This window comes from Miniopterus schreibersii (genome assembly GCF_964146895.1).
Source record: "Miniopterus schreibersii genome assembly, chromosome: 10".
In the NCBI taxonomy this organism is placed as follows: Eukaryota; Metazoa; Chordata; class Mammalia; order Chiroptera; family Miniopteridae; genus Miniopterus; species Miniopterus schreibersii.
Genome location: NC_138110.1, coordinates 47,364,387 through 47,499,744, shown reverse-complemented (window position 1 = coordinate 47,499,744; position 135,358 = coordinate 47,364,387). Strand labels below are relative to the sequence as shown.

Below are 135,358 nucleotides of genomic sequence, written 5' to 3'. Positions count from 1 at the left end.
TGCCAGCACCCGTACAACAGCTTACATGTTGAGGTTGGGGTTGAGACACAGTTAGCCAACCTGAGAGGAGGGTCCTCCCAAAGACTGATCTACAACAATCTAGACCCAACCACAACAGGAGAACATAAAGAAACCACAAAAGGAGTACCCACAAGAGGGATACACCTAGAGCAAAGAGCTCAGAGGTGTAAGGAAAACACACCTCTGGGCTCCACTGGACCCACAAGAAAAAATCCCATCCCACAAGACTGGGAGACAGCAAATATATCTAATATATAGATACAAGCACTAAGAGCTACCAAAATGGGGAGACAAAGAAACCCCCAAATTAAAGAAAAGGAAACATCGCCAGAAAAAGACTTTGATGAGATGGAGTTAAGCAAGTTATCAGAAATGGAGTTTAGAGTATGGATGATGAAGATGTTCAAGGAACTTAAGAAGACTCTAGATGATAAGATCGAGAACCTTAGTGAAAACATGAAAAAAGACATACATACCATAAATACAACTCAGACAGAGATAAAGAATGCTGTATCTGATATCAAGAATGCACTGGAAGGAATTAAAAGCAGGCTCAATGAAGCAGAGGATAGAATAAGTGACTTAGAAGACAAGGTAGAGAAAATCACACAATTAGAGCAGCAAAAAGAAAAAACACTTAAAAAGCATGAGGACAGTCTTAGGGAACTTTGGGACAACATGAAGTAAAACAACATTCGCATTATAGGAGTGCCAGAGGGGGAGGAAAGAGAGCAAGGGATAGAGAACTTGGTGGAAGAAATAATTATAGAAAACTTCCCTAGGCTGGCAAAGGAGAAAGCCACACAAGTTCAGGAAGCACAGAGGGTTCCAAACAAGAGGGACCCAAAGAGACCCACTCCAAGACACATCATAATTAAAATGGCAAGTGTCAAGAAAAAGAGAAAATATTAAGGGCTGCAAGAGAGAGACAAGCAGTGACCTACAAGGGAACCCCCATAAGGCTGACAGCTGATTTCTCAACAGAGACTCTTCAGGCCAGAAGGGAGTGGCATGAAGTTCTGCAAGTAATGAAAAGCAAGAACATGCAACCAAGATTACTTTATCCAGCAAGGTTATCGTTTAAATTTGAAGGTGAAATAAAAAGCTTCCCAGACAAAAAAGGGCTAAAGGAGTTCAGTACCACCAAACCAGCATTGCAAGAAATGCTAAAAGGACTGCTTTAAGAAAAAGAAGGAACAGTGAGAGAAAGGTACATCAGCATAAAGGGGGAAAATGGCATTAAATAAGTTGATATCAATAGTAACCTTAAATGTAAATGGAATAAATGGGCCAATCAAAAGACATAGAGTAGCTGAATGGATAAGAAAACAGGACCCAAATATATGCTGTCTACAAGAGATCCACCTGAGAGCAAAAGACTCACACAGGCTAAAAGTGAAGGGACGGAGTAAAATATTCCATGCAAATAGAAAGGAAAAGAAAGCTGGAGTAGCAATTCTTATTTCTGACAAAACAGACTTCAAAATAAAGACCATAACAAGAGACAAAGATGGTCACTACATAATACTAAAGGGACCAATCCAACAGGAGGTAAATAACCCTTATAAACACTTATGCACCCAATACAGGAGCACCTAAATATATAAACAATTTCTTGGGGGACTTAAAGGGGAAGATTGACAGCAACACAATCATAGTGGGGGACTTTAACACCCCACTGTCAGCATTGGACAGATCATCAAGACAAAAAATCAACAGGGAAACGCAGACCTTAAATGAATCACTAGATCTAGTGGATTTAATTGACATTTACAGAACATTTCACCCCAAAGCAGCAGAATACACATTCTTCCCAAGTGCACATGGAACATTCTCAAAAATAGACCACATGTTAGGGCACAAGGCAAGTCTCTACAAATATAAGAAGATTGAAATCATATCAAGCATCTTCTCGGATCACTATGCCATGAAACTAGAAATCAACCACTACAAAAAAACTTAAAAATATTCAAACACATGGAGGCTAAATAGCATGTTTTATTAAATAATGAATGGGTTACCAAGGATATCAAGGAAGAAATCAAACACTTCATGGAAAGTAATGAAAATGAACAGACAACAACCCAAAACCTATGGGACATGGCAAAAGCAGTCCTGAGAGGAAAATTCATAGCATTACAGGCCTATCTCAAGAAACAAGAAAAAGATCTGATGAACCATCTAACACAACAACTAAAAGAACTAGAACGAGAACAGCAAGAAAAGCCCCAAGGAAGTAGAAGGAAGGAAATAATAAAGATCAGAGCAGAGATTAATGACATAGAGACTAAAAAAACAATACAAAAAAATCAATGAAACCAAGAGCTGGTTCTTTGAAAAGGTAAATAAGATTGATGTACCTTTAGCCAGACTCACTAAGAAACAAAGAGAGAGGACCCAAATAAATAAAATTAGAAATGAAAGAGGCGATACAACAACTGATCCAACAGAAATACAAAGGATTGTAAGAAAATATTATGAGCAACTATATGCCAACAAATTGGACAACATGGGGGAAATGGACAAATTCCTAGAAGCATACAACCTTCCAAAGCTGAATCAAGAAGAGACAGAAAACCTGAATAGGCCGATAACAACTAATGAAATTGAAGCAGAAATCAAAAAACTCCCAGCAAACAAAAGTCCTGGACCAGATGGATTTACAGGTGAGTTTTACCAAATATTTAAAGAAGAATTAACACCTATTCTATTCAAACTATTCCAGAAAATTCAAGAGGAGGGAAAACTCCCAAACTCTTTTTATGAGGCCAGCATCACCCTAATCCCAAAACCAGATAAAGATACTACAAAGAAAGAAAATTACAGGCCAATATCCCTGATGAACATAGACGCTAAAATCCTCACTAAAATACTAGCAAACCAGATCCAACAATACATTAAAAAGATCATACATCATTACCAAGTGGGATTTATTCCAGGGATGCAAGGCTGGTACAACATCTGCAAATCAATAAATCTGATACATCACATAAACAACATGAAGGACAAAAATCATATGATCATATCAATAGACGCAGAAAAGGCATTTGACAAAATCCAGCATCCATTTCTGATAAAAACTCTCAGCAAAGTGGGAATAGAGGGATCATACCTCAACATAATAAAGGCCATATACGACAGACCTACAGCCAACATCATACTCAATGGGCAAAAACTAAAACCATTTCCATTAAAAACCGGAACAAGACAGGGGTGTCCACTTTCACCACTCTTATTCAACATAGTACTGGAAGTCCTCTCCATAGCCATCAGACAGGAAGAAAACATAAAAGGCATCCAAATTGGAAAGGAGGAAGTAAAACTGTCATTATTTGCAGATGACATGATACTGTACATAGAAAACCCTAAAGACTCCATCAAAGTACTACTAGATTTGATAAACGAATTTGGCAAGGTAGCTGGATACAAAATCAACATCGGGAAATCAATGGCATTCTTATACACCAACAATGAACTTTCAGAGAGAGAAACTAAAAAAGCAATACCATTTACCATTGCAACTAAAAAAAATAAGATACCTAGGAATAAACTTAACCAAGGATGTAAAAGACCTGTACTCAGAAAACTACGTGACACTGAAAAAAGAAATAGAGGAAGATTTAAACAGGTGGAAGAAGATACCATGCTCATGGATTGGAAGAATTAATATCATTAAAATGTCTATACTACCCAAAGCAATTTATAAATTTAATGCAATTCCTATGAAAATACCAACAGCATATTTCACAGACCTAGAACAAGCATTTCGAAAATTTATATGGAACCAAAAAAGACACCGAATAGCTGCAGCCATCTTGAGATAAAAGAACAGAGTGGGAGGCATCACATTACCTGACTTCAAACTGTATTACAAAGCCACTGTAATCAAAACAGCCTGGTATTGGTACAACAACAGGAATATAGATCAATGGAACAGAACAGAGACCCCAGAAATAGACCCACGCCATTATGGTCAGTTAATATTTGACAAAGGAGGCAAGAGCATCCAATGGAGTAAAGACAGTCTCTTCAATAAGTGGTGCTGGGAAAATTGGACAGATACATGCAAAAGAATGAAACTAGACCACCAACTTTCACCATACACAAAAATAAACTCAAAATGGATAAAAGACTTAAATGTAAGTCACGAAACCATAAAAATCCTGGAAGAAAACATAGGCAGTAAAGTCACAGACATCCACGTAGTGGAATTTTCACTGATGCATCTCCTAGGGCAAGAGAAACAAAGGAAAAAATAAACATATGGGACTACATCAAACTAAAAAGCTTCTGCACAGCAAAAGAAAACAGCCTCAAAATACAAAGGAACCCCAAGGTCTGGGAAAACATATTTGCCAAGGATGTATCTGATAAGGGGCTAATTTCCAAAGTGTACAAAGAACTCATAGCAAGAGGAAGACAAACAACCCAATTAAGAAATGGGCAAAGGACCTGAATAGACACTTCTCCAAAGAGGACATACGGATGGCCAAGGGACACATGAGAAAATGCTCAACGTCGCTAACCATCAGAGGGATGCAAATTAAAACCACAATGAGGTATCACTTCACACCTGTCAGAATGGCTCCATCAACAAATCAACAAACAACATGTGCTGGTGAGGGTGTGGAGAAAGGGGCACCCTAGTGCACTGCCAGTGGGAATGCAGACTGATGCAACCACTATGGAAGACAGTATGGGGGTTCCTCAAAAAATTAAAAATGGAGCTGCCATTTGACCCAGTGATTCCATTCCTAGGAATGTATCCTAAGAATCCTGAAACATTCATCAGAAAGGATATATGTACCCCAATGTTCATAGCAGCACAGTTTACAATAGCTAAGATCTGGAAACAGCCCAAGTGCCCATCAGTAGATGAGTGGATTAAAAAGCTGTGGGACATATACACCATGGAATACTATGCAGCTGTAAAGAAGAAGAATCTCGTACCCTTTGGGACAGTATGGATGGACCTGGAGAATATTATGCTAAGTGAAATAAGCCAGGCAGAGAAAGACAAATATCCCATGATCTCGCTTATATGTGGAATCTAAAGAACTTAATAAACTGATGAACAGAATAGATTCAATGACATGGAAGCATAGATGAGACTGATGAATGTCAGAGGGATGGAGGAGGGCCGGTGGGTGGAGGGGGAGAGAGTAACCAAAGAATTTATGTGCATATATGCACAACCCAAGGGCACGGACAATGGTGGGGAAAGGGACTGGGGAGGGGAAAGGAACGGGGTGGAATGGGTCATTGGGGAGAAAAAGGGACATCTGTAATATTTTAAACAATAATAAAATTTAAATAAATAAATAAATAAAATAAAAATAGCCTAGATGAGCCCTGGTCTGTTGCTAAGTGGTTAGAGCTTGTCTCCACCCCCTCCAACCCCACCTCCAAAGACTCTGGGGTTTGATTCCAGGTCAAGGATACCTGGATTGCAGGTTCATCAGGACCCTGTCCCGGCATATGGGGGAGGCAACCAATTGATGAGTCTCTCTCATATGGATGTTTCTCTCTCTCTCTTTCCCTCCCTCCCTCCCTCCCTCTCTAAAAATCAATGGAAAAAAGATCTTAGTGTGAGAATTAATAAAAATAGCCTGGCAACGTGTGGAGAGCCATATAAAGTGCTGCTTTTAATAGAGGGGGATGAATACCTGCTCAAGTGTAAGCCTGGAGACTGAGTGGAGAGGCTACAGAGGGTGCAGTGGGCTCCTTCACCTAGACCTAGACCCCTCTAGGCGCTGTCTGAAGTGTGGAAAAGGTCGTGAGTGTGAGCCAGGGCCGCTGCCCCCCAGCACTGGTGTTTGTTGCTGAGCTTCAGGCATTTCATTTTACCGATAAAAGAGAAAACAGATTTTTTTTTGAGAAAATATAATTTTTAATAAAAGGATTATTTGTTCCCTTGAAGAGTGTACACTTTTACTTGGGTCATGTTTTGGCCTTCCCTTTGTTAATAAAGAAATTCAAATGAATGATCTCTTTCATATATTCATCTGTTACCTGGTGTCAAATGAGGAGCTATTTTCATGCATGAGCTTAACAGTTTATTTTGAAGCTGATCATCACCTAACAGATATCTATGGACTCTTAAGTTCATCCTGAGCAATGCCATTTTTGGGGTATAAAATAATAAAGTTGGGCTTCTGGTCCTCAGGTTTATCATCTAGTTCAGAAGACAAAACTAGCACTAGCATGTGACTGAAAGATTCTACATAGTTCAGCGTTAACTGTGAAATCAGACAACAATGTATCTAAGACTTAAGAGGAGGAAGAAAGAGATCAATGGGAAAAAAAGGAATCAGGGCAGTAGTCCAAGAAGAGGTGCGTTTTCAAGTTTAGATACGATTTCAGTAAGTACTGGCCGGGTTACTCTGAATTGAAGCTCCAGGAATCTTTGTTGCCATTTGTAACCTGAAGGCTGGGTGTTAACAGCAGGCGATGTCCACAGGTCGGTATATCCATTACCCAGGTTAACACACACAATGTCACTCACTCAGGAAGCTCCCCTGGGTGACCCCTCCCCCTTCTTCCTTAGGTAACTACTCTCCGAATATTAACACCATAGATTCATTTTGTTTGCTTTTGAACGTTACATATTTGCAGTCTGGGCCAGCTATTAAGTTATAGCCTCTCAGCTACAACCCCCCCTTCTAGTCTCTGCCTCATGGTGAGAGCAGGAATGAGTCCACCAGCCCTGTTTCTGTGCCAGCTGTTCTCCTAAACTGGGCCAGGAGGGCAGCTAGAGAGAGTCTGCAGTGTGAAGGAGAAAGAAGGGACTTGCTGCTTCCTGCTAACTTCCTGTTGGCTCCCTTTAGGACCAATGTCACCCTAGCAATGCTTCTTCCCCGCCCCCCCAACCAGTGACAATGCCTTCCAGCAGCTGTAGTTGAGTCTAGTTTGTAATTTTTTTAAGACCTGCAGAGCCTGCCTCAGCACACCCAGTCCCAACACCAGAGACCTGGGCCCAGGAGTCAGGGTAGTATTCCAAGAGGAGACTCCACCTCTAAGCTTCTCCATTTCAGGAATTCTAACATTTTTATTTTGTTCCCCAACCCGGGGTGGGGAGGGGGGTGGGGGAGGTGGGGTGGGGAATAGTAGCTACTACCTCCCATAACTCTTTTAGTCATCTAGTTAATATCTTTATACCTAGCTAACAATTCTTTACATTACATTCTCTCTACTGGAATAACTGGTGTGGTTTTTCTCTCCTGCAGAATTACTCAGGCTTAATTCTTTTGTGTCTGGCTTCTTTCACGCATCACGTTAGTGAGGCTTTGCTGTAGTATTACATGTGGCCATAGTTCATGAATTTTCGCTGCTGTTTAGCATGCCATTGTGTGGACATGCCACAATTTATCCAACTACTGTTACTAAATATTTAGATTTGGCCTTTTACATATGATGCCGCTGTGAGTATTCTTGCACGAGTTCCAATGCACATGTGTGTGCATCTCTGTGTGCCTGAGAAGCGGAATTCTTGCATCATGGGGTGTATAGATATTCAACTTTAGTAGATCATACCCTATGGTTTTCCAGAATTGTTGTACCAATTACACACCCACCAGCAGTGGAATGAGAGTTCCCATTGTCCACATTGTAATCAGTTCTTGACATGTGAAACTTTAAATTTTTAGCTATTCTGGTATATGTGTGGTAGCCTCTCATTGTATAACTTACTTATTTCTGTGTAACAAGTTATCCCCAAGTTTGGTGGCTTAAAAACCTCATTACCTCATGGTTTCTGTGAGTCACCAGTGTGATTTAGGAGGGCTGTTCTGCTCAAGGTCTTTCACTCAGTCAGCTCTCGGCAGGAGGCCTGTTCCTTGCCCTGTGGGCCCTTACTCGACAAGGCAGCAGGCTCAGGCTGCCCGAGTCATCCCAGAGAGGGAGCGAGGGGGACTGTAGGGCCTTTGCCCGCTGAGTCACAGAAGCCTCACACTTCCATCTGTGTTATTCTCTGTTGGAAGCCGGTACCTACCCCTAGACCACCCACAAAGGGGGGTGGGGTGGAATTAGTCCCCCTGTTTGAAGGGAGAAGTCTACAGTAGTCACCCCTTATCCGTGGGGGACATGTTTCAAGACCCCCAGTGGGTGCTTGAAACCACAAATAGTACCAAACCCTGTATATACTGTGCTATGTTTTTTCTTATACCTGCAGTAAAGTTCAACTTACAAATTAGGCACAGTAAGAGATTTAACAACAATAAATAATAATATAGAACAATTATACTGTTAATAAAAGTTACGTGTATGTGGTCTGTCTTAAAATACTATACTGTACTCACCTTTTCATTTAAAGGAAGCACTTGACGGTTTCTCTTTGGCATATCTGAATTGCCAGCGTCAATCACTACTCTTGTGCTTTGAGACCATAATTATGTAAAATAAGACTGACACGAGCACAAGCACTGTTATACAGACATCAATCTGACAACCAAATAGGCTCTTAGTGACTACTGGGCGAGGAGCCTGGATAGCCTGGAAACACTGGGCAAAAGGATGGGTCACATCCCAGGTAGGACAGAGCTGGAAAGCTCGAGAGTTCATCATGCTACTCCAAATGGTGAGCAATTTAAAACTTATAGTTTATTTCTGGACTTTTCCACATAACACTTTTGGATCACAGTGGATTGTGGGTCACAGAAAGTGCAGAAAGCGAAACCTCGGGTCAGGATGCATAATGTACCAAAGAATTTGTGGACTTACCTTAAATGTGTCACATGTGTTGTGGTTTTCATTTATCGCTGATTACTGATGAAACTGAGAGCATCCATTTGAGTATACTCTGGTGAAGTGCCCAAATCTCTCAACCATTTTCCTTTGGATTGTTTTCAAAAATTGATTTGTAGAAGTTCTTTGTATATTCTGGACACAAGCTCCTTGTTAGAATTATATGCTGCCATTGCTTACTCAGTTATAGGTAATTTCTCTTTTACACCTTTCAGTGTCTTCCAGTTTACATATATTACTTTTATATTTTAAAATATCTTTAAGAATAAAGTTTTAGTGGCAAACTGGCAGTAAAAGCAGTCTGCAGAGAGTTAAAATATTGATCGATGTGAGGGAAGGAAGACAGCAGGTGCTGCCAGGACAGCTATTCACTGGAGATTAGTTACTGACCTGAACTTCCAAACTTGTGTTCCTTTGGAAATGTATGAGGGCAGGCTTTTAAGAAGCTTTAGTTAATCAAGTTCTCCTTTCTGTCCCAGGTTGTGAAGATGGTCCCAAGGATAACATATCACCACCCTCCCTGCCTTCCAAAGAGGGTTACCTCTTGCCCAGAGATGTAAATAAATGCTGTCAGCTCTACTGTTTGCTTTCTCAAAAAACCCCCCAAAACACCAGAAAAACAAAACCACAATGCATAGCCTAGAGCTCAAAATGTGAGCAGGAGCACTGCATTCATTTGTAAGTAACTAGGGAAGCAGCAGAAACGTTGCCTGATCTCAATAATCGCTCGTCACTGTCCCCTTTCCAGTGGTTTCTCTCAGAACTGGTTTATCTTTGTTATAGGAAGGCTTTCTCCATTATGAGCCCTTCACCAATTATCCTACCAGATAATAAAACTATTTTCAGATACTTGAGACTTAATCTAAAACTCTGTCTTGGAGGAATTCTTAAGTTTTTCAAAGTCCCAAATAATGTGAATGAAACAGTATTATTGGTAAGGGCAATGCATGTTTTTAAACAGTTTAACATGAGTGATAAATTTAAAAGTCTCCAAATTTTGTCTTTCCTACTTAGGGTCTCCTGGAATCCCACTGAACAATTTCTTTCCTAATCTAGCCCCTTACCCGGCCAGGATCTCCTGTTCCAGTCATCACAGGAAGAAACCTATTTTGCTACCAAATGGGTCAAACTGTGAGGCCTCCTCACAGCAGAGGGCAGCTTGCGCCATCTGCTGGTGATAGTAGCCGTCCTATTCTTTCATGAAGTGATTGGTCTGAGTCTGGTTAGTTCACCACCTCATCAGCTTTTGTATTTCTGAGTGACAATCACTTACCTTGAGATACTCTGTTTTTTGGATTATGTTTCAGATAAAGGCAAAGTATAATTTATCCTGAAGATAAAAGTTTAACCCAAAATATGCAAAGTTATCCCAGCCATTATCTGTTCTTACCCCAAAGGATGTCCTAAGGAGGGGCTAAAATAGAAGGTACAGTTGGAAACGAGCTAATTTCTTTAGAGAAATTATAGCGGTGTATGCAAGAGTTTCCAACAAAACTTCCTTTCTCTCTCTCTCTCTCTCCCTCCCTTCCTCCCCTAATTCACAAAAATGATTTGAGAATCTGGTATGCATCCAGAACAAAGACCATGAGTTAAATATGTATAGTCTGTTGGCAAACTTCCCAGGCTTCAAAATCATGGCAGAAGACTATGATATGCACTGAGGAAAGACAACTGCCAAGTAACTCAGTTTCTTATGGTTCTTGGGTGCTGGGCTCAGAAAACCCTGCTATTAGCCAGGCTGTTGGGGCCTCTGCTCCCTAGAGAGATGGAAAGGGCCAATCAAGGGCTTGGAGGTTCAAAACTTGGCCCTGATGACTTGTCAGCTCATCAGGGCCAAGTTTTGAACCTATCTAGCCTGCAGAAATAATGAGCCTAGGAACTCTGCACTCTCAGCTGGATTCCTGATGCCCCCCAACTCCAGCCCTTTGCCCCACATCTGTACTCCTCTCTGCCTCCACCCTTGCCATGAGAGCACCTCCACTGTGTGGTGGTCTGGATGGCTGGCCTTCTCAGCCTGGTCTTCCCCGTTCCCACTCGTGGGCCCTAGCCAGACCCTGCCCATGGGTGAACTCCATTAGCTCTGTGCTTCTCACAGAGGGATTTAACCACCAGCTGACTCCCTGTGAATACCTGCTCCACTGCTTACTTTGCTTGGTAGCACCCGGTTGGTATTCTGAACTCAATCCAGCTGCTCCAATGGTGAATGCTTTATTTATTTATTTTTATTTACTTAAAAAATATGTCTTTATTGACTTCAGAGAGAAGAAGGGAGAGGGAGAGAGAGAAACATCAATGATGAGAGTCATTGATCAGCTGCCTCCTGCACGCCCCCCACTGGGGATCGAGCCCACAACCTGGGCATGTGCCCTGACCGGGAACAGAACCGCCATCTCCTGGATCTAGGTGGATGCTCCACTGCTGAGCCATGCTGGCCAGGCCTGAGGGTGAGTACTTCAAATCCTGGTTTTCCTCTGGACATGATGGCAGTGTTTCCACATTGATGGCTCAGCAACTTTTACTTGGAACAATGTAAGAAAATGCTTTGTCTAATAATAACTGGAAACCCAATGAACTAATTCTGTAAGCTCTGGGTCTGCTTCTTTATAGGAAGGCAGTAGAAGGAGTCATTAGAGATAATGACTGTTGGGTCACAAGTAGTAAGGACTTCCACAAGTTATGTTACTTTTCTTCCTATTGTTACTAAATGTAGGTGAAATGTGAGCATGTCTACTCTTGACAGGTGTTTGAGATCATTTGTATTTGAACATCTCTGTTAGAATGAAAAGCAGTTTCTTTTGTCTTATAATTCTTTTGTAAAATTATGAAAATAATTTTAAATACTACCTTTTGAGACTATTATGTCTTCACAGGAAACTGTTCAGATTTTCATGAAGGCCTTCACTTTATTCTTCTGTCCTATTTTCCAAAGTGATGCTGCTCTTGCATGAGCTAAGTGTGTCAGAAGGCGGTTTTGCTCATTTCTTCTGTAAAGGTATACATGGCACCACAGCTGAAGTCATCACACTAGATTTTAAAAAACATATTTTTATTGATTTTTAGAGAGAGAGGAAAGGAGACGGAGAGAGAGACACACACATCCATGTGAGAGTGGAACATTGATCGGCCGCCTCCTACACTCCTCCCACCAAAGATCGAGCCCACAACCCTGGCATGTGCCCTGGCCTGGAGTCGAACTGGCAACCTTTTGGTGCACTGGATGACGCCCAACCAACTGAGCCACACCGGCCAGGGCTGTCACACTAGCTTTTTAAAATGATAAATACCACAATAAATTAAATGAACTAAAGCTTTAAAAATGTCACAACACAGTAGAATACTTTCTCATGAGCTGGTGATGACAATAGTAACAAACAAACAAACAAACAAAAACTGTAAAGGATCTAGGAGGTTTTCAAATTTAGCTAATGGGATTTCATTGGTTGGCATATTGAATAATATACACTGAAGCAGACTGGGTAACATTTTAGTGAGAACTCGGAAGTACCCGCTCTCACCTGTACCAGCCATGTGACCTTGGGTAGGTTACTTAACCTCTCTGAGCTTTAGTCTCCTCAGCTGTAAGAAGAGGTGGTAATAGGCATCACCACATAGGGTTGTCGTTCTCATTTAATTCTCTTAAATGAGCTATTAGTGTTTAGTATGGGGCACAGTATATAGTAAGTTCTCAATAAGTTACCTAAAGAAGCAAATTAGCTTCAGCTTCCTTTTTGCAGCTTGTATGTGGTAACCAGCCTCTCTAACTATCGTCAACGGTCCCCAGCTCCTGACATTCACACCCTTGTGAGTTCCCTTCCATATTGTACCAGAGTTAGTCTGTGTGACCAATAGAACATGACAGCGGTGATCGGGTCACTTCTGAGATTAGGCTCTAAAGGGCTGTGGCTTCCACCACCTTGGGCTCTCCTCGCTGTGGGGGAGGCCTTCAGGCGCCGACAGTTACATGCCCTCGGCCAGGAACCAGGGTATCCAGAGGGAGTAACTGGAACCTACTAACAACCATGCGAGTCTGGAAGTGGATTCCTCAGCCCCGATGACGGCAGTCCTGGCCAACAGCTTAACTGCAACCTCATGAGAGACCCTGTACTAGATCCCCCAGCACCCAAAATAGCGGCGCATCTTGTAGTTGATGGTGTCTCAGATCTGAAGAAATAGTCTTGTTTCTCTAAATCACACCATTGTTACGCAATCAACCTTTTTGTCCTTCTGAACCACAGTTCTTAAACTGCCATGATCTTTATCTCTGGGATAAATGACGGAACATCTGAAACGAAGATGCATAGGCATGTTACCATCTAGAGGGATTTCAACAGTTATTGACCGACTGTGAAACTAACTTATCACTGTGCAATTTTTTGCATCGAAGGTGCTACTAGAGATGTTGATAGTGGTTAAGGGAGGCTGGTGACTTGAAACCTGTGAAAGCGTTCTTGGCAGGCACAGAGAGAAAGGCTGTTCATTGTGAATCGCCTGGGTATACAGGGACCTTATTCTTGCGCCTTATAAATCTCATTCACAAATCACTGATAGGCTGGTCACTTAAATCATGGGATAGGATGTAGCTTGGGGAAGGGTCTCTCTCTGTGCCCCCTCCCCACATCCCACGTGTCCGCCAGCATTGGAAGTACTGCAAAGTGAGAGGGAGGAAGGGAGAAAGAAAGGAATGTAAGTGAGGTGCTTTAGAATTTCTCCATAGTAACAGGAAGGCACTTTGTCAGCAGAGGAAATTTGGGTCTCTAGAATTAGACTTCTGTGTGTTTATTTAAAACAAATGCAGATTACTAACATTCTCATAATGCATTTACTAGGTCATCAAAGAACTAATGTATTAATTATAGGGCACAATCTAACAGAGAACCATGGTGAGCTCCATATTTATTGCATCATTGTTTCTGCTTTGTAATGCCTTGCAGATTCCTCCTTTTCTGTCTTCTCTCCATCACCCTAACATACCACTCCGGCCGCAGTCTTTTGACTAAGCCTCCAATCCGTGCACCATAACGGCGCCACAAGCTTCCTACACCATCACCTTCACTGCTCGCAAACTGCAACGGATGCTGTGGCCAGCAGGATCACACCCCCCACGTCCATATCCTAATCCCCAGAACCTGTGAGTGTGTGGCTTTATATGGCAAAGGGGAATTAGGGCTGTAGATGGAATTAAAGTTGCTGTGGTATAATAAGAAAGATAATTATTTGGTCTTTGTCCCAGTTCCTGCCACAGAGCTCCTAAAACTCTAGTAACTTCGGGAGTGATAAGAGTGACAGGAGCCTGGCCGGGCGTGGCTCAGCGGTTGAGCGTCAACCTAGGATCCAGGCGATCGGGGTTCGATTCCCGGTCAGGGCACATGCCCGGGTTGCAAGCTGCAGCTGATCAATGACTCTCTCATCATTGATGTTTCTATCTCTTTCTCTCTCTCTCTCCTTTCCTCTCTATGAAATCAATAAAGATATATTAAAAAAAAAATAAAAAATAAGAGTGACAGGAGCATCTTTTGTTGTAATGAGTTGACTCTTGGTGGGTCCCTAGCTAGGTCCCATCAGGATAAGAGCTGGCCTTAGAAAGGCCAACCTTTATTAGAAGTTTGACATTTTTGGCTCCATTCCCCCCCCCCCCCCAGCCTCTGGGGAGGTAAAAGGGACTGGAGATTGAGTTTGTCACTAATGTCCACATTCATGCCTACCTAAGGAAACTTCTCTAAAAACCGTTACATGATGGGATTCAGGAGCTTCTGAGTTGGCAGACATTTCCATGTGCAAGGTCCCTTTTGCCATTTAAGGTAGCCTATTCATTGGTCCAGAGATGATGATGTGCACATCTCGGGGGGGGGGCATTATTCTGTCCACCAACTTTTTGCTTCAACATTATCAGCATTTCAGTGTGCTCTCCCTCCCTCCCGGGAGCATGCCCACACCTTTCCCTTCCCCCTCTTCTTACTCCCAGGGCAAGTTACCTTTGCCTTTCTCTCTCCTAAGCTCCAAGGGCCCTTCTCTGGCCTCTGTAACTTGTTTCTTGAGCCTAAGCCGCCCAACTGGCTCACTTCCACTACCTCTGTAACTTTCTAAATAAACTTCCTCTTATAATTTGATTTCTTGGCTCTAAATTCTTTCTTTGCCGAACTCAAGAATTGAGGTCCATTTTCTCTGCCAACACCGCCAGGCTGGTAACAATAGAACGTGTTGGAGACAGAACCATTTTGTCATATAGAGGTGCTGCTCATGCCTTTTAATGTTGTTTTCTTTATCTAGTTCTTTATCAATGGCCTTGTTGGTCTGATTCTTTCAAATAAAAAATGCTGAACAAATATTCATCTTAGGTATGTAACCATAAATGACCTTTCTGAGTCATAGACTATTCCCATTTTTGATTTTAATAGATAGTGATATATCTCCCTTCAAAGTGGTGGCACCAGTTTTCACTCACCTCCACAGCATCAGCGAGTTCTCTGGCTTCCCCAACCCCACCCACTGCCCTCGTCCAGGCATCACCGACTGCATTGTTGCGACATCTTTTAACTGGGCTCCAATCCTCTCCTCACCTGTTTGCATCCACACTGCAGTCAAAAGAGAGCTAAGCATGCCACTGGCTAATTAAAATTCCCCAGTGGCATCCCAATCCTTTATGGATAAAATCCACGTCCTTAGAATAAGCCTGAAGGCGCCCCTTGCCTTGTTTGGCCTGACCTCATTTCCAGTCCCTTCCCACATGTACCATTATCTCCAGGCATACTGAAGCTTCCAGTCTGGCATGGCGTGTTTTTCCTGTTTCACATTCTCACATTCTTTCTCCATCTGGGAAACCCTTTTCTGCTTCAAGGCTCAGTTCAAGCAAAACAACAACAACAACAAAAAACCAACAAAAAAAAAACCCCACAAAAAAAACAAAAAACAAACACACATTATCAACATTTTGCCAATATTGTTTCTTCTCCTACTTCCCTACCTTTTTCCTGGAGTATTAAAACAAATTCCAGAAGTCCTATAATTTGCCTGTAAATACTTTTAGTATGTTTCTCTAATCAAACAAACAAAACATGACCACAATAGCATTATCATAGCAAAATTATCGATCATTCTTTAGTGTCACCTAGTATCCATTCCATGTCCCAGTTTCCCAGGCTTTGAAAAAATGTTTCTTTTTTAAAAAGCTAGTTTGTTTTAATTATGACCCAAACAAGGCCCACAAACTGCATTTGGCTGATGTATCTGTCTCTCAAGCCTGCTTTAGAACTGATCTCCCTCCCCCCTCCCCCCTTTGTTTCTGAGGCTATTTATTTGTTGAATAAAATTGGGTCTCTAGACTTTCCCACATTCTGGGTTCGGCTGGCTGCTTCCTGGTGGTATAAGGTAACATGTTCACTTGGTTCCTGCATTTCCTTAGGCCTTGTAGTCAGTTAGAGGCTTCACTGGATTTGCATTTCGTTTTCCTTTTCTCCTTTAGTTGCGGCAGTGCACTAGAAGCGATGCCGCATACTTCCTAGTGCCTGTCAGTGCTCCTGTACAGCCTGGTTGCCCCAGTTTTGGTGACATTAACATTGTTCATCTGGACATATTTGAAACTATTACAATATTCCTAATTAATAAAGAAGTTATGCCCCCCCCCCACGCGTGGCTCAGAGGTTGAGCGTGGACCTAGGATCCAGGAGATCGCGGTTTGATCCCCGCCCGGGTTTGGGGCTCGATCCCCAGTCGGGGGCGTGCAGGAGGCAGCCGATCAGTGACTCTCATCATTGATGTTTCTCTCTCTCCCTCTCTCTCTCTCCCTCCTTCCCTCTCTCTAAAATCAATAAAGACATTTAAAAAAAAAAGACCATTTATTGATTACTTACCACACAGCAGGGGTTTTGCTGGTTGCTTTCTACATGATTTTCTTCTATTACGTCTCAGTACGTTAACTATACTCATAGCTTTGCACAGACACGTCAGAAGTGTTTTTCAGAGACTCTCTGAATTATTGCTCCGATCTCCAGTTTACTTTTTGTAACGCGGGGCAATGATTCCTGCTGATTTACAGGCTCATTCTGAGGATTATTTGGGACAACGGGTGAGAAAGAACGTGGACAAGCAGGTGGGCCGAGGTCATACTGCCGTGACGTTAGCACGTGGGTCCGGGAGAGACGCGAGCGAGCCCGTCACGAGCAGTCCTCCGAGCGTCTCACGGGTCTGCGCGCGCGTCGCCCGCTCCCCGCCGGGCCCGGGGCGAGAAGGCGGGAGCCAGGCCCGCGGGAGCGCGGTGGGGCGGGCGCGGGGCGGAGGCGGGAGGCCGCCGCGGGGGCGGCGCCACAATGAGCCCGAGCGGCTCCCCCGCGGCCGGCTGCTCCCCGCGCCCCGCTCCCGGGCGGAGGCCGCCGCGGCACCACGCCACAATGAGCCCGAGCGGCTCCCCCGCGGCCGGCTGCTCCCCGCGCCCCGCTCCCGGGCGGAGGCCGCCGCGGCACCACGCCACAATGAGCCCGAGCGGCTCCCCCGCGGCTGGCTGCTCCCCGCGCCCCGCTCCCGGGCGGAGGCCGCCGCGGCACCACGCCACAATGAGCCCGAGCGGCTCCCCCGCGGCCGGCTGCTCCCCGCGCCCCGCTCCCGGGCGGAGGCCGCCGCGGCACCACGCCACAATGAGCCCGAGCGGCTCCCCCGCGGCCGGCTGCTCCCCGCGCCCCGCTCCCGGGCGGAGGCCGCCGCGGCACCACGCCACAATGAGCCCGAGCGGCTCCCCCGCGGCCGGCTGCTCCCCGCGCCCCGCCCACCGCGCGCCGCGCGCCTCGGCCCCGGGCTGCTGCAGGGACGCGGAGCCCGCCCGCTGGGCTCTGCGCCGGGCGCCGGGAGCGCGGCTCGGCCGGACGCGGAGGCGGAGCGCGCGGCCCGCGGGGAGCCACCCTCGGGCCCGGCGGGGGCCGCGCATTCGGGGGACGACCGCTCAGCCGCCTTCGCAGAGGCCTGGCCGGGGGCCGGGGCCCCGAGCGCGCGGCGGCCCCGAGCCCGCCGTTCCCTGGGCCCGGCAGGTGGCAATCTTGTGCCCTAACGGCCTTTCCGTGCCCAAGTGACTTCTCTTCCGTGCGCCCCCTTCGCTGTCCTGGGTGTTGCTCCGGCCCCAGGCCTACGCCCGTCGGCAGCTTCTCCCCAGGGCCTCGGATGAGGGACAAGCGCCCAGGGCTGGGGCCCTGGCGAAGCCCAGGCGGCCTTTGAGGATGGCGCACGGGACCGAGCCGCTGCGGAAGACGCAGGCGAGTGCACGCGCTTGCTTTCCTTCGGAGCTACTGCTGGGGCTGCCGGAGCGGCCGGGCGGCGGCGTCCTCCCAGGGCCGCGGGCAGCGGGCTCCGGGGGCGCAGCGGGGGCCCGGCGCCCGCGCTCGGGAACGCGCCCCAGAGCGGGGCGGGGCGGGGCGGGCCTCTCCCCGGCGACTCGGGGTTTTTCCGCCACGCTGAGGTCGCGGGGGCGGGGGTTCAGGGCGACCGGGCCCCGCTGGGCGCCCTGCGGAAGCAGGAAGCTGAGGATGCTCGCGGGGCCTCAGAGCCCAGACAGGGGAAGGATGGGGGTCGGCTCCCCGGGGAACTTTGCTCTCCGATCTGCCTGGCGTCGTGCTGAGCTCCCCAGGGCAAGTAGGATTTTGCATGTATCCTTGCAACCGTGCTGTAATATTTATGCTTCCAGGTTAATTGCTGCTTCTTGTCGCTGCAAGCTGGAACCTCTCTGCCCTTTTAAGATCGCAAGTTAACCTATTGAAAAGACAGTGTTTTGGAGATAAGTTATTTGCTGGAAGATCACTATTACTTAAGGAAGGGCAGTGTTATTAAATCGTAGGGGCTTCTCACTTCCTAGTTTACTGATATAAATTGAAAAAACATCTGGGTTAAAATTCTATTTAAGATGGAAATTTTAACCACAACTAGCCGTTGATGACACTGTGGTAATAATCTATTTAAGATGGTGAGCGAGTAAGAGAAAAAATTACAGGTCAGTGCATAGTAAACATTTTTTTTAAATGTTTTTATTGATTTCGAGAGAGCGAGAGGAATAGAAAAGGAGAGAGAGAAACTTGGGGGACTGCCTCCCGCACGCCCCCTACCAAGGTCGAGCCTGCTACCCAGGCCTGGGCGCTGATGGGAGTGGAACCAGCCACCGCTCGGTGCCCTGGAGGGACTCAGCCGAGCCACACTGGCCAGGGCCTAAACATTTTAAAAATGCTTTTGGGCGGGGGAGGGAGGGGATTTAGATATTCATCAACTTTGAGGTTAAAAATCAGTGAACGGATAAAATATTTTGCTCTCCGCTATGGATTGCAGCTACTCTTCTGTGTTGGGCAGTATAGAACAGTGCTGCACACGGGTGTTACAGTCACAGTGTGGGGCGGAAGTAGGGTTACAGTTGAGAGCAGGAAAACAGTTTATTTTTGTATTAGTATTTATAGTATTATTTTCCATAGGAACAACTGTAAACCTACATTTGCCCTGTCCTGTATATATATATGCTATACTATAAAAGACCCATTATTTTTAAAAATATATATATTGATTTCTGAGAGAGGAAGAAAGAGAGAGATAGAAACATCAATAATGAGAGAGAGTCATTTATTAGCTGCCTCCTGCACATCCCCAACTGGGGATTGAGCCCACAGTCCAGGCATGTGCCCTGACCGGGAATCGAACTGAGATCTCCTGGATCCTAGGGGGATGCTCAACTGCTGAGCCATGCTTGGCCGGGCAAAAAGACCCATTCTTGAACAATAACATAATAGCAGTCATTTTTCTATAGCTACGTGGTTCTCAGCTTTTTAAAAAACTTTCAATGTTAGGTTCATTGTGTGCCACAGAGCAGCAGCCGTGTGTCTTCTAAGAAGTGGCACATTTTCCACTTTTTAAAAAAAATCCTCACCCAAGTATATGTTTAGAGAGAGGAAGGGGGAGAGAAAGAGAGAGAGAGGAAGAGAGAAACATCCATGTGAGAGAGAAACATCAACCCGTTGCCTCCCATTTGCAGCCCGCCTGGGGATCAAACCCGAATCCTAGGTGTGTGCCCTGACTGGGAATTGAATCTGAAGCCTTTTGGTGCACAGGACGATGCTCCAGCCAACTGAGCCACCTGCCCAGGGCTCTCCTTTAATAACAGTTAACTAAATGAGAGATTATTCAGTGGCAAAACTCACATTCTCTGTTTTATTTTAGGTGAAGGTGCTCTGATTTGGGGAAGCACAAGCCAACTTATCGCTTTCATACTTAATACAGTCTCATCTACTAGTTGCATTCTTTAAAGGGGGAGAAGGTGACTTAGTGATATTCCCTAAACCCAGGATCCTAAGACTTCTAATATATATATATAGCTGGTGAATTTAACCCCGAAAGAAAGCCCTTGTTACAGGATATTGTTAGTTTGTAGGGTTATCTCTGTGTTTGCTTCTTTTTAAAAAAATTGTGGCAAAACCTACATAACATAACATTTAGCATTTACGCCATGTTTAGGCATACAGTTCAGTGACATTAAGTACAGTCACATTGCTCTAAACCGTTCCCAGTATCCCTTTCCAGAACTTTCTCATCCTCTCAAACAGAAGCTCCATCTCCATTAAATACCCCCCCCCCCCCCCCCCCCCGGCCACTGGCACCCACCGTTCTGTTTTTGCCTCTAGGACTCTGACTACTCTAGGTTCCTCAGCAAATAGAATCATAGTATTTGCCACCTTGTGACTGGCACATTTCAACTTGCATAATGTCCTCAAAGTTCATCCATGCTGTAGCATGTCTTAGAATTTAATTACTTTAAATTAAAAAAATAATTTAAATCATAAAACTTACCATCTTGCCAATTTTTAATGACTACTTTTTAGAACAGTTTTAGGTTCACAGGATAATTGAGCAGAAAGTTCAGAGTTCCTGTGTACCCCCTGCCTCCGCATGTACAACCTCCCCCATTATCAACATCCTCCACCAGAGTGATACATTTGTGACAACTGATGAATCTACACGGACACATTATAGTCACCCAGAGTCCATATTTACATTAGGTCCACTCTTGGTGTACATTCTATGGGTTTTACAATGTCTAGTGACTATTATAACAATGTATATCTATGGTTATAGTATCGTTCTAAAAATACTCTGCCTTCTACCTGTTCATCCCTCTCCTCTTCCCCCCCAACCTCCTACTCCTGCCCCCAATCCCTGGCAACCACTGATCTTTTTACTGTCTTTATAGTTTTGCCTTTTCCAGAATGTCCATTGGAGGAATCATACAGTATGTAGGCTTTTCGCATTGGCTTCTTTCACTTAGTAATGTCCATTTAAGGTCCTTCCATGTTTTTTTTCATGGCTTGATAGCTCATTTCTTTTTAGCACTGATTAATATGTCTGTATGTAACATAGTTTATTTATCTGTTTACCTGCTAAAGAACATCTTGGTTGCTTCCAAGTTTTGGCAATTATGAATAAACCTGCTAGAAATATCTGTGTGCAGGTTTTTGTATGAACATAGCTTTAAGCTCATTTGGGTAGATATCGAGCAGCTGGGTCATAGGGTAAGAGTATGTTTAGTTTTATAAGAAACTGCAAATTGTGTTCCAAAGTGGCTATGCCGTTTTGCATTCCCACCAACAACGAATGAGAGTTGGTGTTACCTGTCTTCTGGATTTGGACACTCTAATAGGTGTGTTTTAATCTACATTTCCCCGATGACATATAATGTGGAGCATCTTTTCATATATTTATTGCCAGTATACTTCTTAGGCGAGGTTTCTGTTAAGGTCTTTGGCCCATTTTTAGTTTATTTTTAATTTTAATTTTTTACCCAGCTCCATTGAAGTACAACTGACAAGTAAAATTGTATATATTTAAAATATATAGTGTGATGATTTGAGATTGTGAAATGATTACCACAATCAAGTTAACTAACACATCCATCATCTCACATAGTTAGCTTTTTGGTGTGGTGACAACACTTAAGATTTATTCTCTTTTGCCCATTAAAAAATATATATTTATATTGATTTCAAGAGAGGAAGGAAGAGGGAGAGAGAGATAGAAACATCAATGATGAGAGAGAGTCATTTATCAGCTGCCTCCTGCAGGCCCTCTACTGGGGATCCAACCTGCAACCCGGGCATGTGCCCTGACTGGGAATCGAACCTGGATCTCCTGGATCAAAGGTTGATGCTCAGCTGCTGAGCCACACCGGTCAGGCTGCCCATTTTTCAGTTGTGTTGTTTTCTTATTGAGTTTTAAGATTTCTGTGTGTATGTTGGGTAATAGTCCTTTATTAGATGTGTCGTTTGCAAATATTTTCTCCCCATCTGAGGCTTGTCCTCTCATATCCACTTTCAAGTGTGTAGTTCAGCAGTGTTGAGTATATCCACGTTGTTGCACAACCACTCCCTGCAGAGTTTCTGTCAAAAGTAAATACTTTCTTTATAGGATGCAAAGTTCATCTATGACTCAGATGAATCCATAAACATTTTAAAGGTTCCCATGGAGAACCACTGCACATAAATGTCTTATTACAGAAGGCCATCCAGAGTTTTAAGGCTAATATGCAGGTGAAAAGCCCATATTGTGAAAATATATATAATCTGAATGCAGTATTCGGAGATGGTGGCTGTGTCAGACCCTGTCATCTGAGCCCAGAGCCGAGTGGAATGCATTGCTTGGATCTCTGAAGCACACTGTGTGTGAACAGTCACTTCTTTCATGGAAAAGAGTGTGGAAAAATAATGAATTCACACCAATTCACATTACAGGGGGCTTATGGCCTATTGATTTTTAAGGTTAATCTATTTTTAAGGGGTGACTCCTTTTAGGAGTCAAATACACTTAAATTATATTTGTTGACTGTCCCTATTATGCCTGCCGCCGAAAGCATCCACCTGATAAACGTTTGTTTAATGATTTCCAAAGTGGCGATAAACTTTTATCATCTTAGTGGACAGGAATTCTAATGGCATTATTCTGGCACACCTGGTTGTTGTCGGTAATCAGACGTATCACTGTAAGAGCAGAGAACAATTTATTCAGTTGGGAATGTAGATAGAATTCTGTAACTCATTAGTTCTTAATAGGGAAACATAACCCAATCCTTTCCCTGTTCCCTGTAGGTACATGGCTAAGACCTGGACACCATCTGCACCTTACCCAGGACTCTGCAGTTTCCTCATGGTGAATTCTTGATGGATCTGGCTCTTGGTTGCTGGCAGCTCCTGGGCAGGAGAAATGGCTGCTATCAGATTTGGGTTTGGAAGGCTGAAGAGGAGGAGTTTCTTGCTGTTGAAACTCGTAGCCTTTGTCCTTGCTGTGCTTCTATTTTGTGAATTTTTAATCTATTACTTAGTGATCTTTCAGTGTAATTGGCCTGAGGTGAAAACTCGAGCCCAAAGAGGTGAACAAAAGACTCTTGAACCCGTCCTGAAAGCCATGTTTTTGGCTGATACCCACTTGCTTGGGGAAGTAAGAGGCCACTGGCTAGACAAATTACGAAGGTAAGAGCTAACATCAGGAATCTTTCTGAAATTCTGTAGGCAAAAAAGTATAGTCCGCCTGGCCAGTGTGGCTCAGTTGGTTGAGTGTGCGCCCCTGAACCTGGAGGTCACGGTTTCATTCCCCGGCAGGGCACATGCCTGGGCTGCGGGCTGGATTCCCCGGGGGGGGGGGGTGCAGGAGGCAGCCAGTCGGTGTTTCTGTCTCTCTCTCCCTTTCCTTCCCTCTCTCTCTAAAGTCAATAAAAAACATACTAAAAAAAAAAAAAAAAAAAGGTATAGCTCCTGTGACCTGTACTGTGACCCCTTTTCCTTACCATGGCTTCCTTTGTGCCTCTCTGAACGCTTTGGTTATAAACGAACCTCAGGTTGGGTGGCAGGGGGAGATCTGTGATGTCCCCAGGGGTGGGAGAAGAAGATGAAAGAAGGGCAGAAGGAGGGGCTGCTATACTTTTTTACTCATAGTTTTAAACCAGAGGAGGCATGGCATGGAGAAGCCCAGGGTGGGATTGAGCTCCTTTGGCTTTGTTTGGATCTTACAAATTGGACTTTATTTATGATCGGTCCCCCAAGCAGTCTTCTTTGTTCTATTGCTGCTGCTGTTTCTAGATGCTTTCTTCTCCAGGGCAAATAACAGTAAGTCAAGAAAAGCTGACAAATGTATTTTAAGAGGTATCTTGAGTGAAGCTGTATCATGCAGAGGTTTACATGGGGCCTAAAAAGTCTCCTCTGACCAAAAAATTTCTGTCCTATCTCCTATTTATATGCTCAGGACGGGACATTCCTCTTTTGCAGGGCAGAAGCAGCCAGGAACATGCCTTAAAAAGGAGGGAAGAATTGGGATCCTGTGGGAAATGACACATCAGAGTTGGTTAGGGAGGAGAGAAGCAGGGTTGAGAAAGCACTGACATTTTTGAACACCTACTGTGTGCCAGCACTTAACAAATACTTTCTCACTTAAGCCAGGAGATGGAGGTTTGATTCCCGGTTAGGGCACATGCCCGGGTTGTGGACTTGATTCCCAGTCAGGGCCGTGCAGGAGGCAGCCGATCAATGACTCCCTCATCACTGATGTTTCTAGCTCTCTCTCCCCCTCTCCCTTCCTCTCTCTGAAATCAATAAAGACATATTAAAAAAAAAGAAGTGGAGGGTAAGCCGGATGCTGTCGTCTCCTCGGTGTGGCGCAGCATCAGTCTACATGGGGCAGCTTTGGAAGCTGCATTAAGCTCTCAGACCCCTGGGGCTCTCATGACTGAGTGACGGCTTCGGGGTGCAGTGTGGGGCCTGACCTGTGGGCGCCACACAGGGGAAGTCAGCCTTTGATGTGCGTGGGAGGCAGCCCGACTCCCCTTTGGAGCCTTTGCTCCCCACATTTAATCAGATGTGGATTCTCTCCTTGGCCCTTCCAAGCAGTGGATTTGAATGAATGTGAGGGTGGGGCTGTAGACAAAGGGGAATGGAACCATTTAATTAAGCTTTTAAATGGCCCATAACACAGATGTAGGCTCCACCCAAGGAACAGACCGATGCCTTTTTCCTATTGGCCTCTAGGGAATGGCAAATGGAGAGAGCCTTCCAGACGGCTCTGTGGCTGCTGCAGCCAGAAGTTGTCTTCATTTTGGGAGACATCTTTGATGAAGGGAAATGGAGCACCTCCCAGGTAGGACCCTCCAATCCTGGCACCCTAATCCTGCTTACAGGGTCCTCTACAGGTAGCCCAGAAAATGCATGAAGCAATATCAGCTAGGGTTGGGAGTTTTGCTTAGTACTGATATTAAAAATGTATAGTCTGTCTTGAAGATTAGGATTTGAGTCTAATGCCAGTCTTGTTAGGTTGACTGACCTTGTATTTGTCTGTGTAGGAAATATGTCGATTAACCAGATATCACTTTGTTGGAGTGCACATTCCCAGGAACCTCTTGAAAAGGGGAAATTGGCAAGATCAATGCAATTTCAGTTGTCACCAAAATTACAGAATACACATTGAAATGTAATTTGACTTTACACTCCTTTTTAACCACTAGATTATAAGAACTGTGCTACACAAGTTACTTGCTACTATCTTATTTTTGTCTTCTGAGGGAGAGGTGCACAAGGAGCCATGGGGGCTTAGTGTGAGGTTCCTCTGCCGTCAGGGGTCCTGAGACCTCTGTCTGGGTTTTGAGGTGATGGAAAGAGAGGTTGTTCTTACCTTAGCTGTCAGTGCCTTGCTCCTTACATTTCTGGAATAAATAATAATAATAAAAGAGCTCTTCTTGCTGCTTAGTTAAAAGTGTTTAGTCACTAATAGTTTTGGGAAGATATCAAAAATTCATTGTTATTTCACAGGACAATCCAAAAGCTTCACAAAGAAAGTCTTGGTCCAGATATGATAGAAACCCTGTGTTTATAGGGTTGCAATGTTTGTTATAATCTAGTTCAAAATTAAATATGAGATAATGGAAATACTGTGTGTAAAAAGCAAATAGTTATAAAATGAGATGGGATATATATGCTGCTTTTCCAAATTAAGGGCAACACTTTGTTTTTCTAATTTTATGTTATTCTGATTTTATGTTATTCTAATTCTATATATTATTTGTTAGAGTGAAATCTTTTTAAATGCACTGAAGGACTCTATACAGCATGTTTCCCTAGTTTGGGCCATACTTAAAACTTTTAGGATAAAGTTGATTACTGTTCAACTAGGTATTGTCTACTCTAGAGTATCCAATTGATATTTATAAGCTTAATAAAATAACTATATGAACATAATTCTCAATATTTAATTGTTAGATTTTGTCCCTTCCACCCCATCATGTCATCAGGCCTCACTTCCTCAGTTGTGGCTACAGGGACATGCTAATGCTGAAGCTGTGCTTGTCCCTGTCTTGGTGGAGTCACATGAGTTTACTTGAGATTTTCCACAGAGCCTGTTCATATGACATGTCCAGATCTGATGTGATTCTCAAGTTGGGGTCCATGTGTTGTCTTCAGGGGATCTTGAAGTAATAGCTGCATGAACCAAATATTTGGGGGGTTGCCACTTCATGTTTTAAGATGGGGATAGCATTTAATTAAAATTTGGCCTCAAATTAAATAAAATATTAAGTTAGTTTTGGAAAAAGAATTTGACGTAGAATTAGAAATTCTAGGTTCTAGATTTAGCTTTATGAACATCTGACTTGGACAGGGGCATTAACTTCTCACTATCAAAACAGGAAGGTAAAGCTTCTCTGGGTCTCAGCAGTGAGCATTTTATTCCACAGGCCTGGGAGGATGATGTGGAGAGATTTCAGAAAATGTTCAGACACCCGCGTCATGTGCTGCTGAAGGTCGTTGCTGGCAACCATGACATTGGCTTCCACTATCAGTAAGTAGCTCACTAACGTGTTGCCGAATGAGCACCCCTGCTGAGTGTAATTTTGAACCTGCTACAATTTAGGTGAAAGCCTTATTTGGGCTGTGTGTGGGACATTTGTATAAGGTGTAAGTTCTGGAATGTAAGCTCCATTAGGGCAAGAATTTTTGTCTCGGTGCATCATACACTCTCAACAGATCTCTTAAATGAATGATTTGTGTGCCTTTGGGTGATTCTAACTTGAGACTTACCTTTAATGACCAGTTATTTAATGTGGGAATCGGAAAACAAGATGACTTAGACTTTAATAGCTATATTTATATAGAGCTTATCATGTGTTAAGCACTTTACTTCCATACATGAACTCATTTAATCTTTACCATGGTCCTGTTATTTTACCCACTGAGCCAGTGAGGAAACTGAAGTCCTGGGGACTAAGTCACTTGCCATAGGCCTCGAGGTTAGTCAGCAGTAGAGCTGAGAGTTGTACTTTGATAACCTGGGGCCAGCTGGAGCTCTGAACTAACAATGCTAGGCTGGGGCTCAAATCCTGGAAGGTTTTTGTGTGTGTTCATGATCACTCTTAAGAGGTTTTAAAATGGTTCATTCTGGCCCTGGCCAGGTGGCTCAGTTGGTCGGAGCATCATTCTCTACACCACAAGGTTTTAGGTTCGATTCCGGGTCAGGACATGTACCTAGGTTGCGGGTTCAGTCTCCAGTAGGGACACATATGGGAGGCAACCAATTGATGTTTCTCTGTCACATGGATGTTTCTTCTCTCTCTCCCTTCCTCTCTAAGAATCAATAAACATATCCTGGAAAAAAAAGGCTTGTTTTGAAAAATGTTTCTTTTTACAATTGAATATAGGATGAACAGATACAGAATAAAACGATTTGAGAAAGTTTTCAGTCCTGAAAGGCTGTTTTCATGGAAAGGAATTAAGTGAGTATTTGTGAATTCTTCTGTCATTTAGTCCTTGAAAACTTAATTTTTCAAAGGTGACTACCATGCTGGGTCAGACCCATGGTCTGTTGGGCCTGGTTTACAGTCTCTGACGAAGGTGCCTCAGGCTGTCCTCATTGATGGCCTCATCTGGGTCACCACCCTAGTTTTCCCTAACAACTCACAGTGAATTGGTTAGTCTGCGACTTTGCCTAGACACCGTGGGAATTTTATTCTTTCTTCCAGCAGTCTCTGGGTGATATAAATCTTATCAGTCCACTTTGTAAAGAAGTATTTTTTATTTGCCCAAAGTTTACTTACTTCCCTTTATAAAGGATGTTGCTGTGGTTATGGGGCCCTAGGATTCGATGGCAAGTGTGCTCACTGTGCTCTGTAGCTCTGCGCCTACCCCCCACTCCCATCAGCCTTGGTTTTTAGATCAAAGCTTCCTAACCCTTTAGTCTGACCATCAGCACCAGCTCCCCTCTGCAGGGCAATTTTTGTGCCCATCTCTAGACCCTTTCCCGTCTGTGTGTGTGTGCAGCACAGTAGACCAGATGGTACCTACACATTATTCTAGCTGCAGACCTAGTGGAAAGAGAAAAGGTGGGAGAGGAAGTTTTCCGTTTTGGTCAGATCCTTCTTGTGGTATCCAGTACTCTGTTGGCTTTGGCCACAGCAGCTCACTGGGCCCATCCAATGATATGATCTATGTGAAGCTCCCAGAGACCAGGATCCAGTGGATTCTCCACAAATGCTCCTTGTTCCCTCCCTTTGGCTGGAGGGCAGAGTCTCCAGCAGCTTCCTTTCCTGAGTCAGAATGGAGACTTGGCACAGTTTGAGCTTTTTCTTCCTGGGCATAGAGTTTAAGAAATTTTAATTAAATACATTGATCATATTTCGGGCCATTTGATTAGTCAGCTCCTCATCTCTAAAATTGTTTACATTTCCAGCAACCTTTACGACAGGTACTTCTTCATGCCCAGTTTGTGTGTGTAGGAAATAAAAACATATTTAATGGGAGTTTATAGAAAATATAACTAAAGTGGTTGCAAAAGAGAACCACAATTGACTTCATTTGGGATTATCTGTCCCAGTCAACTCTAACCAGCACCCCACCTCCCACCCCTGCCTGTCTGCTGAGTACATGGACATTACCGAACGTTGCCCGTAGTCCACTGTAGGTAACAATATCTAACATTCACTTTCTAGTGGCAGGCCCTGTTCTGTTGTATTATTTCATTTAATTCTCACAATGAGCTGATGGCCCAGGTGTACTATTCATATCCCCATTTTTCAGGTAAGGCACAAAGGGACTAAGTAACGCGCCCAAGAACACATGGTTTGATGCTGAGCTTAGCGGTAGTCTGTTCTCAGAGCTCCTGTACTCGGCTTCTCACAAGTTCTGGGTTACAGATCCTTTTACCACGTCTTGGACTCCACCCCCAATAATGCTATTTAGTTTCCCTGATATCGACTTCTACCTGAGCGCACAGACCAGGCGAGCTGAGCTTTAAGCTGTCCCGGGAGCTTCTTACCCTGTGGATGCCTCCCCTTCAGTCACGGGAACAGTGGTGTGAGGATGCACGGGAGGCCCCCTGACTCTCTGCTTGCTCCCACCTGCCCAGTTTCGTGATGGTCAACAGCGTCGCGCTGGAGGGGGACGGCTGCAGCATCTGCTCTGAGGCGGAGGCCGAACTTATCGAAATTTCCCACCAACTGAACTGCTCCCGAGAGGTAGGAGATCACCTGGACAGCACGGGTGCCTCTGTTCTGGCGCGTTCTCAGGCACAGCGGGCCGGAGCCCTTTGTGCTTGTGTCGGGCTCTCAGCGGCGTGCCCCCTCCTACCATGCTCTGAATTCTGGGTTTGGGGGGCCCACTGACCCCCTTCTGACCAGCAGGCGCAGCGCCCCGGCCACTGCGAGGATGGGCAGCCGCTGCCGGCGTCGGCCCCGGTCCTCCTGCAGGTGAGGTGGGGACAGAGGAGCTCCAGGTGGTTGGCAGAACCACCCAGGGTCCCATGAAGCCAGGTCTGACTCCTCTCTAAATCCTGGCAGCATTTTCCGCTTTACCGGAGAAGTGACGCCAACTGCTCCGGGGAGGACGCCGCGCCTCCGGAGGAAAGGGGCACCCCCTTCAAGGAGAGATACGACGCGCTGTCTCGGGAGGCCTCCCAGAAGGTCGGCGGCAGGGCTGTAGCAGTATTTTAGATTTCCGTGTCATTGTTCTGTTCTTCCCACCTCATCCCCAGGAAATCCACTTCCATTTCCTAATATCCAGTTAATAACATCCTCAGCTAGTCTTTATTCAGAAAATTTCCACCAACTTCAGTGTATTTGGAAGTGTAAATGGAACTTAAAGTTAAATTTTTAGGGACTTAAAGTGCTCTTCCTTAAATATATATTTATATAATATATGTTATTTATAATAAAATGTAAACACACTTATGAAATAAATTTATTAAGTCTTTATAAAAATAATGAAATCTGGGGCGAGGAGAACAGATTCTCTCTAAGAGCCTGAACTTACTTTTGATATAGAGACTGAACAAACCAAAGATTTTAAGGAAAAATTAGAGCAGTCCTACGAAGTAGGGGTTTCGTATTTAACTTGATGAAATCAGCAGGGGCCTGGCTCTGGGCCCCAGCAGGGCTCTGTGCAAGCACTAACCTCCTGTTGCTGTCCCCTGGGTGGCAGCTGCTGTGGTGGCTCCGGCCCCGCCTGGTCCTGAGCGGCCACACGCACAGCGCCTGCGAGGTGCTCCACGGGGCAGGGATCCCCGAGCTCAGCGTGCCGTCGTTCAGTTGGAGGAACAGAAACAACCCCAGTTTCATCATGGTAACGTGAACATTTATTTTCGTCTCAAAGCTTTCATAAGTATTTAAATCAGCACAGTAATCAACTATTAATTGCTGCGATTTGTAAAAATATACAAAAGCCGTAAATGACTTCCCCACTCCACATGCGCTTAGTTTGACACACTGCCCGTGGCCCAAGGCCCGCACCCCTTCCTGGCGCTGTTCCGGAGGCTGAGGGGAGCAGCAGCTTAGTGTTTCATCCTTCAGGGACGGCAGTGTCCTCTCTATTAGATTCTCTGTTTAATTTTTTAAGGAGACAGGATCATTGCTTCATAGCTAGATGCGGCCATCTCATCTCATTTTCCAAACGTGCCCATGTGCTCTGGCAGAAAAATGCTACAGCTCTTACGAGTTGATGTTGTTTCAGCCCTAGCCAGTTTGCTCAGTGGTTAGAGCATCGGCCTCCGGACTGAAGGGTCCAATTTTGGCCAAGGGCACGTACCTTGGTTGCCGGCTCCATCCTGGCCCCCGTAGGGGCGAGTATGAGAGGCAACCAATCCATGTGTCTCTCCTAATTCTTTCTCTCTTCTTTTTACTCTCTCTGAAAAGCAATGGAAAAAATATCCTCATGTGAGGATTAAAAAAGAATTTTATTTCAATAAGCGACCACCTGATGTTTCAGCTCCTTTTTTTTGCCCTTGGGGTGCAGCATCCAGTTCATAATGCTTGTATGTCAGGTCCTTCTCCTTCATAAAAAGATGGGGAAAACCTCATGTTGTCAAACTCAAAGTAGTAAGTGAAAACATTCCCCACTCTCATTCCACATAGCAAAAAGGTCTACCAAAAAAAAAAAAAAAAAAAGCCCATTGAGATCCTCTGGCACATGTATATCTACGTGATAGACTGCTTACTTTAGCATCAAGTGGCATGAAAAACAGCCTTGCACACCTGTTCCTCGATGACCATTGTTCTAAGTCTCCATGCCTCTCCAAGTACCTCTCAGGTGTACCCACTATATTTTAGAGGAACCCTTGACTTCCCTGCTGCCTGCTGCTTGTGCAGGCGGAAGGTGAGCCTCCTCAAGTCCCAGGTGAGGAGAGCCACTTCCCTGCCTCACCTCGGCAGGCCAAGGAAGCTGCCTTTCCTCTGTGGTTTGTAAGCCAGGCTGCAGTGCTGGAGCTGTGTGTGGAGCTCTCGCTGCTGGTAACGTTCTCGTTTCCTTTCCAGGGCAGCATAACCCCCACAGAGTACGCCCTGGCCAAGTGCTACCTTCCCTTTGAGGACACGGTTCTGATCACGTACTGTGGAGCAGCTGGCTTCCTCGTGGCCTTCGTATTAGTTCACCTTGGACTTCTAACCTCACCTTTTCATTTTGGTTGTAAGCTGCTCAGAAAATTTAAGACAATGTGAAGAGCAGGAGACCTTTTGCATTTAGTAATAAATATCAAAGCCAAAGAAACAGAACTTCAGGCAGTGCTCATGTGAGATGAGACCCGAGGAGACTGTCTTTATGCACATCACAGAAATCCTAAATCATTGATGCAAATCACTGCAGAATAAATAGTTGATTGTACTGTTCTCATGCTATAAAAGTGGAACATGTACTCTACAACAAGTCTGTTTTCTCATTTTGTCAAATGTATGTATAATCAAAGATTGTATCTGTACAATATGTAAACGCTATTATGTCATCACTTGCATGCACTGGACAGTCCTTCCTTCCCCAAGAGGGAGCCTGCAGCCCTGGAGCACACTTGGGGTTAGGTGTGTGCACAAACCAAACACTGGGTCTGCTTCTGTCCGCCTACGAAGTCATTCTCAAATCCTATATATTATAAAGCTGTACACTGAAAATAAATGCTCAGATGCTACGAGCAGGAATATATTGTTTACCCAGACTTTTGTACTTCTGTGCTACATTAGTGGGATCAGATTTTTAGATAAGTGTAATTTTCTCTTCAGCGGACCCACGTGTTAAATCTGAATTTAATGCTTGTCAATGATCAAAATAAACTTGAAAAATGGACTAGGAAGTGGCTTTTGGTATTTAAAAATAAATATTTTGATAATTTTAAGCCAAAAAAAATGTATTTTGGGGGGGTATTTTTTCTAATAGTCTAGTTCTTTCTTTAATCAAGCTTTTAAATAGGAAGTTGAGCCCGGCCGGGTGTGGCTCAGCAGTTGAACATCAACCTGGGATCCAGGAGATTGAGGTTCGATTCCCGGTCAGGGCACATACCCGGGTTGTGGGCTCGATCCCCAGTCGGTGGCGTGCAGGAGGCAGCTGATCAATGACGACTCTCTAATCATTGATGTTTCTATCTCTCTCTCCCTCTCCCTTCTTATCTCTGAAGTCAATAAAGATATATTTAAAAAAAAAGGAAGTTTAGTCACGGGGGAGGGGCTGTTGAGTAAGAATGCATTTAACAAATAAGCCTTCATTTTTCTGTGTATATGTGAGGAGTGTATCTCTTCAGTTTTTCTTCATATTTTACTTTGAAAGTGCACTGAAAACTGAAAATAAGTTCTGATTTATATGTCTCAGTTCAACTGAGAGTTTTATCAGTTAAGGATGAGAGAAGCAGGAATTCAGCGATAATGAAATAAGATATGTTTGTTGCATTGATTGTCTATAAAGTGGTCATCCTTTCTGTTAAAGTAGTAGTAGTATTTAAAATCGGATAAGTTTATCAAGGATTATAAAAATGCTAATTACATTATAGAGTAAACTTTGAAATACTTAACAAACATTAGCTAGGCTGTTGCTTCTCTGGATTTGTATTGTTGAACTATATCTTCAGACATCATTACAAATTACATTTGACCTAAAGAAACTACCCTCAAAGCTGTGGCTGTGGACAGAATATAAAGCATCCCTGCTACAGTGATTCTTGCTTTCTCGATATTGTGCCAGAACTTTTGAGGCTACATTGAAAATCTTTTGAGTTTGAGAAACAGCCATATATTTTGACTTTATATTTCAAATAAAAGTTTTGTAATGTTTCTTCTTCCAAAGGCAAAGGAAAAGGCCATCCTTTGATTCTCTTAGGCAGACACCAGTGTGGACACCCTTCCTCTTTTTCTCCCTATTTGTTTACAATGGAACCTGTGGTCAAGTAAGTGGTTCAAAAGCTTTGCCTCAGGGAACTCGTAAAAGTCTTTAAATGGCAAAAGAAATCAAGAAACATATTATTTGGAGAGAAAAAACATCCTTGGTTCCTTGTGTTCCCTGAAAGAAGCATGTGGTGTTAGTACAGCATTATTTGTAAGATGTAAAAGATTAATGTGTATAATATATATATAATGTGTATAATGTATATATAATTTTTTTTTAAATCAAGGAGTAGTTTTCAAAGTACCACCCCTATAAAATGTCCTAAATTCTACAGGTGACATTCATTCCCTTTCTCAGAGCAAGCGACAGGTAACGTTGACACCTAGCTGTTCAGCACAATGAAAACACGTTGCTTTTACAGGTGTAGCCATAGTCAAGGCACAGATCTACAAGGATTTGTCTTGAGTAGTTATACAAAATAATATTACATTTTGTGGTCTGTACAGTGTAATAAACCAGCAATAAAACAACAACGAAAAGACTATATGAAAGGAGACTGTTGCCTAAGCATAGTGACAGTCTAGAAAATAATTTTTAGACAGGACACACTTTGCAGTAGTGAATGTGGTAGGTTTTCTGCCTAAATATAAAAAGGCTCAAAGTAGCTCTAATTCAAATGCCTGAGGCTAGCAGAGACTAAATATTGATAAAAGGTTTTCTCGCCACTCTGTGGCCTGGCGCCTCCTACCTCTCGGGCTAATGCAGATTAGAAGCGTGGCCACCTGTCCGCCTGCAGCGTGGGAAAGCCAGGAAGCCACCGCCGGCTCACTCACAGTCAGGCTGCGTAACCGGGGGAACTGGCTTCTCCACCGTCTATCAAGTTTTTAATGAATCAATAAATCACTGAATGGATGAGTACAAGGGGCCCCCAACCAGAGAAATTGCACTGCAGTGTCGCCCAAGTGAGAGCGGATGGTTTGCAGTGACACAAACGGGTGGGGGTGGAGAGGGGAGGGAAGGCCCCGTTCAGTGGAAACAAAAGCTACAAACCAAACCTGAGGGGAACAGAGGTAGCCAGAGGCTTGGTGGCCACACAAGGAGCAGACACAGAGCAGGGCAGACGGCACCCAGGACTAAACGCTCGGCCGGGTGGGGTGGTGGAGGGAGGAGAGCAGGCCCACCCGGCCGCCTCACAAGAGTTCGTACTGCTTGAGGTGCATCCTCTGGATGATGTCGCGGCAGTCATTGAACACCCTGCGGATGTTCTCCGTGTCCACGGCGCAGGTGAAGTGTGGGTAGCAGTAGTGCTTGCCGTCCCCGGTCGCCGTGCTGATCCTCTGCAAAAGAAGAGGGCCACGTGGGGACACAGCCCAACCCCGCTCATTCGTAGAGAAGAATTTGGGCAACCCTGGATCGGAGGGCTTGGGGTGTTTGGCAGAGGAGCACAGCTTAGGGAGTGTCTAAATGCTGACCGGCAGCTGGAAGTCAAAGCACCTTGGCTCACCTCCTACCCGCAGGAGCTTAGGGTTCAGTTGAGAGGACATACGTTTAAAAGACAGCCACCGAAAACAGAATTCAGGGTAGAGTTTCCCAGAAACGAAGGTCTAAACCAGCACCTTTCAATGGAAGTTTCTGCAATAATGGAAATGTTCTGCATCTGCCCTGTCAATCAGGTAGCCACTGTTCTTAGCTGATGAGACAGAGACCTATTTTTCGTTTTATTCAGTTTTAATTTAAATATCCACACAACTAGCGGTTCCGTATGGATGGGTAGGGCATCAGCCACGCTGCTCCTTCCTCCACAGAGAACGTTAGTGTTTCCCAGGGGTGTCCCCAGTTAGCAGCGGAGGTTCGTGGGTGTCCTGGGAGAAGAGTGCTCTGTGGCCAAATAACTGGGAAACACTGAGTTAAAAGTCATCAGTCAGGATTCGTGAGGACATCTTGGAGTGATGCACCCATGTGCATTGTGAAGCTAAGTGGGGAGCGTGGAGAGAGGCTGTCATGGGCTACAATTGTGCCTATCCCCACCCATTCATATGTTTAAGTCCTAACCCCCAGCACTCAAGAGTGTGACTGTATTTGGAGAGAGGGTCTTTAAAAAGGTCATTAAGTTAAAATGAGGTCATTAAGGTGGGTGCTAAATCAGTAAAATGGGTGTCCTCAAAAGAAGAGATTAGGACTCAGACACACAGAGGGAACACCATGGGAGGACACAGGGAGGAGGTGGCTAAGAGCCAAGGACAGAGGACTCAGGAGAAACCAACCCTGCTAACACCTTGATCTCAGACTTCCAGCCTCCAGAACTGCAAAAAATAAACTTCCTTTGTTTGAGCCACAGAGTCTAGGACTTTGTTACGGCAGCCCTAGCAGACTAATGCAAGGGTCACAGTGGACTTGCTTCACAGGGCCTAAAGGAATCCCTGGATGTCCTTTGCCTCCACTCTCACCCCTTTTCCTGCAAAGCATCTCGGGAAACAACCGTTGGAGAAATACTGGGACTCTGCAACGGTGTTGTGCAAATGTTCATCAGATTATGAAAATCCTCCTAGAAGGAGAGACATTTTTAGCAGTAGTCGAGCTTCTCTTGAGCAATTAAAAAAAATTTTTAAGAAAAACTTATGGATACTGAAGTCTGTAAATTATGTATCTTTCTAGTCCTAAAGCACCAGGTGAAGTATGTGGCACAAGGAGAGTAAGTGTGCAGCGAATGAATGAAAATTGGCTTTCTTTTGTAATAATCTGACTAGTCTGTCCCTGCCTGGAGCAACAAAAATGTAAGGAATGGAGTCATTACAAAGGTTGTTGTGGTTTGCAAACTTCAAACAGTTTACATCTCTAAACAAAGTAATTTTCATTAAAAATGAGAGAAATCAGCTTGTCAAGGAAAGCTTAGCAGTTCCAGACTCTGCTTGGCTGGGTCGTCTGGCTGCTGCCCAACTCCCTGAGGCCCTCTCTTAGAAGACAATGGTTAAGGTAAGAGGAATCTGACAGGAACTAGTACAATACCAGGAAGACAGGCCAGAAAACATGCAGGCTTCTAACAGATGCTAAGAGTGTCAGGACACCACCTTCTGCTTTAAAGGGTTTGGCAATACTGGCCCTGGAGGAGACCCTGGCCCAGGTCTGGGCTGGGGCTTGCAGGTGGTTTTCAGTTTGAGGACAAGTCTGGTTGATAGTGACTGGGGGAAGCTGGGGGTTGACCACCTGGCCCTCCCTCCTCCTGCCTCCCTCAGTTCTAAGATCCTCCCCTTCTGGGGACAGTTCATGCCTCCTCGAGGGACAGACAGACCAACTGGTGGTCAGTCGCCTCATCATGTGATGACATTTAAGGCGAATGCTCACAGCACTTGGCCCCTTCTCGTAGAGGGGCTCTTCTCACTGTGCCCTCTGTTTTCTCAGCCAAAGCCCCCTTTACCTTCCTCAAGGACAGCTTCTCCCCCTGCACCTCTCTCTCCCTTTTATAACCTTTATTCCCAACCTCTCTAGGGGCTCTCTGTTACCAAAGTTAGAGTGTCACCCAAGATTTGCTCTTGTCCAGATTAAATACTAATAAACAACCAGTCCTGCGATCTGCCCTGGGTGCCTTCTAAGTCTGGGGTTAGGGGTTCCAACTAAAACTTCCTCAGACGACCTACTGCCTCAGGCAAATCCCACAACAAAAAAAACATGTTAAGTCGGTACCTCCCATGCCTTTATTTCCCTGATTTGCAAACTGCATACAAGTCAGGTTTGTCCACTGTTAGAGAAGAAAAGGTTTCTTTCTGCCCAAGGACCGAATGGTGGGGCCATGGCCATTCATATTCTATTTCTAATCTTTATCTAAGTGCCTGATTTGCACACTGGTTAACTTTTTGTTCTCATTAGAAGAGTATTTTGTGGAACATTTTTTATGGGCTTTTACATTTTATGGTCTTGCAAGATGCTCCTTAAAAAAGGAAATCTTTGATCTACTACAAGCTAATTTCCCTTACTGAAGAGGTTCACAATGCGCATCGGCATAGCAAAAGTCCTGAGAAGCCTGACAACAGAGAAACTTGTCTCACTTTATCTAACACAGCATTTCCTAGACTGACTCAGCACGGAGCCCTTTCCCAGCACTACCTGCACTGCCTGGGGAACGCCTCTAACCTCAGAACTCACTTTGGGACTAGGATTCAAGAGGCAGCAGGGAGCATGGTGGGAAAGAGGGCAGAGAAAGGTGTCAGGATGAGCCCCACTGAAACGCCCGCCTGCAGACTGGACCAGCTCTCCTGCAGACTGGGCTCGTTTCCAGTTCTGCACAATCGACGTGTGCCAAGTGCTGTCTGGGTATGACTGGAATGTGGCCTTGGCATCTACAGTTTCCAACGAGTGAAAACTAGTCAGCAAATGTGGTGAAATTTTTACCAACTGGTCAATTTGGGTAGATACATGGTAGTTATTGATACAATTCTTTCACTTTTTATGTAAGTTTAAAATTATCTCAAAATAAAAGGTAAAAGAAAATGTCTGATTTTGAGCAGGTCCATTTTCATGTTAATTTGAGCCTCATAGTGTTAAATGGAAGACAAAGGATTACAGGAGGACCCCAGCAGGGAGGCTGGTGTTTCAACTCCGCTGAAGGGCTCTTTTCATTTTGGAAAATACACCAAGCAATAGGGTCCGGCTTGTCTCAGTGCTGGTGTTGCATGGGAGCTGTGCACCCTGAGGTGAGATGTCTAATGTCTCTGAACCTCAGTGTGCTCAGCTGTGAGATGAAGTAACATTTCCTTCTCTCATCTGTCATAATTTGAGGGGAGATTAAATGAGATCATGAAAGGGGAAGGAATTTGCAAACTGCAAAGAACAATATAACTGGAAGTTGGTAGGAAAACGAAGGTTAATAAAATTGCTTACCAAAAACAGATCCCTTATGAAGAACTTGGCTCTTGTAACTTTGGGATCTTCTCCCGCATCTGGTGTCGCTGTAGAAAGTACAAGTGGAATTTTATTAAAGTAATGTGAAACAGCTACAACTCTATGGAAAATATAAAAGGAATTACAAAGTTGGACTGCGATATACTCACAGCATTAAGACACGTGCATCAAGGCAAAAAGCTAAAATGCCACCTTCCTTTTTCTTTTCTCCTTTCAAATAATTTTAACGGTTATAGCTCTGATAAAACTTTTTTTTTTTTTGGTGGCGGGGAGATAACTTCCACTCAAATAAAATGAAAGCATCTCACTGAACACTGCCCGAGCCCGCAGCTGCCTTCACCTTAGCGCTCTCTGGAGGAGGCCCGTGGCCTCCAGGAGCGGGCGCCAGGCCTGTGCCGTGGCTGCAGCGGTGGCTCCGTCACCCGGGCTGCCTTCTCATTCCATAGCCTCGTTCTTAGAAAGACCCCCTCTCACTGTTCCTGCCACAGGCTGCGGCCCCCAATTAAAATCAGCTCTGGTGCCCACTCTGATCGAGGCCCTTCTGAGCCTTTTTCCCCATGCACATTCTAAGTTCATGGGGTCGTTCAATAGTTTCTGTGGCCCTGTGAAACTTATTTTCCTAAACTCTAGGCTCCAAGTCAGCCTGCCCTCATCACTAACTTCCCGCCTGTTACAGCTACTGTGGTTCTGGGGAGCTCTGCAGGTGCTGAGTCAGCCCTGGCCTGGAGGCCTGCCCAGTGTGGCCAGGGCAGGTCCAGTATAGAGGGGAGGGGCAGGGGAGCAAGGAGGCGCCCAGTGTCTCTGAGTGTGGGGGAGGAGCACAGTGTGACTGTGTGTGGGGGAGGAGCACAGTGTGACTGCTTGTGGGGGAGGAGCACAGTGTGACTGAGTGTGAGGGAGGAGCACAGTGAGACTGAGTGAGGGGGGAGCACAGTGAGACTGAGTGAGGGGGAGGAGCACAGTGAAACTGAGCGAGGGGGGAGCACAGTGTGACTGTGTGTGGGGGAGGAGCACAGTGTGACTGTGGGGGAGGAGCACAGTGAGACTGAGTGAGGGGGAGGAGCACAGTGAGACTGAGTGAGGGGGAGGAGCACAGTGTGACTGCATGTGGGGGAGGAGCACAGTGTGACTGTGGGGGAGGAGCACAGTGAGACTGAGTGAGGGGGAGGAGCACAGTGTGACTGAGTGTGAGGGAGGAGCACAGTGTGACTGTGTGTGGGGGAGGGGCACAGTGTGACTGTGTGTGGGGGAGGGGCACAGTGTGACTGTGTGGGGGAGGAGCACAGTGTGACTGTGTGTGGGGGAGGGGCACAGTGTGACTGCATGTGGGGGAGGAGCACAGTGTGACTGTGGGGGAGAAGCACAGTGAGACTGAGTGAGGGGGAGGAGCACAGTGTGACTGTGGGGGAGGAGCACAGTGAGACTGAGTGAGGGGGAGGAGCACAGTGTGACTGTGAGGGAGGAGCACAGTGTGACTGAGGGGGGAGCACAGTGAGACTGAGTGAGGGGGGAGCACAGTGAGACTGAGTGAGGGGGAGGAGCACAGTGTGACTGAGGGGGGAGCACAGTGTGACTGAGTGAGGGGGGAGCACAGTGAGACTGAGGGGGAGGGGCACAGTGAGACTGAGTGTGGGGGAGGAGCACAGTGTGACTGCATGTGGGGGAGGAGCACAGTGTGACTGCATGTGGGGGAGGAGCACAGTGTGACTGAGTGAGGGGGGAGCACAGTGAGACTGAGTGTGAGGGAGGAGCACAGTGAGACTGAGTGTGGGGGAGGAGCACAGTGTGACTGCATGTGGGGGAGGAGCACAGTGTGACTGAGTGAGGGGGGAGCACAGTGTGACTGAGTGAGGGGGGAGCACAGTGTGACTGTGTGAGGGGGGAGCACAGTGTGACTGAGTGTGGGGGAGGAGCACAGTGTGACTGTGTGTGGGGGAGGAGCACAGTGAGACTGAGTGTGAGGGAGGAGCACAGTGTGACTGTGTGTGGGGGAGGAGCACAGTGTGACTGTGTGAGGGGGGAGCACAGTGTCAATGAGTGTGTGGGGCAGGAGTGAGGGAGCACAGGAGGAGTGAGACTGAGTGAGGGGAGGGGCACAGTATTGCTGAGGGGTGGAGGGGAAGTGCAGCTTTTACTATTTCCTGGACAGGCCAGCTTTGGCCTCAGCTTGAGTATTGACTGGAGGGGGAGCGGGAAGTGGGGGAGGGGGCTGGTGACTGGGAAAGTTAAGACGAGTTGGTTGCTAGGAGACAGGAAATCCAGCAAGGGATAGGGTAACACCAGGGGTGCTCTGAAGATCTCCCTAGGGTAGGTGGCAAGCTGCCTTAGTCTTGGAAGGCACCCTCTGGGCGGGCTGAGGTCAGTGTGAAGAGGCTGATGAATTTTCTTAACTTCTTAACTGGAGTTTCTAGGAAAGTCCCTTTCATTCTGCTCGATCTAGTGTGTGGTTCAAATATAAGAAGTGGTGTGATTTTGATGTAAACAAACCTATCCTATGAGACTCTGGTGGCCCAGTGTCTACTCAAAACCCAAGAGCAGCCACTAGAAGTGGGGTTACCAACTCCACTGGCTTTGCCGGACAGGACCTTCCTGGCCTTAGCACTGAAAGTCCCATGTCCCAGGAACACCCACAGATGGTTGGTCATCCTAGTGGGAATCACCAATGTCTTAGCCAAAGTCATCCCTGGAGACGAGATGTAAACGCGGGGGCTGAAAGCACAGGCTCAGGAGGAAAGAGTTCAAAGGCTGCCTGGTCCTCACAGGCTCTACCTGAGTGACCTTGAACAAGTGACTTTACCTCTCTCAGCCTCATTTTCCACAAGAAAACACAATAATGAAAACTCCCATATGGGGTTACTGGGCAGGTTCAGTGTGAAGGTCAATGTAAAGGGCTGACATGGGCACAGTTCACAGCAGGCCTGACTGAGGCACCACGGGGCAGAACTTGGCCCATCTGATGACATCCTCACACCGAGACTGTCCTTTCTCCAACTGCACAGTTTAAATGGAAAGTCAAGCTGATACTTTCACAGACGGAATCCTACACAGGACGCTTTGACACTCTCTGACTCCACGGTGGGGCAGCAGTCAAGCAGAGTGACTGCAATTAACTGAATTTTCTAGTCATCTGAACTGTTGGAATTATAGTTAAAGAGCTGTTGAAAGAACAATTAAGTCTTTTCCTTAATCGGGAGAAACTTGTTTTGAAATCTTACCATCTTCAGGAACAGTGTAATTTGCATACTCTGGGAAATAATCTTCAATTTTTGATTTCCCTGCCAAGACTTTTTCTGCCAGCATATCTTGTTTGTTCAAGAACAAGATGATAGAAATGGTACGCAACCACCTGAAAAGGAGAAATAAACACACAAATTTTACATCCACTATATGGGAAAGTACAGCTAACGGGAGGAATTCAGCGAAAATGACAACACTGCCATCTTCCTGATGGGGTATAGGTTTTAGCTTTACTTGAAATACCAGTATCTTGGTCCCACACTCCACCTTCAAGAAGGACATTCTTATCATGATGAATATAGCAGCTGATTTAGCAGTTTAGCACTTTCTAACTTATCTTCACTCAGGACATACCTTTACTGGCACCAAAGCTAAGGTTTTCTCACATAATAAATACACTTGCATTATTTATGGCAGTGTAACTTACTAATACAGGGTCAGAAAACTAGAAGTTAAAGCGAGATACAGGACTCATGAGTTAATTGCACAGAACAGAGTTTGTGGCTGGCGTGGTTCTTGCCCTCCCACCTCTGACCAGGTCTGAGTTCTCCAGACCTGGGGCAGGATGCTCATCAGATCTAGATCTAGATCCCTGCACTGGACAGGGCAGGCTAAGGGGAGGGCTGGGGGAGAGTGGAGGTTCAGGTGGGAAAGTTCTGTCTCATTCAATAGACGCCAAGAACTGACTTAACTTGAGCTCAGTGTGCACATCAGCAAAGCCTTTGGAAATTCCATTACTTCAAAGGAGTCAAGCTGATGATTAGTGCACAGGAATCTTTCTATGAATTAGAAACACAATCCATTCTTCCCCTAAATGGAAATAGACTTAAGGTTTCTTCTAGTTAAAAAAAATACATAGTCCTTGCCCTGGTGGGCGTGGCTCGGTTGGTTGGATGATTTGATTCCGTCAGGGCAATGCCTAGGTTGTGGGTTTGGTCCCCAAGTGTGAGTGGCAACAGATCAATGTTTCTCTCTTACCCCTTCTCTTTCTAAAATAAAAAACCATATCCTCGGGTGAGGATTTAAAAAAAACACACATAGTTCTTGTGAAAATGGAATTTTTAATTATAGAAAAATTATTACATAGAAAAAAAAATCAAATGTAATTATACCCAGAGACAACTATTAAAATTTTTATGTTTTTACTTCCAGGTATTTTTTTCTATCCTCACACATATTTATTGTATTTATAAAAATAAGTTCAAGGTGTTTTTAAATCTGCCTTTTCATTTAACAACGCTGTGGTCCTTTCCCCATGTGATTACGTGTGTGTGAATATACACATTTTTAATGACTCCAACATATTTCTCTGTACACCCAGTATTTCCTGACTCTTTCTTCCCCATCAACTGTCTTAATACTATGAAACTAAGAACAGTTGTTAAGCATTTTGTTAGAGAAATACTTTTCTGATAACCCAAACCTTTTGCAAGGACAGCTTATGTATCTGTCCTCCTTGGTGCTATTTCTTCCCAAACACGTCAGAAGACACTGATTTTTAACTCCGTGTGCAGTGTCTAGTGTGTGTTTCAGTTCTGCTCCTGTGCAGTAGCAGCACTTCAGACACAGCTGTGCTTTTGAACTGTACCTGATCCTAGGGGTCATCTAGCTATATGTGGATGCTTAAAACTGGCACTTTCTAAATTCTGAAAACCAAACAAAACCAATTTTGAACCCTAGATATAATCTTAGGCTCTCAAAATAGAGATTTAAATTTTCTTGACAGAGCACTAGCAGAGCTCCATCTAGCAGGAACGGTCCCAGGTTAAGTATGTCTATATATGAGGTAGACTAAAGAGATACTTTTTAAAAAAAATCCTCATCTGAGGATATTTTTTCCATTGCTTTTCAGAGAGAGAGTGGAAGGGGGGAAGGCAGGAGGGGGAAAGAAAGAGAGAGAGAAACATCAATGTGAGAGAGACACATCAATCTGTCACCTCCCTCATGAGCCCCAGCCAGGGCTGGGGATTGAACCTGCAACCCAAGCACGTGTCCCAGACCTGGAACCTAACCCCAAACCCTTTGGTGCACGGGCCGACACTCTAACCACTGAACCACACCGGCCAGGGCTGCTATACTTTTAATGAAAGAAAATTTGCAATCCAGTGGTGAGACTGAATTTATTGTTTTTATAACCTGTTGTTCCAGATGCTTTCGAAAAGGTCCAGGGACTCCCTCAGCCTGTTGGTGTTGTTATCTTCCCGAATGACCATGTTGTAGCTACTGCAGGCCGCCACGTAAATGATAGCGGTGACGTCTTAGTGGGAGAAGAGAGAAAGTTAGACAGCTGGTCACGGGGGGTTATGATAAAGCACACGCCCAACTGCTACCATTCCAGGGTGATTTTCATTCCACAACTGAGAATGACTTGAATGGGCACTGTGTGTGTAACTGGTCACTCGGGAACGGGCCCGGCCAGGGGTCTACCCGTATCAGCAAATGGCAAATGGGAGTTCGGGATGCTTAAACGCCTTACTTATGAGAGTCATAGTTAAGGCATTTTATAGATGAGCTCATTCAAAGGCACTTAAACACAGTAGCAGGAGTGAGGCGAGAATTCGTCCCATTTTCTTGAGAGAGCATAGAAATCACCGTTAAAGCACTGGATCCATTTCCTTCTCTCATCCCTCTGGCCGCCGACATCGAACATGCTGTGGAAGGACAGCAGGATGACAGTTACTCGGGTGTGAGGAGGTGACCCGCACTCTGCGCTCTTCTCCCTGCTGTGGGCTGCAGCATGGCCTGTGCGGCCAGCCCCAGGCTCTGCACCAGGGTGGGGCGCCTGGGCATCAGCGCCAGTCATTTCTGCGGTCACAGCCCTCACCCCGTGGTCAGCAGGTGGCTCAGGGCCCTCTTCTCAGGGCGGCCTGCGAGGTACATCCCTCTGCCCACGTTTCTGGCTGCAGTTTCTCTCTACCTACCCCACCCAATGCCTTGGATCTTCCCCAGGCCCCTCCAGTCTTGGGTTCCTGCCTTCCCTACAGTTACTGCCTGTATTCAGGACCGAAAGGATGGCAGTGCCCAGCTGGGATTCCGCTGGGTCTCCCGGCCCCACGCCCAGGCCCCAGAAGGCAACAGGGAGGGCTTCCTGCGCAACCCCCCACAGCAGGCTTGCTCCCAACAACACACTTACTGAAAGTTGACTTTGTCCACTTGGAACCGTGTCTCAAAAATCCCTGAGGTCAGAACTCTGCATCTGAGAAGGTCCTGAGAGCAGGAAGAGGGAAGCAAACCAAGTGAGACCACCGTCTTCCTTCAGAAGGAAAGCCCGGGACGCACCCAGAATAACTGAGTTTTTCAAATAGCAGTTTCTTCCATTACAAAAGACACGACAGTGCAGTAATTAAAAACAGACAAATGCGTTCTGTCTTCCTCCCCCACCCTCCAACGGAGAAAGTCAGGGTTAATGTGCTCGTTTGGTCTCAGAGACTTCATAGCTGTGCTTTTAATTTTTTTTTTTTTAATCACTGACGAACGTAGCCACTGACTGTTGTATTCCTGAAAACCAAATCACACCCTCCGTGCTCCGGGCAGAGACCCTGCGGTGCTCTCCTGTGCAAATGGAGAGCTGGCGGCTCCGAGTTCAGAACCCCCTGGGCGAGAAAGCGAAGGAAGAGCAGCTGCATTCACAGGCCGTGGATGTCGGGCTGGATGCCAGTTGATTTAAGATTTCCTCTTTTCCCCACATACTTCTATTCTCTCTAAGAGAAAAGATGACTGTGGTCGGGAGGGGATGAGAAAGCCATAGTTTTACAAAGCTGACATCTCTTGTATGTTTGCCAGATGTCAGGGGTATTTTTTTCTGATCACAAATCCATTATGATGCTAATGAAGCAGACACTGCAATCACTCTGGAAGCTGGGAGGTGGTCCTCCCCTCTCGCACTGAGGGGCAGCACAAACAATTTGCAAGAAGTAGTTATTTTAAGAAAATTTTCCTTAATCCATTTAAAAATAATCACCGACTAATACCGGCAATTTCTTTAACCTCACAAGGTTCCAACGGGACATACCTGGTCTGTGGGGGTGTAGTCCACCAAGCTGACGCTGTCGATTCTCTCCAGGAAGCTGAAACGAAAGCCAGCAGTGCTCAGACTTTCTCCTGGGTTGTGGGTGACACGAGGGACAGTCGCACAAGCACAAGAGGACAGGGCAGCAGAGAGGCCGAGGGAAGTGCCCATTTTCCTTCCTGCACGTGTGTCTGCCCAGGCAGCCTAACATTCCCGATGGGCGGTTAAGGCTGCCTTCTTTTTCCTTCTGACCTCTGCCTTCCCTCCCTTCTGCCCAGCGCTATAGGGTTGGGGGTGAGGGGCCACCCAGAAATTGGGACGGGCACAGGTGTCCTTCCAAGGCTAAGCTTGGTGTGATGTAAACATAAAACGGGAAGTGAGAGATGTTCCTTTAGCGCAGTAAGTTTCCAATGAGATCCAAAAGTTGTGCAGGAGTGTGCGTGCGTGTGAGCAGGTTTAATCTGGTGTGCACACCCGGTGGAGGCTATAAGGCTGGTCCCAGGAGTCTGAAATGCTACGTAAGTGGAGGCAGGGAGAAGCAAGCAGAAGGAAAGGAGATCACACTGCACCTGCACGTGGAAGAAGACAGAAGACAGACGCAGGTGCCCTCCCTCCACGAAACCGCCCTGCTCGCCCGGCAGAGGCCACCCGTCCATCTTGTCTAAAATAGCACTCTTGTCCATCTTCACGCCAGCCTTGCTTTATTTTTCTACAAAGCACTTACCACGGCCTGACATGTTTTACATTCATTTATTATCTGTTTCTTCCTACAAAATTCAAGCCCCGCAGGACAGGTCTTTGTCTGGTTGGTGCAGGTGTACAGACCTTATCCCTGAATATTTGTCTGATGAATGGATGTTTGCTCCCCTCTCCTGTAGCGGGAAGAGGTAAGTGGGCAGGTGGCTGAGAGGCCCAGCCTCCAAAGGACACTGTTCAAGACACAGGAAGAGATGGGGACTGGCTAACTGGTGATCGGAGGACCACCTTAGGAAAGGGTAGGGGCAGTGGGCCTTCAGACGGGCAGGGGAGCATGTGAGGAGAGGGAGGGGGTCTCCGTGGCCCATGCTCTCCTGGCTGGGGGTGTGGGCCAGGGTGAGGCTCCTACACTGGGGAGAGTGCATGTGACTTAGACAGGGACAGGGTCCGGCTTCCCTGCCTGTCCAACCCTGGAAGGTTTGGGATCCATCACTGGTATGTGAAGTCAAGTCATCATGGGGACTTCTTCTAGGCCCTTGTGCTTGGGGGCATTTAGCATAGCACAGAGGTGTTCCCTCCTATCTCTACACGTTCCCCCCACCACCCTGCATGCGCTGCAGGCCTTGAGAAGCTTTCGTCACTGGCAAGGGGGAGGCCAAAGACACAGTAAAACCACTTAACTCTCTTGGCCATCTTCCTAGCTAAAGACAGTCCCAGTGTCCTGATGCTGGGGTAACATTTTGGTGGCCCTCCATCCTTGCATCCTTGATTTGGCACAAGGCCCTGTTACTTTAGGACCAAGACCTACCCTAGAGCTGCAGCAAGAGGCAACTCTGCAGCAGTGAGCCACTGGCAGAATGTAGCAAGGGGCAAGGGTGGATCTGCTGGTATCAGAGATGTCCTTTCAGGGCCATGAAGTGGTGGGGCAATGTCTGAAATGAGGCCATTTCAGCTTGAAGCCAGGGCCAGTCCCACCCAAGGGGAGGCAACTGTGGAGGGTGGTGTCTGTGACCATGCTGCCTGCTGTGAGAGCTGCCAAAGAAAGTCAACTGCTCCTGGAGGACTGCAGAGCTACGGCCAGGTGGCAGGGCCACTGAGAGGCCAAAGGGACCCTGATCTGCCTACAGCCTTTCTGGTAGGTGCTGCTATGTGCACACCAGAGGGAGGTGAATTGGCCAGGGGTGCGGAGCTGGTGCCTGAGATGGAGCAGTTTGGAGAGAGAACAAACAATGGGGGAAATGCCACAGGAGGGGCTGCCTGGGAGGTGGAGAAACACGAGGGCCCCAGGGAGGGGAGCCCTGCCCTTGCTGGAGACCTGGTGTGAAAACTACAGGGTAGTTTGGCTAAATCCTTGCTGGTCTTGAACCTGGTGTTGTGAAGAATCCACACTGAGTTCCTGACCATCTAGCAGGAAAGGAACCAAAGGATTCTGTAATGAAGTAAGAGGTTTCTGCTCCTGGAAAGGGAGCTCTGGACTGTAGCCCAGACTACCAGCTGCTCCCCGCCCCCCACGCCTCCCCAACCCGTGGGCTACAAAAATTTGATTCAGAAATGATCTGTTCTCTTGGCTGGGGACATATAATACTGACATGTGATACAGAAACCAACTGTCTCTGATTAAAAGGGCTGAAAGGAGTTAAAAATTAAACTAAATATGAAGCCTTTGGCTATAGTTAGAGTTTAGGAAGCAACCAATTTCTATCAGGATGCAGAGAGGGTGGAGGGAGGTGGGCGACTTGATTAAGATGGTAATAACTAGTATAAGTAGAAACAATGGAGTATGGCTAAAAAAATACATCAAAAGGTTCTGCTAGATGGGATTAAAGACCGCCTTCCAAAGGAAGGTGGGAGTGCCTTCCTAAACGCAGTTAAAAATAAGAGATGTTGATGACAAAGGCAAAGATGTCAAGTTCTTTTCCCATCCTCAGTCTCCAGGATGGATACTCCAGGTTTTTTCAGCTCTGATGCTTAACCATGTAAGTGAGATCTCAGAAGCATCAGTGAAGATTTCTGAGAGTATCTCCCGATTTGTTACTGATGCTGAATGGTATTCTGAGTTCATAGGTTTCAAGTTTGTGCAATGAAAATAAAAAGTGCAATCCCCCCCGCATGTGAATGCACTCCCCAGTTCTTTTAAACACTCTCTAAGGAATAAAGGAATGCAATAAAAATCTATAGGAGTGGATTTCTGCCAGCATTTTGCCTAGGTCTTTGGTTCAATTCACATATTTCCCAGCATGCTGTACAAATACATCAAATCAGGGCTCCAAAGATGATATATATAGAGAAGAGTTTTAAGGGTCTTCTGAATCATACACAGAATTTCACATGACTACATTTTAAAGCTTACATTGTTTTCTTAAATACACCACTGCCTTTAAGCCAAGAAATTAACCAGATTGAAGAATCCCCCTTACAGACCATCCATTCACACTAGATGCACAGTTGCAAGACGATACCAAATGACAGCTGTAAAATATCACCCTCATATGGACACCATAAAACAAAGCAGTTAAAAAGCATTTTAGATTTTTTTTTTTCCACTTTCTGCTCCTGCTGAGGATATTTACGTTTGCAGAAGCGTTTTTATTCTCATTATTTAGACCTTCCTTCTGCTTGATACTGGTACAAAATAGCAACCGACTGTTTACTTCTCACCTGCTGTCTGCTCTTCCTCTAAAATAAATGTTACAGAGTTCTTACGGCCATGGAGTTGATCATGAAAAGGGACAAGGAAGGGATCATGAAAAGATGATTTATTTAAAAATCATTTATTTTTAATGTATACATTTATTTAAATGTACTTAAAACTATCTCTGTGAAAAATCTAGCAAGCTGGAGCTCTGTCAAGGCAAGTAAAAACCTTTCCTCAGTGTTACTGAAATTGATTTCATGATGCTGATTTTCAGGATGTAAAAACACTATGGTGTGACAGATTTCCAGGCGGTTCTAACGAGCAGCAGGGCTAAGATCCCCGCTACTTATGCAACCATGCAGAAACCCCATTTTCTTTCATCTGGCCTTTTCTCTTTCCCCTTTTTGATTTAAACTGGCCTCATCCAAAACTGACTCACCCACCTTCCTCTCCCTCGCACAGCCACTTCCTTAATCATTAAGCCCTCAGGACACCGAGGTTCTGGTTGGCATCAGAGAATCTTAGGAACAAAGCCCGGGGTCTGGTGACCACAGAGGAGAATGGCCAGACCCAGAGAAATGGAACATCCCACTGACCAAATCCTTGTAAAACCAGCCAGAATTGACGCCATGGCTGACATCAGGACCAGATGCAATGACCAATTACCCTCCACCCCAGCACTGACCAATCAATAGAGACCACGGCCCTAACCACAACCCTAACTCCCGCAGTGACCAGGATTAACGATTTCCCCCCATATAACCCACGCCCTAGAAGCCGCTGGGGGCCAGGTCTTTGAGCACGAGCCCGCCTGTGACGGTGGCCACGGCGCCACTTCCTGAAATAATACACTTTTACTTTCTTTGCTGCAAGCTCCTGTTCGTGTTTCTGGGCTCTGATGCACGCACGGACCCTTTTAGTCCAGTAACGCTTAAAAGGTGGTGCAGCAGCAGCAGCCGCAGGCCTCGGAAACCAGGATTCGCAGCTGCCCCATATCCCCAGGCGAAGCTGTGGCTCACGCACATCAGAGTTTGAGAAGCTCGCACTGTGTCTTTTCCTCTCCATTTTTACTGCCACCCTAACTCTAGGCTCTTCTTTTAATCTGGACAATAGTTTCTAATGACTCACGCTCCTGCTCTTTCCTCAGGGTAAAGTCCACACTGACCTCCAAGCCATTCGCAATCTGCCCGGTCTCTTCTTTCCTTTTTGCTGTCAAACCCTCCACTCCAGTCAAATCCCATGCAGTTTTTGGCCTCAGACCTTGTGTAATTCCCATTTGTTTTTCTTTGAAGCCCCAGATTAAATCCAATTCTAACCACCAGGGACACTGTAATTCCGTTCATGTACTTACTGTTTCGTGATCTCACTAGCATGGTATACTGCCTTATATCGTGTTTACCCTTTTTAAAAGTTGAGTTATAAAATACATGAAGTGTGGAAAGTGCACTAATCTTGCGCTCATCCCGATGACTTTTTTAATCTGTATACTCCCATGTCCATTTTTCTCTTAAATGTGTCTGCCTTATCTACATAACTGTACTGAGCACAACTTAAGGTGGAAGCATGCCTTTGATTTCTAGAAAGAAGCCCTGGATACCCAGCACCTGATATACTTTAGCCTAAATCTTTTACTGTAACCAGTTATTCTGACACTGTTTAGGAGGAGGGAGGATGCATAAGCCCTGAGGAGCAGAAGCAAACATTTCAGTTTGTAGAAATGCTATGAAGGAAGGACACAGTGCTTCTGAGGGTATATATTGGGCTCTGGCAGAGTGTCCACTGCACCCACCTCACCCAGTGTGTACAATGTCATTAGAGAGCCCTAGGCATGATCACAAGGGTCGTTTGCATTCACGCTGGAGGCACCAGCAGGAGCCAACTGGGCTGGGGACCACACTAAGTCCTGTAATCGTGACCAAGAGAGACACTGTCCTGCTCCATATGGAACTTACCATCTAGCTGTAGAAAAACAAACCTAGGTAAACCAGGCAGGTATTTTGCTAATGCCAATCAGTTGATTATAAGAAAAAAAATGACAGGGGCTTGCTCATTAGTTTGTTCAGTGTCTACTGGCTTGTGGCTTTTTGTCAATAAATAGTACTGAAAGCCTTGAGCTTTAGATTTGGACTACAGAAATGCCTCCAAGAGGGTGTTGTGCATATTGCAAAGGAGGAATTGAGAACAGAAGGTCCATCACTTCTGCTTCACACAACGTGAGATTGTCTGGCTGATCCTAAGACTATGTTCAGTTAGTAAGGTTATCAGACCGGTGCTTATTTTTGGTGGCAGCTGGGTAGGCACACAACGTCCAAGACTCGTAGCATGTTTCTATCTACAAGGCACCACATTCATTAACATTCTTTCAAGAAACAGCGTTAGTAAAAAGTTCTCTAATACCATCGGAACTGAAATAAACTAAATCATTAATAAATGAACAAAAAGTATATTCTAAATCCATGTTAGGAATTGTACATTTGAAGGCAGAAAAAAAAAGGAGAAATAGAGTAAAAACTGTACTAGTGGTTGTGTGGAAGAGTAACTATTTCCTTGGTATGTTTAAGTTGGATCCTTTTGAAAATTATATCTATCGGTAGCCTGGGGAAGTTTCAATGTGAGGAAGAATCTTGTTGCCTTCAAAAAACGATTTCAGTAAAGAATAGCTAGGGCTTCTAGAAATGTGCATGAAAATTCCATGCTACCTTAACAGAAATTCAGGTGGTGAGTCTGGAAAAATACCATGTTTTCTGAACCAAACCTACCTCTGAATTATTTTTCTTAAATAAATTTCGTTATTATTATTTTTGAATCCTCACCCATCGATGTGAGAGACACATGCTGCCTCCCACACGTGCCCCAATCAGGGCTGGGGATCGAGCCTGCAACCGAGGTACGTGCCCTTGGCCAGAATCGAACCCGGGACCCTTCAGCCTGAGGGCCGATGCTCTAACCGCTGAGCCAAATGGGCTAGGACGTAAATAACTTTTTAAACAGAACACACAATCATATGTAGTAACATGCAGTTTAAAATGATTTATTTGACAAACTTCTGTGGTTTACGTTTCAGCATTTCATCAACTGCAAAAATAAGGAAATAATTCAGGGGCCTAATACACTTTTGAAATAATATTTACGGTTCCTAAAAATGTATATTCACGTAGTTTGAAATGAACATACTTTAAGAAAGTTCACGCTTATTCAAGCATTGTTTAATCTCACAAAATATATTAATATTGTTGGCAATATTTGTATTATAAAAGGGTCTTCAATTTACCAAAGGATTCAACACTAAGCTATTTTCAAAGTTTTATTTTTTTCCAGTCTAAAGAGGGGTTACAACTCATGCTGTACTCACACAGCTGCCTCTGTGCAACCATGAGGATGAGAGGAGACACCAAAAGCCTAGAGTTCTAGAAAGATGTGGGGGTAGATAATGGACAGGCGTCCTTTAGAGAAAACTTCAGAACAACCACCAGTCAGATAAAAAGACACTTAAATATGAGGGTCAGTTCTCATCTACATCTACGTGGGTTTTTTTTCCTCCCTTAAAACAATCAATCACACTGGAAAACATAATATAATGGTGAATCTTTCAAAGGGCCTGGGAGAGTCCCTATAATTATTTCCTGAAACACTAGAATTCTCTTATGGAGAAATCTTCCAGTGAAGGGGGAATTTAAACTATCCATGAGTATTCAACTTAGATTAACATACTTGTTAAGGCAAAAGCAAACTGATGTTCTTCATGTTTTGAGGCTATGAGAAAGTTTGGCTACAGGATTTCCTTTTCAGCCAGAAAATACACACTGCTATTCCAGAAGGATGAAAGGTAGCACAGCTGGCTTCTAGCCTGAGGGTCAAGCATGCTGTCCAATCCTGCTTCTTTCCTTCCTCCCTGACTCAAAGCTGGCTGCATGGCTAAGTAAAACATTCCAACTTATATTTTCAAAGTTTTTAATGCACTGTTTTAAAAACAACATAATAAATGAAAATAACTAGAACTTAAATGCTGTTCTAATTTTTTTCCTACTTTTGGTTGTTAAAATCAAAACAAAACCTACAAACACACAGTCCCAGGATTTTCTCAAACCAGTTCTTTGGCAATGTTAGAGTGAGTAATGTGGCTGCCATGCTAATTAACATATTTTATAAGTCTAATTAAAATGTTGAGATAGGAAAATAACTAGAAATGTTAGAGAAATTCAATTGAAAGAAATTGTCATATGTTAAACTTTGTAAATCTTAAAAAAAAATTACAGAATGTAAACAGTAAAATAATATTATGCAAGAATGTCCTAAGGTAATTTTAGTATAAATTATGAAAACAGATTAATAGTCAACTGCAGTCTCGTTTTGATGGCAAAAAATAAAGGATACACAGAAATGGCACTGTCCATCAAGTAAGATGAAGTGCTGATAACCCTGTAATCAAAATAATCATTCTCCTCTTTATGCACCACATGTCAATTTTATATATTGTCAATTAAACTAAATTAAAAAACCCTTCAACTTTGATAATTCGGGCAGAAAACGGAATACACGGGAACTAGGGATTTGATCAAATTTTTGAGAAAGATTCATATACACCAAATTAACGAGTCCTATGAAAAGGCAGCTATAAAAATACACATCACAAGCTATACAGAACTTTAAAATCCAGTTAAGGGTGGAGAAAGCCTAGAATTTCTTAATGTATCTGAGACCACTGTAAACCCAAAGGTAGAAGCATCTTAAGAGCATTTCAGCATTCTGGCATATTCAAAATCTGTAGTGTGTAATATCTCTCTAACACACAGAGAGCCTTTCAGAAGCTGGCTACCGACAGGAAACCTCGGAGCGAGTTCTGTCGTCACACTTGATCTCGCAGGCGGGCCAGTCTCTGCGACAGCTCATCCTGCTCCGCCGAGGCCACGCTCGTGCCCACCGAGTCGGTCTGGCCCTGCGGCAGCTCCAGGTTGAGGTCCAGGCCGGCCTCATCTGCCATTTCCTGCAGCAGCATATCCACTTGGTTCTGGGGAGTGGTCAGCGTCGTGGTGCTGCTCATGGTGTCTTCCATCTGCTGCGTCTGGACGTCCAGCGTCTCAAACTGGTGCTCGAATTTGTCCATCAGGGCGGAGATCTTCTCTAGATTCATGGTTTTCAACGTCGCATCCATCGACTTAACCACCCCGGCCATTGACTTGGTCACCTTGCCCATCGTCACCGCCGTCTGGACTCGAGCAGCCACCGCATCGACCCGCGCGCTCATTCTCAAGAAATTCACCGCCTGGTTCTTCTGGCGAATAGCGTTTTCGGCGTGTATCCTCGCCACTTCCATGTTGCCCTTCTGAATGGCCTTTTTGATTTTGGCCTTTTCGGCCTTTTCCTCCTTGTCGCATTTTTTGGCGCTTCTGCTCAGTTCTTTGGCCGCGAACTTCAGGTTGAACAGGTGCTTCTCCATGTTGGACATAGTCGCCGGCTCCTCGGGGCGGGCGGCCGGGGCGGGAGGCGCGATGCAAGGACGCACCGCGGAGGTCCGCTCGGGGTGGCCGCTCCTTTGTTTTGGTCCTACTTCCTGCTTTCGCTGCGCGGCGCAGGCGGTGACGTCAGAGCTCGGCGCCGGGGGGCGGGGTCCGCGGGACGGGCGGCGCTCGGGGCGGGCCCGCGGGACAGAGCGGGCGGAGGGGCACCCCGGGGCGAGCTCAGACCCGGCTCCGCGGCGCCCGCGTCCTGCGCTGAATCCTGCCCAGTCTTTAAAAGTATTTACGTGAGTAGGTGCACAAAAGCTCGTGTGCACACGCACTTAGGCGCATGCCTGCTGCAGTGTGCAGGACGCGCCGGGCTGCAGGTAAACATGGCGACGCTCAACGCCGCGGCCTCGGGCGGGGCAGAGGCTGGAGTCCAGGCTAAAGCTTGCTTTCCTGTTTCTTCCCGCTCTCTCTCTGTTTTAGTCCCCACCCGAGGACATTTCCCCCCATTGCTTTTCAGGGGGGGGGGGGGATGGAGACAGAAACACATCACTGACTCCCTCCTGGGCCGGAATGGAACCGGCGGCCGGCGCGACGCTCTGCCCGCCGGCCCGAACCGCTGCGCTGAAGCTTTATTTGCCCGGGCAACTTCCCCTCTCGGGGGGGACCTGAAACCATGCATTGCTAATACATTAAAAAACAAAACAAAAGCTGTGTCAGTGCCCTGCCTCTCACTCTCCGACTACAGTCTGGGCTGGGTCCTGGGGTATCCTTTCATTTCACCAGTGGGTGAAAATACCTTCCAAACCATGGACGCCACATTTCTACTGTGGCCAGAGTTCGGCTTATCGGTGAGTTGCCAGCAACTGTCATCCAAATATCTTTCTCTGACTTAGTAATAAAATAAAATAAAAACACAACCCATCATTTGCTCACATTATTCTAGCTATTTGATGTTTTATAAATATCCAAGGAACTTCACTCACATTTTAAGTTTGACAGGCTAAACTGTCATCCTACATTATGCAGGCAGAGAACAGTGAGGTACTGGGACCCACACCCACTGGCATACATCAAAACTGTCACTATGTATTATACCCTTTTAAAATGCAGGCTTTCAAATGGCAGCAGTGTGATGTGGCTTTTTTCCTTTTTGAAAGATTTCTCAGATACAGCGATAACAAAACATAAGAAGGCCCAACCTGCCCTAACCTAATGAGCTAGGTTGAAAATGATTACTGAGAGCTAATTCTGTTTAGAGGTAATTTTAATCTAGAGTCTCACCATCCCTTTGTACCTCCTGTGACAACTTTCCAAGTGTCTTGCACCACAAATTAAAGGTGTGCTGGTGTCACATGCATTTTCCTAAAACACAGCTCTGATTATATCACTTTCTTGTTCCAAAACCTGGGTGGAAAGGCTGAAATCCTCTATGTGGCACAGTGGCTCCCCACCCTCCCTTTTCTTTCCCTCCCCTATGCACCAGTTAAACCAGAATGAAACTTGGAAACTGAGCATCAGTTGATCAGGGTGGAGAATGAGAATCTATGCCCCTCCATCTGCTGCCTGGGCTTCCATCCTGTTCATCTCTGCCTGTTGCTGCTCCTCAAAAGCCACCTTCTCCATGAAGCCTCCCAGGACCCCCTTCCTCTGTAGTGACACTGTACTTTGCATCTCTTCCACAGCACACAGGGCAGACTGTCTGGGGACAGGTTATCTATTATATTATGAACCAAGCAGATGCAGAGAACAATGTTACTCCTTTCCCCCAGTGGACAGCAAGCTCTCTGCACACCAAAGGCACTGCATCCAATAAGGCTTTGCTGAAATGAATTGTGGTTGGCAGGGGAGGGACGTTATCCTTGTTAGCAGCAGAGCTAAGATTACTTTTTTCCCTAAAGTAGAACTCTCTCTTCACATGTGACATTTATAGAAACAAAATATAAAAAACCAATAAAGTGAAGAAATCTGTTTGAAGTTGGGCTAGAGGGCCTATGCCCCCTTCTCTGCTCAACCCCATCCTACCCTCCCTTTCTTTGGGGTCCCTGGCTTTCCTTGCAGTTAGCAAATCAGTTCCTTAACCATGTACCGTGCCCCATGTTCCACAGTTTGCTTAATGACAAATTCTCATTAGGTGAGAGCATTTGCAATATAATCATGAGAAACACTGATAGATTATGAGACTAATGACAACTAACATTTATTAAGTATTGAAGTGCCAGGCATTGTTCTGGGCACTTCACATGAATTATCTCATCCTCACAAACTTAATGAGACAGACACTATTAACACCTCCAATTTACAAGTAAGGAAACTGAAGCACAGAAAACTAAGCAGCTGGACTGGGACCACCCATCTGCTGAGTGTTAGAAATAGGATTTCATAGATATAGTGGGGACCAATAATAAAACAATGGGGAATCCAATAAGTTAACAAAAATAAAAGACTGATCATCTTTGGATTGAAAGAAGTCGATTTACCAGTTTTCTTCTGAGAAGATTGAGAAGTTGCATTGACTGCAAGGTTAATATGACCCAAGTAAGGTTGCTAAAGGAAGTTAACATCCCTTGAAGCTACATTCACTGAATAATGGAATAATGGCAGGTCTCCCCTCCAGGCTGGCCAGACAATTAGGTAATGGAGTGGAGTTCCAGGAGCTGTGCAGTATTTTCAGAGACCAGGGCAGATTGAAACACAGAAGAGAAGGCTGGCCTCATGTTTGGCAGCTGCCCCTCCTCTCCCTGTGCTGGGGACATTCCTTAGGCCCCTGTGGTTTTCTTTCTATAGCTAACAACTCCCACTTTTACATTTCCAGAGCAAGTTTTCTTCTGAGCTCCAAATATAGCCAAGAGTCTCCTGACACTGGAAAATTTGGGGTGCGAGACCACTTGGCAGCTCCTCCAAATCACTGAACGCTCAGTCCTTCCCCCTAATCTGCTTACCCCTTTTTAATAAATTGCACCTCCAATCACCTAGTTTTTCAAGTCACATTCTTAGGGATAATACTAGATGATCCCCTTCCCTACACCTGCATCCTATAACTTTTTCCATTCTCTATATGTTCCATTGAGGGTGAAACCTTCAGGGTCTGTTAGATTAGCATGCTTTCTTTTTCATGTATCTAGCAACGGGGAGATTATTTTGGGTTTATGAAAGATTATCAAAGGAGACTTTGGTCCTATGATACTTCTGATTGCACATGAGAACCTTCTGAATTCAATTCATGGTGTAAACAAAGAACATACAGTTTATAGTCACGGGGACAGTCAGAACTTCTGCAACAACATTGCTGCCTTACAACGCTCAGCCAAAGTAGAAAGTTTTTTTTACAGACCGTAAAAAATTTTTCATTAGAGTGCAGACATTTATAGAAAGCCATGAGTCAAAGTCAAGCCAGTTAATTTTTTTTTTTTTTACACCATTTTCACCAAATACATTGGCAAAAACTATAATACCCACTTTTAGGAAGAAATAGGTACTGTCATAAACTGGTAATAAGAGTACAAATTGTACAACTTTTTTTTCCCTTGTGCTTTTACTAGCATTTATTTTATGCTGAATTTGCTCCCAGGCCATAGGTTTTTGTTTTTTGTTTCTTCTGGGATATGTTTTTCTTCTGTGCAACCTCCCCTTCTGGTTTAGAAACAAGCTGCTCTTTTTCAGGAAGGATCACCTCCACGTGGCAGTAGAGCTCAGAGGTGGGTTAATCTGCCCCTGAGCTCTATAAGTCCTGCAGTGCATCTTGGGGGCTTTGTTCACCTGGATATGCTCAATGACCAGAGAATCTACATCTAAACCCGTAAGTTCAGCATTGCTCTCCGCATTTTTAAGCACGTGCAATAAAAATTCAGCACTTTTTGGGCCGCCCACCCTGGGTCCAGCCCCACTGTTTTGCCTGGGCACACCTACCAACTCCACTACTGTAATGACGGAATGGAACACATTGCTTCTGTAAAGTGACATCCTTCAGATACTTGGCGGCTTTTCGGATATGATTGCCCTTGACGGCCTGGGCAGGTTCACAAGTGTTCTTAAAGTGAACATGAAGATTTGAACCTCTTGATTTGCATGATTTTGTGGGGTTTTCTGAGTCAAGTGAATAATGAACCATTTTCAGAGGTTACCTCAGGTTGCTTTCAGGAAGAGCTACTTTTGGACCAGTTATTTTTATCATAAAATGGGGAAGAAAAATATGCCATAATTTGGCACATAGGGCCTATTTCTTTTCCTTCCTTCCTTTGAACCAATACAAAAGGTTAAAATTGAGATACTTAAGCAGGACATGTGGCTTGATTTCAATGGAGAAAAATCATTTACTAAATTTAAAGATGCTAAAAAAAGGAAATATATATAAAATATAATGTTACTGTGTGTGTTAAAATATTGCTGGATTCTCATGTGTAGGTTTCTAGTGGTTTGAAATGTTATACCCGGAATTACCTTTCAGAACTCTGCCTCACTTACCACAATTTGTATCTATGTGTTTATTTATGTTGGTTTGCTCAGTATCAGTCTGTCCTTTTAGATCTTTTTATGGTGACATTTTGATTCACAATCTTGCACCTGGTACCAGTCAACCTCTGGGATACACAGATGCTCAATAAATTCTTGTTAAAGGTATGAATGCAGCCAAAGGAAATGGCATTGGATATATATCGACCTGGCAACCATTTCAAAAAATACATTACACATATTACTGTGTGCATTATATGCATATTTTTTCATTATATCACCCTTATATAGGAATGCAACTATAATTTAAAACTCTGAGACTTCTCAAACCTTGTGAAACTGCAAATTCATTGTCCTTCAAATTATGTTAACTTGATGTCAAGGTTTAAAAATGAAAACAAGAAAGAGTTAGAAGGAAAGAGCATGTGATAGACGTCTGCACTGTGTGCTGGTTGGTAAATGGCTGGGTTATTGGTTCTCATGGTGGTGGGGGGCGTGGATACTGTTAGGAGAACCCTTCCTTCCCTGTGTCCTGAGGTCTAATGGGGCATCTACTATTGCATTAACGTAGGGATTCTCCTGCTCCCTCTGTGCACTGAACCACCTGCCAACCTGGGGACAGGCTGAAAACTAAATCTAAATACTCCTGGCCTCCCACAGACAGTCCAGGGTTTCTTCTGGTGATGGGTAAAGCAGTGACTGCCTGGTCCTAGCTGTTCACAGCAGGGGCTTCACAGTCCTACCCGTCCTCCTTGCCTTAAAGAAAGAGCCAGATTTAGAAAAAATAAATGGCAGTCACTCTTTTTAAAAAAGTAGTCTCTACACATAAATTTTCCCATTTGGGTTTTGTTAAAGAGTAACTCTAGATTCTCTTTAGTTCATTCCTATTTTAAGATGATTTTTGGACTCTCTCAACAAAGGAAGCACTGTGAAGTGGGAGGGAGCAGCCCGTAGTGTGGTCTTGAAGGGCCTTGGGGCAGGCTCCGGTCAGCTCTCTTTACGGGCCTCAGCTTCCTCATTTATAAAATTGGAAAGGGGGCCCTATGATCTAATATTCTTGTGACAATGCCTTTATCAGGTCTTAGCACCAGGGGAGGCTGCTCAAAAACATTAAACTAAAAATAAAATCCCCAAACAATCTGTAGATTAATTCTAAAATTTATTATGAGAGAAAAATGTATTATTTAAATGTCCCTTTTCCCCCAGCAATTAGTGATGGATGTTTGCAAATCTCGTGGGGAATATAGATTCAGCAAATCAGAGAAGGCTGACTGTGTCTATTTCTATATTACTCTTCCATTTACAGAACATTTTGTACAAAGACAGTCTGTTTCATTGTTCACTGCAGATCTTTATTATGCTACTCTTTTTTTTCTCTTTTTAAGAAACGCTTATTCCCCTGCATTGCAGCATGTGCAGTAACTAACAGCTGCCTGGCTGTCTACTGGGAAGTTAATAGGTTATCCTGCAGACGTGAGTTTGAATGGAAAGCAATTTCCAGTTTCCCAGTTGCAAGCCTGGGGTGACAGGACAGGACAGGCCAGCACACTGGCCCAGCCAGCCAGGCTGCCTCTGGAACCCGCTGCGGGAATCTACAGCTGATTGTTCTCACATGGCTTAAAAAAAAACCAACTTGAACACCAAGCTTACAACCCATAAGTTAAAAAATAGTTAATGTGCACACTAGCCAGTGCATTTTAAAACACTCCGGGTCCTCCTTTTGGAATACCTTCATTGTGTAATGGAAACAGGGTTAGAAGCTGGGAGCTTCCCCAGGGCTACTTTGAATTGAATCTTGGGATCTAGTGGAGAACAGCCGCCTTTGTGTTTTTGTTACTGATCCTGGAAAGAAGTGTGTGCCACTGACACTTTCTTATCTTTAATCAATGCTGTATTTGGTCTGCCACAAGACTTGCTTTTACATAACATCATGTTGAGATAAATTAAGCTTAAGGAAGTCAAGTGATTTACAGAGCCCACGGTCATAGAGTAGAGAGTACTAGTTCTGACAAACCACATATTTTGAGAACCATTTAAAAATCAGCAGCCCCTGAGGCAGCAGGAGGGAGCAGCCTGGACCTGACTAATGAGCACAAGGTCTGGAATTCTGGCAGGTTAAAGATAACATCTTGACTAAGTTTCCTGGCAGCTCAGAAGTCCTAAGGATCCCCTGGTTACTTCCAAATGAAACCAGACAGAGGACGCTGGAGCAGACTTCAGAACTGTCCTCAAGACCTGAAAAAGTGATTTATTACCCTTGCCTCACTCCAACCAATCAGCTTCCAGCACAACCCCAAACCCCCTAACCTATAGTGTCTTGTGATTTTGCCCTATATAATCTGTAACCTACATGACATCGGGGAGTTCGGGCTTTTGGGCATTAGCTTGCAATTCTCCTGGGTGGCTTTTTTTTTTTTTTTGTATATATATATATATAAACGTATATATAAAAATTGATTTTAGAAAGGGAGGAAGGGGGAGAGAGAGATCCATCGATTGGTTGCCTCCTGTATGTGCTCTAACTGGGGATTGAACCCGCAACCCAGATATGTGCCCTGACTGTGAATCGAACCTGAGACCTTCTGGTGCAAGGGGCGATGCTCCAACCGACTGAGCCATACTGGCCAGGGCTATCTCGCTTTTTGATTACAGTCATTCTAGAGTGTGTAAAGAAGTATCTCATTATTTTTTTGATTTCTACTTATCTAATGGCTAATGATGCTGTGCATCTTTTCATGAGCTTAATGGCCATTTCTATATCTTATTGGGGAAATGTCTATTCTGATTTGTTCATTTAAACATCAATAAAACTATTATTAAGATAAAATTGTTTATCTTTTTATTATTGAGTTGTAAGAGTTGTATTCTGGATACAAGTCTCTTATCAGGTAATTTACAAGTCTTTCCCCCTTTTGTGAGTTACCTTTTTACCTTCTTGAACCACGAGGACCTCTAGAGAAAAACAACTATCCTGGCTTTCATTTGCAAACAATGTCCAAGATATAAATTAGATGGAAATGGAAAGTTTATGAGAGTGACTTTAGAACCTGAAAAACAGGTGCCCCTGTGACAATCCATTTATTTATAAGCTTAGAACCAGGCCTCATCATTTTCATAAATTAGCACCTGGCAGTACCTGGCACTCATTTGATGTTCACATAATATTTACTGAACTTTTAACCTACAATAGTCTTCACAATCTTTAGGTTTAAAATTTGAAATCCTGGATAAATCAAGTAATAGTCCAGCATGGTGTAGTCCTGTGCAATCTTAGGTGCTTGTTTCCTTCTCTGTAAAGTGGAGATAACAGACTGTTTGGATTAGTGTGAGGATCAATTTGTTAACTCAGATAATGTGTATAGAATAGCACCCCCACATGGTAAGCTTCGATAATGATGAGCTATTTTGCAGCTACACTTGGAAGCTTAGAAATACAGGACACGCCCCTTAAGCTATTCACAAGCTGTACACTTTGTTAATAGCAGTGGTGGTTTTCAGCGAATTCCCTGGGTTCCTTGTGTTTCAGAGTTCAGCGAACACTTAAGAGAACTGTAATAAAAACCCTTATATAAACAAACGTCTTAAATGCCGTATATTGCAATTTGTGGGGTATCACCAATAGGTTAACTTGTGCTATGTTTCTGATTTTTCTTTTCTGATCACACCTATACATATGTATATTTTCCTTCCTTATACATTTTATTATGAAAAAGTTCAAACATACAACACATTTGAAATCATTTCATACTGAATGCTTGAATACCCACCATCTAGAGTCTGCCATTACCATTTTACTACACTTAAAACCACACACGTAGCTATCCATCTATCCATCTTATTTTTGATGCATTTCAAAGAAATTGTAGGCACCAGTACACTTCCCTCTACATACTTCAGCATGCAAATCTTTATCTAGACATCAATATTTGTTCGTAGCTTTTTTAATGTAAAATTTAGATCCAAAGAAACACAAATCTTAAGTGTACATCTGCTGAGTTTTGACACGTGTGTATATGTGTAGACCAAACTGTCAAGACATTATGCACATATTTCAACTTCTTGCATATGTATTGTTTGGAAGGAAGGTTGTAGCAGAGCACTGGCCATTGTTTAGATGACATAGCACCTGTCCCCAGTATAACTGTGAAGGGAGGTCCCTGAAGGCACAGAGGATGCTGTGCCCTGCTTCATCAAAGGCCATCCCACAGGTGGGCCCGAGCTCTTGTCACACAGTACCTTTCACACCATCAAAGGTGAAAACGTGACACATTTCCATGCTAGACAGTATTTGTGTCTTTAAAAGTTTAAGTGTCTTTCAGATTTCATGTTTATGTTAAGAACTGTAAGAAGTTATTGGAAGCTATCAAGAATTCAACTTGGAAGAAAATTTCTTACAGTTCTTTTCACATTTCTATATAATTTAACTTAAAATGTTTCCTGTGATTACAAGGCAAACTTAAAAAACCCCAAACAAACCAGTTTTTGCTACCATCTGCTACCTACTCATCTCCATAGTTCCGTACACCCCTACCCCAGCAGGAAAAAACTGCATGTTGAGCTCAGTGAAAGACTCAGCTATCATCTGTGAACACTGAATTTCAACTTTCTTTTATTCAGAATGGCCACATGGAACTTAATGAGTACACGTGATCAATGTGAACATCTAGAACACACTGAACTTTGGTATGATATACTTATTCTAACAAAATACCACTTTGATTTGGTATTTGATCTAAACTTCGTTTGGTCCTGTGGCTACAAATTTTGGAAACTGGCCCTAGTTTTTAAACTGGGCCTTGTGGAGCCTGGTGTGTCCTGGGGCCAACTGGGGGCCACAAAGAAGTCCAGAAGAGGCTAAGGGCCACTTGTTGGGCTCCTCACCACCGCTGAGCCTCGTCACTGTTGTCACCCGACACAGAATACTGCTTGACAAAGGGCCTCCCTTCTAAGAAAGAAGTGGAAAAATATAGCTCAAAGGTAGCAAAATAGAATTTTTTTTTTTACCATGTATAGTTCACGGGCCTGCTTTTTACAGCCTTTGAAATGGAACTAACAATATCTAGCGAATAGGTAACAGCATCAGAAACGAGTGTGACATGCTGGACGGGCAAGGACTCGGAGCCCCGTCCAGTCCCAGGGCGACCCTTTGGAAGTCTGAGGATTCCATGAGGTGTTGCATGGGAAACCACTGGTATTCTCCACTCAAGGGAGTTTTTCTGAAAGATTTAAAAAATCCACTTACACAGTGCGAGATAACAGAAAAAATATAGATTGGTCTCTGCCCCTGGCTCCTGGCACAGAGCTCCTGAAACCCGTGAAATCTCCTAAGCCATAGGAGCATCTTTGGTTCCACTGTTTGGTCTTTGACCCCAGTCCCTGACACAGAGCTCCTAAATCCCTTGGAACATCCTGAATAATAGGGGTCTTGTTTGTTCTGATCAGGTAACTCTGGGTGGGCTCCTGGAGCCATCCAGGGCTGGTCACCAAAAGGACCAACATGATTTCAGGCCTACCCGCCAAGTCTCCAGGTAGGAGAGAGGGGGCTGGGAGTGGACTTGAGGGGTCATGTTTACATGATGAAGCTTCCATAAAAATTCCAAAAGTACAGGGTTTGGAGAGCTTCCAGGTTGGTGAACACATGCATGTACCTGAAGGTTACTGCAACCCCAGCTCCTGGGTTCGGGACCCCCCACCCCCAGGCCGCGCCTACGTATCCCTTCGTCTCGCTGTCCATCTGTATGCTTTATCATATCCTTTAACAAACTGGCAAACATAAAGAAGTGTTTTCCTGAGTTCTGTGAGCTGCTCTAGCAAATAATCAAACCTAAGAGGGAGGAGATCATGGAATCTCTGATCTATAGCCAAGTTGGAGAGAAGTTATGGATAACCTGGGGACCTACAAGTGGCCTTGAAATGGGGGCAATCTCACGGGGGCTGAGTCCTTAACCTTTGGGTCTGACTGTGTATCCAGTAGATAATGTCAGAATTGAGTTAAATTGCAGGACAACCAGCTGGTGTCACAGAGAATTGCTTGGTGGGGAAAAAAATCCCCCTTTGCATCTGGAGTCAGAGTGTTGTGAGTCATGGGACAGTAAAGGAGAGAGACATAGGAGGAAAACTGTAGGTATCCTACTCACACAGAAACATGTGCTAAGCAAACCTTCTCAAAAATTCCTTCCCAGTGAGGGTTTCCAAATGAGCGCAGAAGGCAGATAATCAGGGGCGACTGACTCGCAACTGAGATATTTGGTCTACCTACTTTGCCCTACCACTACATTTATTCTTCACACCTGTAAAAAAAATTTACTGTACTGCCCATAAACAGGAACATTTTCAACTCCGAAGATTGAGAAAATAAAACTAAAAATAGATTTGGTCAGAAGTGAAGGTCAAATGAGAGTTAAGGAGAAGGTGTATGTGCCCCCAGGCAGTTGATCACATGTTTAATGAATTCAACACTACATGGTAACATGAACATTTTAAATTACAGTTTGTTTTATTTTAAAATGATCTGCAGAGAAAAAAAATCAACTTTGAAGTTCAAATTTCATTTTTGCTATGAATTTCCAGATTGTCCTGAAAGCTTAGATTCAAGGACTTGAGAGCCATGAGCTCCAAGTCAGTGCTGGAGAGAGGGTAGACGTAGTCGCCAGGACTCCTGGCAGGTGACAAAGGCAGATGCGACGGAGCAGAAAATCACTTTATCTTTCTCACTGCTCTTTTATCTTTTCTGGGATATTCTCTGTCTTTGAGAGTATTCTAAAAGCAGTTATTTAAATGGATATACTCCTAGAGGCTCTTGCCATGTAAACACACTGGCACAAAGCATAAGAACCTACACTCTGGGCTGCAGAGCTTCAAGTTACACTATGCAAAGTCTGATTTTATAAACCTGTTCTAAAGATCCAATTTTCTCTCTCCCAAAATAGCTGTTTCCATGGCTACATAATCATTTATTATTAGGACTTAGAGGAAACGCATTTTGGGGGATAATGCAGTAGAGATTGTTTCTGAGGTTCCCAGTGGGAAGTGGGGGACTGTGTATCAAACAGAATCTGTGGTCATTTGCACAGCTTGGTTGGTGCCCCAAATACACTCATTTTTACCAAAAGTACAATACTGAAAGCTCAGTTACAGTGATTGTTCCCACACGCCTCTGGCCATGTCAGTCCTGGTGTGGGAGGTGCAGTCCAGCTGCCCTGGCTTACCACAGCCTCTGGTCCGGGCCACAGAAATGGCCACTGACTGGGCCAGTGGGGCAGTGTGATGGGGTGGGGGACAGGGCTAGATGGAGACAGGCTGCCTGGATGCTAACAAAACTGGTCTCCCCTGCTTCTTCCAGGATTGATCGGGCCTGCAGGTTATGGAGTGGACCTGCCAGTCAGGAGCAAGGACAAGAAGAGGAGACAGGGAAAGCAAAGTCAAAATGCTTGGCCATCCGGAGCAGAAGAGCTGGTCCCTATGGTGCCGCTGACTCACTAGTCGCTTCCGAGAGACTCAGAACAAATTTCCCTTTTCTTGAAGTTGCCTGACCAAGTTTCCACTCCCTGCACGTCAAATAGCATAACAGATCGAAATGGTCTTTTCATTTGCAAAACATAGGTACTTCATAATCTCGGAGCTCCCATTCCCCAGTGTATGTGTTTGCCGGCTCGGAGAGCGGCTTGTGTCTGTGGCTGGTTGAGTAAGATGCAGCAGGTCTTACAGACTTTCATCTATAGTTGACAAAAGGGCCCCTGGCTCCACAAGCAGACTGCCCCCTGGCCTGTCTTGACCAGTGTTCCCATTACTTTTCCTGCCCTGGATTCTTCCTTCCCTGTAATCTTTCTTTTTATAGACTGAGATATAATTCACAAAATACCTATAATTCCACATAACATAAAAATCACCATTTTGAAGTGTACAATTCAGTGATTTTTAGTATATTTACAAGTTTGTGCAACCATCACTACTATCCAGTTCCAGAACATTCTCATTATCCCTAAAAGAAACCCTGTACCATTAATAGTCACTCTCAATTTCTTCCACTTTCAAACCCCTGGCAACCACTAATCCACTTCCTAGCTCTATAGATATATCTTTCTGTTCTGGGCATTTCACATAATTTGGGGCCTTTGTGTCAGGGTTTCCACTCAGCATAATGTTTTCAAGGCCCATTCCTGCTGTAGCTGTAGCACGTGTCAGTGCTTCATTCCTTTTTATTGCCAAATAGTATTCACTGTGTCATGTATCACGTTTTGCTTATCCATGCATCATTTGATGGCCATTTGTTTTTTTTGCAGTTTTTGGCTATTAAGAATAATGCTGCTATGAACATTTGCACATAAGCTTTTGTGTGGACATAAGTTTTACATTCTCTTGGGTACATATCCAGGAGTGGAGATGCTGGCTGCCTCTGTGTTTAGCCTTTTGAGGACCTGCGAGACTGTCCCTAGGTTCTTCATGGGCAGCTCAGCCATAACAGAATTTCAGCATCACTGAGAAGCATCTCTTCCCCCAATTATTCCCGTGGTTCCTGCCATGAAAGAAGTTACTTTAACAGCGTTTAGAACTGCTCCCTTCACAGTAAGCATTAAGGTTCAAAATCAATACTTTTGAGCGAGGTAAGTAACACAGTGACTTAGGTTCATACCAAGAAGTCAGACTTTTCTCAGAGCAATTTAGATGACGGGAAAGAAGAAAACATGTCAGAAGACTGGGAACGTGCAGGGGGCGCAGGAAGGGCCACAGAGTGTGAGTCTGGGGTGGCAGGTGGAGCATTTTAAAGGGTCAGGGTCAGTTTTTCCTATCAGCATCATACTGAACATGGGGCTCCTGTTCTGCCAGTTCCTTTATTTGAAGTAGCACTTTCCGAGCACCAACTCTATGCAAGAACACTCGCCTTAGAGCTGGGCATTTAAGGATGAATTAGACACATTCCCTGAGGAATTATAAATCCAGTGTGTTGGACAAGGTGGCCAGAGTATCGTGGCCCCAGGCTTTACATCTCTTTACCGTTTTGACACTGAAATGTCCTTTCCTTTACGAAGGGATGGTGATGGGAGATGGAAGCAGCTTATGTTCCATTAGTATTTTATTTGACAATCTAAAAAAATTTGTTTTTGAAATCTCTCACAACTACCCCATCTCAAAATCTGAGTACAGAAGAAAAACAAGATAGTTAAGAGGCAAAGATTAATGATCCAACTTGATTTTGATCCAACTTGATTCCAATGTGTGTTAAAATGGATTTAAAAAAGCAAAGTTGGAGAAGTCATGATTAACCTAAACAGGGAGGTCTGGAGGGGGAGCTGGTTTCTGGGATTTGGTCGGGCCAGAGTTAAAGTAAAGTGTAATGAGGCTTCGGTGCTTTATTCCTGACGAGCCTGGAGGGGGAGTCTTGATCCCATGCCTAAGAGTCTTGCTCACCAGTGGTTCTTATCCATGGCTCGTGGTAATTTGAAAGGACAGAACTGAAGGAAATAGCAGATCTTGGTTGTGTCCCTTCTGTTAGTGGGAAACTGTGACCTCAGGCACCTTAGTTTACCCCTTGGGGCCTTAGTTTCCACATTGGTGACATGACAGCAAGAGCTTATCTAGGGCTTACCTTGTGCCACACACTATTCTGAGGACTTTGGATATCTGCTTATTTAATCCTATGACTGTATGAGAATAGATTCCATAATTTTTCCAATTAAAGTAATTTATCCAAACTCTCACATAATGATCAGCAGCAGAGCTAAGATCTGAATCCCAGCTGTCTATTGCCAAGGCTCATACTACTACTACTTTTTTAAAATTTGTATTTGCACAGTCTATTTTAAATTAAATTGTCATTTCTATCACTATGGTGAGAATAAATTGTTTCTTTCTTTTAAGAAAAAGAAATCCCTAATTTGACATCGAGCAGCACTGCGGTGTTCCCTCATGATGTCTCTGATCAAGAAATAGCGGAAAAGATTGATAACACACCTATTCCACACCAACTTCAAATGCAAACATATGTGAATTTCAGTGTTATTATGAACTATGCTAGAGATTCCAGTTGTTAGTATTTTCTTAGCATATCGTTTCCATCTCTAAAATGTGTGATTTAGCACATAATTCTGTCGTGGCTTTTCAATGGTTGTGAAATGACATGTTAGAGAAAGAGCAAATGAAAGTAAGGGGAAGATAAAGTTCCTCCATGAGGTGGGGTGCCTTCTGGAACCCTCTCAGACTGCGTTTGAGTGCCACCCAGAACCTTTCCCCACTCCCACACCCAAATCTAAACCACTCGCTTCTTAGATGTCATTTTTCTCCTGAAACCAACTTCTGAGGAATGAACTTCCTGGGTCCAGGAAACTCCTCTCTCTGAACCCGCTCCAGTGTGTTCACGCATTTCCAAGGCTTTGGACGCCATCAGAGGGCTGGCAGCGTTCACACTTGTCTCCCTAGTCTCGCTCTGAGCGCCAGGCTCCAACCAGCTGTCTGCTTGAACACACCCTTAGACCCACCTCTGGCATCTCAAACTTAACTCCTCCAGACCGGATCTTGGTAGCTTCCTCTGTTCTCCCATAAACATCTCCCAGGTTTCTCCATCTCCATAAATGGCTCCATGGCCCACTGCGCTGTCATCCTTAAGGCCCCCTTTCCTCTGCCGTCCTCACCCAACCCACCACCTCGTTCTGTCCCTTCAGCACCCAAGGCTCACCTCTGTGGCTACCACCTGACCCAAGGCACCCCATTGGGGTCTCTGCCTTCCTTTGTAAATTCTCCATACAGCAGCCAGAGTGACTGTGACAACCCCATTCATGGAGCAGATGGGACTCAATGCATTTGGAAGAAAATCCAAGTTCCTTGGCATGGCCTTCAGAACTTAGGAGGATCGGGCCGCAGTGACCTCTCTCACCTGTTTATGGCCACTCTTCCATCACCTATCTGCTCCCAGACTGGCTTCCCGTCAGTGCTGGGACACACCCAGTGCCTCCTCCTTGGGCCCTGCCACTGGCCCCCTCAGTGCCTGTCACAAGGTGTTGGTGCCTGAACTCCTAAGGATGAGAAAGGGTTGTGGGTGGCCACACACAGCTTTCTCCTTGAAATCAGTATTTACAGCATAGCTCCGTTAGTTGGTTCCAAATACTGTGAATTTCCAGATTTTATGCCTATGGAATCTCTTCCACATGGATGAATTTTTAGAGTTTACAGACTAAAAATGTAAAAGTGCTGATTTCTTGCTGCCCAAAGAGTCATATAAAACAACTAGTTTTGTTATCAAAACAGCAAATATATCTAGAACTTCTTGATTAACATTTACCTGGGAGACCATCATTCTCTGTTATAGAATGAATCGAAAATACCAATGAATTTCAGGGAAAAACAATCAGCCGGCCCCGGCACCAGAGTCTTTGCCTTATTTCTTAGTTCATTACATTTCTCATCAAATATTTATTTATCATATTAATTATAATCTACTTTCAGGGTCCTAGGTCACTTCTGTGTATCACATTTTACTTTAAGTAAGAGCTTGGGCTTGAGTGCAAATGTTGATAATACTTAATTTGGGGTCTCTGCTATAAAATTAAAATATAATAACGAATATCTAATCACATTATCATTTAGAGATATGCCTATAACCCTACAGAAGTGAAAATGAACAGAACTGAAAACACTGGTCAGGATCAAATGAATCCCACATGCTTCTGACTCTTGCCTGAAACACTGACTCCTACTGGATTTTCAATTTTCCATCTACTAAACGTGCCTCATTATAAAAGTTGACTCCTGTAGTGAGATGTTAATTATTTGCTCCTAGCATTCAAGAAATGTCAGCAACCCTAGGCAGGCAGCACAACCTTGGGTGCAAGCCTGTCATCAAGGAGGCCCGGGCTGGCTCAGACTCACTATTGCGCGCAGTCGATCAGCTGGTACTCGTTCGACCTCTCAAAGCACGCCTTCACGCCTTCGTCGTCCCAAAGTTTCTTCACGTGATCAAAGAATTCCTAAAATTTGAAAAAGTTACAAATAAGAGACCATATGTGTTACAATCCTTTAAAAAGTTAAAAGTAAAAAAAAAAAACCCTGCCCCCTAAAGTTGGCAGGTAGCACATGACTTATTTATTTTTTAAAATATGCTTTTAATGATTTTTAGAGAAAGAGAGGAAGGAAGAGGGAGAGAAAGAGACAGAAACATCAATGATGAGAGTCATTGATCGGCTGCCTCCTGCACACCCCTGACTGGGGATCGAGCTCGCAACCTGGGCATGTGCCCTGACTGGGAATCAAACCGTGACCTCTTGGTTGCTCAACCACTGAGCCACACTGGCTGGGCAACATGAATTATTTTACTTGTGGAAATCTCAGTAAAATGCACTGACCTCGCATTCTGTGTGATGAAAAATTGGTGCATATCTGTTATCATCACACAAATTAACCTGTCAAACATCCTTATCCTTCCAGAAAGTTCCCCAAAATGAAAACTGCAAGTGAAAAGTTAATGATATTCATTACCCAGAAATACAATTAACAATTTTAAAGTTTTTAGTATTCAGTAACTTTACTAGTGGCACTGCCACTTCAGCAATGAAAAAACATGCCTATTATAATGGTAAGTTCTGTTTTAGCTGCTCTAAATTTTCCATGTGAGCCATGCTTATGACTAGACATAGTCAAGCAGGCGGGTTAAATCTGACCCAGAAGCATTAGGTACTTAAAGGTCAGACCTGGCATATGTGTAGGGCTTGCTTTTCGCTCTGGGTACGAATTTCACTTCTGGTTCCACATAAGGTACTCTCCTGTTCCAAGCTTCATTCCCTTGTATTCTGAAAAAAGGTATTTTATTGACTTGTTTCTTAACTATGTGAGCAGCGCTAAATCTTTTCTAGAACCAACTGGAGCATAAACAGATGTTTAACATAACTTTTCATGGGAACGCAGTGTATAATGCCTACTATTATAATCAAATGGACCTTAAAAATAGGCAGTTTCAAGTCAGCAGCCATTTACCTGAATTTTCTAAAGCTTGAGTTTAGGTCTGATTCATTTAAAATACACCTACTCCATTTTATCCCTTGGATAACAGAATGATCTAATAGATTTCTGTCATTCCCCCCCAGATATCTGGTAGATACCAAGTTAAAAGTCTGTGGGATCTGTCATGCCTGGTAACACCATGCTTATGTTATTTATAATCTCTGTCCATCCTCAAATCTAAGTTAATACAGTATGTCTAAGATTCTATTCAGGAGCAGCTTTCAGAACTGCTAAAAAACCCCAAACCAACTAATTCAAAATCATTAGCAGCCCGCACACCCACATCTTTCCTAGCATGAAGCATGACCACAATCTCAAGTACCCAAATAGAAAATGAGGTGGCACTTAGCATTTACCCAGTGCCTATTACGTTCCAGGCAATGCTCTAACGGTGTTAGACACACGGTACCATTTGTGTCTCAAACAACCCTGCCCTGTAGGTGATTCAAGTCCCATTTTACAGATGACAAAATGGGAATGATTAAGGATACTCTCTGTTTGCTCAAACGTCCTTGGCTAGCACGTGGCCAAACGTGGACTCGGAAGCATGCTCCGAGTCCAGCCGGCTCCCTCGTCCTCTGGTCCATGGCAGTTCCCTGTGCCGGGGGACCAGTGTGGACAAATGCAAATTTGTAATGAGCGCCACCCTCTTCTATTTTCTCCCCAAAGGACAGCCTACTTTAACTATTCTTAGGATAATTTTAAACAGCTTTTTGAGGTATACTTTACATACCATAAAATTCACCCATTTATACACCATGCAACCAACACAACCAAGTGTTTGAACACCTCCAGCCCCTCCTCACCCTAGTTTTGGAGCCGAGCCCTGTCCCCACCACGGTCCTAGAGACTGTTTATCTACTTCTGTCTCTATAATTTTGTCTTCTTAAGAAATGTCTTATAAATAAAATCAGATAGTCTTTTGTGTCTGGCTTTTTTCACTTAGCATAATACTTTGAGATTTATTCCCTTTGTAATGTATATTAACAGTTTGTTCCTCTAATTTTTATTTTATTTTATTGCACTTCACTTTATTGTGCTTCACAGATGTTGCAGATTTTTACAAATTGCAGGGGAGACCCTCCACCAGCAAAAGGATTACGACTGGCTTTACTGCAATACTCACTTTAGTACGGTGGTCTGGACCCAAACCCATATGTCCTGAAGCTATGCCTGTACTGTGATGGAATCCTTCATTAATTTCACCGTAAAGCATATAGCTTTTTCTAAGCCTAGCCCACCAACAGAGTCAAATGATTAGTCAAAAGACTTGCAAATCTTTCAAACTATTGCAAGGAACTTCCAAGCTGGCATAAAGGTACTAGCTTTATACAAGGCAGGGAAGGGAAGTTAAAATTAACTGTAGGAAATGCTTTTTGTGATAAAGTTGAAGAGAATTCTGAACATATCAATACTGATTTAATTTGAGACATTTAATGGCAACTCTATGTGGTGATTTCAAAGAAAAAGATAAAATGTCACCAGCAGTGATTTAAAAAACCCCTAGAGATACAAAGAAATAAAACCCACTTTTAGGAGATGAAAAAACAGAGTTGGATATTCAATATATATATTCCAACTTCACATTTAAAGTCATATTGTCTGTTGTCCAAAGCAGCTCAAATGTAAAGTTTATGCTATGAAGTTATACAGATATTTTCTGTTAAGAGCTGGAGAAAGCCAATGTCCTATGATACTATTTAACTTCCTAAACTACCTTGACCTACAGATAACAAGCAACAAACCTGAGAGACTAAGGTTAACCTAACTTAGGTAGAAATCTCACCAAGAAAAGTTTGTTTTTAAGTATATAAACAAATTTCAAAATAAATCATAGCATCTTCTCTTTATATATAAGTCAGCAAAACTTTAATTAAGTGTCCAAATACATTGCGACTGGCCTTAGATCTTCCCACAAATGCACTACTCTCTCACTGGCCTGAATGAATGGCTGCATGGCAAAACCAACGCCATTACTTTAAAACACACAATCCTCTCAGCACCCTTTAAAGAAATGAGAGCTAAATCTGTTTCTGAGACTGACTTGAATATAGATTCCAAATTACTGGAAAAATATGAGGTAATTTCACATAAGTCACAAGTTGAGTGGAATAATTACAACTGATATATAAATAAGGATTTACTAAACAAGGCTTAAAGGAGTGACATTTTAAATCAAGGTTTTAAATACAAAAGGTGTTTTGTGTTGCTTAATTGCCCAGGCTTTCAGATGCTTATTCTATAATTACAGACTTGGCAAGATTGGGGGCAATCAACATAGCAGCCTCTCAGCTAGCCACTGTAAGTCTCATGCACCCCGAGGGTGCCCTGCAAGTAGGGCACCCTGACTGCTCTTTTCATGTTCTGCCTGGTCTCCGTGTCTCCCAGATCACAAATCGCCAGTGGGCGTCTCTGCCTCGCAACCACCTGCTGAAGAGCATCCTTGGCATGAGGGTGGTCTCTCACGGCGATTTCTGACGACAGGCATCAGCTTACCCACCAAAGCCAGGGGGCCGTGCTTCTTTCGCCAGCGAGAATGCCTTCAGAAGCATGCAAGTGATTTCTTTGATTTTTAGGGCCGCTTCAAGACAAGTAGCATAACGATAGCCATGTCCCATTATCAAGAACAACTTCTGCCCGGCTGGGTGTGGCTCAGCGGTTGAGCATCGGCCTAGGATCCAGGAGATCAGGGTTCGATTCCCGGTCAGGGCACATGCCCGGGTTGCAGGCTCGATCCCCAGTGGGTGTGTGCAGGAGGCAGCCCATCAATGACTCTCATCATTGATGTTTCTCTCTCTCTCTCCCTCTCCCTTCCTCTCTCTGAAATCAATACAGATATATTAAAAAAACAAACTGCTAAATTGTTTTCCAAAGTAGCTATTCTATTTTACTTTGTCAAGAGCAAGGTCTAGGTTTTCTAATTTTTCTACACCCTCACCAATACCCAGCTTTATCAGTCTTCTTAATTTTAATTATTCTAGTGGGTGTGTAGTGACATCTAATTATGGTTTCAGTTTGCATTTCCCTAATGATGTTGGACATCTTTTCATGTAATTTCTGGCTACTTGCATATCTTCTTTTGAAGTATCTGTTCAAATATTTTGCCCATTTAAAAAATTGGGTTATATGTCTTATTAGTTTCAATTATTTTAAAAAAAACTTAAATTACAGTTGACATTCAATATTATCTTATTTTAGTTCAGATGTACAGCATAGTGGTTAGATATTTATACAATTTACAAAGTGATACTCTGGATAAGTCTAGTACCCACCTGGCACCATACATAGTTATTATAGTATCATTGACTATATCACCTATATTCTTCTATAGGATATGTCACCTATATCACCTTTATTCTTTTATAAGAGTAAGAGATTTTAAAAGCTGTCTGGATTCAAGTCCTTTGTCAAGTATAGTTTTTTCAAATATTTTCTCACAAACTGTAGCTTGCATTTTAATTTTCTTAAGCATTTTTTGTTGAGCAAAGCTTTTAATTTTGCTGATGTCCAGTTAATCAACTTTTTTTCCTTTTAGCATTTATGCTTTTTTGGTGTGTTCTAAGAAATGTTTTCTTAACCCAAAGGCAAAAAGATTTCCTTCAAGATTTCTTCTAAAAGTTCTACAGTGCTTATACTTAGGTCTAAGATCCATTTGAGTTCATTTTGGATGGTGTGAGGGAAAGGTCAAGTTTTACTTTTTTTCCTAAGGATATCCAACTTTCTCAGCACGTTTATAGAAAAGACTTTTCTTTCTCCATTGAATTACCTTAATACCACTGTTGAAACTGACCATACACATGTGGGTCTGTTCCTGGACTCTCAACTCTGTCCCACTGATCTCTGTCTATCCTATGCCATACCATCTTGATTACTATAATTTGGTAGTAATTCTTAAAATTACTAATGTTAAGTCCTCCAACATCATCTTGGCTGTTCTAGGTCTTTTGAATTTTCACATACATTTTGGAATTAGCTTGCCAATTTCTATTTTAAAAGCCTGCTGGTGTTTTGATTGAGATTGCATTGAATCTATAGATCATTTTGGGGAGAACTGCCACCATAAATGAGTTTTCTAATTCATTAACATGATATATCTATTTATTTATTCCTTATTTAAATTCTCTCAATAATGCTTTGCAGTTTTCAGTGTTAGATATTTCCCATCATTTGTTAAATTTTTTTTCTAAGTAAATTTTTTTGGGATATTTTAAATGTACATGTTTTTTAAATTTCATTTTTGGATTTTTTTTCATTGTTAGTACATAGAAATACAATTGATTTCTGCATTTGATCTTGTGTCCTGCAACCTTGTTAATTGCACTTATTGGTTCTAATAGTTTTCAATTCCTTTCAGTGTAGCTGCAAACAGAAATAGTTACCTACATAGCTCCAGCCTCTCTCTGTTTCTCTTCCAAAAGCATGACCCATGAGGCCGGGGGCAGAAGCAGAATTTCCTGTGGTTCCTAAGTGCAGGAGGGTTGAGCCAGTGGACCTTCACTGCCACCACGGCAAGGTTTCATGGGTTTTGTTGCTCTTACACTTTTTTTAAAAGATATAATAAGATTTACCTAGAGATTCTATCTTTGTTTGTTTGTTTGTTTTGTTGTTAATCTTCACCTCAGGATATTTTTTCCTTTGATTTTTTTAGAGAGATTGGAAGGGAGGGAAAGAGGGAGAGAGACACATCAATGTGAGAGAGACACATTGATTGGTTGCCTTCTGCACACACCCTGACGGCTGGGGATTGAACCTGCACCCCAGGTACCTGCCCTTGACCTGGAATTGAACCCGTGATCCTTCGGTGCATGGGCCGAGGCTCTAACCACTGAGTCACACTGGCCAGGGCCAGAGATTCTTTTATTTCTAAATTAAAATCTCACAAAACAACTGTGATAAGTATTAAGTTTTAGTAATCAGGTCCATGACCTGTAATAGAGAATTAAATAAATCTACCTACAGTGATGGGAACATAATTTTCCTTGAGTATTATTTTTCCAAAAAATTAATAAATTTCTTAGCTTTTGCCTTCCCCCTTCACAATACTCCCACTCTTATACCTAAGATTCTTGCTGTACAATCCTAACTCTCTGAGAAAACTGTGTACTTGGCGCACGCCAAAGAGACTCACAAGAGAAACTTATTTGTGTGGGAACAGAAACAAAATAATTAGGTATTTTCATTAGGGACTCAAAGAATCACGACTTCAGTCTTTTTTTCCAGACAAGGCTCTGTCAAGTTATCTGACAAAAATTCTCCTTGGAACATCAGGCTTGAATTACATAACCCGCTAAAGTATTATTCTCGGTCTCCTTAGTCACTCCAAGTCCTTCTTGTTCTATGTGCTGAGAGGGAAAATGGAGAGAGAAGCCCCTCTTTTTGGGAAGACAGTTAGATTGAAAGCAAACATCTTTAGAAGTGAGTTTCCTATATTCCTACTGACAATGACATATTTCTTTGGGAAAATTACAGTGTAAAACTTAATAAAGGGGCCTAAGAGGAGTCATAAAACAGTATGTACGGTTTGAGCATGGATGCTGGTGCTTGAGCTCAAATCCCAGCTGGGGAAAGCTGGCTGCCGAGAACAGGTCTCTTCGGCTCCGTGGGGTGTCCCAGGTCTTCCAGGCCGAGGCTGGCCAGGGGAGGAGGTGCAGTGTGAGGGCAAGGAAGGAAGGAGACGAAGAAAGGGGGGCTGGAAGGGCTAAACAAGCGGGATGGCGTTGACACCAGGCAGGGCAAGCGCACACTCAAGATGGTCAGGCCTGTGGCGACCAACGGTGCCACGTGCTGGTTGGGGGGGGTATGGGGAGTCCTTCAGCTTTGGAACACGACACTGTCGTTTCCGTGCATTTGCTGCAAGGCCTGCTAGATGTCGACAGGCCAAGGGAGAAACACATGGTGAGGAAACAGAAGCCATGTGCAGGCTTGAGAACCAAGTTCTAGAAACAGCCACAGAACACCTGTGGGCATAAGGCACTATGCTCGCGGCTGGGGGCAGGAGGGGACGCACAGGATTCCCGAAAGCGAGGAGCTGGTGGGGAAGGGCGGCCCCGGCAGTTCTGGTGGATGCCTAATGGACGTAAACTCAACATGGCCAGAGGCGAGCCTCGAGCCCTTCAAACCTGCCCCACCTATGGCCTTCACATCTCAGCTGACGCCAACTTTGTTCTTCCAGGGCTCAGACCGAGCCACGACGTCATCTTAATGCCTCTCTTTCTCTCACAGGCCACATCTAATGGACCAGCAGGACTCCCCTTTCCAACTGAATCCGGGGTTGACTCTCTCACCGCCTGCATGGCTCTCATCGCCCAGGCGGCTGCAACAGCCCCCTAAGCTGTCTCCCGCCGCCACCCTACGGCGGGCGGGCCTGGAGCCGCAGCAGGATGGTGCTTCGCCTGCGCAGGTCACTCCTGCGCTCAACACCTGCTGTGGGGCCCTGCTCACTCCGAGTCCCTGTGGTGACCACAGGACCCCATCTCTTTGGTGCCTCTCTCCGTGACCTCTCTAGCAGGGTGCATCATTTTCCAGCTCACTGCTCCAGCCACACTGGCCTCCTGCTGCTCTCTGAGCCCCAGGGGCCTCCCTCCTGAGGCAGGGCCTTGGCGCTGCTGCTCTGCCGCCTGGACCGTGTGTCCTGATCCTGCGCTGCTCACCGCCTTCGTTCCTCAGGGCTCTCCTTAACCCCCTTCTCCATGAGGCCCTCTCTGTCCCACCTCTGTAAAACCGCAGTCCCCGACTCCATCCCAGGCCCCTCAGCCGGCCCTGCACCTCCCCAAATACTCACTTATTCATTACGTTCTATGTATTCTCTGTATTCCTCGCTAGACTGTAAGCCTCATGAGGGCAGAGATCTTCGTGTTTTGTTCCCTGATGTATATCAAGCACTTAATACAGTCCGTGACACATACTAAGAGCTCAGTAAATATCTGTTTCACGAGGGAGTGGATGAATAAACTTTCTAGGGAGCCCTCTTCTCTCACTCTGCCTTCTACCTACTTTATCGCCCACATTCACCTCCACACCAAACGTTTATGCTCATTAACAGAGTTGAAAATTCACATATGTTCTTCGTCAGCAACTTTGAACTGATGGGAAACTGGTTTGTGTCTACATGTGGGTTTTATATTTAAAGGCATGTTTGTACTGGTTCTGCTCCATGGATACTTTAACAAGTGACTTTTCTGGAGTCTGAGAACACCGTTAATCTCAGAAAGTCATAACGGATTCAAGCTGTTGATCCTGTACTGACTAGCACATGGGAAAGGGCTTCCTTTCGGACCAACACGTCCCACACAGGGGCCTGGCCTGGCCTGGCCTGGCCGCACCCCTGGCCTGCCTGGCTCTTTCCTGGTCTGACCTGTGCCTGGCACTGCTGCTGCTGAGGCAGCCCCGTGCCCTGCGGACTTTAACCCACGGCCATGCAACGTGGCAAAGAGAAGGTTCTACCTGGGTCTGTGGCCTGAGGGACGGTCTACCACGGCAGCAACCCCTCCCTCCTGTGGCCTCTGCCAGGATCTACGCCTCTCCTTCCCTCACCAAATGCTGTTTCGATCCGACAGCGACAGCAAACCGCCTCCTGCCACTTATACTCCTCCCTGGAAAACTCACCAAGAACCCTGTACCTCCCAAGTATGACTAACGATCCAACGATAACAAGCAACACACATGTTCAGCTACCCCTCAGTTTACACCTCCATACAGCCGGTCACATTAGCCCCAAGTGATCCTTAAATAATCAGCCTCACCGAAGGGGCTGGGTGGACACCTGTCATTTTACCCACCCACCCACCCACCTACCTACCTATCACCTATCATCACGTATATATTTATGTCTGAGATAAATATATGGAGATAAGGGTGCACACACACACACCCGTTGTAATAGTTGTTAAGGCTGTTGACCCACAAGGGAAAAATCAGAACATGGGATATTGGATTCGATTTTAAAAATAAAGCAAGTCATGATGATGATAATAACGACACTTCAGTTTCATGGTCTGTGGAGAGGAGAGAGGTATATGAAAAAAGAAAGGAAAGGGGACAGAGAGGGAAAGAGAGACACATATGGGGGAGAGAAAGACAGTGTCTAGTGAAGAAAAGGGGGAGACAGGAGAGAGGAAGAGAGGCAAAGAGAAAGACCAGGGACACAGAGACAGAGGCCAACGCTCGCCCAGCAACAAGGAAACAGTGGGACATTCTGTAAATTGTATAATCTCAGACATTACTACTGAAACTTTAAAGGAAGTGTGTTTTTTTGTTTTAAAATATGTTTTTATTGATTTTAGAGAGAGGAAGGAAGAAGGAAAGAGAGAGACAGAAACATCAATGATGAGAGAGTCATTGATTGGCTGCCTCCTGCACGGCCCCTGCTGGGCATCGAGCCCGCAACCCGGGCATGTGCCCTGACCGGGAACCGAACCGCAATCTCCTGGATCCTAGGTTGGCGCTCAACCGCTGAGCCACGCAGGCTGGGGAAGAAGTGGTTTGTTTGTTTGTTTTTATAAAAACTCTGTGTAAAAGTAGTAACGGCTATCGGTGGATGAGCAGATAACAAACTGGACCCTGCTATTCACTGTCACTGTATGAAGCCAGTGAAACGTCTCACTGTGGAAATGACAGAACATTTATGTTCAAGACAGAGCAGTTAAGGGATGTCACACAAGACATTTTAAAAGGATGCTGTTTACGCCTGTCCTAAGAAGACCACAGTATTCACAGCAAAGCACTCCCAGGCTCCCGGGCTGGAGAGACGGCATCTCCTCCTAAGCACATGCTCAGCGGTACTGATTGCCTCTGAGCCTGGGGACGTCGGCTTGGGATCCTGGGGCTCATTAGTTGGAGGAGTATTTTCTAAAGATGATGTTACAAAGGATAGATTCGTTTAAGACATGTTAAACTACTTAAGTGCTGAATGATTTGACAACCACATTTGATTCTAAACATTTCATGATACAAACATTGCTAAATAAGAATGCATCTCAAATCCATAAAGGCATCCGACAACTATCAAAGTTATATTCAAAACATAGTATTTATCTATTTGAGTATAGCTGGTATATATTATCATGTTATTTTGGGGTGTACAATATAGTTATTTGACATTATGATCACCACACTAAGTCTAGTAATCATCTCTCACCATGCAAATTCACCACAATCAAAACATACTCTGAATGTTAGCAAACCATTATATATACAGATGTTGTAAATATAAACATAATGCATATACCTTTGAGGAACTGGATTAGTGTTTGCCTTTCATTGTAAAGATGAGACTGGAGAAAACTTAACTATTAACTACTTTAAGGAAGAAAGGGAATTATTAGCTAGGGAGGGGAAGGCCCTATTAAGGTCGAATTCATCCCACCCTGTGTTTTGCCATCATAAAGCTGAACTCCCACCTGGTTTGTTGACTAAGTGCAAGCAGCACTCCTGTGACACTCTGTCATCCACTCCAAGGGTTTCATAGTTCTCTCTCAGGGAATATCACACTGACCCAAGGATATGAGTGTCACAAGCCTGTTTTACATGTTTGTTGTCGAAGACTGTATTAACTCATTATATATTTGTCATGGGAAATTATCTGTTATAATACAGGGTGGGGCAAAAGCAGGTTTACAGCTGTGAGTACAGGAAACAGAATTCATTCTTGTATTATTATTTATTATTGTACTATTTTCCATACAAACAACTGTAAATCTACTTTTGTCCCACCCTGTATGTTTCTAGTAGAAAATCCAACTTCCTCACTTAGGTTACGACGTTTAGCAGTGCTGTGGGATTCACTCACTAACTCGTCTCTCTCCAGCTCTATGTAATGACATTAGTTCACAGCTGGTCCAAAACACTGGGACTCTGTGTCTTGCCTTCCCCCGAGTGGGCCTGTTTCCAAGTATCAGATTCTGACAGTATCATTTGTAAACTCAATAGGAAGCTTGTGTCTTTGATAACACTGTCCAAAAGAGTTATGAAGAATACTAAATAATCAAGTAATTCAAGAGATGAAACTTTGTATACTGTAAAGAGAACATTTTTTTTTTGACTGCAAAGAATTAAAATTAGGTCAGTCCAAAGAAGTGATATAATAATATAAATCAGAAGCCTTAAAGATGATGTCTCTTTAAGCGTTCTATTAGGAATTTACCCTAAGAGGAAAAAAAAAAGTCAGAGAGTTATAAAAAGCGACGTGTCTATGCAGTATTATATATAATAGAAAAAAACTGAATGTCTGCAATAGGCAGTTTCTTAAATGAGTAATGGGATGCCGTATGTATGATAAATACTATGTAGCCATTAAAACTCAAGTTTGTAGAGGCATATTTATTAGGTGAAAAAAGTTTCTACTAAGTTTAAAAGGCAGGTTTTAAATCAGTAGCTATGCTAAGATCCCAATTTCATAAAAAATGGGTATGCTTGTCTAGAAGATGCTGGAAGAATATCACCAAAGGTTTGCAGTATTTATCTCGGGGGGTAGGGGATGGGACTATGGAAGGATTTTGTTTTCTTTCAGGATTCTTTTCTATATTAAAAGTGAAAAAAATCCTACAATTAAACCTGTGCACTGTCATCACATTAAACAGCACACTGTTGGTGTCCAGGGTCACCTTTCCCTGGCTTTCTGCTTATATGCTCATCTCTAGATATGTGACATGTCTATACAATATTAATTAATGGGACAGAAGGAAATGGTTCTTTTCCTCTGAGGCAATAACGTTCTCCTTTCAGGGGAATGATTAGGTGTCTGTTAGGTGACCCCAGCTTTGAAGAACCTCATAGCAGAGGCCTCCATGCCTGCAGGAACCAGCTGCCACTGTCCCTAGTCACCTGGAGGTAATGAAATAGAAATTGTTTTATTTTACCCCTAACCCATGGGGGATACCATTTCTCCTTAGAGAACGCTGTTCTCCTTACTGAAATCTGATGAGATCCAAAGAACCCATGTGAAATCCAGGCCTTCAACAGAGGGGCACACTTTTCAGACACAGGAACAAAGTGTCAGGAATACCAGGCCAGGCCAGTAGCAGCAGAGTTCTGCTGTTCTCCAGGTCTTGACACAGACAGGTGGCCCAGACACACAGAGGGCCTAAACATCACACTAAGTTTCAAGAAAATACCTAACAAAACCTAAACTTTTCTCATAATGGAATTTATATTATTTTGAGTACAAAGCCTTTCATTATATCTGCTCTTACGTCACTATCCTTAAATCTGTAGTTTAGCATGAATGATACTTGGTAAAAATGAATTATTTACACATTTTAAAAAATATATGTTTTTTATTGATTTTAGAGAGAGAGAAAGGGAGAGGGAGAAACACGGATGTCAGAGAAACACTGACCGGCTGTCTCCTGCATGCCCCCCACTGGGGATTGAACCAGCAACCTTTGGGTGCATGGGACAGTTCTTATATTTAGGTCATTGATCCATTTTGAGTTAATATTTTTGAATGGTATAAGGGTATATATGTTGTTTAGAGTTAACTTGATCTAGATTATTTTTCAAATTTACATGAATTTTTGTTGGAAAATGACATATTTCAATGCTATAACAAGTCAGTACGATGTAAACATACCTAATTTTATTAAGGAATTTGTAGTGGCCTCCTTTCCACAAACAGAATATGAAGAATTTCATATGGAAGTTGCATCATCATGTCACCAGAGTGGCAGTTTGTCAAAGACATTTAAAACGAGGATTACCTGGTTCTGGCCAGGTAGCTCAGTTGGTTAAAGTGTTGTCCTGATATGCCAAGGTTGAGGGTTCAACCCCTGGTCAGGGCACACACAAGAATCAACCGATGAATGCATAAATAAGTGGAACAACAACTCGATCTCTCTCACCCCTTCTTCTAAAATAAATTAAAAAAAATAAAACAAAACAAGGATTACCTCTCCCTCAAAACTTGTTATCAATGCCCAAGTATTTCCTGAGTGCCAATAATCAATCAAGTATTCAACAAATACACCACCCTTGTGCTTGGTACCATGGTAGGAGGTTGAGGAAACCTTAATGAATGAGAAAAAGGTGGTTTCTGTCCTCAAGTAGTTTGTAATTTTGCAGATTTTATGCCCAGAACAAGGCATGGTGCTGGGGAGATGGACCAGAAGTATGAACCACAACTCCTGTTCTCAAGAAGTTAACACTTTAGTAAGGAGACCATGGCTAAGGTAGACCAAATAGTTAGAAAATGATAAAGGGCACTAAGTACTGATATAATATGGTACCTAAAGCTATGGTGCCAACTGGGAAAGCCGCAGGAAGTGAAAGCTGCCGGAATTTGGGAAAGGGCCGGATCGGTCAATTTCAGAACAGACTGGAAGAGTCTCCAACGGAGGCGGGCTTAAACTCAAAGCACCAGCAGGACATGAAAAATGACCGTGATAGTAATCGGGAGACTGAACAGATTGGATTAACTGAGTGGGAGAGACTGATGCCAGAAAGCCATGCGGTGAGGTGACGGTGCTTCTGTGGAAGCCCTGGGGAGCTCTGCACATCTGGATTACTGCAGAGATGGTCAATGGGAAGCAGCTTGAGTCCAAAGTCCTTTGTCTTACACACACTCCTTTGTATCCTTGTAACTAAACCTGGTGGAGCAGAAAGCTCCATCCATAAACCATGCTGCTGCTGTAGCTCAGGAGTTGATGTGATTGTACCTATTCGTTAACCTGCTATTCGCTAATGATGTTTTACCTAAATGTAGCACATGCACTGGTAAACTGACTGTGTGTGTGTGTGTGTACTATTATGAGCTTAGTGTCTTAATATTTAGATAGTGTGGAGTTCATTATAGTTTTTTTCTTCTTAAAAGCTTTTAAAATGTTTTACTAAGAAAAACACCCAGGAGAGAAATCAGCTCATTTATTTCAAACAAACAAGCATGATCTCTTGATAATCAACCTTCTGTTTAGAAAGCAAAAAAGTCCCTATGGCTTCTCCGAGCTCCCCTCCCAGAGCAGGTTCTGCTGTGGCTACAGAATAACATCTAGCCGCCCCACTTCGGTGGCTGGCACAAAAATACAAACAGGGAATTTAAAAATAACTGTGGCTAGTGGATCTCTTCAGAGTTTCAGCAGCACTTTCATGGAAGCCTGCATTAGGATCCTTGCAGTGGCTTATGACTCTATGCAAGCTTCCTGACACTGAGCGTTCTTTCCTTCACAGCTACTCGCGACACCTTAGGGAACCTCTCCTTTACAAATCAGGATGTCTGGCTCTGTAAGTTCTGAGTAGCAGTTTTATTTCTTTTACTAAGTATGGAAATAGTTTTGATAGAAAAATCAACAGGCTACAAAACACAGAATTGTAAGTTATGTTAAATGCCAAAGGGTTCTCAGAGATAAAAATCAAACATGTTAACAGACTCACTCCACCCCCACATGTACCTGACCCCCACTGTGGTGTAAGAATTAAAGTAAGTGTTACACAAAATACTTGGTGATCTGCACAAACACTGAGGTCCCTCTCCAGTGCGAATGCAACACTATCATAAACAACACCTCCCACCCCAAGGACACAGTGGTGTCAGAGTGTGGGGAGCTGGGGATCACAAGTGCCCTAATAAACGCCCTGGAGAATTCTCCTGCCACAGCAACGGTGTGCTAAGGTCCCAGGGAGACAAACGGCACAAGCCAGAGCTCTAGAAAACTGAAGCCCGGAACTTTCCTAGAATTTTCTTCTCATTTTCAGTATCAATGACCTGAGCCTTTTTTCATTTATGTATTTATTTAATTGAGGGATAAACGACATATAACATTATATTAGTTTCAGGTGTACAACGTACTGATTTGATACTATTTGTACAAATTGCATATGAGCCTTTCCTTCTTCAAATACTCCTACATATCACAAAGTAATCAGATTTGTATTGTACTTTGGACAAAATATTTACTTTGAGACTTTTACTATGAAACACAGCAGCATTGGTGGGTTACAGGCCACATCTTCTAACACTAGCATTTTGTCACAAGGCCATTTTATAGCTTCTGGATCTAAACTTTTCATATACCTCCTCGAAGTCAGATGAGCATTATTTGTATAAATAGCATGTAAAACTCTGTATCAATCTGATTGTTTCCAGATTATGGTAGCAAATGCCAACAGATACTTTATTATTTTTTAAATTTGTATTAAATTTGTATTTTATTTTATATTTTCCACCACCTTCTATCCCCTCTATGCCCTCTCCCACCACAGATACTTTATTTAAAAAATCCACTTAGAAAAGGATATTTGTGCTTCTGTGTGTAAGCCATAGATGCATAATTGTATTATCTGATGTGTGGGGAATCTGGTTGTCTAGAGTCTTCCCCACCAAATATTCTTCGCAGGTGCCATACTCTGCGTTACCTGTACATGGAGTCCCCAAGGTGAGCTAAGAAGCTGTGAGAAAATGCAGAAAGTGGGTCTGCAAACCATCTTCAAGCAACGCTGACCCAGAGGGACTCCACTACCCACAGCCTCTCGCTCTGGAGAACCGCGCCGGTGCCAGGACTTCTAACACCATTTTCAGCTCCTTTATCACCCACCGTGTGCCAGGCTCACATGCACTGTGCAAGGACAGGGCAGTTGGCCATTTTTCATGGCTTCCTCCTCAGTTTTGCCTGGGACTAGTCTTGACTAACTTCCTGGCATTCCAGAGCAATCCCCTCGTACTTACGCTGCTGTACTTACGCCCTAGGACTTAACCCTGCTCCAACTGCCCCCTGGGCTGCACCAGGCCTAGTGGACTGAGAGCAAAGGACAGGCTGACAAAGGCGCAGGTCCTGCTGCCTGGAGCTAGAGGACCAGTTCTCGGTGGGGCAGGTGCCTGAACTGGGACAGTATTTACGGTTATCGAGTCTTCTTTATAACCCATCGTTTACATTTCGTTTTTCATATACGTTCTGGGTTTAGGCAATAATATTGCTGATGACTTTCAATGAATCAAGATTTATTCTAACTGTATATATAGAAAAGTTCACTTATTACTATGGCTGAGAACTGTAACGGCAGAGACAGCAGGGGCTCCATCTGTAAGTCAGGCAGTTCACACAGGTGACCACTGACACGCATCTAGAGGGTTCCTGCAAGTCCACGGAAGGTCTGCTGCAGCCTAGCTTGACTAAGCACTGACAGCCACACCACGTCCTGTCATTACTGCAAACCCGGGGGTGCGGCAGGAACCTGTGGGAGCTTTTAAAAGACGGATTCCTCCAGCCTTCCCCAAGAGCTCTGAGTCAAGGCTCTGAGGGCAGGCCTAGGGGTCTTGTTTAATGAACAGCTGCCCCGATGATTCTGAAGCTCAGCCTGATTTTGGAATAACGCATCGATCCCAGAGCTGAGACGTTCTCAGGGCTCCTCGAGATTTTAGACCTGATTATGGGGATGGCTTCACGTTCGATCAAGGATTAATTTATTGGGGACAGGAGGAAATAAAAGGAAATTTTGCAGAAGGAAGTAGGAAACTGGCAATATGAGTGAAATCAGGTGCTAACATCCATTTTGTGCCTTTCTTTGTTATCAAGCCGATCCAATGCAGGCTGCCACGACCCTATTAAAGCAGATACTCCTTCAACACACATAAAAACTTCACTTAGTAAAATCCATCAGGTAGATCTCGAATACAGGCAACTATCCAATCCGGTTCAACGTTTATTAGTGAAATGATTGCTACCAAACGATGCCGAAGTCTGAAATGTTCGACATCCACACGTTATGTCGAGGATTCAAAAACTAATGAGAAAATCAGATAATGCTGTAAATGCTGAGAGCAGCTGCGGCCCATCGTACTGACTATCATATTGCTGCTTCCCGGCACAAGAGCTGTTGCCAAAAAAGTGATGTGTTATTAGCAGAGACTTTAGTTCTAATACCGGCACGTCTTAAGAAGATATAAAATCCATTGTCTTGAAATTTGTACAGAATAGACTTCTGCCATTGTCAGATTCTTATTTTTCCTTTATATTCGTCATGGGAAGTGGAGACCATTTTAAACTAGCATTTACTTAAATCCTATAGCCTCTCGATTTTTAGTTTTTCATGAGTGTCTGCCTTACCTTCCCAATTGGACCATAAGCCCTAGAACAGGGATTATTTAAAAAACCCCTTCCAGCCCGGCCGGGCGTGGCTCAGCAGTTGAGCGTCGACCTAGGATCCAGGCGATCAGGGTTCGATTCCCGGTCAGGGCACATGCCCGGGTTGTGGGCTGCAGCCGATCAATGACTCTCTCATCATTGATGTTTCTATCTCTCTCTCCCTCTCCTTTCCTCTCTCTGAAATCAATGAAGATATATTTAAAAAACAAAACAAAATAAAACAAAAAAACAAAAAAACCCTCGAACACTGCTGGAGCTGGGTGAACGTATACTGAGTAGCTTCGTAAGCGTGTGATGTACAAAGGTGAGCTGAATTCACAGAAATTACGAAATGACGTTCATAAAATATGAAAAGATTTAAATGAAAATTTGAGAAATCCTATCCCACTGCACTTCTTTAGTTACAGGTGAAAGAGTCATCAAATGCCATTTCTCATTCAGATCTGCCCTGCAAGCTCTAGTGCCCAAAGGGGCAGGGAAAGTAAACGAGTTTCCATCCGCCTTTCATATTCTTTCCTGTATCTCAGTTATCTGGGGTCTTCCGGTCAAACTGCTCTGTGAGGACCGATTCCTGGAAAGCCCGGGCCTGTCCTGTGGGGCGGGTCCTACTCCACATTAGAGTGGGCACTGCAGGCACCGGATTATGAGCTGCAGTCAGCGCAGAAGGCCGCTGGGCTGACCTCCCTTTTCTCTTGCTTTCTAAAAGTCAGAGTTCTCCACCCTCCTTCTGAGAAATCAGCAAGGAGGGGCAGCCCCCCTTCTCTTCTCTCTCCTTTTCAGAACAGGGAACAGTCATTTTCTTTCACTTGAATAATGTTCTCCCTTCCGAGAGGAATTCAAATGTCTTTCACTTGCCAGGAGCGTGGGCGGCAGGTGGGTGGCAATCGTTAAAGACCTTCAATAACAGCCTGACACAGAATGAGCGGGAGGCGCGGGTGCTGTAACCCATTCTGCGCCAAAGGCCAGTTTTGAGATTTGCTGGATGGGGGGAGAATCAAATGAGCTCCCTGGTCTGAATGACCCCTGATGGCCTCCCACCCACCCGCCTGGACTAGACACATTGCAAAGAAATGAAACCCAAACCAGAACAGAGCAACCTGCTTTTAAATCCACTGGCACTGACTTCTTTTGCCTAAGGCAATTACTTGTATGCTAGAGAGAGAAAACGGAAACCCTTAGAAAGGCTGGACACGGGGTGCTCTGGGGGCCAGGCCTCGCTGGGGGAGGGGGCGCGCTCTTCCTGGGCACCAGCACCGGCAGGCCCGAGCGTGGCTCGGCAACCTTGTCTCCTCCGATCCTTGGGGCTTTAAAGTTTGTATTTTCCATTTGTTCTACTTATTGGGAGGCTTGAGGCATACACGCTTGCTACAGAGCAACCCTTACTTCCACGCACCCTACGAGACCCTCTCCACATTTCCAGGTGCTCCCCAGGGATGACATCACGGGGAAGGGGCAGATCCCATGCCCACCCACCCGGCTTAGTCTCAGCTCTCAGCTACCCTCTCACCTTCCAGCTCTCTAGATTGACTTTCCTAATTCCATGGGGGCAAAATCTTGCCAAAAAACCAACCCCCCCCCAAAAAAAAAACTCTAGAAGATTTTACTAGATTGAAGCAGGGGAAGAAATGGATAGGGGATGAGAACAGAGCGTGGGACTGACAAAGTATGAATCACAGGAATTCCAGACTTTGGAGAAACTAAAAATGTTACAGTATCTGGAACTTTCTCCCTTCAAAGGCCATTGTACTAATACAATGTTTTAAATAGTAGTGACTGAGTAATGCCCCTTGTTTATTCGCCTTTTCTATCTCGAATTCTTTGTATACCATGAATCATATGTTTCCTCCCACGTTTCTAACTCCCTTAGGTACGGGACACCCAGGCCCGAGCAGCTTTCTCTTAATTCGACATGCACTGCGAGCTCCTTTAAGGCTCAGAAACCAGGTACTGGCTTTTTCACCTCCAATTCTCTGAGGGTGAAAAAGAAGTACTTTTTTCATGTATTCTATTCAGATTCACATTACAGTGCTTTTAAACACACACAGACCACAGCCGATTTCTTGGCTCAGAGTAAAACGCTAATTTGCATGTTTTCAGTGAATTACTAAATGCCCTAAAAAGTGTATGCATAAAAGACAACGAAAAGAACAAAGTTACTCAGTCTCCTCTGCTTGAGCAATACATACTCATGTGGCTCTTTTTGGAAAAAGGTGTCAAGAATATGTTTAAAAAGCAGAGCGTTAGGCTTATCGCAGCTTTCGATAGCTGCGGGGTGGCTTTATGTAGGTGTGCCGAGGCAAGGTCTTGCAGCTACACCTCCTGTACACACAGAGAACACGGCTGTGTGCAACATCACCTACGAACGTGGAAAAAAGCCACACGGTTGAATTCAGTCCCAATGTCAGGCCAAGTGTCAGGGGAGTGGCACAAGAGACTGATGCAGTCAGCTGGATTAGGGGTCATGCCCACTCAGATGGACACCTTTCCTAGCGACCTGAAGACAGAAAAGCACTGCAGAGAATGGCTGGTGGGCCCAGGCAGTGGTCACTCCCCAGTGAATGTCACCCTCCACCTAACACAGGCTGGGAAGGCCATGTGGACATGAGGGAATCAGTGGGGGCTCAGAGAAGCACAATGAACAGCCACAAATAGTGCTTCTCACCTGGCCTTGCACCTGTCAGTAGCACCCATGCTGAGGCTGGTTAGGAAGAAATTATTTCCTCTGCCAACATCCTCTGTCTGATAGAGCAGCTACTAGCAACAGGTGGCTACGAGCACCTGACACGCTGTTTGCTCAAACTGAGATGCACTGTACATGTAGAATACACACTGGATTTTAAAAATCAATTGTGAAAAAGGATTATAAAATATCTCATCAATAATATCTAGGAATTGCACATTAATGTGGGCAAAAGTAGGTTTACAGTTGTAATGTAAATAAATACAATAATTAATAAATAATACAATAATTAATAAATAATACAAAAATAAACTGTTTTGCATAGTCACAACTATAAACCTACTTTTGCCCGCCCCTGTATTATGTTAAGTAAAATATATTATTAAATTTTACTTGTTTCTTTTTATTTTTTAAAAAATGTGACTACTAGAAAATACAAAATGACATACTGTGGTTGCATTTGTGACTCAGGTATTTCTATTTCCTGTACTTGATCAGTGCTGGTCTAGAAAATGCGTTCATTACAAAGCACTGGCCAGTCACATGGACTGATGCAGTCACTTTGAGATCAGCAGAGTATCTTGGCTTTGCAAACACATAACATTTAAAAATGTTTTTCTTTGAATAGCTACTATGGAGTACTTAGGACATGCGAACATTGAGCCTAACACCTTTTATGTACATTGACTAACTTAATCCTCAAGACAACTCCGTGAGGTCGGTCCCATTACCGTGCCCGCTCCAGAGAGGAACCAGCTCTGGCCCCCAGAGGTGCTGCTGCTGGAAGGACAGAGCTGGACTCTGAACTTGGGCAGCCGAGCTCCAGGGAGCAGCCTTCCTTCCGCAACCATTTCTGTTGAATGGTGAACGTTTAAAATATTTTTAAAACAACCTGGATTATATACGTTCATAACAAACAAAAAATGGGAGAGGCATCCGCCTCTGGAATTAACGGCAAGAATAACTGCTAGAATGAGACAAAATTTACAGAAAGACAGTTAATTACTTTTCCCAACACGGACTGATATTCTATCCTGTCTTCTGCATAATCACAAGCTGTCCTCACGGAGGTGACACCTCAGTAACTCTGTGCCAGTGAATCTTAAAGCACTGTCATCTATCACAATAAATCTCAAATACAGTTCTTGAGATTTACGATTCCCTTTGTTGTGCCTGATGCTCACACAGTCCCTTCAATATCGTCTGTGTAAAGTTTTCCGTTAAGAGAGAACACGACACAAAGAAGGCTATTTGTTAATAAATTAGGAGGCTCTAATTTCTTTATAACGTGGACTGAGGGTGAATAAAATTAGATAATGACACCTGGCCACCGCTGGTCATCACATGGCCCTCTTTTGTTTTATTTTATGATTTGTTTAATAATACAATGGACATCACGAGCGCCCCCTCACCCTAGATATGATCAATAACTGACGGCCTCTCTCTGCCTCTCTCTGCTTCCTCTCCGCTGCCCCAGATATTGTGATAATTACTCTCTTCTCTTTAAAAAACTTTTTTTTTTTTTATCACAAATATATGTATGCTTAAACAATACAGTATTTGGTTTTGCTTGTTTCTGAACTTCACAGAAGGGTGTTACGTTACATATACCTTGGCAACCCTTTAGTTTTTCACTCAGCATTAAGCGACCGAGATCCACGCCGTGGTGCAGGTGCAGCTCCTTTTCACTGCTCAGCCTCACCGTGTGGGCCGCCACGTAGTCTCTACCCAGTGCCCTGTTGGTGGGCATCTGTGTTCTTTCTAGTCTTGTTTTTATAAAAAGTGTCCCACTATGAATATTCTTGAGCATGTTTCCTATTATACATTCCTAATGAAACACTTATTTCATCAAAACAAATTAAATTTTGAAATCCATTGAAATCCCTACCCTTCTGGCAGTAGCATCCCCTAGGTTTTCCTCAAAAATGCTGCAATAAACAAAGAGCTGGCAGCTTGATGATTCTGTTGTGTCCAATTAGAATTTTCTTCCCACGTTACTGATCAATACAGCTTTTCAGACCCCTTAATTATATATGCATCACCAAGTAGTTTACCATTCTCACAAAAGGCAAGGTTTATCTTCAAAGAACTCAATAACGAATTTGTTCATAAAGTAAAATGATATTTTTAAAGAATTATGCAATTAGTCAAGGAAATGTCTACAACTGCTCTTTTCTTTTTTTGAAGCAATATGATGTTTAACTTTCCACAAAATGCTGTATTTTCTCCATCCTTGATGTAGTACTGTTTTAATAATAGATTTCTGAGGCTGTGGGGGTGGGTGGGAGGGGGATGCTATCACATTAAATGTGCATATCTATTATAAGATACATGGCAATTTCAGAAATTCTACATTTAAGGCATATAGTAAGACTTTCTCAATCCTAGGCTGGGCTCCCTAGCTTGGGAGACACAAAGGGACTTGAAGTTGTTCAGAGCTGCGGTTCCACGGTTAGGTGTTCCAAAATCCAGCCTTGTACATGTAAGTCAGGGAATGCGTTATTTCAATGACCATACTCGTGGCACAGAGTTGAAAAGACAGGGTAAAAGTAGATTAAAAAAAACCCCACATATTTCCTCTACATTTAAAGTCTTAATTTGAAACAGCTATAAAAACCACTGATAAATTTTAAATATCAACCAATAAATGACTAAAACTTAAGTAGTAGCATATCAATATTGTAGTTTCAGGCTCTGAGTGGGTTAAAATGCAAAGACACCTGGTAGGGGTAACACATTAGTGGTCTGTTTTCAGCCATTTGCCCTTGGTGTTACTTAGGGCTTCCTAAGTACCAGGTTAGGAATGAAGTTGTCATCCATGTGTACGTCAAAGTCTTTGTGCTTTTTCTAATTTTTATTGTAATTCAAGTCCCTTTCTGGTTCTGGTATTTGAACTTGGCCAACACTAGTAACAGTAATTGCTCACATTGATCATGTTTTGTGTGTGTGTGTGTTTTAGCTCACCAAGCTTTTTCATGCATGCGTTCACTTCTCAGAGCAAGCCCTTGAAGTACGCATTCCTGTTCCTATTTTACAAAGGCAAGGTGGCTACGAGGGTGTGTCTGGCCAAGAGCTGACTCAAGTCTTTTTAATCTTGGGCTCACCCCACTGCACGACACTTTACTGGGGCCAACTGGAATGATTCTGAAAAACTCTTTGGATAGAGGACCCATCCTCCAATTTACAGCTAAAATATTTTTATTTTAAAGGGGCAAAGAGGTTCCCGCAGCAAAACTGTAAGCATTTATTTTTCGAAGACCGTAAAATATTTAAATATCCAGAGTCCACACGTCTTAAATTTGACAAAAACGTACCCTTTTCTAAATATCAGGGGCATAAAGAAGGCCTCATCTATTACAATTCAAATACACAAACAGAGTTCACAAGGATAAGTCCCCGGGTAAGAGAGCATGAAGCTGACAATGCCAAAATCCCTCTGCCGCAGGGAGTGGATTCAAGTCCCTACAGAATAATTTTAGGTAACAGCACATGAAAAGAAGTTAAAAAATTAAAAACTTAGCACAGAGGTATTTTTATACCACCTCCAAGAAGTGTAACAAAACCCACATGAGACCCTAAGAAATAATAAGAGTATAAAACCAAAAGCTGCAAAAAGGTGCTAACTGGGCTAGTGCACCATGTTCGGACGGTGTCTGTAACACAACAGCAACAGACTACTAGAGACGCCTTTCACAGGCTCAGTAAGCTGCGGAACTCTTCTTCAGGTGAGCGGAAAAAATACTCCCCGGTTCATGTTTTCCACCTTGATTTTTGTTAATGGCCCACAACGAAGTTTTACAGCACAACGCGAGGAAATGAGTAAAACTGCCAGAGTATTCAAGTGAAAGTGTCCGACTTTGGCCAAAGTCTGGTGGAAACCTGTCCTCGGGGCAGGGGCTGTGTCTTGCTCACTGTAATTTTCCTTCCCTGGCTACCCTAGAGCTCACCTAGGAGGTGCTCAGGAAATTCTGCTTGAACGAGTGAATGACCCAGTGACTTCCCTACTTCCATTTCCGTCTACTTGCATTCCTGCCTCTGAGAGAACTGAGTGCCTACTAGACCTGACTGTCCACACAACAGCCAGAAGTAGGTCTCGGTGAACTGAAAGGACACCCCGTTATTCCAGGTACCTTCCCCTTTTCAGACTGCGCCATGAAGCTGAGCCTCGGACACACGAGCTCCTGCTAGCAGGGCCCTCTCTGTAAGGAAGTTTATCCATTAACCTCAAGGCACTTCATGGAACGACTGCTATTCCATCCTGCCTCCAGCATCAATATCGCCACATATGTGCAATGCGCAGTTATGACTTATACCATGACACCACATGTCTGCAACCTATGGGAAGAAACCTAATAATGGCAGCTTTAGGTGCAGTGACAAACTACTCGGGAGGTATAGATTTGGTACACAGAGAAGCTGCTTTCGTCATAACTATTGCTGCAATCCCTTGCCTTCTGTTTGGCAACACCGAGACCCATTCTCCAACCCACAGTGTGCTTTTCTCCACCCCACTAACTGCACTGTGACAGGACCAGGAAGAGTCAGTCCTCCATGCCATCTACCCACTGTCCCTGGTTCTTTCAGCAGTCTCCAATGTTCCTGCTGGGATGTACCTCCCAAGTCATGATGAGAACTGATAAAAATAGGCTCTTGAGAAAAGGGGTTTTTACTTTCTATAGGAATTTTCATCAATGTACCTATTGCACTGATGAAATGTCACTTCTGTCATACTCCTGGTTCTCTGGGCTAGGACGGCCTTTCAGAGGTCCCTGGCCTAGCATTCATTTTTACACGTGATGCAATGACAGCCCGGATCCTGGGTGATGTTTCCTAAGGTTTTGTTGCTAGTGCACATCAAGGAGAGGAGAAGCTAAGACTCTTTCCACAGTGTTTCTCTGTAACATCACACTGCTTCTGCAGATGTGACGACAAGCTCCGAGGACCTGAAGATGAGCTAGTGGATGCTCACTCAGTGTGCAGTTAGCACCATTTTTGAAGAAAAAACTGAAATCAAGAGAACTCAATGGTTCTTAACATGGATACATGAATAACCTTGTCTATAAATCCATGAATGAGGTATGGTTCAGGTATTCCAGAGAATTTAACTCCTTGATTCATCTATGGTCATCTGTTTCAAGGATGAAAATCATAGTGGGTCAGAAGGAAAACTTTTTAAAACAATTGATGAGAGAGAGAGAGGAGGGGAAGAGAGAGAGAGAGGGAGAGAAACATCACTTTGTTGTTCCACTTATTTATGCATTCATTGGTTGATTCCTGTATGTGCCCTGACCGGGGATTGAACCCTCAACCTTGCTGCAGTGGAATGACACTCTAACCAACTGAGCTACCTGGCCAGGACCAAAGCTTTTTAACTTTTAAGGCAAGTAATCAAACAACTACTATTCCATCCGGCCTCAATAGTCACTATTCACTGTATATATGTAATGGGTACTTTTGAGATTCCCTTCCCAAGTGGCATGTTTGTAGGCCACACAGTAACCTGTGGGAAGAAAGCTAGTGACGAGAATTTCAGTTACCAAACACGGTGGTGGAAGCTATAGAGATTCTGGGGCCTAGTGGCAGCAGAGTGAGGGCAGGAAAAGTGGACCCCAGGGTCCTATTCTGGACCCGAACCCACCGTGACTAGTCGTGTGGCCTTCATCTCTGCACGCAGGCTCCTCAGCTATGAGACGAGAACACTAACAGGCCCCCTGCGGGGTGCTGTGAGGAATGAGCGAGCCCTCCTGGGGAGGGTGAAATCCGGGGCAGCCTTGAAAACACAGGTAGGCGCCCATCCATCTAGCTTACCTACTTGATTTCGATGAAACAACTTGCAAAGAAGACCAGGAAAAAAGGCAGTAAGTAAAGGTCAAAGCACTTATTATATAAGAGGTTCTTCTCTCATCTCCTAACCTGCGAGAGAGAAGCCTCGTCGTCATCGGCACGAGCCCTGCATCCCAACGGCACTGCTCAGATGGAGATGCTGCCGGGAAGCTCACCTCTCCCCGAGGCTTTCTTGACACGCAGCATGTGTCTGCCGTACTGGGGACACGCGGTAAATAAAACGAAACCCCGTACCCGCGCCCTCCCGGTGTGGAAGGCGCGGCGCAGGTGCTCCTGAAGCACGTTGGCGGCAGTAACAGGGAGGTGACCGTGGTTTTAGGTGGTATGTTCACTGTGCCTTAGAAGTGCGACTCTCACCGAGCTCCATGTCGCGTGACACCCGAGTAGTAAGAATACCGGTCCCGGAAGAAAGGGACGTCCCTTCTAGTCATGATTTTGCCCGTCATGTGCCGTGAACTTGAACAAATCCCACCAACGCCCCGGGATTCTCGCTCCTCACTTAGAAAACCACCCTGACACTCTGAGCATATTCATACACACCATGAGCTTATTTTTTCACAGAGGACCAAAGGAAAGAAGAGCGATAAAAAAAAATGTATTTGGTCTTCTGATTCCTAATGTTGAAAAGAGCAAAATAGCTTATTTTGATGCAGCCTTGATGATTGATTTATATTTTGGGCTACATTTTCTGGGGGGCCTCCTGGCATGCACATATGACTACAAGCAAGAAGGGCAGAGAAGTTTAACCAATGGAAAAGGGGCCCTGCAGGACATGGTACAGTAACAAATCCTAGTCATGAAGAGAAAGCACATTTTCAACAAGAAAACTTTGAAGTTTTCAACACGGCCAAAGGCTGAAGAGAAGATTGTAGTATTTCTCAATTTAACATTTTTATTACAAGAGTTCTCTCTTTATACATATCAGAAAGTGTTATGCTCTTATAATAATACTTGACCCCTCTTTTCATTAACATACTTTTTACATAAAAACGTCTTTGCTCAAGGGTATGGAATTTTTTTCTTTCTTAGTGAGCTAACTGAAACGGGATTGTTATCTACAAAGACATTTTGTATAATCAAAAAAAATGGCTGGAAAAACTGAAAGAGCAACATGGATAGCTGAATTTAAGACAGAGTGGCTACTAAGCCAAGTAGCAGCAAAAACATGTATCCCCCAGAATGGTACTGGAAAATCTGCAGGAGCCTGCTGAGCAGAGTAACTCTAGAAACGGAAGCTGGTGATTTTTAGGTGCCAGTGGAGTCACTGGACCATGACAACGATGGATAGGTGGCAAACCCTTCCATCTAGAGAAGCCTCTCCTTTAGGCATTAACTAGGTAAACTGACAGTTAACGAGAGTCTAGAGAGCCTATTAATCCAAATAAAAGCTTTCTAGATACCTATGGGTTTAATTCTTTCAGCAATACAGTGGTACCTCGGTTTTCGAACGTCTCCGTGGACGAACACTTCGGTTTAGGAACACCGTAAACCCAGAAGGAAATGCTTCGGTTTTTGAACACACCTTGGAAGTCGAACATGCCACGCGGCTTCCGCTGAGGGCAAGATCCTGAGGCCTACTGTCGGCTGTGGATCCCTCGGTTTTTGAACATTTCAGAACTCGAACGGTCTTCCAGAACGGAGTACATTCGAAAACCGAGGCACTGCTGTAAAACTCTTTTCCTACATCAACTTCTGAAAAGAAATCTAACTGAAGCATTCTATACATCCCTGACTTCTTGAAATAACCTCTCTATTCCTGAAGACCCAGGATCTAGATTATGCACATCAATTACTGTATTTGTGGTGGAGACACGGTGACACTCCAGAAAATCTGTCCCTGCACAGAATGCCTCAGAGGATTTGCTTTTTGAGTTTTTATGCATGTGTTCAACCCATTTCTGCCTCTTTCCTTGTTGTTTATAAGTATTTCTCTTTGCTCTCTCTTAATTTATATTTTTTTAAAAAATTTTAAAAAATTGATTCCAGGAGAGGAAGGGAGGGGGAAAAGAAGGGAGGGGGAGAGAGAGAGAATGAAATGAGATAATCCATGTAAAACCTCAGAGTGGCCCAGCTGGGTGTGGCTCAGCGGTCGAGCATTGACCTAGGATCCAGGAGATCGAGGTTCGATTCCCGGTCAGGGCACATGCCTGGGTTGTGGGCTCGATCCCCAGCAGGGGGCGTGCAGGAGGCAGCCGATCAATGACTCTCTCATCACTGATGTTTCAACTTTCTCTCTCCCTCTCCCTTCCTCTTTCTGAAATCAATAAAGATATATTTAAACAAACAAACAAACGAAAAACCACAAAAAAACCTCAGAGTGGCATGTGCTCCACAGCGAACTATTCAATGATCACCCAAACCAACGGTATATAAATATTCTCATATTATAGTTAAAAAACGACCAGGTATTGGCAATTTCTTATGATTCAAGCTAACAGATAATAAAGCTCTTCTATATAAATGCGGATCTGAACGACACATGAATGAAAATGACGAGACAAGAAGTAAATGAGTTAGGAGACTGTGTTCTAGTCCTGACTTGACCTCCGGGCCGGCACATCTGGACGTCCCTAGGTAAGTCTCTTAAAGTCCTGCTGTCACACCTTGCTCACCTATAAAGTAAGTCCTGGACTCGACACTCCCAGCTGAAATGCTGAGATTCAAGGAGAAGCCACCGTAAGAGTGTAGATAAGGAGTTGTGGTCGTAAAGAGGTAAAGAAGTGGACACATCTGACGCAGAGTCGGCGGGGACGGGAGTAGCCCTGGGGGCAAACTAATGGGAACAGAGCGAGCACCTGAAGTAGAAACCCTGCAAGATTTAGTCTCCCAGATTTTGTGATAAGAGAAGCATAAATAGCAACTTGTTTTAAATACTATGTAGTTTCAAGTTTACCTCATTAAATTCAACTAGGGCAACGTAAAGCGATCTTTTTATTGAAGCACAGACATTTTCTAAATTTATTGTAATTATTTTCCATCATCTGTACTGGTGGTTTTAAGTTTATTTCTGTAGGGCTAGAGTCTCCTTCTAAATTCTTCATATGATGTGGAGATTTGTGAGAAGGGCCCTCGGATGCTCCCCAGTTTGTGTGTGGCGTTCCTCTGGCTGCACTGCCTGCATCCCTGGTCTGCCTGCAGGACTCATTTAGATAAATGTCAAAATTTAGGAAACTGGGTAAGCAGCAGAGGCTTGAGAAAGAGGGGTAGAAACCTCCAGTAATTTCTCAAACCAACCAACCAACCAGCCAACCAACCAACCAACCAACCAACTTGTAGTATTCTTGCAAAAGGTATTTTTTAGGGTGATGAGCACACTACTGTGGGTAAAAATAAATGCAACCCGATAACAACTCCATAAAATTTAACATTATTTTTGATGTTAAAATGAAAACTCGAATAACAGTTGTTATTTTTCTATAAATACTCATTTGATTGAGACTGCATAAATGGTTCCAGAAAGCAATCAAGAATAATGGGTGGTAAAACCCATGTCTGAAACTAAACATCATTTCCGCATCTGCCAGATGGAACAGTAGGGGAGAAAAATCAGGAGAAAACGTCTTTTTCTGTTTTCAGAGATGGTTCTAAAAGTAGTTTTTGCTATGATTAAGATCTTTCATTGTTTTTTAGATATTTTTGAAGAACAATCATTGAACTAAGGGTAGCATCTGGGTAATATGTTCATAATTTAGATGATATCTTGTGCGTGATTCAGCCTCTATGTGTGTGTGTGCTTTAACTACGTATGTGAGTAGATAGGATAAACAAGATTTTGGTAAGGTTCACTCTATCTCAATATGGAATGAGCAAGTTCAAATGAAAATGAACAGAAAAGCCAATACATTTATTCATCTCTTCTTTTCCTATAGTCACATGCTTTACAGGACAAAAAAAATGCAATTAACCCAAACATATTTTTACTACTAAAGTTTCTTTGAACACTGCTAAGTAGTTACGTGCATGTGTAATAAATTAACTGCCACATGTGTGAATGCACTTTTTAAGCTAAAAGTTGGTGCTCTCTATTATTCGGAATACTTGGAACCCAGCAGGCAGCCCATGGGCTCATACGAAGGTTCCAGTCAATCTTACTGCTCCCACAGACCTGAAAGGGACTTGAAGCTGCTACGCCAGAAAGTGGATCTTAATTCTGTGATGAAACGCTTCCTGACCAGGTGAATCCCAGTCTGTTAATGTTTCCTTCTCATTTCTGCGTTCTCCTTTTCAGTCTTCCTGCAGCCATGATCCAAATCTACAGTGTGCCTATTTTTTTTTTTTTTTTTTTTAATAAAAATGAATGAAAAGTGTTGCAATTGGGTTTGGCAGCCTGTGTCCATCTCTCTCTAACTCCTGATCTCCTTTCAACACCCACCCTTGACTTTAGCTACGCTGGGTTCTTTCCACCATGGTCCTTAGTTCTTAGTGCTCTGTTGCTGAGGACCCACTACGAGGTGTATTACCACGAGGCCTTTGGTCAGAGCTCTGCAGTCCTTACAGAGTTTCTCCTCTGATGGCTACAGAATTTCTAGTCTATCCCACATAAGTCAGCATTAAATTACACAATATTTTATTGCTCATTAATTTTATATTATATATTATATATACTATGTTACAGACATCTTGTTTCTTCACTAACTCATAACTTTCTTGAGGCTAGAATTCATCTTAGACTTAGGCTTTCTTTGTGTAACTCACAGTCCTCACTACGGTGCTGAGCGCCTGGCAAATACCTGACTTCAGCACACATTTCTTGAGCATAACTGCACTCATGCACTGCTGAATGACGAGACATGTTCTGAGAAATGCATCATTAGGCAATTCTGTCGCGTGGACATCGCAGCGTCCACTTACACAAATCTAGATGGGATAGCCTACTGCACACCTAGGCTTTCTGGTACAGCTATGACTCCTAGGCTACACACCTGTACAGCATGTTACTGTACTAATATTGTGGGCAACTGTCACACAATGGTATCTGTATATCTAAACGTATCTAAACATAGAAAAGGTACAGTAAAAATACGGAATAAGAGATAAGAGATGATACACCTGTACAGGGCACCTTCCCTGAATGGAGCTTGCAGGAAGCTGCTCGGGGTGAGTGAGTGAGTGGTGAGTGAATGTGAAGTCCTGGGACATCACTGGGCGCTACTGCAGACTTGATAAGCAAGTTTTGTTCTTTCTTCAGTAATTAACCCTAGCTTACTGTAACTTTATAAACGTTTTAATTTTTAACGTTTTGACTCTTTTGTAATAACACCTCCCTCCTTAGCTGGAGAGGCACCCTCTATGCTGGCCTTCTTTCTGTTACAACTAAAGTTTCACATAATTAAATCGAAATTCAAATAAAAGCAAAAGGAAGAGCAAAAGAACAAAAGGGAAACCCACGGGCGATATTCTTAAGAGGAGGGTCTTAAGACACCTTGAGAAAAGCTTAGACTTTCCATTAAAATGAACAATCTCATGTGCAATTTTAAATTCAGTCTTCTGATTTTTCCTTCTTCAACTAAAGAACATGGAATTATTTATAATGATAGGGTGTATTTGGTTCAAAAATCATTTTATATCTACAGAAAAATAAACTTAAAACCCTCAAGGAATTACATGTGTCACCAGGAGACTTTCAAGATTTGATCTCAAAAAAGTACTAGATTTAGTAAATTAGTGTTACGTTTACTATTAAAAAAATACTTGATTTAGCTCTATTTTTATGATTTCTACAATATATATTTTCTTTAAATAAAAGTTAATTTTCTTCAAATGTAGCAAGTAATATGAGAATATAAGTCAGAGATTTGCCTTCGGATCATCAAAATGTCAATCCAAGAACTATTTAATCTAATAACGTGAGTGAAACAAATATTTCAGAGCACTATCAAATAAATGTTACTGAAAATGTGTGCATATCAAATAAAAAATAGCATTTTCAGAAGCAAAGTTATATATTTAGATGTTAATTCCCTCATTTAGATATGTGTAGGCTCTTTTATAAATATAATCTCATTTGACACAGAGACACAGAGCACAACAGAATGTTAGGCTTAAAAACTACCAAAAAAAGTATTACCTCTGAAAGAGCATTATCATTACATTTGCATCTGCTGGTCCCTAATTCTTTTCCTTGATAATTAATTATGATTCTCATAACCATTTTTAAGTAGCCTCAACACATCTATATGAAAATACATGTGTGCAAAGGAAATGGTTTCTCAAGTTTATTTTTTAAAATTAGTAATATTCATGATTTCGCTCAATAAACACTTTCACAAACTAGGTGCTCTGTAATCCACTTGAGAGTGACTGACTGTTTCTGAACTTCAGATTAAATATGGAATCTGCTTATCATGTGAGAGTCTGTCATGAACAGGAAAGAAAACGTGTGATTGATTAACACATCTTAATCCTAACTTCTCATTATACGCTACGAATAACTTTTTCCTACATCAGAACTATATAAGATGCTTTACGGTTACTTTTAGGTGAACAGGACAGGGCAAACTTGAGAACTTCAGTATGTGTCTGTAAGTGTGCAAGTCGGAAGCTGAATGGGAAGGCCACTCCTGCTCTCAGCCGGGACCTTGCAGTTCTGGGTGACTGCTGCAGCACATAAAATGCCACAGGGTGCCGGGCGGACATCCTGTAGCTCTAGCTGGCTGAAGCACTGCTTTGGTGCTACCTGCCTCCCACCCCCCCATCACCCCCTTTATACCCCCTCCAGGCCATCCAGTCAATTAAAGACACAGTTTAGTAAACAATAGTGGGCTCTGCTGTGCCAGATGCCTTATCCCTTTTTCTAGCTATTTTGCTATCCCTAACTCCTTTTTAAAAATTCAAGAGGTCTCACAGGCTACCTTGGAATGCTTACCAGAAGCAATAATCTCAGGAGAGGATGCAAATATAGCTAAAAAAAAAAAAAAGTAATTCTTATTTGCCAGCTCGATACAGAGCCCATAGGACAACCCCGCTGTGCTGACGTGCGGAAGAGAAGGGGTAGGGCTCAGTGGGCACACACCGGCCCGAACTTCAGTCAGCGCAGGGCAGGGCCTATCTATTGAACATACTGGTTTCTGCATCAGCGTCCCTGGGGAGAGAGGATTCTGAGAATGAGAACTGTCTCAAGACCACCATGGCAGGCAGTGAAAACTCTGAAATACTGTAATTGATGGGTATGCATACACAACACAAACATATTCTTTTTTCAGCACAACTGTAGCAAAAACGACTTTCTGAAAAATTTAACAAATATATTTTTCTTTGAAACGTGCTTGATCTAATTGCCAAATAACAATATTTTAAAGAAATGTTTATTCCCAAACAAGAGAAAGCTAATAGTCATATCACCCTTTTGCATAAGCAATACTGCCGTCCAAGTGATTAGGAGGTAAAGCAGCCCTAAATCCTGCAGGTGTAAAATGAACTACATTTTCCTATCATACAGTGAACATTCAGAAGTAACCCACAGTACTATTTAGAGCATGCATTCCCTTTCCATTTGATCCGAAGGACACACACCTTACAAGTAAACTGAATTCTGTTCTATTTTCCCCACAGGCAATCACATATCAGAGAGTACTTCTCTGTACTCATGGAATTTCTAAACATTTATTACCTTGGCAACTGCTTCACTGTTAATTCAGAAATGCACACAGGAAAAAGCACTATAGATAGTTCTTAAAGGTATGCTGGCTTCCTGTTGATCGACATCCCCAATACATCCACAAAAGCGTGTTTTACAGTCCTGCTGTCTTCAGTATTTTTAACCAACGTTAATATTTTGATACAGAGGAAAGCATTTCTTTTAAGCAGAGCTAGGTTTTGAAGAAAGTTAATAATGCATTAATATTAACGTTGATTCTCACGAGCCACCTCATTAGAAATGGTTTTGCCCTGACAGGTGTGGCTCAGTTGGTGGGAGCCTTGTCCTGTGCACCAAAAGGCTGTGGGTTTGACAACCCCTCCCCCCGGGTCAGGGCACATACCTAGGTTGTGGGTTCGATCCCCGGTCGGGGCGAGTAGGGGAGGCAACTGATGGATGTTGCTCTCTCACATCGATGTTTCTTTGTCCCTCCCTCTCTCTCTCTCTGTCTAAAAATCAGTAAACATATCCTTGGGTGAGTATATAAAGGAAAAAAAAAGGTTCCATCTTGCGCCACTTAAAACATTTCAATAAGGATTTACATACCTGGGAATATTCAAAGTCCGTGATAGGGGCTATACTCTTGATATAGTCGGATCGAAACTGATTTTCTGGGTTGGCCAGTGGGACTGGAGGTATTATGGTACTCATTGCTGAAATTATCGTCTAAAGTGGAATAAAGAAAAACATATTTGTGGATAAACAGAACACTTAGGACACTTAGACTCCATGTGTGATAATCTAACATATAATTTCTGTCTGTTTAGTTTTAGAGAACAGGGTACTTAACTTGTCTAGTCAACAACCATTTGAGTAAAAGTCCTTACCACAATAGCATCTTTAACATTCTTCCGGATGTCCAGAATTTTCTGCTTCTTTTCCCTGTATTAAAAGAGAATTGTTATTAATTTAATTAATCGCTAGCACTGATTTGAAGAAACTGGGTGGGATTTTAAATTTCCAGCTGCGGCACCTGGCTAGACTGGTTTGCCCAGAGGTCGTCAACTCCCAGAACAACAGTTTTTATCCTCAAAGCTTTTATCTGGGGAAGGGCAACATCGCCCTTTTCTAATCTGTACCCTAAACAAACCTGAGTGCACACATTACAAGCTACAGCTTTAAACAACCACGCTGGTTGCACAGAACATGGCACACCTGTCATGAATGTTGCCTATAAAAACTACTAAGCTACACTTGGATATATATTTGATTAGAATCTATCCATGTGTTGGCAGATATGAATCAAAACAGATGCAGACAAATGATATAGAGAGAAGTATATATTGTTGACATATTGGTTAAGTGCGTTCAGAGCAATACCAAGAATACAGATACCAAGAACAGGCATACCTCAAGAATGCCTAATAAACCACGTTTTGTTATTTTATCTTTTGATCTAGACACTGCCAGAAAAAACACTTACCTAAAGATACCAAATTCAACAAAACACCCCTCTGTTTTCCTCCCTTAAAGGAGTGTTCACGGACTGAGTTAACCGCCTAGAGAAAGCACTTTGGGGAAGGCTGGGAGAGACCTGACAAGGTGTGCACGCCGTTTGGGAGCAAAACCGAAATGGATCATTTCTTACTCGGGATTAAATCCATTGACGTGCAGGATCCTCATCTGTTTGACGATAGTGCTTTTCCCGGACTCCCCAGCCCCTAGAAACAAACAGAGGGAAGGCTGTGACCGCGGCTGGAGGCAGCGCTCCGCTCCGCTCCGCCGGCAGCGCTCCGGCCGCCTTACCCAGCAGCAGCAGGCGGTGGGTCGCTTTGTAAGCCAGGCGCTCCTTCTGCAGCTGCTTCTCGATCTTCTTGTTGGCCTCGCGCCTTTCTTTTTCATCGACGCCCTGGTCTTCCGTGGTCTTGCTGTTGCCCAGACAGCCCATGCCTGCCCGCTCGCCTGGACGTGGGGCGCAGCTGGGAGCTTGCACACAAAGCAGGAGAGCCGCGGGCGGTGTGGGCGCGGCGACGGCCTTCCCCGCGCTGGGAGACGGGCTGGCGTCCTCGGCGCTTTCCGATCAGGACGCGCGGTCTTCTCCCTCCCCCTGCCCCGCGCAAACTCCTAACTCAAAAGGGCACCAGGAAGACGCATGGAGTCAGATGTTCTTTAAAGATAACTGTCCAGAATTTTCTGCCGCAGAAGCAGCAAACCCTGAAGGGAGACGGGGCAGGGAGCGCGGCTCTGCGGGAGCCAGCCGGTGGCGCTGCGCCCTCCCCGCCCCGGCGCTCCCCAGCCGCGCGCTCAGCCCCGCCCCGCTGCGGGCGGGAACCACCGCACCGACCCCAGGGGGCGCCGGGGGCAGCGGGAACCACCGCACCGACCCCAGGGGGCGCCGGGGGCGCGCGGGAACCACCGCACCGACCCCAGGGGGCGCCGGGGGCGCGCGGGAACCACCGCACCGACCCCAGGGGGCGCCGGGGGCGGCGGGAACCACCCGCACCGACCCCAGGGGGCGCTGGGGGCGCGGCGGCCGGCCCACTGGGTGGTGGCCGAGGGCAGGGCAGGAGGGGCAGGGGGTGCCGCCGAGTCCCCGCGGCGGCTGTGCGCACCTGCCACCTGCCACCTGCCCACCTGCCCACCTGCCCGCTCTGGAGGCGGCGCGAGACCTGCGCTTCCTCCCGGGTCTCCGCTGGGAAGGGAAGCTGCCGGCTGGGGGTGTGGGGGGGCAGGGGGGCGCCGGTCCCGGGTGTGGGGGGGACGCCTCCTGCGCTCCTGGTGCTGGAGGGTCCGCAGCTGACCTCGAAGGGCCCCGCCGGGAGGCTCACCCTCGTGGGGCCCCGACCGCCGCCGGTGGCTGCCTCGCGCCCCACGCGCAGGAAGGGTGGGTCTGGGAGCGCTGCCCTCGGGTGCCCGGGAGGCCGCGCGATCCTAGAGTCTGTGGGGGCGGATCTGTGAGCAGCGCCCGTCACACGGCCTCTGCTCCCCCTTTCCTAGGCGATCCCAGCGCGCCCACGCCGCCGCCCCGCCCGGCCCGGCCCTCCGCCCGGTTCTCCCCGCAGCCGAGCTCCGCTCTGCAGGACGCGCCGGCCGGGACCCGGCGTCGCAGCCCGGGAACCGCGAGGGCAGGGGGCGGGCGTGTGCCTGCTGCGCCGCGACCGTGCGACAGCCCCCGGCCTCCCTCCCGCACTCGGCCCCGCGCTCGGGGGAAGGAGCGGGGCAGAGGCGACCGCGCAGCGCTCCTGGGCCCGCGCCGAGCGTGGGGACCGCGCCCCTGGGAGACATCCGAGCTGGTGGGCGCCCGCCGGCACTGTACAAGGATTCCTTATTTATTTATAATCCTCGCCCGGGGATACTTTTCCCATTGCTTTTCAGAGAGAGAAGGGGAGAGAGGGAGGGAGGGAGGGTTTGGCTGAGGTCCGTGCCCGGCGGGGATCAACCCGGGGGCCCTCCCGTCCAGCCCTGGCAAACCTAGGGCCGCACAGGGATTCCCTCAGGCGCCTTGGCCAAGCGCTGCCCTCACGTGCTCCACTCTTCTCCGAGCCCACAGGTTTCCTTCACTTTCCACAAGGCCTGGCCTCTGGCTGCAGGGAGCAAGGCCCCTGCCAGGCCGGCCCTGCGCCGGCCGCGTCTCCACCCCGTCAGCTGTCCCCTCTCCTCCCCCCTCCCTTCTTTCTTCAATCTCTTTTCTACTGGCTTGTGTCCTTCAAGGACACAAACACATTCAACTCTGTCCCACTGAAAACCAACAGCACCTCCTCAATCAAAAGTCCACAACTTTCCTCCTGCCCACCACAGCCAAGAGTTAAAAAGGGGATGGTCCCCAGTCCTTCCTCACCTCCTGCTCACACCTCAGCCCCTGGCGGCCCACCTCCCCACACTGAAAATGCTCTCACCGGGGTCATCAAAGGTGTCCCAGGGGTTAAACACCACCCATGAACGTTGGTCTTTACCTTCTCTGACCTCTTTCTGGAGCTGGCACTGGATGGTCTTTGATTTCCTGCCAGCCCGCTGGCTGCTGAATCCCCCCTCCTGGGGAGGCGCCTTGGATCCAGAGCAGCCCTTCTCCCCTTAGGCACAGCCCTGCTGGGCTGACTGTATCCTGCCTGCTCTGCACACACAGCTCTATGTCCATATCAGATCTCCAGCCCAGCTCAGCCCCGAATGTCCAACCGGAACACGGAAGTCATTCCTGACTCCCTTTCCTTCTTGCTAACCCAAATAGGATCTTCTTGATTTGTGTCCTGAACATCCGTCCTGTCCTTTCCACCCCATCTGCCACTGCCACGGTCTTAGATCACTAATCTCACCTGGATTTCGGCAGTGGCCTCCTGCTCCCTTACTCCAGTGCACCCGGCATGATGATGCCACAGTACACTCCCAATCCAACCACGGCACCATCACCACCACCTACAAGCCCCCGGCCACGGTCCTTCAAGATCGGGTCAGTGCAGACTCGGGCTTCAGGCCTCACTTCTCTCCTCTCCAAGCGTTCCCCCGCCCTATCTGTTCTTCTGACGGCCTGCACTTCCTGCACACCTTAGTTCATCCCGTGGCTACGTGTGCCAGGGCTGCTTGGCCTCTTCATCACTTGGCCAATTCCCAGTTTTCCTTCTAGCCTCACCCCTGCCTCCACAGTCAGGGTTAGGCCTTCCTTCTCCACGGTCCATCATCTCACTGGGGCCCTGCATCGAAACTTTTGTTTACTGCTCTTCCAAAACTACACTAGACTGCGGACTCCGTGAGGGCCAGGCTGACCCGGGGGAGGTGCCCTGTGAATCTTTGCTGAATAGATGAATCACTTCACGAATGCCAAAGATAACTCCTGCTTGAAGCATGGCTTCTCAGTAAAGGAATTTCATGGTCAAATTGAAAATTTATAAAATACTTGTCCAGTTTAGTATTATATTGAAAATAAGAATACGCTTTTAAAAAACAAAAGCACTAAATCACTCTTTTTGATAGGCAGAAGCAACCATAGAAGTGCTATACAGCATTCTGAGCTAGGTCTTTTGTGGAAGGAGACAATTTAGCATTGTTGTCAGGCCTCGCACCTGTCTGTGTTAACACAAATACTCATACATGGCATTACCAACCTGGCCTGTAGTGTGGCTGATGGCCCAGTCAGAAGGTGAGAAAAGGTATATAAAAATAGCATAGTGTAGTAGAATGTTTATAAAGATTTGTCTTTTTTTTTTTTTTTAATGCCAAGATTTCTATAAATTGTTAGTGGGAAGAGAAGGGGGAAAAACAAATCCCACGAAAACTTACAAAAGGAGAATTAAGTTAGAACCCAGAAGCCACATTTTTAAGGCAGCCTGATATTTAGTTTCCCTAAAAATATAGCAAAATGTTTCCACTTGTTAAGATTTAGGAATTAGGGTTAAAGAGAACTTTTTATATGTTGAATTTCATATGATTACATGAACAGGTCTAACAGAACAGAGGTGCACTATACGACTTCCACAATGCACTGCTAAATTCTCTAAAACATAAAAAGCAATGTCCTTATACTGTGATGCAGCATTTCTTAAAAGAAACGCAAAGCCAACCTTACCTAGTCCGACCTTTATCAGGTAGGAGCTCAACACACCTTTTAAAAAACACACCTAGTCACCTGGCCTTTTCCTTGCCTGGTTTGGGAAATTGATCATTTGTGTTTCTAACCATGGGATCAGAATTCAAAACCCCAGCTGGCTCCCCTGGAGCAGGGGAGCGGGGCTGTGGGGAGACAGCGCAGCCCGGAGCTGCCGCAGCGCGGCCTCCGTCGCCAGGCAACGGCGGCGCCCCGTGGAGCAGCGCAGGTGCACACCCACCTGCAGCAGCCAGGTGCCGGCAGGGGGCAGAGGCGGCCGGCCCCGGGAAATGCTGGGGGGGGCTGCAAAGGAGGGGGGAAGCCCTGGTCACATCTGGGATAACTGGGAAGGTGCAAAATTTGTTTCTCCTAAAAATAAGAAACAAAATTTGTTTCTTGCCAAAGAAGTTTAAGAACTAGATGAAAATATTCAAAGAAACTGTTTCAATTTATGACAGGCCTAGATCTAGGAGATGCTGAGCTAGTTTGGAAAAAAGACTAGAGTGCTATATAGCACAAGACAGCAGATAGTTGAATTTAATTTAAAAAAATCAATACTTAAAAAATTTAGTAATGGTTTTTTTCAGTAGCATTTTATACCTTAGAGGTTAATAAAGACGAAAACTAAATAAGACTTTTGGAGCAGTATACAAAATTTTTTTAAAGAACAGGAACAAAACAGTTTAGGAAAGGTGAAGAGTCACTAATTCAGAGCAATGACAACGCTCCAAGAAACCAAGGACTGCAGCCAGTCTCGTAGCGAGCTTGGTGGCGCGAGCACAGGGGCGTCTGAGTAACTGGTGCGCACACGGCCTTCATCCCAGTTTGTGCTATTTTAGACAATTTGCTGTTGTTTTATCTCTTTTCTTTCTCAGTATCTTGGTGGAAATAACCTGTGTAGATTATTTTCCATTCTTAACAGCGGAGCTCACTCCGTGACCTAATCACAATATGCTTAAAAGTATTGTGGTTAATTTTTTACGTTTTTATAGAAAAGCAGGGAAACATTTCCCCTCTTGTACATAATGCCTTGCAATCAAATATCTTATTTTATTGAAATACTTGTCTCCTTTTTTCCCCCTTCTTACTCTGACAGCCAAAGTAATACTGTATTAAACAGCTTTTGGCAGTATCATCCATAAAGGGTAGTAATACCGTCTTGTTCAACTGACAGCTTTAAACACCAAAATAGCAGCAAATCATAACGGAAGGTTTGCGGTCTCTGATCCCACCCCATGTCCAAAAACCCAGGGCTGAAATATCTTCACTGGCATACACGACTCAGTGTCACAGGCTAGAGTTTATCACAGCATGAAAATAAGAGGTGGTAGGCTGCTGAACCCCCATAAAACAGAAGGGGAATCTACAAACAGAATGAAGCTAAAAAAAAAAAAAATCTGTGAAAGCCACCAAACAGGGTCAGGTTATGAGAAAGAAATGGCCGGAGGGTAGTCGGTGGACTGTTAATGAATGTATCGCAAGAGGAACCACACACATCAAAACTATACTTAAAACACATTTTACAAACCAGAAATCAAATAATGGGCTCAAGGACCAGAGGAAGAGTGAAAACTAGCATTTGAACAGTGAGATTAGCATCTCTATTTGTTTAATTCTGTTCTTTAACCTCAAATAGCCTAACAAAATATTGGACTACAGGGCAGAGATTCAAACACATGTTTAATTATGTTTCAATACTGACATGAGGTTTCAAAAATAATCTAACCAATTTTAAAGTTGTTGTTGTTTTTTTTTTTTTACTAATTAACAAACATCAGATGAAGTGAAATGTGAAACTGTGAACAAACCCCCCAGACATGAATAGTTTAAATCTTAAGGGACATTTTATGATAAAACAGTTTCAGCACTTAGTTTTAGACATTAAGTTTTATAGCCCTCAACTACATTCACTAACATTTTCTTATAAAGTAAATCTGATCTGACTCGGTAAAGTCCCTGATTTGGAGCAAAAAGAAAGACGAACAACATAGTATGCATTTTAAATGCTTATCAATGTTCTCTTGGTATCACTGAGGTACCCTTGTGGGATGTCAGGGCTGCCAGAAACGTGATGACAGGAATTCTAGTCTTAACACGCTCATTCGATGTTGGACTTCAGCAACGCCTGCCTGCCTCACAATTATCATATTGTAAGCAAATCATGTAGCAATATGATGTAAGGAAAGATAGTTAAGAGAATCCAATTTTGTGTCTACCCGATGCAGATTCATATCATTGAACATGTTTATTTCTACCCACCAGCCAGATATACTACAAAGCAGGTAAGAAAACTCTTAGACCAATTTCTTACGTTCCTGAGCAGCTGGGGAAGTACGAATAGCACACTCCAGTCATTCAGAGGACAATGTGTGACACTATGTATCAACCAAGTGGCTGAAAGGTGTGGCAGGACCTCTAAGTGGGATGTGAGGGTTCACGGAATTGGGAAAAGCTTCCACAAGGAGGAGGGACGAGGCATGTCTTGAAGAACGGTGGGGTTGGATCACGTAGGGAAGGAACACAGGCCAGGTGAGGAAGAACTGCAAGGTAAAAGCAATGGAAAGGGAACTGGGCCTGGCCAGGTGTGGCTCAGTGGTTGAGCATCGACCTAGGATCCAGGCGATCGGGGTTCAATTCCTGGTCAGGGCACATGCCCGGGTTGCGGCTCGATCCCCAGTCGGGGGCGTGGAGGAGGCAGTCGATCAATGACTCTCTCATCACTGATGTTTCTCTCTCTCTCTCCCTTCCTCTCTCTGAAATCAATAAAGATATATATTTTTTTTTTAAAAAAAAGGGAATTGGTACTGCACAGGAGGGAGACAGGCCAACAATGAAAACTGCCTCAGAGACAGGATGAACCAGGTGAGCCATGGGAAATACATATTCTTGGCATGGAAATTTTTCTCAAGCCATGCGCTCTCACATGAAGTGTGGAGCTTAGTGACCGACAGCATGGGCTGCTGAGCAAAAAATGCATGGGCTCAAACCCCATGCTATTCTCCGCTTCTTTCCCTGTAAATGGTCAGGACAACGACATTCTCCTCACAGCGACGTGGTGAGAATTATGATGAATCAATTCACCCAGCACAGTGCCTGGTGCGTAGTGCACTCTCAAAAGATGTAATTATTATTTTAATGCAACATTAATTTAACAAATACATAGCCATTTTACCCCTCTACCTTATCCCTCCTTGAGATCTTCTGATTTTCCCCACTAGGCAGGCACGCCAACAACGACCTATAGTACTGGCAACAAAGATTTGTCCAATATCTACCGACACTCAGCTGAGCAAAGTACTGGCTGCTAGCTGGGAACATACAGGCCACGAGACATGCTGGAAAAACGACAAGGAACACATAAGTAATAGATGAATTCATAAACAAAATGTGGTCTATGCATGCAATGGAGTATCATTCAGCTTTAACCTTTATCCGATGAAAGGGAACTTTAGTTCCCGGCAAGGAGTGGGTCCCGCTGGCCGAATTTAAATGCTGATGGAATTTAAATACCGTCTTTTAAAGGTTAAATACTCAGAAACCTAAGCATATACGTTCTTTTTTACAGGCAAAAGGAAAGAAACCATTATTTGTACAGTTGATCCTGAAAAATATATGGAGTTTGTATGATGCTGTCTTTTAAATGCCGTCTTTTAAATGTTAAAAAGGAAGGACATTCTGATACATGCTACAACATAGATGAAATTTAAGACACTATGCTAAATGAAATAAGCCAGTCACAGAAGGACTAATATTGTATGAGTCCACCTAGATGAGGGACCTGGAGTAAGTTCATAGAGACAGAAAGAATGGTGGATGCCAGGGGCTGTGGGTGGGAGGCAGTGAGGAGTTAGTGTTTCGTGGGTACAGAGGCTCGGTTAGAGAGAGGAACAAGTCCTGTGGACGGACGGAGGCAATGGCTGCACAACACTGGGAATGCACTTAATGCGCAGAACCGCACACTTAAAAATGGTTAAAATGGTAAATTTTGTTCTGTATATTTTAGCACAATACAAACAAGAAAAAATTCACATGTAGAATCTTCATCATGACAGTGGTGGAAGAGAGAGCTTTTCTTTCTTGTGGTTTCAGGATATTTGTTTTGATTCTGAATACAGTTCAGTGTCTTCAATTCCTTGTTTAGAAACAGTCACTGGAATTACAGTTTCCTGCCAGCAGGTGGCAATGAACAGCCTGAAGGACCTTGAAGGACTGAAGGGTGTTTTCAAATGAGTCCACTTTCGTACACTTTACAAGGAATTCAGCCCCTTGTTTGTCATGTGTTGTAAATACCCCACTCTTTCATTTGTTTTATTTCTTTTGGACTTGTTTACAGCATTTCTTTCAGTAAAAAAATTTTTTAAATTTAATGTAAACATGTTTATCACTATTTCTCTTTATGGTTTCTGGGTTTTATTATCTGAGTGGAGAAGGTTTCCCACATTTTAAATAAATTTATTCATATTTGTTTTTAAAAAAAAATCAGTGCATTCCCATTCATTCATTCACTCACTATAGAGCATTTTTGCATACCCTTCTTCCCTATAGAGCCTGGAGATTACAATAATGAATTAGACACTGTCCCTGTTCTCAATCGGCTTAACAGTCCAGTAGAAAGGGTCAGACAAGCGATCAAGTTCTCCAGAGACTACAGTGGGAGCACAGAGAGGTGTGTGTGTGTGTTAAATTATAGATGTGAAGAAAAAGTATCATTTTTTTCCTCCAGAGAAATTTATGCTAACCTTCGTAAGCCACCCCTCACCTTAATTTTAAGACACAAAAGATGCATTATTTCCAGCATTTCGCTGATCATCACCATAGTTACAAGACGCACAGTATTATCCACATTTTGCAGATAAGGCTGTTGGTCTGAGAGTCGCACAGGGGCCTAAACGGGGTGGAGCAGGTCCGATCTCAAAGCCTTTGCCCTTTCCCGAGGAACTCTAAGGCTCTTACCGAGTGAAAAAAAAGTCACACCATACTCTCTTCCACTAATTTCAAAAGGAAAAAAAAAAAATCAAACAAGCCCACTTCTTTTCTAACTCAGGCAGATTAATCTGCATATAATGACTGATGAATTAGTTAACTCTTTGCCCAGTTGCCTTAGCAACTGGTTTCTTTTAGAATTTGGCTTAGTTACAGAGTTTAAAGCAACAGTATTCCTTATAATAGGATGCCAAATTGTATATAAATTAAACAGAACCTAAAATTGTTTTATCACAGGTGGGAACGATGTACCTTTCTCAACTTGGAATGGTTCTTCCTAAAACTTGCAGGGCTGCTGACAAAAAACAAGGGACACAGAGGCTAGTATTTGTCTGCATCTGCCATTACATGGTTTGTTCATATTTGTCATTGAGTAGGAACCATTTGATGGATTTAAGCTATAGACAAATTAAATACTGACGTTCAATAGGGAGTCTCTGACTGCAGGCAAATCCCACACCATCTTGGATATATTAGAGCCAGGATTTCCAGAGGAAGAAGGGACATGGAAATTCAGAAGGCAAGAGAAAGCCTGTGGGATGGACTGAAATTGTAGTGACTGGAATAAACTCCCTATTTCTAAAATATGTATGGATATGCTCATAATTATGTGCACATATATGTATGTACATTTGTATGCATGTGTATGTATATGTGTGTATAAATGCATATATTTCTTAGTTTTGTCTGCTGAAAAGGTCAAGATGTTAAGACGCCAATAGCAGAGAACACACCTAGTGCCCTAGTCTTGGTCTTTAGTATGATTCACCACCAAGGGAACCAGTGCTCCTCAGAGAAATGGCCGATTCCAGGGTGGGGACAGGGAGCTAACTACTAGATAAACCTGGAACATTGTTATGCCAGAAAGCAAGAAAGTGCTTTAAACATGTTGGGGGACCCATCACAAGAACACAAGAGTCAGACTGAAGGGGCTCTCCTTTGGTCAAATCTGGAATGATTTGAGCGTCAAAATATTTAAGTATGGTAATGAATTCTACACCACTGAAAATTATAGGAATATCACATGTCCGTGCCAATAACAAATAGGTAAATAAGGAAATGGGGGAGAAGGGTGACCACCAGGGCACACAGACGGACTCTTGTGTCAGGCAAGGTTCAGCAACAGAGGCTAAATCTAGGGGGGCATTTTCACAAGGAACAAGTTATCTCTGTGGTCCCCCCACCAACGGCATATTAGTTGCAAAGTAAAAAGTAATAATCACGCGGTGGAGGAGCCAGACAAAAACCTGGGTAATCAAAATCACCACCACCACAGGGGGAGGAACTGGACATCGTCTGTTTCAGATGGAGACCCTGAAAAGACACACATCATCTACGCAGTGTTCCCGCAAGGGAGGCACAGCCTGAGCTAAACATCAGGCAAACCTAAAACTTAAACAAAAATAAGGGGACTTTTCTTCAAAAATGGCAATGTTACAAAAACAAACAAAAGACTGTGGGAATGTTCTAGGTTAAGGGAAACTAAAGAGAGACCAGGCTCTGGACTGGATTCTATAATAAAGTGGGAGAAACACTAAAAAGTAATTGAGTCAACTGATAAAATCGGAATACAGATGGTAAATTGGTGTATTTGTTTTATCAATGCTAACCTTACTGACGCTGCTAACTACAGCTTGGTTACGTAAGAGAATATCCCTATTTTAAGAAGTACATGAGGAAGTCTTTCAGGGGCCACGACGTCCACAGCTAACTCTCATGATTAGGGAAAAAAATCCTGTATCTACACCTCTACCTTCTATTTGCAGAGCAAATGCAGAGGATGAGGCAAACGGGGGAGATGTGAACAACAGGTGAGCCTGGGTGAGGGGTATCTAAGGGTTCTCTGTATTCTCATTCTTGAAACTTTTCTAAGTTTGAAATTATGTCCAAATAAAAAGGTAAACAATTAAAACAGCACCACAGGGGTTCTCTGCTCTGCACAAGGTTCACAAGAGACCTGAGCTCTCTCCAGGTGGCGTGCTCTTGTTCAGCCTGCACAGTCACAGTGTTGTGTCCTGTACCTTAGCGGCACTTCCAGTGCAGAACTAAGGTAACAGTACAGTGGTGTCGGGCAGCTAGGAGCAGCCTGACCATCCTGCTCACTGTGATGGTCAGCGCTCCTTGAGCCGGGCAGTTGTTGCGGGGCTCCCACCACACAGTTTGGGCTGAGGCCTGGAAGGAGCTGTCTCTGGTTCCCTGCTGGCCCGAGGGGAGAGCCATGGGGCTGGGAGGTGGGTAGGCTAGGCAACGCCCATTGCCAGTCGACGCCATTCCTGTTTAAATAAAGTGTTTTTTTAAAGTACCTTATCTTTCCTTGATTTCATAGGATCTTACAAAAACCAAAAGAAATGATCAAAATTCTACACTTGCTAGTGTTGTTTTCTTTCATATGAGAGGGAAATGTCTGCATGCAGGAAGCTTTAAAAAAATAATTGTATTATGGACAATTTCAAACAGATGCAAGAGTAGACAGAACAGTAACGGACCCAGGCACCAGCAGTCATCAGCTCATGGCCCATCTCGTTTCATCAATTCCCCACCTCTCTGGCTTCTCCAGTACTGTTCAAAGCATATCGCACCACCCATACATCTTTCAGTGTATCTGAAAAATAGAGGCTCTTTTAAAATACTACAACTGCAGTGTCATTGCTGAAAAAACTGACAATTGCATAGAATCATCAAATATGCAGTGTGTGAGAAGGCTCCTGACATCGGGCTCTGAATGGGGGCCTGGTTTCAATCAGAGGTCCCTAACTAGTCCCAAGCGCCAGATGTTTCAAGGACCTCTGAATATCCATCCTCTCACCAACCCCAAACTGGGAATTACTGCTGCAAGATACTGGTGATAGGAAGAATGTGACTTTTATGGCTCCTGATGTTCTCCGATTGGCTGTATTTGAACAGAAATTAGAAGTACACCTTCTACTTAAAAAACACCACCACCAAGCTGCAGATGCACAAGAGTAGGAAACCGACAGAATCGTTCTGGATCCCATGTTGATTTGATGCTGAGAATTTGGTTATTTCTTTGTTATCATCTTTTTCCTTTTAAAAACTGAGTATAGAATAAAAAAAAAAGTTTGATTACTTTCAATCTAATCATGTTTTTATTATATGCACAAACTGTCAAGCCACTGCTAGACTTAGCCAGAGCTTGCTGCCCCTGAGGCATTCAGGCCACACCCCCATGCTTTCAGCCCCAGAGCTCCAGAGAGGATGGTTTTAACCTAATCCAGTCTGTGTGATTTGACCCTTTCGTGTAAAGGAAGGGTTACCGCCCTTCCCCAACTCCCCAACTCTACCAAGAAACTACCAGTCCTCTGGAAAGCCTTCTTCAGCTGAACTAAGAGCTGTCTGAGAGGACGAGGCCTCTCTCACCCCTCAGTCTGTGCATGGTGAGACAGGAAGCGCTAAAGTCGCAAAAAAGAAAACAAAACCCAAAAACGATCTGGAAAACATTGAGAGTCTGCAAATCAACACTCCTGCAAACCTCCCTGCAACACGGCTCAATAAAATGCCCTCCCTAATACGTCAATTAGTGAGAAATAAGAGCTACTTCACCTCTGCACTCTCCTTCAGTTCATCATCTTCTTACCTGCTTGGTAGGTAGATTTCATCTGTGTAGATTTATCACTGATCTCCCCAAGTGTTTATGGAGGGCTGATGACAGGCGGGGTTGTCCCGAGGAGTCAAGGACTCACACAGATGGGCTGTGGCTTCTGTTAAGAATTCTACTCTTGGGGAATGGCAGGTTTAATTCTGGGAATGGCTGGTTTACTAAAAAATTTTATTAAAAATTCTAACATATAAAAAAAAAAAATTCTACTCTTTATCCCAAGGATGCGAGAAGTCACAGAATTGTCAGAAGCAGGGAAGTGGGAGTTTTGGTTTCAAAATAATCTGTTAGGTGGAGAAGTGATTCCAGGTAGGACAAAACTGGAAACAGGTGGCGGTTAGGAGGCGGTGAGCCTTCCTGGGGACAGAGATGATGGGAACAGTTTTGCAGAACAGACTCAAGAATGGTGCACGACCTGTCCAGGAATGTACAGAATCACATGTGCACACAAGTCCTGGGCTCGGGTTTTCTTTAACACAGAAAAACACATCCCCAGAATAGAAAAAAAACAGAACACACTAAGGAGGAACTGGGACTCTGGTGCTGCTTTAACTCCACCCCGAGCATGCTGCAGTGCACTGCCCAGGCCCCGTTAGTGCCCCCCCCAACACACACCGGGCATGGCATTCATTAGATGGACAGACCACTTCAACTTCCCTTTGAAACAAGGTAATGGAGGACATTGCCCAGTACTCATCCTTCACGTCTAGGAGCTTAATAAATGCAAGTTTTCCCTCTAACAGTACAGGAACCTGGGTGGCAGCCACCTCCAGGCTACCAGTACTCACTCCCTGTCCGGGGCTCAGTGGGCCAACTGCAGGAAGCCTCCCTCGGGGCGCCAGCCAGGCAGGGTGGGACCAGCTGCTGTGCGGCGGCGCCCCCTGGCGGCGGGTTTCAGGAACAAACCCGGCCCGGCGCAGATCTTCAGCACCTTCCTCTGAAACAGTCAAGTGCCAACTGCCCGCCAGGCACTATCTTCTTTTTCTCCTCTTTAGGATGATGGGGGTTTGTTTCTCCTGTTCTCTTTGTTTGCTTTTCCTTACATGTCAGTTAATCAAAGCTCAGAAAGTGCCTATTTCAAAAATACAAAGCAGCCCGGCCGGGCGTGGCTCAGCGGTTGAGAGTCAACCTGGGATCCAGGCGATCGGGGTTCGATTCCCGGTCAGGGCACATGCCCAGGTTGCGGGCTGCAGCTGATCAATGAGTCTCTCATCATTGATGGTTCTATCTCTCTCTCCCTCTCCCTTCCATTCTCTGAAATCAATAAAGATATGTTTAAAAAAAAAAATACAAAGCATATTTCTTTTCATCCCCTACTCCGCCTTTTGCTGTTCTTTATCTCCCTGAATGTCCCTGTACTTTTGCTGTGTTATTGCTGTTGGCCGTTAAAACTATCATGATCATCATCAATATTTGGGTTCTGCCATTTAGCATCCACGTTGATAAACAGTGTTTCAAAGTATACTGACATCTCAATTTGTTTAGAAAATTCCATATATCCCCCCTAAATTTGTAACAGTTGGTAAAGTCCATCTTCAGGATCTTGGAATTCAGACTCTTGATGTTGCTCATGTACGACAAAATCAAAATTACAAAAATAAAGGCAAACTTGACATTATTCATTATTGAGCAGATACCCTGTGGGTTAGGACATAAAGTGCAGTTACATGTGGTTAAGAATGAAGGGCTCCAGTGTCTAGACAATTTCAGGAATGACTACAACTCAACAATAAAAAGACAAAGCAATTTAAAAAATGAACAAAGGATTTGAGTAGATATTTCTCTAAAGAAGATATATAAACGGCTAATCAGGACATGAGAAGATGCTCATTATTAGTCGTTAAGGACATGCAAATCAAAAGCACAGTGAATATCATTTCACATCCACTAGGCTGGCTGCAATAAAAAAACAATAACAAATGTTGGTGAGGATGTGAAAAAACTTGAACCCTCACATACTGCTGGTGTAAATATGAGTCAGCTGCTCTGAAAAACTGTTCGACAGCTCCTCAAAAAGTGAACCATAAAATTACCATATGACCCAGGAATTCCAAGAGAAATGAAAACATATGTCCAGACAATAACTTGTACATTGATGTCCTTGGCAGCATGATTCATAATAGCTAAAACGTGGAAACAATGCAAATGTCCACCAACTGAATGAATGGATAAAATGTGGCATATCTACACGGTGCAATATTATCTGGTCATAAAAAAAAATACTGATACATGTTACGCATTGATGAAAACATCACACTTAGTAAGAAAAGCTACATATTTGTCTATATATTGTAGACAAAAGACCACATATTGTATGATTATTTATGTGAAATGTCTGAAATAAAGTCCTGAGCATGTAATGCACAACATAGCGACTACAGTTAATAATGTTGCATTGTATATTTGAAAGTTGCTAAGAGTAAATTTAAAAGTCCTCACAAGAAAAAAAAAATTTTTGTAACAATGTGTGGTGACGAATGTTAACTCTATTTACCGTGGTGATTATTTTGCCGTATACAAATATCGAATCATTATGCTGCACACTTGAAACTAATATAAAGTTATATGTCAATTACACTTCAATAAAACAACAACAAAGTAACCTCCCAAAAAAGAAAAGTTTACATCTTAACCCCGACACTCTTGATCTAGAGCACCCATAGGCTGGGACACAAAAGGGAAGGGTGGGCCCCCGGTGGGCCTCCCCAGCATTTACGCTTAGTGCTGAGGACCCGCCCTGCTTATTACCATTCTGATCTTATTTTGACACCCATTTATTTTACTGAAAAACTTTCCGTTAGAAGCCATGCAGGGCACTGGAGACTGAGTGGAAAACATGACGGATGACGTCCTTGGATGCAGGAGCTTACTGGATTCAGACACTAAGCAAACACACGAATGAAGATTTAATTGCGAAACGTGTTAAGTTCTATGAAGAAAAGAGGCAGTTACCCAGGATAAGAACAGAACGGGCATTAAGTAAGGCCTCTAGGAAGGGAAAGTGACAAGTGAGCTGAGATGTGAAGATTAAGATGGAGCTCATGCAGGTAAACTGAAAGAGGACCAGTTTTCCAGGAAGAGGGAACAGCATGTGGGGAGAAGTACAAAAAGAGCAACAGAGAGAGAGACAGATACAAAGAACACCTGAAAAGGCAATTATTGGTGGTATTCCATCAAAGGAAAAAGGGGAGGTAAACAATCAGTTGGGTCAAGAGCCTTCAAACAACCCAGCTTCAGGCAGAGAGGCCTGCTTGCTTTCTAACTGCGCAGGGGAAATGTCTCATTTCTGTTAGGTGACGTGATAGACAACGGAACTAGCAATCTGCGAGCCCACAAACATCACACCTGAATGTCATTTCCAGGATTGCAACGACAGGGCTTAAACATCTTGTCTGCTGGCAAACATCAAATTCTGAACACAAAGACCAAATAAGTGGCAAATCAAAAATATGATGCAGAGGTCTTTCCCCGGCAATGGTTCTGACATTTCTCGATGGTACTTTTATCTACCAAGTGGCCCACCCACGACAACGTGCTCCAACGCTGAGAGCCTCAAGTGATGCCTACGATTCTCCAAGGGGAGGAATCAGTCCTTTATCTGTGGGCTCCCGAGGAAACAATCTGCCTTCAAAATGCCTAAGTGTCTTTAGCTTGCAGTATCGATCGGTGTTAAACATCATGAAGTCACTGTCCAAGACAGGAATCCAGGAATGTTTTCACTTTCTTACATCACTGAGGAATAAATATCTATGTTTCTGTCTGTTTCATCATTGTAAGGAAAAACAAAAAACAAAAGAAGAAATCAACAAATATTAATGCTGACATTAAATTCAGAAGTAATTTTAGAATATTTTAAATGTTTCTTTAAAAAAATTTTTTTAAAAATCCTCACCTGAGGATATTTTTTCCATTGCTTTTCAGAGGGAGTGGAAGGGAGAGAGAAACATGGATGTGGGAGACACATTGGTTGGTTGCCTCCAGCACACACCCCGCCCGGGGCCGGGGATGGAGCCTGCAACCGAGGTATGTGCCCTTGGCTGGAAAGTGGATCCGGGACCCTTTAGTCACAGGTCCGCGCTTTAACCACTGAGCCAAACCTGCCAGGGCATATATTAAATAAATGTTTCTAAAAAGCAACTTTGAGGTTTGGCGCAAGAACAAATACCAGTTAGTAACAATTTTAAGCTCTCACTGGAGCTGTCCAGCTCAGAACTGTTAGGAGACTCCAAAGCGTTTTCCACTGGGCTCCTGAGACTGTGAAGCCGGGGTCACTGGTGGCCTATCTGAAAAAGTGGCCCAAACACAGCAGAATCAAGACCTGGAGAGACAGAGCTTGGGCGACACTGGTTGTCAGGGCAGTGGACTTCCTGGTCACAAAAGCCACTCCTCTGCCTCTAACTCATGCTGGCTTGAGTTGGAGTCTATCACTTACAGTGGAAAGAGTCTGGATTAAAACAATCAATGTATAATTTCCCTACACAGCTGTCCCAATGAATGGCTTTGTATTAGTAGGGCACCCAATAATAAAGCAGTTTATAGTTCTATGATTTGCAGGCGTGCATACTCCTATGCCTGGTATCATCTAGGAGCTCAATAAACACTGAAATAGGCAGTTGGTCTGAACACAAAACCCCTCTTTCAGTCCTGACTACATGACACAGAGATTAGCTACACCACCCCTGCTCCTACTTCAGTTTGGTGTTTAATCTTTGGGATCATTAGAACACATATCCAACAAATGATAAGGATCTACATATTAAACTTAGGTACACTGCAGCAAGCCATAATTCATCATCTCATTATATAATTAGAAGTTGTCCTTTTGAGTTTCAACATATTTAACCTTTTTAAAAATCCTTTTTCAAATAGCAAATACTTCCCTGGCTGGCGTGACTCAGTTGGTTGAGCAATGTCCCGTGCACTGAAAGGTCACCTGTTTATTCCCGGTCAGGGCACAACCCAGGTTGCTGCTTCTATCCCTGGTCAGGGTGTGTGTAGGAGGAAGCAGACAGATGTTTCTCACATCAATGTTTCTCTCTCTCTCTCTTCCTTCCTAAAATCAATAAAAACATTAAAAAAATAAAATAAAACAGCAAATATTAAGCCTGTTCTGGGTCACGGTGCTTCACATCACTCAGTTTTCGTAACGATCCTTCTGGAAAGGACTCTCACTTTCATGTTATAACCAAGGAAAGGGTGCTCAGAGGTGCTAAATGACCTTCCAGAGGAGGGAGGGCCAGAATTCCAAACAGGCAGTGGCCCTGGAGCCTGTTCCAGACTCTGTACAGCAGGGGTTTTCTGCTAGTTCAGAAGACTGTGTTCTCCATGGGTATGTATGGAGACATTGAACGTATAAACAGACAATGGCCAGACTACACATAAAATTGAACCCTGACTCACAACCTGCAGCCACCAGCCCAGGAGGCCAACCTACCACCTGCAGTAACCAGCCCAGGAAGTAAAACCTCTATCTCTAGCCACCAGTCCAGGAAGCCAAACAGTAACCGACACAACAGCCCCACATAGCCAAGACCTGAATTTCAGCTGACAGCTTCCCTGATTTTTACCCCCAACCCCAACCAGAGAAAGCCAAATTGTGCATCCCTAACCAATCAGACAGGCTGTCCTGCTTCTAGTTAGCCTGTCTACAGCTTCTCCACACCAACAGCCTCCACTCAGGGTACACCTGAAGCCTTTCCTTTTTTCCACTGAAAAGCGTTCCCACCCCTGCCTGCCTTGGAGCCAGACCAAGTGGTGGTGACTGACGCTCCTGCCAAGCAGGCTCTGAATGAACAGCCTCTGCTCGCTCTCACTTGCGCGGTCTTCATGTCTGTCGACGGGGTGCTCACTGGATGCTTCCAGTTGATGAAACTGTCTGGTTAGCACGAAGGGTGAAATGATCAGTTTCACAGTGTTCTGCGAGATGCGCAGTGTTCCACGTGGAGCTCCACGCTGCCCACAGGGTGGGAACATCAGAGTGCTCTGTGCGCCTGTGAGACCATCAACACTGGCCCTCCTCGCCCATTACGAAACCATTACTGCATCCAAGCCCAAATGGGAGCGGTTTCTTCTGAGAAAATACCATTAGACCAAAAGAGGGAAGTGGATCTGAGCATTCAATAAACGATCTCCATCAGGCGCAGCCAAGGGTTCAGGCTAACTGCTTTTTAGTTGTACACAGAACTTATCAATAGTTGATGTTCAGTAAGCTGTTACATTAAAAAGTAATTCTAAAATAGAGTATTAGTTAAAATAATGTCAGGGATAAAGAATTATGGACTGTCTTCTACTGGTACAGGAAGGAAAGAAAGACATTAAACAGCTCTTTTATTTATGGTGTTTTATTGGTTCTTCTCAGCACCCTGAATTTTTCTTTTTAAAAAAATGTATTGATTTCAGAGAGAGCGAGGAAGAGAGATAGAGAGGGAGAGGGCTCTGTTGTTCTACTCATTTATGCATTCATTGGTTGCCTGCGTATGTGCCCTGACCAGTGACTGAACCCACAATCTTGGTGTATCAGGACAATGCTCCAACCAACTGAGTTACCTGGCCAGGGCCACACTGAATCTCTTTGTACAATGAAAACTATAGTAACACATACACACACATACAAAGAGGGACACCCCCTCATACTCCACAGGAAGGTCACATAAGTCAACAGGGCACATCTGACCCAGACTTTGAACAAATGAGCTTTCCCCAGATGCAGAATTTTGATGCAACTATGAAAAAAGTCCTGAGTGTTTCTCTTTTTGTTTGCTCCAAGTGGAAACTTAATATGCTGTTTTCCAACAAATCTCTCAAAATGGCAAAAAAAGTTAACTTGAAAAACAGAAATATGCCCCGAGTGTACTTTGATTTTTCAGTGAGAAAGCTGGAAGACATCGCTGCCCCCACCCCCCACCCTCTGCCCTGCCTTCTTCTTTTTCAGGCATGGTGCCCCTCCCCTGTGCAGCAGTGTGGGTGCTAGTTCCTGCTGTGTCGTGATGGCTGCTTTATGCCCTTGTCTTCCCACAAGGCCATGAGTTCCTGAGGATGGCCCCATACACGACGCCCTAGGCAGAACCTGGCACGTAGCAGGTGTCATTACCTGTGACTGAATTAACAAACGCACAGCTCACAACACAGCACTGACATTCTTTGGAACACAGGAGTTGCTCCCCAAATCAAACAGTGGACTGATCTGGGACTTATGCTTTTTTGGGGTACGCTGGCTTTGGCCTTTTCTAGGCTTCCTCCTTGGGGTGGCTGTGGGCTTACGGTTTGTCTGCACTGGCCTGTGGGGCTAACGAGCCCTTGGGGCCTCAGGGAACACGAAGCCCCAGTTGTTCCAGAAGCATCCATCTCCTCCTCCTGTCTGGCTCTCTCCCTTGGGCCGTATCTGCTTTCTGAGTCTTCAAAATGGTGAGTTTGGTGCCTCCAGGTTTTGGTAGCTGGCCTACCCCCTAAGGAGGAAACACAACTTGGGTCTAGGTACATTTGTGCCTTGAAATTCTGACCCGACACATCTCACTAAGGAGCCACCTGTGAGGAAAGAGAAATGTGGGCTCAGCCTCCCAGCTGGGAGATGTAAGATCACACTCGCAGATGCTCCCAGGAGTTCCTGTAAAACAGAGTCGCTTCTCTGTAGTCACGTTGTGGCCTGGCATTTACTCTTACAATTATTTCCATTCGAAGTATCAAATAAGAGCTAATTTAGAACTACTGCCAAAAATTCCTTACACACCACTGTGCAAGAATCACTGATGCTTGGGCTCTGGATTAGCTATTCCTCCTGTCTCCCAAATATTTTAAAACCACTTTAATCAGAACTTAGAACAAAATCTGATATTGTTCTTACAACAGCAGTAAATAAACAGAATGTGCATTGCTTTAATGAAGACTGTTTTGGGGGACCAAATTAGCAGCTCCTGAATTTCACAATGACTAAACTTCTTTAAAAAAGATAAACTTAATATATTTCCTTTACAGTCACTCTCCCATAATGGCGTAATTTATAAAATGAGGCTTCTAATATTGACTTGTGGAGCACATTCCCTCCCCCATTCCTACTACGCTGCTCTAGTTTTAATTTCATGATCCCTTCTGAATTGGGGGCCTTCTTACTGGAACTTTCATCTTACCTCCACTCTAGTGGACTTTACCAGCCACCCCATGCCTGAAAGAATGCTCCATCTAAAAGTTAAAATGGGCTCCGACCAGTGTGCTCAGTGGTTAGAGCGTCGGCCGCACACTGAAGGCTTGTAGGTTCGATTTCCAGTCAAGGGCACATATCTGGGTTGCAGGTTCATCCGGGGTGATTGCGAGAGGTAACCAATTGATGTGTCTCTCTCACATCGATGTTTCTCTCGCAAATATATCCACGGGTAAGGTTTAAAAAATGAAGTTACAATGAGACAATTTTACTCTTGTCATGAAGCCCTTATGGCCACTGTGGCTCTCAGACTCTTGCTCTCTTAGCACTGTGTGGGGTACACAGGTCTTAGTCCTGTGTAGGAAACAAAGCTCAGGTCATGAAGATGGACCCATGGAGGAGTCAGAGCACATAAAAGGACCCATGAAGCCATACGGACTGTAACAAAGCGCTATACGAGAGGTGCAAATAGAGTGCAATATGGATACAAGGGAATTAAACGCTGGGCAGGTCTCCTGGAGGAGACACCATCCTGGAAGATGGGACTAGCATAAGACTAATGGGCATGGAGTAAGGAAGGACCCTGAAGCAAGTCTGTCCTTCCTGAACCTATGAGCTCTCTGTCCCCCAATGCACATTTCCAGATAAATAAGTGAATTCGGTCAGTGAGCAAGACGGCAGCAGAAGCAAGCCGTTAAGTACATTAATGGTCCGTAAATCAGGCTTCTGGCTCAGAGGTTTCCAGCGAAATCTATTCTAAATCCTAACAAATACCAAGAACCTTTCTGTGTTTAAATACACACAAAAGCTAATCATCAAAGTCCACCTGATATAACAGCATGTGCTTTACTGATGTTGTCGTTGGGTGGACGATACAGTTTCCCCCTAAGTGCGAGCCATCTGATTCACTGTCATTTCAGATATGATGCTGATAGACAAGCTATAGTAGGCTATAAGATATCTTTCAATTAAAGAGGAGAGTTTTTCAACATGTGTTACAAGAAGTTGGCTCTTTGGAGCTCACCAGTCATTTTTTTTTTTAAATTTAATTTTATTGATTGATTTTTAGAGAGAGAGAGAGGGAGGGAGAGGGAGGGTGAGAGAGAAACGCCGACCTGTTGTCCCACATATTTATGCATTCATTTGGTTGTTCCTTTTTTTTTGAAAATTCTCACCCGAGGATATTTTTTCCAGTTGCTTTTCAGAGACAGTGGGGGGGGGGGGGGAGAGAAACATTGATTGGCTGGAATTGAACCCCGGACCCTTCAGTCCAAAGGCTGACGCTCTAACCACTGAGCCAGACCAGCCAGGGTGTCATTTGGTTGCTCTGTGTATGTGCCCTGACTGGGGATTGGGCTCGAAATCTTGGCATGCCAGAACACGCTCTAACCAACTGAGCTTCCCGGCCAGGGCTCACCCGTCCATCCTTTAGATCTTATCCCCCAGGTCTCTTTCACAGAATACCCTATGTGTGTGTGTGTGTGTGTGTATATAGCATCTTCTGCTTCGCATTTCCTTTTACTTTTTTAAAACACCTGCTCAACTGCACAATCACATTAAAACAACATTACACTGCCACAACTCTAGACATTATTTACTTTATTCTCTTATTTTTTGAGACCACAGTCCTCTCCTATTTGAGTCATTTTAATCTGATGCATTTTTAAAAATCTGGCTGGGATAATTTCTAATTAACTTGTTTTCAGAAAAACATGTGGGTGGAGAAATATGAAAATCTATTTTACCCTCACACACGAACAGTGGTTCAGTGAGGTATGACAGTCTAGGAGTATAATTCTGCCTTTTGCCACCTCTGGAAACATGCCCTGTTGTGTTCTAGGAGCGAGCACTGTGGACGAGAGCTCTGCTTCTGACCTGCCCTGCTGCCCTTTTCAGGAAACCTGCTTGTTTATTTTTTTCTTTGTTTCTTCCCCCCAAATTCATTTTATCTTAGAATTCGGGTATTTCACCAGGATACAGCAGGTAGGTTTGCTTTGTTTTAAGCATTTCCTCTTGCTGTGGGAGAGCCTTTTCAAGCTGAAGGCTGGTTTTCTAGATGGTAAATAAAAGTCACATTTATTTATAAGCAGGAATCTCACTCAAATCATGGAACAGGTTCCTTCCCTATACACAGCGGACTACAGAACTGAATAATTATTCTGCTTTATAACCCACAAAATTCCGGCCAAAAGCCCATATCTTAAGTTTTATTTTTTGCCTTAAAATTTAAAAGGCAACAAGTAGACCAGAACTCATGATTTTTTCTTTGACTCTACAGTAGAGCGCACGTAAATGTGGTCTGCTTAACTTGTGGAAGGCCTTTTGACGCTCGCCACTTGGAGCTCTAGGAACACACCGGCACGCCACGCATTCACTACCTGAAGCCGCTGGGGCCTGGTGCCCGCCGGCGGCGGGGCTGCGCGCGGCCTGCGCCCCAGCCGAACCCCCGGGACGCCGCGGGGTCCCGCCTCCCGCGGCCCACCCCTCCCCGAAGGGAACAAGCCACACCCACCACAGCCCGGCCGAGTCTGTGGCTGCGATAAAGGCTCCGGTGCAGCCACGGGGCTTGTGAATCTCCCCTCCTTTGTGTTCTTAAAAGTGCAGCACGACTACTCCCGTTGCAGGAGATGAGATGCGCGCGCGCCGTCCCTGAGGATTAGGTACCGTGGAAATCAATCAGTCGAGGGGGGAAAATTCCCAGAGAAGCTCATTAATTAATAATAAGTCAACGCCTGGCCAAAGCCGCGAGGTGCAGGGAAGCGCACGATCCCGGGCGGTGTGCTCTGGGCCGGGTCGCAGAAGCGGACCCCGTCAGGGCGGGAAGCGCCCCGCGCCCCCGGCGCCGCCGCCGCCCCTCCCCGCCGCCCCTCCCCGCCGCCCCGCGCCCCGCGCCCCGGGAGCCCCTCCCCGCCGCCCCGCGCCCCGGGAGCCCCTCCCCGCCGCCCCGCGCCCCCGCGCCTGGCGCCGCCGCCGCCCCTCCCCGCCGCCCCGCGCCCCGCGCCCCGGGAGCCCCTCCCCGCCGCCCCGCGCCCCCGCGCCTGGCGCCGCCACCGCCCCTCCCCGCCGCCCCGCCCCGCGCCCCGGGAGCCCCTCCCCGCCGCCCCGCGCGCCCGGAGCTGCCGCCGCCCCTCCCCACCGCCCCGCGCCCCGCGCCCCCGGCGCCGCCGCCGCCCCTCCCCGCCGCCCCGCCCCGCGCCCCGGGAGCCCCTCCCCGCCGCCCCGCCCCGCGCCCCGGGAGCCCCTCCCCGCCGCCCCGCCCCGCGCCCCGGGAGCCCCTCCCCGCCGCCCCGCCCCGCGCCCCGGGAGCCCCTCCCCGCCGCCCCGCGCCCCCCGCACCTGGCGCCGCCGCCGCCCCTCCCCGCCGCCCCGCCCCGCGCGCCGGGAGCCCCGCACCTACCCAGGAGCAGCAGCCGGTGCGTCTGCTGCAGGTCGCGCCTCTGCTCGCGGAGCATGCGGTCGATGCCGCGGCTCACCTTCCGCGCCTCGCGCTCCGCCTCGCGCTCCTCCGCGCGCCGCTGGTCCGGGCGTCGCCGCCGCTCCGGCCGCGGGTTGGCTTCGGGCCGCGCGCGCGCCGGGCTCCCGCCGGCGCCCCGAGGGAGCGGGGTCGGCGCCGCGGCTCCCCCTGCCGCCGGGACCCGGGGCGCGCCGGGCGGTTCCGCGGCCGCGCGCGGGGCGTCCTCCGGGGCGCCGAAGAGCAGCGGCCGCAGACTGTAGCACAGCCCCATGCGGGCGCGGCGGGCGCGGGGTGGGCCGGCGCCGGGCTCACGCGGGGCCCCCCGCTCCGGGGCGGGAGGGGGCTGCACCTGCGCCCAGGGCGGGGGAGCTGGGGGCCGGGGCCGGGGCCGAGGGCCGCCGCCCCTCACCGCCCGGGAGGGTCATCTTGCATTTTCTGCCGGGCGCAGGGGTGGCGGCCGCCTCGCCGGAGGTCACCTGACACCGCCGGGAGCCGGCCGCGCCGACGGGTCTCCTCCAGCCCGGCCCCTCCTACCGTAAATACGCTGACCGAGCGGCTCCTGTACCGTAAATACGGCCGCAGCGGCGGTCCCGTTACCGTAAATACCGCAGCCTCGGCTCGTCCGCGTTGCTGTAAATACCGCCGGCGGGTCCGTCTCTGGTTACCTCGAGCCTCGCCTCCTGGGCCCGCCCCCGAGACCGTGGACGGCGCCGCGCGCGCGGACCTTCGGTACCGTAAATGCCGCCTCCCGGGCCCGCGCCGCGGCGGACGGTGCGGCCCTCGAAACGCCAGCGTGGCTTTGGTCTTGGGACGGCAGTAAAGACAACGGAAAGGCAGGTGAAGGCACCGAGACGCTAGCTGTGAGAGCTTGCCTTCTGAATGTATTACCTGCAGAGATCGCTGCACCTGGCCGCTCCTTTCCCAAGCTTTCATCTTACACACTTGCACCCATGTCCGCACGCTTTTGATCCCTACCTTAATTGTTATACCTTTGATCTCGACAAAAACCTCCAAATCAGGAGGCCCATGACATTTTCAACAATTACCATACTTATTAAGAAACTGAAAATGAGCACATGTAATTGTCATATACTATTTGTATTTGCTATAACAAGAATATGAAATTACACTCTGTAGCCCATTTTTAAAATCCCCAATATATACAGGGCAGAGAGGAGCAGAGGCACATTCAGACTGGTGCCCTCTTTCCAGGCCTTTGATGGACACAAACCTCCCAGAGACCCCCATTTCCTCAGTTATCTCTCACTTCATGTCCATCATCTTACAGAGCTTTTGCAACGGATGAAAATTTCCATAGCTTTTAAGAACTCTGCTATAACCTGTGTTCCTTAATTTCTAGCAAAATGATGTGGAATATTATAACTGACAGTTAAATATATCTAATATAAATCCCATTAATACAGGAGATTGGGTTGTTTAATGAAAAATAGCATGTCACACAGTTTACACTGTGCCAGTTGGCACTTGATGTAAACATTACACTTGATTAAAATTAAGAAATTAAAGATCCATAATTCACGTTCATTTTAAGGCCCTGTTAATAACAAATGAATATACCATACAGTGCTTTGGATGTAACATTATCTCTAAATTTTTTGCCAAAATTATGCTGTACTTTCAGATCTTTGAATCTAAACAAGGACTATAGAAAATCTAACTTGGGAAAACAGAAGAAGTGACTAAACATCACTGTCATTTTCACTATTCAGTCATGCACCCATCCTCCACATATCCATTCATTTATTTATCAAGCACCTACAACATGTTAGGCATTCTGGTTGGTACTGGATGAGACAAAAGACATGGGTCTTTGTGGAGTTTATACACTAGTGAGGCAGAACTATTTTCAACCATAAAAATGCAAATCAATATATTAATTATGTACTGCAAGTTATACAAGTCCCATTAAGAGCAAGAATAGGGTTCTCTGAGAATAAGGGAAGGTTCAACTTAAATTAGGAGGAGGGGGGATTTGTGTATGATATAGACAAGGCCTTCCAGAGGAAGGGATATTTGAACTGAAACCTAAAGAAATACATACCAATTCCTTTTTTTGTTATGGCTTATTTGCTAAACTTTATCAACTACTATCACATGAGCTGGATAACATTTTATTTATATATTATAGCCAGCTTAAAATAGAAACAAATATAGGACAGATTTTGAAAATTAAGTACATAAAATAAAATATATCTAACACAAGAAGAAACAGACAGTGGAATACTAAGCAGCTATAAAAGGAAGGAACTCTTACCCTTTGCAACAGCATGGGTAGACATAGAGATTATTATGCTAAGTGAAATAAGTCAGTCAGAGAAAGACAAATACCATATGATCTCACATGTGATATCTAGTGAATGAAATAAACTGACAAACAAAATAGAACTAGATCCATGGATGCATGGAACAGACTGACAAATGTCAGAGAGGAGCGGGTGGGGGGACTGGATAAAAGAAGGTGAAGAGAGTAGCCAAAGAACATATATACATAGCCCAGGGACACAGACAACAGAGTGGTGAAGGCCAGGGGAGGGCTAACGGGCTGGGTGGAGATGAGCAAAGGGAGGGAAAATGGGGGACATCTTTAATAGTGTCAATAATAATGATGATGATAAAAGAAGAAACAGAAAATCTGAATTGTGGTGTATCTAGCAAATAAATGCAAATTGTTACAAACAAGTCTCCCACAAAGAAAACCCCAGGTATCGATGACTTTACTGGTGAATTCTATAAAACATATAAGGAAGATAGTAATACTAATTTTATACAAACTTTTTCAGAATATAGAGGAAGGAAAACTAAAACTCAATGACTTGTCTGAAGCCAGTGTGTCTTCATGAAACAAGTAGAACCAACCACATGTGTGTATTTTGAATAATGAAGCCTAAAGGGTGGCCTTTCTGGCCACATGATATGGAAGGTGGAAATGAAACAGGAAAATGAATTAAGATTTTAGAGTGGTCTTAGGAAGTAATTTACTGGTTCCCTGTCCATTCATCTGCAGGATGGTTCTGAGATCACTGTTGCTGGGCAGGTGCAGAGTTGTGCATTCCCTGTGTCAGGGCCCCATTAAGTCCAGAAGGCTCCTGAGACCTCAGCTGCTTTTGTGAGCAGCAGCCCATCAAACTCCCCCTCTCTTCTCCAAAGCTTTGAAGTGGCTGGGGGATGGGACAGGACAAGTTGCTGTTAAGCTGTGTCCCCTCTTTGGGGAGTGTCCTTTATTCAGCCTGGGCCCAGGCCCCCATGGCTTTGGGGGTCTGCTGACTGGCAGTGGAATGGGCTGACCCGGACACTTGCCCTGCTATGGAAGCAGCAAGATGGAGCAGCCCAGTGTTTTGTCGCAGGCAGAGACAGCCATGGATGTTTAGGAACAGAATGCTGCACTGCTAAGGTGTGGGCTGGAAGGGAGACAGGTACAGGGAGGCCATGCCACCCAGAACCTTTCTTTGAGCAGATTGGGTCTGAATTGTGGCATGTGAGCCAAGCTGTTACACTGTCACAGGAACGGGACTGAGCTCAGGTGGGTCTATCCCAACACTGTTTGGGATGTACAGGTTCTTGTGCAGGAAAAATTTCAAAACAAGGGTCCAGCTGAAAGTGAAAGTAATTTTATTCAAGCTTAGACCATTGAGGCAAAAGGAGGGCCTTTGGAGACAAGATCCAGGGTTAAGCCTGGAAAACAAGCTGCCACTGACCGCTGCTCCCCTGGTAGCAAGTCTTCAGAACCCTTAGAGCTTAGGATAAAGAAAGTGAAAATACATGCCTGAGGAAAGGGGGCACAGGCCTGCTCAAAGGGGAGTGTGCTCTCTTGTCCTTTGTCCTGAGGGCTTTATCTATTTTTGAGAGGGGAGAATTTTAGGGAAGATTCCTGGGGAAGATCTCAACAGAATATTCATTAGCTTTCCAGGTGTGCCCTTGAGAATGCTGATGCATCAAAATGAGCTTGGTCAGTTTCACCTCTATCTTGGATTAGCCTGGCTCTAAGTGGTGTTTTATTTTTGTTTTGTTTTGTTTCCCTGCTGCTGTTCTCCTGACTAGGGTGATATAAGCCATTCACTCTTAGATATCTTTGGTGGGGGAGGAGAGATTTACTTTTATTTTATTATTATTATTTAAATATATCTTTATTGATTTCAGAGAGAGGAAGGGAGAGGGAGAGAGAGAGAGAAACATCAATGATGAGAGAGTCGTTAATTGGCTGCAGCCTGCAACCCAGGCATGTGCCCTGACCGGGAATCGAACCCTGATCGCCTGGATCCTAGGTCGACGCTCAACTGCTGAGCCACGCCCGGGGAGGAGAGATTTAAACCGTCTGCTATTAGGAGTCTGGTTAGGGAGGGTAGAGGCTTGTGATTTATTAGCTGGCTGCTAATTGCTCAGCCATTTGTTCAGCTGTTTGTCTCGGTTTCCTCATTTCACTTGTCAGGGAATTTTCCTAGTTTCTTGCTAACCTGCCTCAAAACCAGGTATCCTGGGCATGTCCTCTGCCTCTCACAGTCCCACCTGTATCCTGATTTTCACTTTGGTCTCTGAGCTGCAGCTGTGTAGCTGGCTTACTAGGGGATGGTGTCCCCAAACCAACGTGCAGATGAATGGACAGGAAGCCAGTAAATTACTTTCTAAAGCCACTCTAAAATCTTACTAAAAGTAATTCATTTTCCTGTGTTATTTCCACTTAATGAAACCTGGGACGCTGCACAAGTTTCAAATTTCTTAGCTTTCATAAATCAAGCTAGATATCTTGCACCTCAGACTGGGTTTCTGCTGTGAGTTAGTAAAACACCAGGATCAAATGTAGCAACTGGCCCGTCATACACAAGTGTGAACATACTGAGTAGCATAGGCGTAGGAGTTTTGGATGGGGGTGTGTGTAAGTGGCTGACTGCTCTCTGAGGTACTTCTGGCATCTAGGGAAGTGTCTGGCACATGTAGGCACTCAGGAAACATACACTGTTTATCAGCTACAGTGCCAACTGTGTTGACACACTTTCTCCCAGAAACTTCCCTTTTTCTTTAGTTTTGTATTATAGATACATAATTCTGAGGCAAGTTGTTTTCTAATTTATGAAAAACAGCTTTCCTTTGCCAATCTTCCCACCCAATTCTTGCTCTCAGGAGGCAAACAATTTCAATTTTCTTAGCTCTTTGGTTTTTAAAAAAATACTTATCTTACTCCTGTAATTTATAAAATTATATATATTTAAATTTATAACATTTATAGGAATTTTATAATTCTTATGTTTTCACTACTACTTTTTGATTGTTTAATTTTGGGCACGATCTGTGGGGTCCCCATTAGGGATAATAGGACTTCAGCCCTTGCTAATACCTCTTGCTCCCCAGCTCTACCCCAAAACTTCCCCCTCACATTTGCTCTTTTTATTTCTTTTTAAATTGAGGTATAATTAACATATACTATAATAGTATGCTAGTTTCAGGTATGCAACATAATGACTTGAAGTTTGGATATATATTACAAAGTGATCACCACAATAAGTGTAGCTAACATCCCCTCACCATACATAGTTACAATTTTTTTCTTGTAATGAGAACTTTTATAATAAGGTCTACTGTCTTAGCACCTTTCAAATATGTGACACAGTATTGTTAATTATAGCCACCATGCTGTACATTACACCCCAGACTTATTTAGTTTACAACTGGAAATTTCTACCTTT

The 135,358-nt window shown here is 44.6% G+C and overlaps 3 protein-coding genes and 1 pseudogene across 8 annotated transcripts; 1 reads left to right on the top strand and 3 right to left on the bottom strand.

Annotated features, from left to right (window-relative positions):
• The first annotated feature begins 17,655 nt into the window (after positions 1-17,655).
• On the top strand, positions 17,656-32,339 carry MPPE1 (metallophosphoesterase 1). Of its 4 annotated transcripts, none has more exons than XM_081149646.1 (10): positions 17,656-17,999; positions 22,854-23,234; positions 24,783-24,891; positions 26,480-26,583; positions 27,440-27,514; positions 29,143-29,251; positions 29,417-29,482; positions 29,573-29,695; positions 30,213-30,353; positions 31,541-32,339. In XM_081149646.1, the coding sequence occupies exons 2-10, from the start codon at positions 22,969-22,971 to the stop codon at positions 31,721-31,723; spliced, it is 1,176 nt and encodes a 391-aa protein (XP_081005772.1). In that variant the 5' UTR covers positions 17,656-17,999; positions 22,854-22,968; the 3' UTR covers positions 31,724-32,339. The 4 variants fall into 4 exon arrangements, with proteins under 4 accessions (XP_081005772.1, XP_081005770.1, XP_081005771.1 ...); XM_081149644.1 differs by having other exon boundaries at positions 29,414-29,482; XM_081149645.1 differs by lacking the exon at positions 17,656-17,999 and adding an exon at positions 18,151-18,371 and having other exon boundaries at positions 29,414-29,482.
• A 1,279-nt stretch (positions 32,340-33,618) lies between these two features.
• Positions 33,619-129,951, bottom strand: GNAL (G protein subunit alpha L). 2 transcript variants are annotated; one of them, XM_081149642.1, is made up of 12 exons: positions 129,603-129,951; positions 105,546-105,618; positions 104,785-104,839; positions 104,504-104,623; positions 70,600-70,697; positions 45,514-45,568; positions 44,635-44,708; positions 44,094-44,152; positions 43,638-43,758; positions 41,480-41,610; positions 38,244-38,311; positions 33,619-34,705 (listed from the first exon to the last, which is right to left on the bottom strand). In XM_081149642.1, exons 1-12 carry the CDS (start codon positions 129,928-129,930, stop codon positions 34,559-34,561), a joined length of 1,329 nt encoding a protein of 442 aa, XP_081005768.1. In that variant the 5' UTR covers positions 129,931-129,951; the 3' UTR covers positions 33,619-34,558. The 2 variants fall into 2 exon arrangements, with proteins under 2 accessions (XP_081005768.1, XP_081005769.1); XM_081149643.1 differs by lacking the exon at positions 129,603-129,951 and adding an exon at positions 105,704-106,181.
• On the bottom strand, positions 52,133-54,408 carry CHMP1B (charged multivesicular body protein 1B). The gene has a single exon (XM_081148479.1). It carries the CDS (start codon positions 54,285-54,287, stop codon positions 53,688-53,690), a length of 600 nt encoding a protein of 199 aa, XP_081004605.1. The 5' UTR covers positions 54,288-54,408; the 3' UTR covers positions 52,133-53,687.
• On the bottom strand, positions 55,831-58,462 carry LOC308562785 (large ribosomal subunit protein uL22 pseudogene; annotated as a pseudogene). Its single transcript has 2 exons — positions 57,825-58,462; positions 55,831-55,961 (listed from the first exon to the last, which is right to left on the bottom strand). The product of its transcript is annotated as a large ribosomal subunit protein uL22 pseudogene (transcript).
• Positions 129,952-135,358: the final 5,407 nt, after the last annotated feature.

Excerpts from the sequence above, each read along its gene's own strand:
- GNAL (XM_081149642.1), bottom strand. The coding sequence starts at position 129,930 with ATGGGGCTGTGCTACAGTCTGCGGCCGCTGCTCTTCGGCGCCCCGGAG. Across the intron at positions 105,619-129,602 it reads GCACCGGCTGCTGCTCCTGG|GGGCTGGGGAGTCCGGGAAA; the intron begins GTAGGTGCGGGG and ends GTTTGTTTCTAG. Across the intron at positions 34,706-38,243 it reads TCATAAGGGATCTGTTTTTG|AGGATCAGCACGGCGACCGG; the intron begins GTAAGCAATTTT and ends CTTCTTTTGCAG.
- CHMP1B (XM_081148479.1), bottom strand. The coding sequence starts at position 54,287 with ATGTCCAACATGGAGAAGCACCTGTTCAACCTGAAGTTCGCGGCCAAA.
- MPPE1 (XM_081149644.1), top strand. The coding sequence starts at position 22,969 with ATGGCTGCTATCAGATTTGGGTTTGGAAGGCTGAAGAGGAGGAGTTTC. Across the intron at positions 26,584-27,439 it reads GACATTGGCTTCCACTATCA|GATGAACAGATACAGAATAA; the intron begins GTAAGTAGCTCA and ends AATTGAATATAG. Across the intron at positions 29,252-29,413 it reads AACTGAACTGCTCCCGAGAG|CAGGCGCAGCGCCCCGGCCA; the intron begins GTAGGAGATCAC and ends CCTTCTGACCAG.